This window comes from Rhodnius prolixus, unplaced genomic scaffold (genome assembly GCF_049639745.1).
Source record: "Rhodnius prolixus isolate KJV_2025 unplaced genomic scaffold, Rpr scaffold_1, whole genome shotgun sequence".
NCBI lineage: Eukaryota > Metazoa > Arthropoda > Insecta > Hemiptera > Reduviidae > Rhodnius > Rhodnius prolixus.
In genome coordinates, this window is record NW_027411581.1 from 40,770,069 (window position 1) to 40,914,247 (window position 144,179).

Consider the following 144,179-nt stretch of genomic DNA (forward strand, 5'->3'; position numbering starts at 1 on the left):
TTCATGACCCAGAAAATTTTCAACTCTTTATATCTTCTACAATTATAGATCTGTGTACAAAATAACTATAGATTATAATTAAGAAAAACAAAGTGTATAAGAGAACAAAATTCCATATCAATACGTGGTTTACAGTGGAAGATATAGAACGGCCATAATTTTACAGAATTTCATGACCCAGAAAATTTTCAACCCTTTATATCTTCTACATTTATAGATCTGTGTACAAAATTACTATAGTTTTTAATTGAGAAAAACATAGTGTATAAGTGAACTAAATTACATATCAATACGTGGTTTACAGTGGGAGATATAGAACGGCCATAATTTTACAGAATTTCATGACCCAGAAAATTTTCAACCCTTTATATCTTCAACAATTATAGATCTGTGTACAAAATAACTAAAGATTATAATTGAGAAAAATAAAGTATATAAGAGAACAAAATTCCATATCAATACGTGGTTTACAGTGGGAGATATAGAACGGCCATAATTTTACAGTATTTCATGGCCCAGAAAATGTTCAACCCTTTATATCTTCTACAATTATAGATCTATGTACAAAGTAACTATAGATTACAATTGAGAAAAACAAAGTGTATAAGAGAACAAAATTCCATACCAATACGTGGTTCACAGTGGGAGATATAAAACGGCCATAATTTTACAGAATTTCATGACCCAGAAAATTTTCAACCCTTTATATCTTCTACAATTATAGATCTGTGTACAAAATAACTATAGATTATAATTAAGAAAAACAAAGTGTATAAGAGAACAAAATTCCATATCAATACGTGGTTTACAGTGGGAGATATAGAACGGCCATAATTTTGCAGAATTTCATGACCCGGAAAATTTTCAATCCTTTATATTTTCTACAATTATTGAATCTGTGTACGAAATAACTATAGATTATAATTGAGAAAAACAAAGTGTATAAGAGAACAAAATTCCATATCAATACGCGGTTTACAGTGTGAGATATAGAACGGCCATAATTTTACAGAATTTCATGACCCAGAAAATTTTCAACCTTTTATATCTTCTACATTTATAGATCAGTGTACAAAATAACTATAGATTATAATTGAGAAAAACAAAGTGTATAAGAGAACAAAATTCCATATCAATACGTGGTTTACAGTGGGCGATATAGAACGGCCATAATTTTGCAGAATTTCATGACCCAGAAAATTTTCAACCCTTTATATTTTCTACAATTATAGATCTGTGTACAAAATAACTATAGATTATAATTGAGAAAAACAAAGTGTATAAGTGAACTAAATTACATATCAATACGTGGTTCACAGTAGGAGATATAGAACGGCCATAATTTTACAGAATTTCATGACCCAAAAAATTTTCAACCTTTTATATCTTCTATATTTATAGATCTGTGTACAAAATAACTATAGATTATAATTAAGAAAAACAAAGTGTATAAGAGAACAAAATTCCATATCAATACGTGGTTTACAGTGGGAGATATAGAACGGCCATAATTTTACAGAATTTCATGACCCAGAAAATTTTCAACCCTTTATATCTTCTACAATTATAGATCTGTGTACAAAATAACTATAGATTATAATTGAGAAAAACAAAGTGTATAAGAGAACAAAATTCCATATCAATTCGTGGTTTACAGTGGGAGATATAGAACGGCCATAATTTTACAGAATTTCATGACCCAGAAAATTTTCAACCCTTTATATCTTCTACAATTATAGATCTGTGTACAAAATAACTATAGATTATAATTAAGAAAAACAAAGTGTATAAGAGAACAAAATTCCATATCAATACGTGGTTTACAGTGGAAGATATAGAACGGCCATAATTTTACAGAATTTCATGACCCAGAAAATTTTCAACCCTTTATATCTTCTACATTTATAGATCTGTGTACAAAATTACTATAGTTTTTAATTGAGAAAAACATAGTGTATAAGTGAACTAAATTACATATCAATACGTGGTTCACAGTAGGAGATATAGAACGGCCATAATTTTACAGAATTTCATCACCCAAAAAATTTTCTACCTTTTATATCTTCTATATTTATAGATCTCTGCACAAAATAACTATAGAATATAATTCAGAAAAACAAAGTGTATAAGAGAACAAAATTCCATATCAATACGTGGTTTACAGTGGGAGATATAGTACGGCCATAATTTTACAGAATTTCATGACCCAGAAAATTTTCAACCCTTTATATCTTCAACAATTATAGATCTATGTACAAAGTAACTATAGATTACAATTGAGAAAAACAAAGTGTATAAGAGAACAAAATTCCATATCAATACGTGGTTTACAGTGGGAGATATAGAACGGCCATAATTTTACAGAATTTCATGACCCAGAAAATTTTCAACCCTTTATATCTTCTACAATTATAGATCTGTGTACAAAATAACTATAGATTATAATTGAGAAAAACAAAGTATATAAGGGAACAAAATTCCATATCAATACGTGGTTTACAGTGGGAGATATAGAACGGCCATAATTTTACAGAATTTCATGACCCAGAAAATGTTCAACCCTTTATATCTTCTACAATTATAGATCTATGTACAAAATAACTATAGATTACAATTGAGAAAAACAAAGTGTATAAGAGAACTAAATTCCATACCAATACGTGGTTTACAGTGGGAGATATAGAACGGCCATAATTTTGCAGAATTTCATGACCCAGAAAATTTTCAATCCTTTATATTTTCTACAATTATTGAATCTGTGTACGAAATAACTATAGATTATAATTGAGAAAAACAAAGTGTATAAGAGAACAAAATTCCATATCAATACGCGGTTTACAGTGTGAGATATAGAAAGGCCATAATTTTACAGAATTTCATGACCCAGAAAATTTTCAACCTTTTATATCTTCTACATTTATAGATCAGTGTACAAAATAACTATAGATTATAATTGAGAAAAACAAAGTGTATAAGAGAACAAAATTCCATATCAATACGTGGTTTACAGTGGGCGATATAGAACGGCCATAATTTTGCAGAATTTCATGACCCAGAAAATTTTCAACCCTTTATATTTTCTACAATTATAGATCTGTGTACAAAATAACTATAGATTATAATTGAGAAAAACAAAGTGTATAAGTGAACTAAATTACATATCAATACGTGGTTCACAGTAGGAGATATAGAACGGCCATAATTTTACAGAATTTCATGACCCAAAAAATTTTCAACCTTTTATATCTTCTATATTTATAGATCTGTGTACAAAATAACTATAGATTATAATTAAGAAAAACAAAGTGTATAAGAGAACAAAATTCCATATCAATACGTGGTTTATAGTGGGAGATATAGAACGGCCATAATTTTACAGAATTTCATGAACCAGAAAATTTTCAACCCTTTATATCTTCTACAATTATAGATCTGTGTACAAAATAACTATAGATTATAATTGAGAAAAACAAAGTGTATAAGAGAACAAAATTCCATATCAATTCGTGGTTTACAGTGGGAGATATAGAACGGCCATAATTTTACAGAATTTCATGACCCAGAAAATTTTCAACCCTTTATATCTTCTACAATTATAGATCTGTGTACAAAATAACTATAGATTATAATTAAGAAAAACAAAGTGTATAAGAGAACAAAATTCCATATCAATACGTGGTTTACAGTGGAAGATATAGAACGGCCATAATTTTACAGAATTTCATGACCCAGAAAATTTTCAACCCTTTATATCTTCTACATTTATAGATCTGTGTACAAAATTACTATAGTTTTTAATTGAGAAAAACATAGTGTATAAGTGAACTAAATTACATATCAATACGTGGTTCACAGTAGGAGATATAGAACGGCCATAATTTTACAGAATTTCATCACCCAAAAAATTTTCTACCTTTTATATCTTCTATATTTATAGATCTCTGCACAAAATAACTATAGAATATAATTCAGAAAAACAAAGTGTATAAGAGAACAAAATTCCATATCAATACGTGGTTTACAGTGGGAGATATAGAACGGCCATAATTTTACAGAATTTCATGACCCAGAAAATTTTCAACCCTTTATATCTTCAACAATTATAGATCTGTGTACAAAATAACTATAGATTATAATTGAGAAAAACAAAGTATATAAGAGAACAAAATTCCATATCAATACGTGGTTTACAGTGGGAGATATTGAACGGCCATAATTTTACAGTATTTCATGGCCCAGAAAATGTTCAACCCTTTATATCTTCTACAATTATAGATCTATGTACAAAGTAACTATAGATTACAATTGAGAAAAACAAAGTGTATAAGAGAACAAAATTCCATACCAATACGTGGTTCACAGTGGGAGATATAAAACGGCCATAATTTTACAGAATTTCATGACCCAGAAAATTTTCAACCCTTTATATCTTCTACAATTATAGATCTGTGTACAAAATAACTATAGATTATAATTAAGAAAAACAAAGTGTATAAGAGAACAAAATTCCATATCAATACGTGGTTTACAGTGGGAGATATAGAACGGCCATAATTTTGCAGAATTTCATGACCCAGAAAATTTTCAATCCTTTATATTTTCTACAATTATTGAATCTTTGTACGAAATAACTATAGATTATAATTGAGAAAAACAAAGTGTATAAGAGAACAAAATTCCATATCAATACGTGGTTTACAGTGTGAGATATAGAACGGCCATAATTTTACAGAATTTCATGACCCAGAAAATTTTCAACCTTTTATATCTTCTACATTTATAGATCAGTGTACAAAATAACTATAGATTATAATTGAGAAAAACAAAGTGTATAAGAGAACAAAATTCCATATCAATACGTGGTTTACAGTGGGCGATATTGAACGGCCATAATTTTGCAGAATTTCATGACCCAGAAAATTTTCAATCCTTTATATTTTCTACAATTATTGAATCTGTGTACGAAATAACTATAGATTATAATTGAGAAAAACAAAGTGTATAGGAGAACAAAATTCCATATCAATACGTGGTTTACAGTGGGAAATATAGAAAGGCCATAATTTTACAGAATTTCATCACCCAAAAAATTTTCAACCCTTTATATTTTCTACAATTATAGATCTGTGTACAAAATAACTATAGATTATAATTGAGAAAAACAAAGTGTATAAGAGAACAAAATTCCATATCAATTCGTGGTTTACAGTGTGAGATATAGAACGGCCATAATTTTACTAAATTTCATGACCCAGAAAATTTTCAACCCTTTATATCTTCTACATTTATAGATCTGTGTACAAAATAACTATAGTTTTTAATTGAGAAGAACAAAGTGTATAAGTGAACTAAATTACATATCAATGCGTGGTTCACAGTAGGAGATATAGAACGGCCATAATTTTACAGAATTTCATGACCCAAAAAATTTTCAACCTTTTATATCTTCTATATTTATAGATCTGTGTACAAAATAACTATAGATTATAATTAAGAAAAACAAAGTGTATAAGAGAACAAAATTCCATATCAATACGTGGTTTACAGTGGGAGATATAGAACGGCCATAATTTTACAGAATTTCATGACCCAGAAAATTTTCAACCCTTTATATCATCTACAATTATAGATCTGTGTACAAAATAACTATAGATTATAATTGAGAAAAACAAAGTGTATAAGAGAACAAAATTCCATATCAATTCGTGGTTTACAGTGGGAGATATAGAACGGCCATAATTTTACAGAATTTCATGACCCAGAAAATTTTCAACCCTTTATATCTTCTACAATTATAGATCTGTGTACAAAATAACTATAGATTATAATTAAGAAAAACAAAGTGTATAAGAGAACAAAATTCCATATCAATACGTGGTTTACAGTGGAAGATATAGAACGGCCATAATTTTACAGAATTTCATGACCCAGAAAATTTTCAACCCTTTATATCTTCTACATTTATAGATCTGTGTACAAAATTACTATAGTTTTTAATTGAGAAAAACATAGTGTATAAGTGAACTAAATTACATATCAATACGTGGTTCACAGTAGGAGATATAGAACGGCCATAATTTTACAGAATTTCATCACCCAAAAAATTTTCTACCTTTTATATCTTCTATATTTATAGATCTCTGCACAAAATAACTATAGAATATAATTCAGAAAAACAAAGTGTATAAGAGAACAAAATTCCATATCAATACGTGGTTTACAGTGTGAGATATAGAACGGCCATAATTTTACAGAATTTCATGACCCAGAAAATTTTCAACCTTTTATATCTTCTACATTTATAGATCAGTGTACAAAATAACTATAGATTATAATTGAGAAAAACAAAGTGTATAAGAGAACAAAATTCCATATCAATACGTGGTTTACAGTGGGCGATATAGAACGGCCATAATTTTGCAGAATTTCATGACCCAGAAAATTTTCAATCCTTTATATTTTCTACAATTATTGAATCTGTGTACGAAATAACTATAGATTATAATTGAGAAAAACAAAGTGTATAAGAGAACAAAATTCCATATCAATACGTGGTTTACAGTGGGAAATATAGAACGGCCATAATTTTACAGAATTTCATCACCCAAAAAATTTTCAACCCTTTATATTTTCTACAATTATAGATCTGTGTACAAAATAACTATAGATTATAATTGAGAAAAACAAAGTGTATAAGAGAACAAAATTCCATATCAATTCGTGGTTTACAGTGTGAGATATAGAACGGCCATAATTTTACTAAATTTCATGACCCAGAAAATTTTCAACCCTTTATATCTTCTACATTTATAGATCTGTGTACAAAATAACTATAGTTTTTAATTGAGAAGAACAAAGTGTATAAGTGAACTAAATTACATATCAATGCGTGGTTTACAGTGGGAGATATAGAAAAGCCATAATTTTACAGAATTTGATGACCCAAAAAATTTTCAACCCTTTATATCTTCTACATTTATAGATCTGTGTACAAAATTACTATAGTTTTTAATTGAGAAAAACAAAGTGTATAAGTGAACTAAATTACATATCAATACGTGGTTCACAGTAGGAGATATAGAACGGCCATAATTTTACAGAATTTCATGACCCAAAAAATTTTCAACCTTTTATATCTTCTATATTTATAGATCTGTGCACAAAATAACTATAGATTATAAGTGAGAAAAACAAAGTGTATAAGAGAACAAAATTCCATATCAATACGTGGTTTACAGTGGGAGATATAGAACGGCCATAATTTTACAGAATTTCACGACCCAAAAAATTTTCAACCCTTTAAATCTTCTACAATTATAGATCTGTGTAGAAAATAACTATAGATTATAATTGAGAAGAACAAAGTGTATAAGAGAACAAAATTCCATATGGGTCATTCCATGTCAAATCAACACAAAAAAAGACCATTTTTGACCTCACCATCTCGGATTTTCTTAAAATTTGCCACATGTGTACTATTGGTATAGACTTGGAAAAATATGAAATTTTACTGTGATATGTCAACTGGTTTATGAGTTACAGGGCTGTAAAGTTGCCAAAAATGGGCTGAAAAACAGGGAACCCCGTGTTTTTGAATTACTGTAGAAGCTTTCCTAATTGAGCCACAGACTTGGGATTGGTGTCATTTTATAGCATATATAATGCCCTTTCCTGTGATATGCAATACCATATGCGTTAGGATAAATAAAGTTTGTTAAATTTAAATTTAAAATTTAAATTTTAAATTTTTTAAAAAGTACATATTTTAAAATTTTAAAATTAATTCCATGAATAGCTAGTAGTGTTATGAATCACTGGGCAAAATATTAATTTGGGACGACAATGGCTTCATTGTTAAAAAAATTTAAGACTAAAGCTCCTTTTCATGGAAAATATATTTTAATAAAATTAAAGTAATAAATAAATTGAAAATAGTAATAATGAATCATAATTAATAATTATTAAGATTTAAAATATTGATTTTGAAATCATTTTTAGAACTAATAATTATGATTACAGTAATTAATCATATTAATTATATTATTTTAATGAAATTATGCAGTTAATCAAATCATACAAAAATAATTCAATTTAATATGTTTGTTTAAGAACAGCCTTCTTTGGCTGAGATAACAGCCTCTTTAAGAGTTGGTTTAAGTCGGCAAAGGGCCTTGTGATGGTGTAGGGGGTTCGGTAAAGAGGCTGGCAGCTCGTGCCAGTTTGCAACGACTCTATGAAAATCAAATCCAAACTTCACTACAACTTTTTGAGTGGGCAGTAGAAAACATCACCAACATAGACTTTGCATATTCAACCCAGGAAGACTACGTTGAATCTGAGTGTTTTTTTAAAATTCGGTTTGCTCAAGCATTGGCTATTAAAGGAACACAGCAATACCATGCTTTCATTCCCAGAAGTAAATCCAAAATATTGGTTAAAAACTTTTCTATGAACTCAGAAGCTTGCGAAATGGAAGTTTCAAAATTCCCTGATAAACTAAAATTAGCCGACATATCAGGTTATATCAGTGTAGTCTATAAAGAAACTGGTGGCTTGGATATGTTTTAGAGAAAAATGAAGAACTTGATGAAGTAAAAGTAACTTTTATTCATCCAGCTGGACCCTCTAAATCATCTCGCATCCAAGAAATACCGATATTATTTGGGTCTCAGTAGTGGATGTTTTGATAAAAATTGATCCTGTGACTCTGACTGGAAGAACTTACATATGTCCTACTAGAAAGTGATGCATGTCAAACAAATGAAGCCTTTTCAAGCTTAAAATAATAAAGAGATCCTATTACTTAACAGTATGTTTTACTTTGGACTTTTTAGTGGAATTATTATTAGCATTATTGTATTAACATGAATTCAGAGTTGAATTAATCGGATTGGAGCTTTAGTCTTAAATTTTTTTAACAATGAAGCCATTGTCGTCCCAAATTAATATTTTGCCCAGTGATTCATAACACTACTAGCTATTCATGGAATTAATTTTAAAATTTTAAAATATGTACTTTTTAAAAAATTTAAAATTTAAATTTTAAATTTAAATTTAACAAACTTTATTTATCCTAACGCATATGGTGTTGCATATCACAGGAAAGGGCATTATATATGCTATAAAATGACACCAATCCCAAGTCTGTGGCTCAATTAGGAAAGCTTCTACAGTAATTCAAAAACACGGGGTTCCCTGTTTTTCAGCCCATTTTTGGCAACTTTACAGCCCTGTAACTCGTAAACCAGTTGACATATCACAGTAAAATTTCATATTTTTCCAAGTCTATACCAATAGTAGACATGTGCCAAATTTCAAGAAAATCCGAGATGGTGAGGTTCAGACCCCGTGTTGATTTGACATGGAATGACTCATATCTATACGTGGTTTACAGTGGGAGATATAGAACGGCCATAATTTTACAGAATTTCATGACCCAGAAAATTTTCAACCCTTTATATCTTCTACAATTATAGATCTGTGTACAAAATAACTATAGATTATAATTGAGAAAAACAAAGTATATAAGGGAACAAAATTCCATATCAATACGTGGTTTACAGTGGGAGATATAGAACGGCCATAATTTTACAGAATTTCATGACCCAGAAAATGTTCAACCCTTTATATCTTCTACAATTATAGATCTATGTACAAAATAACTATAGATTACAATTGAGAAAAACAAAGTGTATAAGAGAACTAAATTCCATACCAATACGTGGTTCACAGTGGGAGATATAAAACGGCCATAATTTTACAGAATTTCATGACCCAGAAAATTTTCAACCCTTTATATCTTTTACAATTGTAGATCTGTGTACAAAATAACTATAGATTATAATTAGGAAAAACAAAGTGTATAAGAGAACAAAATTCCATATCAATACGTGGTTTACAGTGGGAGATATAGAACGGCCATAATTTTGCAGAATTTCATGACCCAGAAAATTTTCAACCTTTTATATCTTCTATATTTATAGATCTGTGCACAAAATAACTATAGATTATAATTGAGAAAAACAAAGTGTATAAGAGAGAAAAATTCCATACCAATACGTGGTTCACAGTGGGAGATATAGAACGGCCATAATTTTACAGAATTTCATGACCCAAAAAATTTTCAACCCTTTATATCGGTGGTTCTTAACTTTTTCATAGACGCGGAGCACAATTATATGTATATATTTTTCTTGCGGAACACTAACATTAAATAATTTGAAATTCGGTATTTAGCAAGAACTTAAAAATTAAATTCAAATTAAATAAAAGGATCAATTTTTTGTTTTTTACTTTATTTGAGTATTTACAACTGCAACAATTGTTGCATCAAGTAAACTTGGTCTTACTGGTTCAGTTCACTTGTTTTGACATGATTAGAGCAATTACCCACTGGTGAAACTCTTTCGATTAACGATTAAATCTGAAATTTAATTGATTTAATAAGTACCTATCATATGATTAAAATTACGATTAAATTCGCTGATTAAATTCTGATTAAAATTAAAAATAAATTTAATCAATTAAAAAATTTAATCAATTAAATTTAGAATTTAATTTTTTTTTTAATTAGTGCCCAACTCTGCTCTTAAGTCGTATGTGTATTAAGGAAGCTACATTATAATAGAAAATAATATAAGTTGAATAAATAATTAAAAAAATAAATGTTTCCCCTAAAATTACTATTCTAAAAATTATTATTATTATGAATAATAATTAAATTATTATTCTAAACTACATTTAACATGGAAACTAAAACCTCTATTTAATTAGTGATTAAAACAGTCTATAACGAACGTCTGCATTACTGGTAGAGAAAAATAGTGATTTAATTGAAACCAACTTAACAATTTTTGAAATCCGTTATTTAACATGACATTTGACCCTTAGAAATAATAATACTAATCTTGGAAGGGATTAGCAATGCAGTTAGCGTATTAGATTCCCACGCGGAATTCCGGGTTCGAATCCAGCTGCTGACCCTTAGATTTTCTCTTCTTATGAGCTTCTTACAGCTCACTGTGCGGTGATGGACAGTGTTGTCAGTAACGACAGAATACGAGGGTCGTTTGAAAAGTCCGTGCAAAAATAAAAACTACTTAATTTTTTGGGGTAAACCTTTTTTATTTTTCAACATAGTCTCCTTTTAGGATTATACACTTCGTCCAACGCTGCTCTAGTTTGTTGATCCCTTCCGAATAATAGGATTTGTCCAAGTCTGAAAAATAGCCATTCGTTTCTGCAATCACCTCCTCGTTTGAATAAAATCTTTTTCCCGCCAGCCATTTCTTCATATTGGGGAACAAATAGTAGTCCGAGGGAGCCAAGTCTGGAGAATAGGGGGGATGTGAAACGAGTTGGAACCCTATTTCCATTAATTTTGCGACCACAACTGCTGAGGTGTGAGCTGGTGCGTTGTCGTGATGGAAAAGGACTTTTTTGTGGGCCAATCGTGAGCGTTTTTCTTGCAGCTCGGTTTTCAAACGGTCCAATAACGATGAATAATATGCACCTGTAATAGTTTTACCCTTTTCCAGATAGTCGATGAGGATTATTCCTTGCGAATCCCAAAAGACAGTCGCCATAATCTTTCCGGCCGAAGGAACGGTCTTCGCCTTTTTTGGCGCAGATACCCCCTTGGTAACCCATTGTTTAGATTGTTCTTTGGTCTCTGGAGTGTAGTGATGTATCCATGTTTCATCCACAGTGACGAAACGACGCTTAAAGTCCTGCGGATTCTTCTGGAACAGCTGCAAACCCTCCTTGCAACACTTCACACGATTTTGTTTTTGGTCAAGCGTGAGCAATCGCGGCACCCATCTTGCGGATAGCTTTGTCATGTCCAAATGTTGATGCAAAATATTATGTACCCGTTCATTCGAGATGCCCACAGCACTAGCAATCTCACGCACCTTCACTCTTCTGTCATCCATCACCATAACTTGGATTTTATCAATGATTTCTGGAGTAGTAACCTCAACAGGGCGTCCAGAACGTTCAGCGTCACTTGTGCGCCCATATGGCCACTCCGAAAATTTTGAAACCACTTATAAACTGTTCTAATCGAAGGTGCAGAGTCACCACAATGTTTATCAAGCTTCTCTTTAGTCTCCTGAGGCGTTTTGCCTTTCATAAAGTAGTGTTTAATCAACACACGAAATTCTTTTTCGTCCATTTTTTGAAAATCACTCGACTTCCTCGATTCAAACGAATGCCAAACACAAAGAAATAGACCGATCTGGCTGAAACTTGGTGTGTGTTCTTCCAAGAGATGCTACTAACTAAACATAACCTCGATACGCGCCAGTAGTGCTATCTCTCTGACTTTGCACGGACTTTTCAAACGACCCTCGTATTATCCGCAGCTCCGGGCGCCAATAACCTCAGATGTTGATGCGCCTTAAATCATTAAAATAATAATAATAATAAAACTTGTCACAAGAACTAGTACAGTCCAATTATTTTCGAGGTCAAACGAACTTTTCTTTTACACACTGTGATAGAAAGACTGATTAGCTTTCATGAATTAATGCTCGTTTTAATTTATCCTACTAGCCTCAATAAGATTGCAGCCTTATACATTTTAATAAAAAGTGCTGTAAATCCTCTCTTTCGGGAATGCTGCATAGAGGGCAATTGGAGTTATCTGCTAAAGCCTAAACTTCTCATATCCTCTCGTCTATCCAAAAAACCAGCGGTCATTGCGCGTTAATCTACGATTTTTCTAAATTTATCGAAAGATTCCATTTTTGTATAATATTCTGACAACCCGTTTAATGATACACTGCAAAACGATGGTAAAAACCACGAACCACGAAAATAATAGTGAAAATGACAACAAACGTCCCAACGCAACTAGGGGAACTGTAAACAATTCAAGAGGCTCAGCTAATTGAGTATACAAGCGTGTGTTACATCCTGGATTGACACGCTTTCTTGTTGCTCAATTCGCTTAGCAAACCTTCAAGTATTATATCGATAAGTTCGTTTTCCGGCCTGTACCGGAGGTTCGTCTAGCCTAGAAGTGGGAAAACCGTGGCAGGCATTTCTAACTATCTCTATGAAAGTTTTTTCTTGGACGCCAGCACTTCATACTTCAACTTCAAAGCCGAAATATCAGCTATTCTGTAGACCGTGAAGCGGCTAACAGATTTTAATTCACGACTATTAATTTTTGGTTATTTCACTGTTTGTAAAAGAGAAAATATAAGAATAACATTAGAAAAATATCACTTATCTTTCTGTAGATCTGATGATATTAGAATATCTCAAGCACCAATAAATACAATAGTTGGAGCGCGAAAAAATTTAAACTACATTAGTGGATTGAGAGCATTATTTCAAGGAGATTCTAAAATACTTCATCTTGTTAAGAAATCAGAATTAAATAATAAAATAATAAATAATTACAAAGCTAGAAATGACAAAAGAGTCATTAAAGTTGGCATTGACAGAAACAAACTTGGTGCCTGCAATTAGGAGTATGTGACATATTGAGGAGATAAAACACAATATGTTAGCATTTATCTCAATTTACATAATTAAAATGTTTACCGCTTATTTTTATTATTTTCTTTTCTTTTGTTTAACTCGAACTGTAAAAACTATTACTTCAAGTACATTCACCGGCATTTGCTTCACACATTACTGGAAAAAGTAGGGCAGATAATATCAAGAAAAGGCTGGGGCGGTTAATGCAAGAGGATCTTATGAGTCATAAAACGATAAAAATTCATAAAATTTAATCATTGTGATTAATAGTCGAACAATTGAATAGTAGTTAAAAATTTATAATGTGAAAATGTTTTAATTAATGAACAATATTGATAATTTTATAATTTATACTGAATTACAAATTATTAAAAAAATTAAACAATTATCCAAATGCCACAAAAATTTACATAATGAAAACTAACAGTTTAAATAGTTAAGGGTTGATTAAACGACAAAAGATATACCAATCAGAAAGTACTCATTTCATTCATATTTTAGCTCTTAATTTCAGACATTTAGAAACGAACGAATAAGTTTGTGTTTTACTCAAATTTTATAACAATATTATCATTTAAGGAATTTTATTTAAATGATATATTATTAAATTTTAATTAAATGCATTAAATTTTGAAGGAGTTGATCCACTAAGAGAAATAAGAACAACCACTATGATGATGAATTCTTATTATTTTATTTTTTTCTCAACAACATGGGTTAAGGCAGTCAAAAGACACAACGCTATATGAATATAAAACAAAAACCTCTAGCTTCAATATTTTTTTACATTCAATATATCACACATATGTTTTATCATCTGTCCGTATTATTATAATTATTTAATAATTAATATGATTTTAACCAATTAAAATATTCGCCCACAGCTCGTCCAACCTGACCTTGATTGGTCTCACAATCAAACAGTAATTCTTAGCAAAATTAAAATTAAAATTATGAAAATAAATAACAATAACATTAGAATCCAAAACAGAAATTAGAAAAGTACAAAACATTAAGTTTGAAAAATTAAGCAAATTTAAAACAAGTAAGTTCAATAGTCTGCAATTGGCTAACTATTAGGTAACCACGGTTTCATGTTCATAGGTGAACTTTTATGGAATTTAGTAAATTTATTGGGATTGAAGCCAGAACCCCCATCGAAAACTAACTTAACTGGCTTGTGGTATTGGGAAAAAAACGAGTAGCATGCTTGCCATTTAATAACTTCATAAGCGTTAGCTGTACGCATTGGATAACATTTATTGTCGAACTGTTTCTGCACAAGGATCGAACCATAGCCTTGTGCACTTGCATCACAGTGCAACTCAGTAAGTGCAGTGGGTGAATAAATAGCTATCAGCGGCTCTGATATTAGGAAATTCTTAAGTCGCTCAAAACAATTTGATTCTTCTTCGGACCATACGAAATTGATTTTAGATTTCAACAACTTATATAGTGGCTGGGCGACAATAGCAAAGTTATGAATAAATTTTCGGAAATAAGAAATTAATCCTAAGAAGCTATGCAATTCGCGAAAATTTTTGGGTATTGGGTAATTTGCAACTGCAGCAACATTTGCTGTGGAGGGACAAATCCCTTCATCATCCACTAAATACCCCAAGTGACAATCGGGTTTAACTGTGAGTGCTAGCTCTAAATTTGTTACGGGCTCTTTAGGTTTTTCAACATCATTATAATTTTCTTTAATAATATTTTTGACTTTACTTTGAATTTCTAATGATAATTCATTATTTATATCCAAATCAGGTTCATTAAGTTTTACGTTATTGGAAATATCAATATTTAAAATATCAGAAATACATTCACCTATCGGTTCTTCAACTAATGTTCTTTTAACATCAATACAAACATTATTACCCTGAAACTTAACCTGCAGTCCATCATATGAAAGAAAATCCCGACCTAATAAACAGATAGAATTTATAGTATTTTCCGGAACAACATAGAAAGTAATTGGAATTTTAATTGAATTAACAGATACATTTTGTTTAAGCTCTCCTAATATATTTAATTTACTTTTATTGACTCCTTCAAATTGAAATTTACGCGTATACGGACTTATAATAACATTGACAGGCAAAATATGTTCAGAAATTAGAGAAATTGGGCTACCACTGTCTAAAGTAGCGCTAATTTCTACGTCGTTTACCTCTAGCTTAATTTTTACTTCGTAGGTTGGTGCTAACGATGAGCTCTCTGCAATCCAGCCAATCTCCTTATGCGTAGTACCTTCCGTGAGCTTTCTCGATGTGGGACGTAATCTTGGACAGTCCTTTCTTTGATGTCCTTGAGATCCGCATTTGAAACAGGAATTAGGTTCTCGTTTCGGAGCCGTGCATGCTGAAGAAACATGACCCATTTTCCCGCAGTTGTAACATCGAACAACATTCGCCACACTCGTAGTACCTGCATTTTTCACTCTTCTTTCCTGCACTGACTCTGGAAATTTCTTGAATGCTAACGATTGACATTTCTCTTGATGTACTTTACTGCTTAACTTTATTTCTTCATAAATATCAATTCTTTTCTTAAATTCTGCAACCGTAGAACAGCCAAAAAGAACAACTTTGTTTCTAATGTCATCATTGATGCCGTCGATTGTATATTTAATTAATGCATCATCTTCGATACTACCCCTTCCTGCCAGTTCACGCATGTGACAAAAGTATTCTTTAAGTGTCTCTTCTTTTTTCATTTTTCTGTTAACTAGCATCTGATGTAGAGTAGCACTATTTATCGTAGTTGGAAATTCAGCTCTTAAGACCCTCTTCAAATTAACCCAACTGTTTACATTCGGCTCACAATTAATTACTGTTTTTGCAAATCCTTTTATCGATTTCTTGGCATATATAAAAGTTTCCAAATCGTTCCATTTCAATAATTTCCTCATATCTTCAAATTCTTTAATCCACCGATTAGCGGTGTAATTGTCACTACCGGTGAAAGGACGAATAGAATCTTCTATATCTCTTAATAAAAATTTGGGATGGTAACACAACTCTGAATTACTTCTTTCTTCATCTTCTTTATTTTCTTCTTCTTTTACATCTTGCTCTTCAGTATCTTCATCTTCTTGCTCATTAACCGCTTCATTTAATATTTTTAAATTTTCTAAATTCATTAGACTTGTACAAATACGTTTGGATAGTTCGTCCGCATTTCCGTCGTGGTCAATGTTAAGAATATTGCAGATTAGTGTAAGGTCACCATCAGTTAAATTTTCATGTATGAATTTAAGTTTGGCCTTATATTCTTCTGAATCCAACAAGAAACTAAATCCTTCAAATTTTCTGAGTCTAGCTCTTTTCTGACGATTTCCTTCGCACTCAAAAATTAATAAATGAAGTGCTCGAATAGCGTTAATGGTAGAATTGCTAATATTTTTGTTAATTCTATTAATTTCTCCTAATGACGTCATATTTGCAAATAAATTAAACCAATGTAGTATATAACTGAGTTTTACTTACGGCCGATGAACAATCTGAATTGCTATTACTTCCTCGCAAATCAATTAGTTTATACGACAACTCTTCACTATTTTCAATGTTCAATTCGTTTCCTTTTCTTTGCAATATAACTTGATTTGCCTCTTACCAATTTGATCTGCCTCGAACCCCACACCTGAAGCTGAAGGAGTTGATCCACTAAGAGAAATAAGAACAACCACTATGATGATGAATTCTTATTATTTTATTTTTTTCTCAACAACATGGGTTAAGGCAGTCAAAAGACACAACGCTATATGAATATAAAACAAAAACCTCTAGCTTCAATATTTTTTTACATTCAATATATCACACATATGTTTTATCATCTGTCCGTATTATTATAATTATTTAATAATTAATATGATTTTAACCAATTAAAATATTCGCCCACAATTTCAATAGTATTGTTAGAATTTATTGGATGTCACAGACCCTTGTGTTGGCCATTTTCATGTTCAAAATATTTTTTTAATAAAGTGTGGAACCACATTAAAGAGTTAATCTCTCCGTGCATGATAGATGTCTTAGGTTTTGCGATGAAATGAATAAAGATAGGAATAATTCAATTTTTAAAATGGAAAGGTCCAGAGAATATCAGAAAGAATGATTGGTTAAATAAGTAAACAATGAACATTACTCATTATTATGCGACACGACCTTTCCGTTATCACTAACCAGCCAATAGAGGATTCGTTTGTAATTAATCTAACAGGCAACCATAATCTAACAGGCAACCATATGTTGGTAATTAAGTTATTAGAATGTAATTAAATGAGGTCACCGTTTCTGTCTAACCGTAATGACATAACAATTGGGAAGATGGACTGCATTTTGTAAAGTTCCCTAATATACGAGTATATGTATATACATGCATTTGGGTTGAAATAATGTAGATGAATAGAAACGGAATAGATACATCAAAAAAATAATGTCGTATTACTAAGGAAATCCATTACCAAACCTAGATAAATTTGACATTCTCCAATAACATCAGTCTATTATTAGCGGAATTACTGCTACAGAAATATGGGGCTCGTGTGAGTCATATTAATTGTTAGATCTGAAGGGGAGATTCGGAATATGAATCTTCATTACTATCACATCAATGAGTTTCTTCTACTCTGCATTTTGGTTGTAAAAATAAAATTTGCATCCTCAAATCGACGAACCTTATTTTAAAGGATGGAGTTGCAGCAAATCTTAGCCAGAATGTGATCAAAGTTGCCCTACTTGTCCGTGTCAATTTGCTTTTATTCTCTTTAAGAGAAAATATTGTACTCAATTCATGAAAAAGTTTCGAAGAATGAACCAATTTTTCATAAATGAGGAGTCTTTAGATTCAAAAAATTATTAAGATGCAAAGATTATTATGTGGATCTCTTAGCTGTATATAAATTAGGAGAGGTTTCAGCCCCCACATATGAGAGGCCCCCATTATAATTATTAATAATACTGTTCGAGGACCAAACACCTCTGACTGGGCGTCTGATCACACCTGCTGAAGTTTTGACCACGGCCAAATATAATGAATAAATTTATTTTGAAATTTGATAATGATGTAAAGGATTAGCTAAGTGGTTAGCAAACTGGATATACCGAGTTTAAATCCAACTGTTGATCTTAGATTTTCTGTATCAAAGAACTTCTTACGGCTCACTCCTCCAATGATGAGAGAACACTGTCCGGAGGCCGTTGGTGCACTGGAATAAGTTCTTCCGCTAATGACCTAAGGTGTCACGACTTTTATTTTTTTTTTTTTAAATATTAGCAGAAAAGTGAAAAAAAAATTCTTCTTTGAAACGCGAACATTTTAGCCAAACCTTCTTCTTTTTATAGATATGATTCGTCCTACTTTAAAAACCTACTTTATAATATTATGTAAAATCTGGAGAGTAAAATTGTACGAAATTAGTCCTTAAGGGAGAAATCTATTACTTGCGTAATATCCTAATTATGGAACGTTTTTTGTTTTTTAATCTTGTAACCAAATGAGTTATCTTTATTCTTCCTTTGATACACTTCTTTGCATTTGTCTTATTTTTCATTTTTATAAGTTGCATTGACCTTATTCCGATAGTAAAAACTAGAGTTTAAACAAATAAACTATTATTATTATTATATTTTGTGAACACACTCAGAAAAGTTTCTAAAAACCACTTTTTCGGACCCAGGGGACCTTAATACAGATGTTTTTGGCGAAAACACGAAATCTAAAATTTAACATGATTGCAATACTGTTCCTAACTTGTGAGAGAAGGTAATTAAGATCATTTGTTATTTTTTCTAAATCGTGACTTATGAATAAAAAACAAAAGATAAAACTAAAGATGGTTAATAAATATAAAGAAGTTTTAGACAATTAATTTTAATAAATAACACTATGGCATCAACCTTATTTACTTCTTTAAGTAAAAGACATTTAATGAGAGAGCAGAGTATTAGTGAAAGAAGTGTATCATGCACTTGTGTTAAGGATTGGTAATTTTCTTTCTTTTGCACAGTGTTCCCCCAAGAGAGTAACCCAACACTAAACTTAGCTTGCCTTCTCCTGTTTAATCCCCTTTTGGCTATTTAGTTTCTTCTTGTCTCTTTGCAAAGGGGGATGTTTTTGATTGATTAGTTTTGTTCTTTAATAAAAGTAGACACAAAAACCTACTCAATTTGGGAAAAAATCAGTCTTTAACAGTTGTGGGTTGTAAAAACTTTTTTATTATTATAAATCATAGCAAATAAAAGTCGTTTTTTAATTACCAAAAGTAATTAATTATATATTTTTTAAATTATTTTGTGGCGCTAACATCTACGTTCATTGACGCCCTCAAGCAATATGTAGTAATGCTTGTCTGAATGACTATCTAGGCAATCTTACCTTCAAAGGTCAGTGGCTTCTACGATAAATATGATAATAAGTAAAATATGATAAGTATGATAATATAAGGTAAATATAACTAAAAAAGTTTTATGCACTTTAAAACCCAAATTCAATTATCTGATTTTTATATTAACATCATATCATCATTTTTAGACTTAAAGCTTCAGCCATTTCTTCAGAGTGACAGTTCATCAGAGTGTCCGTCAAGAAGTAGCAATTTTTACTCTCTTAGTAATCAAAAGTAAAAGAGTTTTGACATAGAATCTCACGAGCTTTATCTATCGTACAGCAATCACATTGCTCTCAATATGTACTTTAAAATTCTCTCTCTTCTCTTTGTAGGTTATCGACATTGTACGCACAAAGAAGAGGATTCATCATTTTTCAACAGTACCATCAACCTCCATCCACACAAATAATGTGCAAGGAGTGACCCTTGAAGGCGTTTAGTAGTAAGTTGCAATAGAAAGCAATGTTTCTGTAGATTTTATTATTAGTAGCTGTTTTTGGGATCATTCTTAATAACCGCCAGAAGCTACGAATATATATAATTTTTTTTCTTGTCTGTGCCAATGACAGTAAATAAGTGACAATAAAAGTTGACTGAGAAGTTATTTTTAACTTCGATTTAAAAATTTCCAAAAAATTGATGCAATTTCAATACTTTTGAACAACGAAAACAAAATCAATGGGTTATTATAAATCAATAAGTATGACGTGAAAAATGAGGAACAGTTTCTGTAACTCAACTAACCCGCATAGCCATGCCCTGAAGAGGACAATATATTTGTCGAAACGTTGGCAAAAAGACGAGTTGTTTTATTTGACTGGTTCCTCGCAAATCTTCCATCCTAAGTTTAACAATTTGCGGTCACGAAAACTATATAGTCAAATGTAATCTTCTCATCCACTATGATTCTTAGCTCCGAAAATGTCATAGTCCTAAGTAAGTCGAAAGTTTGTGACAAAATCAAATAAAAATTAAGGTGGAAATTTGCAATAATTTATCGTCTCTCTTGGATGAAACGGTCACCAAATAATGTGAATACATAATTATTATATGTGAAAACTGAACAATCTCTTTAAGTAAATATTGTAATCAAAAAGTGTTATCATTTATTTATTTTGATTAGTCTTTAAGGCTGGCAGAGGTAGTTCAATATGTGCTTGTGTTATGGTTGAATTAAGGAGGGTTATATAGTTTACAATATGTAACCCTCGAGGTTACATCTCTTACAAGAATAATTACGGTTGTTTCGCATATGCATGCAAACCGTTGTTGGTGGTTTCTGGGATATAGTTAGGGAACATCTTTGCTAACTAAGAAAGGGAATATTAGGTGGATAGGAAGGGAATTTGCAACGCCCTCAATATAGTAGTTACCCCACTAATGCATTGCTCCCTGATGTTTCCCTCCTCATATGATATCCTCCTACGTTCCTTTAGTAAGATAGACGCAAGTACTCTCGCACAGTTTGTCCCACTTAATAATTATGTGAAATGTTAATGTGAATCATGTAACTGGGAGAGTTAGCTGAGGAGGCTAATGATGAAACATAGCACGACTTGGAAGGACTTGCAATAACTGAACTAACATTAGAAGACAATCACATTAAAGTATGAGCTAAACTCTAACAGGAGTAACAGGAAATTATGTTCAAGTAGCTCTAATGAGACAGTACTAATTCTCAAGTACTGATAGGCTACTTACTGGGTTTTAGATACTACATTTAGATACGCATCCTAACTTCTCAATATGAAGTTAGAATAATTGAGTTGTATCAATGTTCATTTGGTATAAACAGTATTTGAGTTTAAGTTCCTAGGGGATATATATAATTTCATGACAAATATTGCAGAAATTATGAAACAAATTTCAAACAAATTTAATAAAGTTGTGTTGTTCCACTAGATCAGATTGCAAATAATTAGAAGTAAGATATGTTTCGTAATGGGAAATGCCACGTGTTTCTTGGATGCTTAATACTTCCAAGGGCAGAGACTGAGTTCTATAAAGTAGAGGAAACTTTATATATCTCCGTAAATTACATAAATTTAAAGATAACTGATAAAGGGAATAATTTTCAAGAACTTCCATTTAATATAAAAAGTTTTATCGATTTCTGTGGAGATTTTCGTTGAAAGCTAGCCCATGTAGACCTACTTTTTTTTTTAATTGCTTTTATTTTTAATTACCACTTGAAGTGCATTGAATTTCTTACATATTTAATATTGAATAAAAATCAATTCAAATATTTATTGAAAATTAGATTCTGAACGATGAGTTTTCGCTCGCAGTAATCTTATCACATTTCACATGGTTTTAACAAAACACATCCCAAAATTTATTTATTAGATTGTCATGGTTCACAATTTGATTAAACAAACCCAATTTTACCAGAAATCAAAGGCGCTTTTTACACTGTTTTGGTTTAAACAATTTGTTGAGAAACATGTCTACGCGTTAATCGAGGGATGGTTTTATTAAAATATAATACATATATTTAAAAAATAGTTTTTTTTAAGGCAGTGCTTGATAAACATGTTAAATGGAGTGTGTGTGTAAATGTATTCAATTTGGGGATTTATATTTTGTATTAATTTGTCGAACCTCACAAATAATTGAAATATTTAAATATTGCTCTAAATTTTAACCACTTCCTTGAAAAAATGTTTAGAACGCTTTAGGAGTTAAGTTGTTAGAGTTTCTCGCCTCATGGGATGAATCAGTTATCTTAAAATGTAATTGTTTTAAGCAAAAAATAGATATAGAATAAATTTTCTAATCACATTAAATTCTTTTAATCGCGCTTCTTTTTCTTTAATTACATTAAAATATGATTGAAACTGGGAGTACAATCTGAACAGAAAAGATAACTCGTGAAGCAAGTAATCATTTAGAGGACAGGATGCTTCGATACTGTTGGAACAATAGCTGACCGAGGAGTTGAACTAAGTCCGACAAGTAGAGTAGAGGGTGATGTTAAGACTTGAGCTGCTACTCAGCTTTTAGTTCTACTCGAATTACACAAGTTAAGCAGCACATATCAAATTGCACAGTCTATCCTAGTTTAATTGGCTAGCTTCCTTATTTTCTCCACGTTTATACCGCATTGTTTGCCAAATTTGATAGCTTTTTAAATATATATAATTGCTTCACGACGATTTTCCCTTCATGCAATTTTCGAGTTAACAAAACTACTCTCTTCTCTGCCAAAATGCATTTACTTAATTATAATAAACAATTTTTAGGAAACTATTGGGAACTGTTACCGATAAAATCAAATTTAAATAGAGTTGACAACAAATTTTATTCTTATAAATATTAAAGAGATAGAATTGTAAAATACTAAAATGCCAGTGTAGTTAGAGTTCTACAACTTTTTCTGCCAGCAACACTCCAAATTCATTATTTCGTCTGACAAAACCACTAAGTTTTCAATCATAAATCGTGCATTAAAAACAACAAAACAAAAGCACATATTTTTACGCTCTGAAGCAGTTACTTTTATTTTTTGCAGAATTTACTCTGTTTCTTTAAATTAGAAGTGTTGTAACTGTGCTTTGGAATAGTTTTTCAATTAATGGGCCGAAGTGCACTATGACTTAAATAATAAACTTCGAAGCGATTACATCACACACCCCAGGTTCTCCTTTATAATATTAGCACACAAAACTATTCGCCTTACATAATTAGAAGTCCTTTAAAGGAAAGCCTCCTCTCAGTGACCATAATCGAATTTTCTTGAGCAAAAGCTTTTTAAAAAAATGACAACACCACGCCATGTGTGTACACGGAGAAAACCTGTTGGAGCCATTTTGGAGAAAAACTCAAAAAAAATGAAAAATCCATTCACTGAAGTATCACTTCCTCCTGAGGAATTTTAACCGCTAGGTTGACGTCAGTTCCCCTGATAAGGTCCAATCTGAATACAATGTTTCAGCTACGTTGATCTTTTGTTCACACACAGATTTTTTTTTAAAACCAGAGACTACTTTTTCAGACCCAGGGGACCTCAAAAGAAATATTTGTAGTAAAAAATCGAAACCAAAATTTCGGTAAGATCGCAATACTTTCCTCATTATCTAAGAAAAGCGAACTTGACTAGTAATTGAATCAAAACTTTTGAAAAAAGTACATAGTTTAATCTGCCATAGAGTTCCTTTATTTTGCTATATATACATTTAATTTGGATGAAATTTAATTCAAGGAGAAGCTAGACACTCATGATTACAGATTTGTAAACGAAAGTGACAGCAAAATTCCATATTTCTGATGTTATATCGTTATATGTATACAGGTGGCTGATCAGTAACTTGATCTAACCCAGAACTTTAAAGAATTGCTTAAAGTAGTACCTAGTTTTACGAGAAACTCACAAATAAAATAAAACATCCCAGGAAAACGTTTCAGTTAATGATGTTAGATAAATTAGTACAAGAACTCGGAAAAAAACTAAAGTATAATTTTCAAACAAATAACAAAATAAATGTGACTTCATATTCAGGAATATTTTTAATTAATTAAATCATTCATAACATCTGAAACTTAATTAAAACAATAAGAATTATTGCAATAATAGAAAGTAACCAAATTTTTCAAGACAAGAGTATACATAAAATAGGAACTCGACCAACTACTAGTGTGTTTACAAGAGATAACATGCAATTGTTTGCTAGCAGAGAAGGGATAAAACGATCAAGGACAGATTTCCTGTACACATTATGAAACAATATAGAATCAGTTTCACTGTTGAGTGCAATAGTGAAGTTGGTTACGTACCAACTTTGAAACAACTTTATTTACAATGGATAGTGAGCATGATGTTCTTAAGGCTGTAGTTAACGATGGAGCTTTTGGGCCAGTTACCTTTGTTTCTTCAAAATTAAATAATGAAGTTGACTTAGGAACGCAGTTTGCATCAGTTATTAGCTTTGCAGTTCTTGTAGTGAATAATGGTTCCAGTGATTTGGAAATTCATGTTGTTCTTAAAAGAAAGCACGTAAGTAATGAAACAAAAGATTTATTCAATTCTGATGTTGCCTTCCAGAACGAAGTAATCATGTATACAAAAATATTGCCATTATTGCAAGCAGAACGCTTAAATTTATTTCCCAAATTATTTTATCCAAATCACATTGATGGTACATTCTTTAATGAAAACCTTCTCATTTTTGAGAATTTACAACATTGTGGTTACATAGTTACTAAAGAAAAAATATTCATTGATTATGAGCACATCAAAATTGCATTAATGAAATTGGCCCAGTTTCATGGACAATCCTATTTATCAAAGCGCCGTCATAAAGATTTATTTTTTGAAATAGCTAACAAATTAGTAGAAACAAAGTTTACTCTAGAAAGAACATCCGAAGATCTAAATATGTTTTTACAATGTTTGCTAAGGGGCATTAAACCTTTAATTGAACAAGATAAAGAAGTTGATATTCTTAATAAAGTATTCAATAAATTACAAAATATAGCAGAAGTGGCAGAAAGTTTGGTTAAACCTGAAGAACCTTTTTCAGTTATATGCCATGGTGATTTCTGCAGAAATAATATGTTTTTTATGTATGATAATGATCAACCTAAAGATATAAAATTTTTTGATCTTCAAAATTCATTGTACTCTAGTCCAGCAATTGATATTTCTTTTTTCTTGTATATGAATACTACAGCAGAAATGAGAAATAAATATTGGGATGATTTCTTAAATATTTATTGGGAATCACTCACTGATACTGTGCCAAATCTGGAATTTACTTCTGCTCAGTTTATGGAACATTTTGCTAAAAGGGCTATTTATGGATACTTTCCAACCAGTTTTTTTTTACCAATGTCAATGGAACCAGATTATTTACTAGATATTGAAGAATTTTCAAAATTACAAGTGGAAGAAAAACATAAAAGAATGGTAAATTGTGCAGGAGTTGAGGGAACAAAAGCAGTAAGTGACATAGTTGAACATTTATTAAACAAAAATTATCTGCATAAGTTTCTTGAGCTGTAAGTATTTTTGTACAAATTAAATTTTTATATTTTCAGAGTACGATTCATTTGTTATATGAGTACGAACAAAATAAACTTGACTTTTTTTAAATTCCAAGTGTTTTGCTCCTGTCTTTCCCAAAAATTAGCGACATTGGTACATATATTTTATAAAAAATAAAATCTGTTAATAACCGGATAAAATACCTCATTTGTCCATATAAGTGTTCTCTTAGGCTTTTCACTAGACTAAAGAAAAAGGAGGATTTCAAGGCACCTTCAATTTCAGGGGTCCCTCTGGAATTGCAGGGAGAGGCAAAGAATCTTGGAGTTTTACTGAATAAAAAACTAAACTGACGGTAAAAATTTATATGATGTAAGCCAAGGCAGTTAGAACTTACTAGAAGTGTAGAAGAGTAGTAGGTGAAAAACTCGAGATATTAGCCTGAGAGTAATGAATGGGTTGTAAGGTCAGTAGTCAGGCCGAGGATATAATCTGTGCAGCTGTAATTTGGTGTTAGCAGTATTAGAATAAAGAAATAATAAAAATCTTTGAATGATATAAAAAGTTTATATACAAAAATCTCATTAGTCTCGAATACCTCACCTACAGTACCACCTATTTGTAAACTTTTAATTTTAACACATGATAATTTACATAAAGAGAAGTGTTTTAAAAATTGCGAAAATATTTAACCCAGTGTTAGTTAGGCATTTGTTTAAGGTGCTTTAAATAAATACCTACAGTTTTAATACTTAATATTTATTTTCCAATAATTAGCTATTCTTGACTAGGTATATGTTGCCTCTAAAATGTAAAAGCTGGTAAGCAAGAATAATAAAATCATTTAAATTTGCCATTTAAGAATATTATTTCCATGAAGAATATTATTTTATATTATTATAATGTATTTTTATTACACATTATAAAAATGGAAAATGAAGAAGAATAAGTGATTAGTTATTGCAATTTATTATTTTTAAGCTTGTTCAAATTTTCTTTATTGGAGGAAGTTTAATCGTAGCATTTGAACATTTTGACTCTCTATTGTCAGGTAATTTAATAGGTGGGAGAAATGAGATGTTTGCTTTAATTTTCGAATCAGTGTTTAGGTTGGCTCCTCTTCTTTTTATTGGTACTGAAAAGAATCGAAAACATTCTTCAGAATTTGTTTCTTTTAATGTTGAGACAGCTGAAGAAGGGCAATAGCTTTTTTGCTCCAAGCAACACAGATCTAAGGTAGATGTACTTATTGAACAAGTATTGTCTTCAAATTTACCATGTAATTTTCTCATCAAATAATTGTCTACGTTTTTATAAGGTTTTAACTCATTAATTACTAAATCATCCTTTAAATTTGATTTTTTGTAAAAGTGTATTCCTTTAGGTTCATATTTACTTGATGATTTCTCTGAATACATTTCCATACAATCACCAACACTTTTTCTAGATGTATTCGACCTTTCTTCAGATGAATAACTTTTTGATCCAAGAGGTGATGGCAAACTAGGAACGAATGATTTACTTTCTTTATGAAAAGAGGGGGAATTATTGTTTTTTCTTTTTGTTAGCACAGGTAAAGATGATTTCTGTTTGAGTGATTCAATAAATTCACGATGCTTTTGAACTAATGGAATTTTATTTAATGATGGGAAATATTGGAATATTATACTATCTGTACTGTAAGGAGGTGGAAATCTGGAAATTAAAAACTCATCGATTTGTTCAAATTTTCTTCGCAAACATTCAGCTCTTTTAGTCAAAGGTTTTTTTTTTAAATCACTAGCCTTTTTCTTCTTTTTGCCTTTAAGAAAAAATTGTTGCTGAATATATCGACAATTCCCTGGTATTATCAGACGACGATTCAAAAGTCGATAACGAGAATTAATGCCTAATTTTTCTAAATTTACAGAAGACGTTTTTAAATTATATGGGGGATAGACCTTAGGTTTACTTAATTCCTCACCCTTACGAGGTATTCTTTTTAGGAACTGGAAGTACTGTTTTTTATAATTTCTTGGCATGTACCTAAATGGTTTGCTTGTTGATTCTTTAACATTTGGATCCACATTCACCTGTTTTAACTTCTTTGTTGCAAGCTGAGTCAACCGGTCTTGTTTCGGAAATTCGGCAAGTGCTTCTTGCAATTTCTTTAATCGACGTTCTTTTTCAGATTGGCGAAAAACTACACTTTTTGAAACACCGCTCGTTGGCCGATCCACAATTGTAAAAGATACTTTCCGTGGTAGTTTACTATGTGGTTCTTGCGAGTCTTGTACTGGATGCATTTTTAAAAGGTATTCTAAAGCAGTTGAGGATGGTATCTTATTATCAAAATTAGCCTGTTTAAGACCAAAACTTAATCTATTTTTCCCCTTGGTCATAGAAGATGTTTGCTTTGGGAAGATCATTGATTTTAAGAATAAAATATTTGCAGAAGAAGTTCTTGTAAGCTCTTCAGGCAGATCTAAAAATTTAAGTACTTTTTTATAATAAGAGAGAAATTTTTCTTCATCTGTAATTTCTTTTATGTCATCGCCATCAATTATTTTAAACTCTGGCACTTCAAATGATTCTTCTTCATAAACTTTTTCATCTGAACTTTCACTAAAGCAAAAAAAAAAAAAAAATCAGAATAAATGTGTTTAATTAGAGTATAACTTAATATTTTATGATAGTTATTCTTTTACCCGTCAGTTGCTTCCTCATCAACCAGTGAATTATCTGATGCAACGCTACAACAAAAAGATGAAAATTATTAAGTATTTTCAGGGAATTTCGAATATCTTATAACATTTCTTTAATAAAGATCCAACGCGTATTTTTTCAATTAAAAAAAAAAATTATGAAAGTAACTTTCACTGATAATTATTAAAAGAAAGAAAAAAAGACAAAAGCGAAATTACGTTTGTAACTTTTTCATTGATTTTCTTTCCGCTTGAGAACTTTTTGAAGTTCTAACACTGCCAGAATACCTGAAAAGTTAATAATTAAATGAATAATCTTGTTACAAGAGTAAATCGGAAAATAAATTATGACAGTAATCTGGAATAAAACTTTCATTGAATATTAATATTTTAAGCTAATGATACCATGAATACAATACGATAATAGTAACATTCAATCTTTTTCCGAGCTATCATTTTTTTCCATCATCGGGATGTCTTAATTAAAGATAAAGAGTTGAGTTTTGCTCATTCACAATTTGTATTGCAACAATAAATTTCGAATTATAAATTTGTCTATACCAGTCTATGTCATTGTTCATCGCAGGTACCTAAAGATGGAGTATGTACAAATTATTACCAATGAAACAATAAAAGAAAAAATTTTATTACCAGCACTATGAACCAGCATTAATGATAATAATAAGATAGCATAGAGCTCATTGGTAGTGCGCTGTACTTGCAAACTACATAATATCTTACAGCCTTTGCGAAGCCTTACAGCCCCTCGCCCGAAAAGAGAAATGTAGCAGAAGGTCGTGAATGTCAATGTTCTCAGATTATGCCTTATTTAAAGTAAAAATGAAATTTTAATCTTTAAACGCAGATAATTCTCAAATGATAATTCTAATACGAGGTGTGGCTATTAAATAACGAGACTGATGCTGCTACAAAAGAACTATGCTAGCACCAAATCCTAACGACCGACAGCTGTGCAGCGTAAAGCCTTCTCTTTCGATCGCAGCGTCTCACGTGTTTGTAAAGAAATCTGACTGACAGGAACCGTCGTTTGCGTAATAGGTGTTAGTTTTGCCGAAAACATGAGCAACTAATTGTCGTGAAATTTCACATGAAACTGGTAAAACCGCTACTGGAACTTATCTTTCATTAAAAGAAGTTTATGGCGATGAATGTTAATCACGTGCGCGAGTTTTTGAGTGGTTCAAGCGTTTCCAAGATGGCCGAGAAGACGTCGGAGATGATGACCGCCCGGGTCGCCTTTCCACGTCCAAAACGGATGAAAATATCGATTATAATAATTCAACATTACTACCGTGAGTTGCTTGCTCAACTCTGTGAAAGAGTAAGGAAAAATGATACGATTTGTGAAAGAATAAGTCACGGGTTCCCCATCAAGATAACGCGCCGGCTCACACTGCATTGTCTGACAAGACGTTTCTAGCCAAGTACAACATCTTAGTCTTAGGCCATCCGCCTTATTCGCCTGACCTGGCCCCATGTGGCTTTTATCTGTTCCCCAAAGTGAAATCTGCATTAAAAGGAAAACGATTTCAGTCCGTTGAAACTGCGAAAGAAAAAGTGGCACGCGTCATGCAGGAGCTCACAGAAAAAGACTTCCAGCATTGTTTCGAACAATGGTAAATTCGCATGGAGCATTGTAGGGATAGAGGAGGGGTGTATATTGAAGGTGATAATAACTAAATATGTATAAATTTAAAATAAAATGTTTTACAGCAATAGTCTTGTTATTTAATAGATTAGACTATTGTTATCATTTAACTTCTTTACCAGCGGTAGATAGATCTCACCTACTCAACTAAATAATGTATTGAGGGACGCGCAAACATTCTTGTTGTATCCAATCCAACAGTTTGGGTCTCCACTAAGAGTCAGGATTTCTTGGATTACCTACGATCGAACGACTAAAAGAACTTTTCTTCCAAAAAGCAAACTTAAGCGTATACGTTACAATATGTAGATGCTGAATGTTTAGTAACAAATTTTTAGCCAAGCGTCAGGTAGATACTCAATTATCTGTTAAGTAATAACAACTTGCCTATATCAGAAAACATGAAACTCATCATGAAACTTTATTTTTAATCAGTTAAAATAGTATTTCTATTTTATAATTATAAAGGGATATTTGATTTAAATGGCACGTTAGATGGTAATTTAACACGGAGGAATTAACCCTTAACCTCAACCTTTTAAACTGAAAGATACATAAAGATAACTTAAGGAGATTTGTTTACTTTTTGGGTAGATTTTTTCCTTTCAGTGCTTTCTTTGGTCGTAATACTATTAACATTTTCACACAAATATTGTATCTATAAGTGTTCGCGTAATGAAATTAATGCGAATTTTGAGCTAGTTATAGTTGAATAGCTGGATTTAATTAATGCCGTATAGTTCTAAGAAACCACGCGCGTACACATCAGTTTTCCAGAATCTCAAATCCAATTACAAATATTTGAAATGTTTCACTTCTAATTTATGAATATTTATTTCCATAATTATCACTACAACTTCAAAATAATCAATTCAAGCGTTTTCCAAGAAATTCCTACTCATAAGTCCATTCTATAAAGTTTCATTTACAGCTAAACATTTGATATAATTCTTTTGTAAAATAAAAGAAAAATAAAAACGGGAGAAAAACACACAAAACTAAAACACATAAAACATAATAATAATTTACTTAATACTCATAAGGGTTTGAATAAACACAAATTAACCTAAATATAGTTTATTCACATAAGTCATAAGGCATAATATTCATAAGGCATAACTTCCATAAAGAGTGACCAAACTCAACTCTACTCAACTAAGGAATGTCTCCAACTACCTGCAACCCTCTAGCTACCCCTAACGGTCAGCCCTTCTCTTACACCCTCTACAGGGTTGCCAAATATCGAACATTCCAATACATCTAAATTTACTACACTTTTAACATTATTAAATTATTTTCTGTAGCAATAATTAAATTATCAAGTCAAATTTCTAGGTACAGAGCCTCAATTCCAAAAATTAAATAAGATTGCAACACTATCTCTTACTAAGGAGTAGAATAGGATTGCAGTTTGATATTAAATAGCGAAACCATATGCCTTTTCATTCTTCTAATTTATATTAAAATATAGATTAGATTTTCACAGTAGCTTATAATTAATATTTTTAAAGGGCCTTCTCACTGATTTAAATGCGACTCATGTATTCCCTAAAGCATACACAATTGAGTCCACAAAAGACAGCTACAGAAAATTTCGAAAAGAATGATGTTTCATTCAGTCCATCATTCCACCAAACAGGTGCTACACAGTTAGTAAAATACGAGGGTCATTTGAAAAGTCCGTGCAAAGACAGAGAGATAGCACCACTGGCGCGTATCGAGGTTATGTTAGTTAGTAGCATCTCTTGGAAGAACAAACACCAAGTTTCAGCCAGATCGGTCTATTTCTTTGTGTTTGGCATTCGTTTGAATCGAGGAAGTCGAGTGATTTTCAAAAAATGGACGAAAAAGAATTTCGTGTGTTGATTAAACACTACTTTATGAAAGGCAAAACGTCTCCGGAAACTAAAGAGAAGCTTGATAGACATTATGGTGACTCTGCACCTTCGATTAGAACAGATTATAAGTGGTTTCAAAATTTTCGGAGTGGCCATATGGGCACAAGTGACGCTGAACTTTCTGGACGCCCTGTTGAGGTTACTACTCCAGAAATCATTGATAAAATCCATGATATGGTGATGGATGACAGAAGAGTGAAGGTGCGTGAGATTGCTAGTGCTGTGGGCATCTCGAATGAACGGGTACGTAATATTTTGCATCAACATTTGGACATGACAAAGCTATCCGCAAGATGGGTGCCGCGATTGCTCACGCTTGACCAAAAACGAAATCGTGTGAAGTGTTGCAAGGACGGTTTGCAGCTGTTCCAGAAGAATCCGCAGGACTTTAAGCGTCATTTCGTCACTGTGGATGAAACATGGATACATCACTACACTCCTGAGACCAATGAACAATCTAAACAATGGGTTACCAAGGGGGAATCTGCGCCAAAAAAGGCGAAGACCGTTCCTTCGGCCGGAAAGATTATGGCGACTGTCTTTTGGGATTCGCAAGGAATAATCCTCATCGACTATCTGGAAAAGGGTAAAACTATTACAGGTGCATATTATTCATCGTTATTGGACCGTTTGAAAACCGAGCTGCAAGAAAAACGCCCACGATTGGCCCACAAAAAAGTCCTTTTCCATCACGACAACGCACCAGCTCACACCTCAGCAGTTGTGGTCGCAAAATTAATGGAAATCCCCCTATTCTCCAGACTTGGCTCCCTCGGACTACTATTTGTTCCCCAATATGAAGAAATGGCTGGCGGGAAAAAGATTTTATTCAAACGAGGAGGTGATTGCAGAAACGAATGGCTATTTTTCAGACTTGGACAAATCCTATTATTCGGAAGGGATCAACAAACTAGAGCAGCGCTGGACGAAGTGTATAAGCCTAAAAGGAGACTATGTTGAAAAATAAAAAAGGTTTACCCCGAAAAATTAAGTAGTTTTTATTTTTGCACGGACTTTTCAAACGACCCTCGTACAAGCGATAAATAAAATTTGAATAAATTTCAATAGTTTCTCTTACATAAATGAGGCAGCAGGTGAGCATTTAAAATTATGTAGGAAATGCTGCATAATCTTCAGCCCATCAAATTTTTTTCGAATCGAGCCAAGATTTAGAGAATTATTTTTATAATTAATAAGAATTTTGTAGAGAGCCTTACATTAAGTGAGCCAAATTCAAGTCCCTAAGAGTGTACAGTGATGACTATGAGACATCCAAAAAGCATGAAAACATGAAATTTCAAATCAAGCTACGTTATCATTTATTTAAATTGGTCCCTGCTTTAGGCGATACTTTGTTTTAAGAAAGTAATAAATATTCGCTCTTTTTTTCAAATTTTAAAATGTTTATCTAAAAATTCATTTTACCTAATTTGCGATAAATTACAGCAAATTTGAGAATTCTTCTCTTAAAAAAAATTACAAAATTGTTAATGCTGTGTTTTCCGAAAGTAAATTTTTTTTCGTCGACACCGAACAGTGCAAAAAATTAAGCTAATTTATCCATTTTAAGCTTGACCAAAAATGTTCGGTATCCAGAGGGCAATACTTCCTGGCCATAACTGTTTCCATTAAATTTAAGCCCAGATCATATTTATCATGAGCGCCCAGTTAAACATACTTGGAAACATCATCTATTTACAAATTCGGAGTATCTAAGGGCGAATGCAAATTTGTGGAAACCTTCTGGAATCAACTCCAGTCAACATGATAGCAGTCAGCTCCTGACATATGGACTTAGCTACCACCGATACTGTTTTAATTTTTGCAATGTCACACCAATCCAAGTAAGGAATCAGCAGCCACAAGAAGTGGATGAAAAGGGCGATTTCTTATTCGCTTTTTTAGTACTAATGAAGATATACCTTGGACCTTGAATGCTGGAGGAGGAGTGATGTAGGAGCACCTGATACAAACAAAAATGGAAATATAAAAGCCAAATAAATAAATTATAAACTAATAAGTTTATAAAGGTGTCAGTGAACAAATATAATATAAAATGAAAATTAACTTCCAATAAAATCATTTTGAGCCTAGCTTCGAGATCGAGTGTAATTTTTTTGTATTAAATTCTGATTGAAATACCAGATTTGAATTTTTTACTACTAGATTTGGATACAAATAAATATGATGTACTAAGATAATATAATCAAGATATTTGGGTTGATTGGTATTCCTCCGTTGGTGAAGATTAGGTTAGGTTAAGATTAACAAAAACTCAAATCCACTTTTGCTAATGTTCAGCTCAGTCACTGAGAAGTGATACAAGATAGCGCGTAAGAATTTGTTTCTTGGGCTCAGTATAAAAATAAGTTTGAAACTAACACATCTTAGCTTTCCTAGGTATTTTGAGGTATTATTATTATGTTTTATTTATTTATTATTATATGTTATATACATAATATTTTGAATCATCAGATATCATTGAACCTCATATTGAAAAGTGATGAAATTTCAAAAGTATTGGACATTTTTGAAGTACTGTAGTTAATTCCTCAAACAGATTTACTATTAGCCTCTACTAATTGGCAAAAGATGTCAGCACTTTAAAACATTCCGTACAAAAAAGTGGCATCAAACAACTGCACTAAAATTTTTTGAAATTATTTAAACAATTTTTTCAGTTGCGTTTGTATCTAAATATGCTAATCAAATAAATACTCATAACTGATATTGAAAAAAATAAATAAATCTTTCTTTATCACCGCTTAACATTTTCAAGGCCGAATAAATTGAGATAATTCACTCAAAATAAAATAAAGTAACTTCTTGAATATACTGAAAACTGACTGCTCAACAGCAAACGCTGATCGTTATAAAGCCAAGAAGTCAACTACATTTTTAAAAAAATTTATAGAACACTCAAACCACCATGCCTTTTAATACACTTCTCAAAGCTAAAACTCCTCAATTTTATTCAAATTCGGATTTTAAAACATACTTAACTCTTTTCATAATTTTTGGTGACTTGTTCATCGTTTCAATAGGATGAAATAATAAGTGCCAAGTTCAGTCATATTTTGTATTTTTTTATTATGCCGAGCTTTCGACCTATGGACTTCAGGGCTGTGGAACATATTTACAGAGTGGTAACAATAATTATATTAAAATGAATATGTATAATGTAACGTAATTTACAAAATTATTTACCTAATTGACAATGTAATATTTTATATCTTTAAAATTTGGTATGTCTTCTGCCTTGTCTGCTAATGGACTGAGTGTGATCGGTTTTATGTGTTTGGTTGTGAGGAGGTCAGTGTTACCAATTGTCAAATATTTTGTTGTAAGTTAAGTACATGTTAAAATTGTTCGTGTCAGTTTTGAAATTTAGTCTGTTTTCTGTTTTTGATATGTATATCATTTATAACACTTTTCTTTGTGTGTGTTGGTTTCTGATTTAAGTATCTTTGTGTCTGGGAAATCGAAAGTGTGATGATTTTCTGTGCTGTGTAAGGAAAGTGCTGTGGTGTTCTTTTTTAGTTTTGTATCGTAAGAGTGTTGGTACAGTCTTCTTTTTTTAAGCACTGTGATGTTTCGCCTATATATTTTTTGTGACAGTCTTTACATTCTACTACGTATATAAGGTTTGATTGTTTGTCTTTTTCAGTCCGGTCCCATAGATTCGAGAAATTTCCCATACACCTCTCAGTCCATGAGCAGTGATGATAGAAGACGCACTAACTTTTTTAAAGATGTAAAATATACATTGTCAATTAGGTAAATAATTTTGTAAATTAAGTTACATTATACATATTCATTTTAATATAATTATTGTTACCACACTGTAAATATGTTCCACAGCCCTGAAGATGGCCTAGCCCATAGGTCGAAAGCTCGGCATAATAAAAAAATACAAAATATGACTGAAATTAGCACTTATTATTTCATCCTATTGATACTTAACTCTGCTAATTTCACAGTTTATAAAACTGACAAGATTCCTTCTCTTTAAGCACTTGCAACTAGCTCCTCTCTTCCGAATCTAGGTTTGAATCAATCTTTCGAGAAAGTTTATTGAAATACAAATTACAGATCTACACGATATGCTGTAAGTTCGAACTATAGTGAACATTTTAAAAGCTTATTGCAGAAAATCTTAGAAAAGTCCCAAAACGATTGTGCAAAAATGGTATTTATGAAAAAGGAATTTTCTTTAACAGGAAAATTAAGTAATATGTCTCACCATCCTTAATAAGAAATAAGAGATCGGACCAATTTTTTTTCCCCCCGAAAATAACACCATGGTTCCCAAGTGGAGGGAACTTAACCTCCCTAGAAGTGCTTTTATGCTAATTTCCTAGCAAAATTTTAATAATTAAAGTTAAAAATCTGCATTTGTACAATAAGTATTCAAATTTTAAAGGGAATCACTGAAACTACTTTTGAGACAATCTCAAAAAAGCGTAAAATCTATCCAGTAGGGAAACACTTCTAAATACTTACCTAATGAAGTTCTCATCATTTGTTCGTTTTCCCTCTTTTCAGATATAACTAGGAATTTTTTTTTAAATTAGAACATGAGGCAGATTAAAAGCAACACAGCTGATTAATATTAATACCTGCTCTAGTGTAGTGTATTTTTTTTTTCAATCAAGTTTTAGCAACCTGCGAGTTTTCAAAAAGAAGATTTCCGGTAAAACTTCAAATTCGAAAATTTAACTCAATCGCATCACTAATAAAAAAAATAGTATTCTTCATAATTCGCACTCAATTTAACGTTATTTTGTGAATATACATAAATGTATATTTTAATATTATGAATTTAAAAGAAAAGAGATATTAATAAATTGGCATTAGAGAGTGAAGTTCAAAAATGTTTAAAAAGTTTTTTATGATATAATCTATTCTAATATTATCTAATTATTTTAGAATTAAACATTTAAGATACTTTTCAAAATAATTTAGAAAAGCAAATACTTATAAATGACTTGCCTATTCAAAATCTGTTCTTCTGCTACGCCTTTCCCCTTTCCTGTTCTGAAAATGTTTTTAAACTGAATTAGAATGTGAGGCAGACTCAAATCAACGATACTGAATAAAATTAATTAATACTTGCTCATCTCTAGGATACTATCAGTTGGAATATCTAAAACACTGAAATAATTAAAAAGAACAATTAAAAATTACGAATATTTAATAATTAACATGAAAGTGAGACTAAAAAGAAAACTGGCCATATGCTAGTTTGTTAATTCAATTGATAATGATGTAGCGTGATAATTAACCTAAGTAAAATAATAATATTTTTTTAAATAGTGAAATAATGTAACGGTTAGATGTACTTATATTATTTGCTGAATAAGAAGCTCTTCGTTATTTTAAAATAATACTTTTTTCTTCTTAAAAAAAAAAAAAAAAAATCAAAGTGTTAGGTAATTTTATTTACTTTCTTTTAAGAAATTTACCAGATGGTTCGGCTACAGTATTAGCTATGCAAAAAGCTTTAAATAATTAACACAAATAAAATAAATAAATGAAATTGTCCTAGATTGAAGCAATCATTGCATCAATTTCTTGTCAGACAGGCTCGCCTGTAAGTGGAATGTGTATAGAAGTGTACGACGAGTAAGATAGAAGTTGTCTCTTTATTTGGACAAGTAAGTTTTTATGTTCAGTACGTCGAGTTCTTGATGCATTGGTGTGGTTCTAATAAAGCGAATGGCGTTTGCTACGATTCGTAATTCCATTTTTGAGGATCTAATTCCCTTAACGAACCTGATGAACAAATTTTTGAAGATGAATAATGAAAATTTAAAACCGGTCAAAATTAAAAACTAAGGATGGCAGATCAAGGCATTGAAATTATTTAGAGTATGATTTTGAACTTTCACAAAAATAAGAGTAACTGTGAATAACGGAAAGGTAAAATAAGTCAGTACAATTAAACAATTTGTCAATAATATCAAACGAAGTAAACTGGATGTTTTTTTTATACTTAAACTGCCGTTCCTAATCGAAAATCTGTAGTAAATATTTTTGTAAACAATTTGACTTTAAATTTAGACGTTCTTTAAATTGATAAAAGACACATCAGTTGTGTCAGTATAATTACATTTATTTTTAATTATAAAACTTTTGGATTGGACAGGTGAGGATGATGAATATAACGATATAATGAATAAATACTTGCTTCCAATCAGGTTGTTCAGTCTCTTCTTGTGGTAACATTATATATCTAAAAATAAAATTAATGTAATTTAGGTTTTAATATTATTTAACGATAATATTATAGAAAACACTCACCTTCGATTATTGTGGTACATATAATCAAGAGATACATCAGATAGTGAATCTTCCGACCTACTTTTTTTTGTGTGTGTTTTAATAACAAATTTATATTAGCAATTCAAATAATATTATTTCTAAATGCTAATTGCTAATCACAAGATTACCTTATAAAAAGTGAATTCTTGGGAGTTTTTTTCTTCGATTTAACTTTGAAACTGCCCCTAAATTGTTTTAGTAAGTGCACTATTTTGTCGAGTTCTTCTTTTTTAAAAATTATTTTAATTTTATGAAACGGTTGTTTAAACTTCAATGCACCTTGTGATCTGCAAAATAACAACCATAAGGGTGTACTATATTTTATTAACATTTCATTCAAGTTTAATTGTAATATGAACATACCGAAAGACAAATGCAGGTATATTTTCTTTTAACAATAACGGCTTTGGAAGTAACTCTGGAGTAATTTCAACTATTTCTCTAATTTTGTCAGATTCTTCAAAAATTTCCTTTTCTTCATTTAGTGCTACTAAAGCATTCATTTTATTTCTGTGCAATTCGCTATCAGACAGTTCTTCTTCATCTTCCCACTTTACTTCCGACACACTATGCAAAGTAAAACAATTAATTATTTTAAGGTGCACTACTATTTTTTGGTGACAGGTTTATAATTTTTTTTTTACATAGTGGGTGTTAACTTTAAAGGTTGCTATGTCTTTGATCTTCACTATTTGAATAACTAAACAGAGAGGACGATGAGTAGCCAATCTACAAAGTGAATGTACAATTTATATACTTATATTTCAGGAGTTACCCTTAAAAGCAGTTTATTGGCTCGTTCTAATGGTGCTAGATATATTGAGCAATATTTACTCTGGTTATTTACCATAAGAACGCTCTAAGTGAGCAAACATGTTTCAAACTAAATTTTAAAAAATAAAGCATAGTATTATTTGTCTTTAAGTTTACTTTCTACCCAAGCAGATTTAGATCTCTTATCATCAGTGTGGATAAAATGCTATTGAGAACGCCAATGTAATGTCAGCACTCCAAGTAATTTTGGTCACTAAAGCTAAATTTTGTAAAGTTCTACAAGGGTGAACAAGAAAGGTGATCAGAAATCGAGAAATTGATAGAGCCACTCATCAAGTTTGTAAACCAAAAGAAAAATCTACAATAAATGTTTTTTGAGAAATGAAAAACGTCTTAGATGGCTCGCAAGAAGTGCCTAATACAACTGGAACAAGTGCAAGGAGAGCTAAAGCGTGCGCAAATAAGTGGACAGAACAAAGAGAAAGAAGATACTCACGGAAGAGACTGAGTCAATATAAACCTCGAAAGCTAAACTCAAGTCAGGAAATTTTAAAAGAAAATAACGTTTATCAAAAGAAACAATTCTCTGCTGACGTAAGATAAGAAACGAGAATGGAGAAATGGTGATTGATTAAAACGAACGAATATTTTCTTAAGCTTCCTCAACAGAAAGTGAACCACTGTGGACCAGTCATTGACAAATAATTAGATTAGGACGTTTCCTTGGATACCAACTATATTAATTATTTATTTACTCTGTTTATACCGTTTAGGCTTACAGAGGTAGTTGGCTACATATGAGTAAATTAAGAATAACATAGACAATTACATACAAAAGTACATTTGTAATTATGTACTCACAAAATTATAAAATAAAATGAAAATCTTCTTAGAAAAGAAACTTTAAAATATTTATGCATATGCACACGCACTCACATAATATGCATACATACACGCATACGCACATGCATATACATATGTATATCAGAGCAAGGAATAAAAAAAAATTATAATACTTTCTGTATCTAACAAAATAATATGTATGTAAATGGAAGCAAGAAAAAGACGCAGAATTAGAAATAAAGGTGTAAAAGAAAGTGAAGGAGAGAAGAGATTACTTGAAGTTACCTTAATAATAAGACACTAACATTAAGATAGTAATGAATTTCTTAATTTAAAACTTTCAATGAAAGATAGGTATGTATCCTTTATTTTCTCTTCAGGCGTATTAGTAGAAAAACTCAATAATAAAATAAATTTATCGTAGTCTGAAATTACAGAATTTTTTTTTTCTAAATATTTAGCTCTAATTTTCTAAATATTTAGCAAGGATGAGGGATGCCAACTATTTAGCGATATTATCTTTTCATGGACTTCAAAGCGGCCTGTGACAATGTTCACAATAGCAATAGCCGATTTGGGTATTGCTCTTATGTTAAATACAGAAGTTAAGTAGTGTGCCTGTTGCCAGCCACATCATGCACGATAAGATGTTCCAGAGTACCTCAGATTTGTTTGAAGTAACACTCCTAAGGCAGAGAGATTAAATGGCCCCTCCTTTTATTCAATGTTGCACTCCAAACAGCCATAAATAGAGCTGGTGTGTAGCAAGGTGAATCCATTTTTAGACCCAAAAGCTTAAAGAGTTCGCTGACAATTTTAGGAAGGTCATTGCGAAATATTAAGGAGGTGTACCGACAGGTGGATGTTGAGGCGCTAGGAATGGGTCTCCAATGTTAATGAATGGAAAACAAAAATTATGGTACTTAAAAGAAAACCACAAATGACATTGGTATCTTTTGAATCAATTAGTAGCTGCCAGTATCTCTGTTCGGCTATCAGTAAATAAGGTTATTGAATTGGAGGAAATAATTTACAGCATTTTGGCTGAAAATAGGGCAAATTTAAGATTACAAAGAACATAAGGTGTCGCCTTGTTAGTGGAGGCAGTGAAATTACTATAGAATGCAAAAAAAAAAAAAAAATTACACGCTAATTTAAGCGTCAGCTAATTGATGCACTTAGGCGTATTTAGACTCTACAAAAAAGAAAATATACGGCGACGAAAAAGAAGAGTAAGGCTATTTGCGGAGCCTTCTAGGGTGATTATATAATCTAATGTAATTCTGCAGCGAGTTAAATGTTTGAGACACCTCCTGAGGATAAAGAATGATAGGACCGCCAAGAAAATATATAACCTTCGCTTGAAGTTAAGGTACCAAGAGGCCATTCCAAGGATTGATTGGAAGGGCAGCGTGCCGGAAGATTTGAAAAACCAAAAGGACAAATAGTGGAAAACAAGATCAATCTAGGCGATAGGTACTTGTTGAAGAGAGCAGCTATAATATAAGCCTGCTCACCAGTAAAAGAAGCGCTGATTTTGGGACCTTGACTTTCAGGTAAAGGTACAATATAAGTACTTACAGATTGGCGAAAAATGTGTCAAGCGATGTTACTGGAGGAGGTACTTTAACATTACTCAGTTTAGGTTTTGGGATTTCTTTTCTTAGAAAAACAGAAGGTTTTTTTTTTTTTTCTTTTAATTGTCTCTTAATTTCCTGAAGTTCCTTCGATTCTACAGTTATATTAACAGGCTGCCGAATCTTCCTCAGCATAAAACAACGCTTTTCACTAAAATTTAAAAAGAAAGGATCAAATTATTTCAATTAAGATAAAAATTATTATTATTATTATTATTATTATCAGAATGCATTTTTCTGAGTTGAAACCAAAATTATTCTCCGTAGAAAGTTAATAGCAGATAATGAAAATTATATTAGACAATACATATATGAAAATGTCAGAAAATGGGTAAAGTATACTTATATCGGCTGCATATATGAGCATTTCCCATTTTCCACGTTTGTAGTACTATACGTCTTTATCGGAGCTCAAAGACATGATGATGAGAAAAGAGGCAGCCAGGAGGAGGTTTAGACGCACGCGCTCATCTCATGACTACTCTCTGTATAAGCTCCTACGTAACCTTACTCTGATCTCTGTCCGCCGAGCCAAATCCCTTCATATCTACTTATCTCTCACCAATGCTCCTGATTCCAAATCGAAATGGGCCATGCTTCGAAAACTTTCCCTCTGTAAACCCAATCACTCCTGCCCCATTTCAATATCTCCTGATGACCTGAACGCCCACTTCACTTCCTTCTTAAACAATGCCTCTTCTAATGTTCCTGCTCTCATTTTACCCTCCTTTGATCCTAACAATTTCTTTTTCCATGATATTACTCCTGAAGCTCTCCTAACCTCAGTTCTGAAGTCCCGTACAAATGACTATGGCCCTGACAACATTCCTGTCAAAATAATTAAAGCCTGCCTCCCAGCGATATTGCCAGTCCTTTACCATATTTATAATTTCTCCCTTCAGAATTCTATTTTCCCATCCTGCTGGAAAACAGCTCTAGTCCGTCCTCTAAAGAAAATCTCAAATACCACCTCTCCTATTGATTTTCGTCCTATCTCTATTTTATTAAATTTCTCCAAACCCTTTGACGTTTTGCAATCCCAGCTTTCTAATTACCTTGAACAAAACAATCTCCTTAATCCACTCCAATCTGGCTTTCGTCCTTCTTATTCCACTCAATCTGCACTCTTGAAAATTACTCATGACTTGCAGACGGCTATTGACGACCAAAAACTTACCATCCTTATACTCCTAGATTTCTCCAAAGCCTTTGATACCGTTGACCATCATAACCTGCTATGTAAACTACAATCCCTCTCTTTTTCCAATAGCACCCTCCGGCGGTTCCAATCCTTCCTGTCTAATCGTTCCCACTTCGTGGTCACTCCCGATAGTAATCCTTCTTCACTCCTTCCTTTGTCACGTGGTGTACCACAAGGTTCTTCCCTATCGCCCACCCTCTTCTCCATTTACATCAATGACCTTCCTCTTTCCATCTCTCATTCCCAGTATCACCTCTACGCTGATGATTTTCAGATTTACCTATCCTTTTCCCCGTCGGATTTGTTTGAAGCTGTGTTTAAACTTCAAGACCTCAATATTATCTCAGCATGGGCCACGAACAATAAGCTTACCCTGAATGTAGAAAAGTCCAAAGCTATTGTTATTGACTCCAACCCACTCCTTAAATCATTGGCTCCTCTTCCTAATCTTTTTCTTTATAATATCCCAATAAAATATTGTTCCTCTGTGAAAAACCTTGGTATAACTTTTGATCAAAACCTATCTTGGAAGAACCATGTTTCCCAAATCTCTCGTCGTTCCATCCTTATCCTAAAGCAGTTTAATAGTTCCCGCCACCTTTTTCCAATTAAGACCCGGCAACTCCTAGTTTCCTCTCTTATATTTCCCCATTTCGACTATGGTTGTTTAGTGTATGGCGGTCTTTCTGGCGATATTGAAGCTAAGCTCAAGCGCCTCATGAACTGCTTCATAAGATTTATTTTCAGCATTTCCAGAGACTCTCGCATTTCGCACAGCTACGATGAGTTGAAGTGGCTTTTTCCTGTCTATCGCCGCCAATATCTTTTGGCTTCTTTCCTTTTTCAAGTCATCCAGTCTCAAAGGCCTTCCTATATTTTTCAACTCCTTAAGTTTAAATCCTCGATACATTCCCGTAGTACCAGATCTCGCTCATCCGATCTCTATATTCCCTCTCACCGTACCTCATCCTTTAACAAATCCTTCCTAATACGTGCTACCTCTCTCTGGAACTCCTTACCATCATCTGTCCGCCATGCTCCTACCCTATCTTTAAATCCCGACTATTCAGTTATCTCCTTTCTATCCAGCTTCCTCCGAAATTTTAATTGTTTTAATTTATTTCCTTAATTTTTATTGTTATTTTGATTTTCACTTTTTGTAAATACTTATTTATTTATTTATTTTCTTTCAATCATAGGCCAAACTATTAAGGCCTCTATTTGTACCTGTGTTTATTCTTAGGCGACAATTGTCCCAGAATAATAAATTTCTTTTCTATTCTATTCTATATAATCCATATACGAGGTGATTAAATAACGAGACCGATGCTTCTGCAGAAGAACTATGCTACCTCCAAATCCTAACGACCGACAGATGTGCAGCGTAAAGCCTTCTCTTTCGATTACAGCGTCTCACGTGTTTGTAGAGAAATCTGTCTGACCGGAACAGTCGTTTGTGTAAAAGGTGTTAGTTTCGTTTTGCCGAAAACATGATACTATACATGTAGTAGAGCAACGAATTGTCGTGAAATTTCACATGAAACCGGGTAAAACCGCTACTGAAACTTATCTTTTATTAAAAGAAGTTTATGGCGATGAATGTTTATCATGTGCGCTAGTTTTTGAGTGATTCAAGCGTTTCCAAGATGGCCGAGTATACGTCGGAGATGATGACCGCCCGGGTCGCCCTTCCACGTCCAAAACGGATGAAAATATCGATTATTATTAATCAACATTACTACCGTGTGGTGCTTGCTCAACTCCGTGAAAGAGTAAGGAAAAAACGACCCGATTTGTGGAAGAACAAGTCACGGGTTTTCCATCAAGACAACGCGCCGGCTCACACTGCATTGTCTGTCAAGACGTTTCTAGCCAAGTACAACATCCCAGTTTTAAGCCATCCGCCTTATTCGTCTAACCTGGCCCCATATGACTTTTATCTGTTCCCCAAAGTCAAATCTGCATTAAAAGGAATACGATTTCAGTCCTTTGAAGCTGTGAAAGGAAAAGCGGCACGCGTCATGCAGGAGCTCACAGAAAAAGACTTCCAGCACGGTTTCGAACAATGGGAAATTCGCATGGAGCGTTGTAGGGATAGAGAAGGGGTGTATATTGAAGATGATAATAACTAAATATGTATAAATTTAAAATAAAATGTTTTACGTGTCATAGCTCTTATAGTAATAGACTCGTTATTTAATAGGCACGTCTCGTATGAATCCAAAATAAAAATACAGCATCGGAAGTGGAAAATTTGAAAACTAGACCAAAAAAAAAAACATATAGTTTATCTAATGGGTTTCCGGATTTCCGCTTTCTTAAAAAGTTATTAGCGATTGGTGCATTTTAAATGGATCACTCTTTATATCTTAATCAATCAGTCTTATAAAATGTAATATACATTTTAAACATTTATACAAAAATACTTTTTCTTGATGTCCAATAAAGCACACCTGTCTGCTTAAATTGTATGAACGCTGTCCTAAATGTATTAATATCGTTGACCTCTGACAAACGTTCTCCAGACATTTGGAGTTAGATAGCGAGCATTTGGGCTACCAACGACTCCGATTTTAAAGAGACTCTTTATGCAGGAAGTGGAGTCAAGTCTAACTAGTGAGCGAGACTACACCACTTAGCTTATTTAATTGGCTGAGCTTAAGACAACTACTGGGTTGCTTATAATTGGATATTGCTTATAATATCTTCTGAACTCAGCAGAACATTAGGCAAAATATTAGAGTAGATCTTTCTCTTTCTTTGCAGTTTATCTTTTTTTGCATAATTCTTCTTCTTCTGCACTTCAGGGATTAGGGCCTGTTCCGTCTTCACAATATTTTATATATATTTTATTATTTTTGTATTTATTTATTTTTTTGTTTTTTGTTTTTATCTCCATCTTTTTAATGGTCGTCCTACACTACGTTTTCCTCTAGGTCTGTACATATTGACCATTACAGGTATTCTTGTAGTTGACATACGGTTAAGATGTTCCCTCCATCTATCTCTAATTTCTTAGAGTCTTAATTTCTTTTTGCATAATTATAAAGACAATAATAGCTCAATACATATTTACGAAAGATATCTCTTGCTGAAGAAAACTGAAAAATTTGATTTTTAAAATTGAAACCATAATGAAAAAGAAAATGTATACTTGTAAACACAATCGTCCACAATCGGAGGAGTAGATTGATGTTTTGGGAACAGCAACAGTTGACTTTCCCTTAATGGCTGTTTACTTTTTCTTAATTCCCGAAAGTGATTCAATTGTTTTTCCAAATCATCCAATTCTTTGGATTTAACTACTATTTCATTAAGTTGATTTTGTTTTATTTTATCTTCGTCCTTCTTTTTCCTAGGAGCAGAAAATTAACTTAATATTAGTAAACTGTGAACTACAAAACCAAATATGAATTGAGTGAATTTTTAATAGTAAGGGAATGGACTAACTCCGCGGAGATCTCGGATTCAAATCAAAGCAGCTGGATTCGAACCCAGAATCTCTGCATGGAAGATTATTTTTATTTAAAATTAATATTAAATAAAAATAATTTATTACTGTTTTTTAGATTTGAAAAAATGGATTTTTTTTAGGTTTAGATACAGGGTGACCAGAGTTATATGCTCCACCTACTTTTTTTTAAACGGCGGGAAATTTCGAAAAAATAAAAAACACGTATTTAATCATTTTTAGTCTAGTTTATTTTCAGTTATTGACCCATTTTTTTAAACCCTGTATCTCGAGATACAGTATCCAACTTTGTTTTTTCAAATGAAACGTTATATTTTTTGTCGCATATTTTTATAGTATTTGACCTCCTAAAAAAAACAAATAAATTTTTTTGAAATCGTTTAGGTTTTTCAAAAGTTATGGTAATTTAAAATATGAAAAAAAAATTCAGTTTATTGTCAAAATTACGTTATTTTTTTTAAAGAATCTGTTCAAATTGGGCACAATCAACGGATAGGCAAGCCAAAACTCTGGACGCCCACGCTGTGTGTAGCAGCACTTATGGTGGCGAAGTCAAGATCTAGGCAGGTCTACGGTGAGCAATAGTCCTGTGGCTTGCTTCCTAGGGCGTAAATTCATTTCAGCGAGCCTTCTTCGTACAGTTTCGGCACTGACTGAAACTCCATGAACAGTAAGCAGTGTTTGACCTGTTTCAGAAGCAGTTGATGTACGATTTCTTAAGAGTGTGAATTCTAATTAATCGGTCATCTAGTGCTTCTATGGCTCTTGGTCGACCCGAACCTTGCCTGCGGATGCAGAGGCCGGTCTCCCGGTAACGATAGATGGCTCTACGGTCGGTGGTCTCAGGCAACTCTAACGTTCGTGCTGCGTACCGCTGACTCCGTCCACCCTCAACTAATGCAATAATACGGGCCACTTGCTCTGCAGTAATCACCATTTTTCTGAGAATATGTAATGCTTTCAGCTTGAAAAAAGTCGAAACGCAACTGTAGAGGTCAATAAATTTATTTACTGTTGAGGTAAAGTTCACGTTGTTGTTTACACAAAAAGACTGCAGGGGATTAAACGAGGAATTGCTTCTCTATTTACAAGAAACTTTGGACCTTGATTCGATTAATTATTCCCTGAGAGTTTATGAAATTAATTAAAACTAATAATCTTTCCCCAAAATGTGATAAAACAACAAAAAAACGCTTTTTTCAAAGTGCGCCACTTTTTTTGTGGAACAGTTTATATATGGTAAAGAAGTTCAAAAATAATGAAAGATAATAGTATTTTATTTTTTAATTTTTATTTTATTTGTATTTTTTGGGCGCATCGACTACCAAAGTCATTAGCGCCCCTAATCATTTTAGCCTTCTCTCTTCTTTTGGCCACTCGAGCTGTTAGTATATAGTATTGAAATGTTTTTATACAATACTATCTGTACCTGGCCATGCGTTGCTGTGGCTCAATCTGGTTAAATGGAAAGAAATAAATTTCTCCAACCCCGTTAATGACAGTTTGCATTATTTGATCGTAAATGCTTTTCTGCTTAAGCGTTATCTTAGGTATAATTTGACTGCACATACGACAAAAGATTACTAGTGTTGTAATTTTGTTCACGACGCAAGCAGCAGCAGATCTATTCGGTGATGGCATCCCCAATTGATTTGAGAACTTTGTTCACGATTTCTTAGCACAAATCTTTAATAATTATCAACGTTCATAGTAGATTTCTGCTTTGAAATCCATGTTCATATTTGAATTTTCCTTGTGTATTCGACGAAAAATGTCCAGAAGCCATGGCGATTTATATTTCTCCCATAACTCTGTTTGAGATGAAGGATTGCAGGTGGTAAATATGATTGCAACAACACACGAATTTGATTTGGTTGTGACGTGTTGCAAGCGTCGATCAAATGATTTTATTTATTTAATTAAAGCATTCAATAAAGCTAGTATGAAGTTAAAAACTTAATTGCCTGTTAAAGAAAAAAAAAGAAGAATGTAGACAAAGGCTAATCCTAGATTAAAGCTCAATTAATGTTCCTTTAAACATAAATTACTAACTGGAATAATGTTCGCCTTGATTCCACATATTCTTCTGCTACTTTTTTCAGACACTTCCTACGCGCATTAAGCTCAAAAGCAGCCTCTTTCTTACGCTGTAAGTCTTCCATCTCTCTGGCTTTTGCCAATTTGAGTTCCATATTCATCTAATAATTGTGATTTTCATTTTTAGTTTTAACAATTTACTGTTTAAATTTTAAAGCCGAAAGAAGAAATGCTACTAATTCGAAATAGAGAACAAAAGAGTTGAAATTAAGCAATGCAATTTAGAAAATTCACTTTCATAGCTATTAGAGTTGTTGGTTTAATTTTAAGGCGCGTCAAGATCTTAGAAAAACTAAGGGACGGAAATTCGAAACCAAGGATTTTCGGGTGAGAATCCAGTACGTTAATCATTTGGCTAAACCGTATCCCGAACATTTTGCTGTTAGTTTATTATAACCTTTTCAATTCTCAACGACAATCAAATGATTAAAAGAAATTATTGTATTATGTAAAGTAGTAAGATTGTAAGAAATTTAAATTTTTCCCCAGATTGCTGGGTTATGAACTAAGCTCTGGGATGTAACCTTCGGTAGGGAGATATTTCATTTCCCTTCTTACATATGGTAAAATAAATAATTAAATCTATCCCAAAGAAATATATCTAGAATTCTATAGCAATGTCTAGCGTTTCAAGCAAAATAAAAAAGTAATTCTCACTTACTGCAGCCAGAGGCATTCCTGGCAGCTTAAGGTTCCAAAGGCGATCTATAGCTGGAGGACAATCCATAACATTTTCCTTTTTATTCAAATACTTAAGGGCTCGAATCTCTTCAATCTCATCCCTTCTCTTCTGCATTTCTCTTGCTTCCTGTAAATTATTAAAATTAAGGAAAAAAAATGCTAACATGAAAACAAAACTTTATCTCTACCACAAAAATGTAAAGCTTTGTCACTAGAAAGAAGGCTAAATTGATTTTAATTAAGATATTTAACTTTTCTTAAATTTAAAATAAGAAAATCGGAAAAAAATTAATAAAAAATCTCAAAATTGAAACACAAATTTTCAATTTTTTCTTCACAGAACTTTTTTTTAAAGGCTTAAAATTAAAATGATTATTTTTATTAGGTAAGTTATCAATCCAAGCTTGATAAACATTATTTACTTGTGCTTTTTTTTCAGCTTTCATATCTTCCATCATGTTGTTGGCATAACGCGCTAAACAAAAATAAAATAAAAAATTAATCGATAACTTGTTAAATTTTTCTTAAATATTAACATTTCAAGTATAGTTATATTATATTGTAGTTTTACTATAAATTCTCCAGCTAAACATTTTTAGAGTTTCCCACTGCTACGAAAAAAAGTTGTGACAATGATTTCTGTATAATTTTAGAAAGTAAATTTACTGTGAAAACACCATTTCAAACAATACCGCAATGCTTTAAAGTAGAAAGAGAAAGTAAAGTAATACCTATCTTTTCAGGCGGGCTTTACGTCCAACTACCAAATTAGGTCAGAAAGAGAATAAACAAAGGTCAAATGTTGTGTTGAAACAAAGCTTTATTAACCAACTAATACTTTTAATTCATTTTGGAGTGAAAAAATATACAAACATATATTATATTGAAAGTTGAGATAAAAATAATGTAACAAAAAACTAAAGGTTTTTCTTAATGCTCAGATCCTGCGCCATGTAGACACAGTAACAGTAAATAATAAACCATTTATAAAATTTTTAGAAAGTTGATGTTTATTAGAAGATTTCCCATGTTTTCCTTTAATTTCCCTTTATTAAATATCTTGGATGTTCTGGAAAAAATAGTATTTGGAACGTAAAGTAATATTGTATTAAAAACTAATTACCTTCTATCCAATTATCTAGTTGCAAAATTTGTAGTTTTTCTCGGATATTCTCTTTCATATCTTGAATTTCTTCCACTAGTTTCTTTCTTCTTTTATAATCTTGTTCGTTTAACAATCTCTGTTTTTCATCTAACATTTTTTTCTAAATATTAAACATTACGTTAGTTCTACTTGAGAATATTACAAAAAAAAAAAAGAAAAAGAAAAGAAAAAAAAAGCGCAATAGAATAAATTCAACTATTCTTTCATCCGTTTTCATTCTTAAAATATTTGTATTTAAAAATAACCACTGAAATTCCTATCTGAAACAATATTTAGTTTAGAAAATATAAATAGATACTTATTGGGTCTTTGACACACAACAAGTCTTTTCAGAAGTTTTCAAAATTCCGTCCTGGGAACCATGCCATTCTCTTACTTATGAATAAAAAACATTGGAATTCTGAAAGAACTTTTTATCATAAACTCAGAAAGAATCCAAAAATGTTAGGAGAGAACAAAAATCAAATGATAATTGAATTAAAATAAAACTTAATAAAACTAAGTTGATTTTTTTTTTGTCATTATTACCTCTTCTTTAAGCATCTTTCCTAATTCTGCATTTTTTTCTCCTAGTCTCCTCTTTGCCAGTAAGGCTCTTTCTAATGATAGTAATGCCAAATAGTGATTTCTTTTTACTGCCATTGCCTTATCCATTTCCTCTTGTATTTCTCTTTCCAGTACCATTTTTTTGTATTCCAGCAGCCCTGTTGCTCCGGTTTCTAATTTTTTAATCCTACAAAAAATATCAAAAATGATTTAATTATTTGATTTTAATGATGACTTTCATTTATCAAAAATGAAATTCTCAGTCAAGTTTTGCTAATATTAATACAATTTCAGTAAATATTACAAACAAGCTATTTTCAGTTCGACGATTCTTCAACCTTGGTTTAAGCTCTAGGACTAAGAACAGATAAAATTTTTTTGTTTTTACATATATTTTGTGCCTTCTCCATTAAATTAAGCAAAACCCAATATAAGCGTCACTTAACACGATCATATTAATATGCCTAAAGTTTAACAATTTTAAAGTCATGTACTAAACAGAACGATGTCAATTGCTATTAACTCTAAAATTAAGTGGTGAAAAACTTAACTTATAGAATCTTAAACTGTTCAAGACAAAAATAGAGTGAAGCTCAGTAAATTCCGCTACAATATTTACTACTTTAATTCAAGTGTTTCTAAAACATTACAAGTTAAACGATTCACTTCTTAAAAAGAAATATTCACTTATGCCCTGGAAATATTTACCAATTCAGAAAATAAAATCACCTCCAATTATCTAATGGATATCCTTAATGTCAGAAATGTCAGCGAGAGGGTTAATATAATATTAATATTATTTTCCCAGTTATAAGTAAAATTTAGAAATAGCTAATAATTATTGTAAACTACTGTAATAACTTAAAACTCGTTTTTCTTGTATAGAATCGAAAACCCTCCCTTAGCACTGCCCACCATAAGGACCTTATCATCATCATCATAATCTATTCCCCTTCTACCGCGTCAGCAGTGTAGGGGCCTTGCATAGCTTCTTCCATTCGGCTCTATCTCTGGCTAGTTCCTTCCTTCTTTCCCATTCTATTCCTCTTGATGTCAGACCGGCCCTCACTTCCTCCTCCCATGTTCTTCTAGGACGGCCTTTATAGACTTCTTTATATTCATTCTAATTTCATTTTTGTCAACTCTTCCGTTAGTATATTTATATTGAACTGAAGGTTCTTCTCAGAATCTGAGAATCTGCAGCAGCAGCAGGACCTTATATCAAAATAATAAAACGCTAAAAGGAGGGGAGGGTGCTTAGATAGACTTAGCATCTTTAAAATAACCACAATCTTTGACGGAAACAGGAAAGTTCAACAAACTTTGAAAACATTGACATTTTCCGGTGCAATACTAGAACCGTAACGTTAGACTGTAGCGATCCTGCTTGGTCGCTACCAAGACACCACTGGTGACTTCGAATTGTTACTATTGAATAGGGCTCCAGTTCTTCGTTTTCATCTGCTTGTTCTTTTCATTGGATGAAATCGTTTGAATTACATTCGTCGGAATTATTTGAGAACCAACAGTTTCTATAAGAAATGATTTGATAATTTGTTAGACTTATTATTTGTTTATTCTGAATCTATTGATTACAGAAGAGAATGCCATTTTTGAGCAATACAAACTTGATAATTTTCTGCTTTTGTAACTGAATTGCTTTCTTAAACAAAATTGTTTGTAGGACATCACTTCTTTAGTAAAAATATTACAATTTTAAACTTACTAGTTTTATCAAATGTTTCATACTATATACATACTACAAGCACTAAGATCCAATATTTTCTTTTTAGTTCTTAATTTATTCAATTTTTTTTTTTTTTTATTAACTTTATTAAATTGGAAATTTTTGGAACAGAAAGGATAGCAAATTTTTTAAATATTGAAAAAATGAACATTTCACAAAATTCAAATCCTTTGAAGAAACAAATCGTTTTTGGCAACTATAAGTAATATGAACCAAACGTAGTCGAATTTTTTTTAATTTTCTTTGATTTTCTGCAACATATTGTTTTAATTTTTGACTTTTCTTATTTTAATTGAAAATTTTCTTGCATTAAAATCTTTATATTATGTTTATATTCTTTTGAGTAGTACTAAAAATAGAAAAGATTTTCATCATATTTATTTGTAGAAGTAATAATTGATTAAGCACATTTACACAGAATCGATTTCGGTCTTCTATTCTGCAAATTGCTTCAAAAGTACACCGATTTAATCAGAGGAAGCCATAGTAAGTTTAGTTTATAACTGAAACCAGTTACTAATAAAAATGTAAATCATCTTCAATAAAATTACAGCTATTTTATTAAGTTTAATGGCCAGGTGCACAAATAACATGCAACATGTTGTGTCACACACACTTGAGAACTGATAATTGAACATTTCTTCCAATTTATAATTATCCTTGAGGGATTAATAAGCAAATTGCTTAAATTTTCTTTGCGAAAAATTGAAATATCAATTCTTGCAAAAATATTTTCTAGAACCATAAATAATAGTTCTACACAGAAACGATGTTTATTCACTGGGAGCTTGCTCAGACCTACCAGGCCGATAAATAAGTAAACATTTATTATTTAAAACTTAAAGCTGAATAAAAAAGAATAAAAAAAAAAAATACTTTTCTATTAATTCGTCCTCTTCTTTACTTAATGTTGCAGCTTCCCTTAGAACAGATGCATTATTCTTCCGGAAATCTGTCATTTTTTTCTTTTAAAAAAACAAAAAACAAGTATATTTGAATAAAAATTGAGGTATATATATTATTTACATAGAAATTTACTGTTTATACAAATAAAGGATAGGAAAAGAGAAACTACTCACTGTGTAAATGACACTGGTCAGACCCGAAAGAAATCTCGGCGCCACTGGCGGTTGTCACAGGTATGTTTGGATATGAAAGGATTAGAACAGTGAGCTAAGGTAATTTGTCTTGGAGTTGTTTTACGTAAGGAATGTTGAGAAAAGTTTGAAAAGAAAGGTTTATGACGTTATGTACGAATAAAAAATTTGGCACGTTTCTTCATTGTTTAAGTCTTGTGTATTAGTTCCATTTTGGTCATTTGTCTATTGACAACTCAAGGCAGCGCACCAAGATGATTCAAAGAAGAAAACTGTTATTTTAGAAGACTGGAGGACAAGAGGCACCCGGTGAATGAACGTAGCATATTGGCATTCTCCTAGAAGAACTTGATGTTGGATCTGAACTTGTTGCTAGTTTGGCCGGGACGTCTGTGTATGCTCAGAGTAATGTGGGTGGATGCGTGGGTTTATGTATACTGTGTAGAGGACGGACTACTTTCCCACCACCAGAGAGAAGAAAAGAGAAGCCGTTGAGCCACAGCTGACCTGAAAGAATCAGACTTAAAGAAGCAGATTAAGGTAATTTTTTAATTTAAGCAGTAAGCCAGGATCAAAAGTTTGGATGATAATTAAAAATGCTCCCGTGCAATACTGCTTTCATTCCAGTACTGACGCAGTGTCACTGTAGGCTGGTCCTATTTCGAAACCCAAATTGATGGAGCGGTGCTAAAACCATGCTCCGCAAATATTGGAGTATTGAATTTCAGAAATAGTTTGCTAGAGTAGTTAGCAGACTGATCAGAATAGGATCACTTGTATCACAGAGAATTTCCAAGATAGGGAAAGCAGGAAGTATAAAATATATCTTAATATTAATGTAGTATTTCACAAAATTTAATGCCCACGCTAAAATCAGTAACACATATTAATTATCAAATTATGGAAAATAAATAATGCACACAATTGTTTGATAAGCATTCACTAGAATTCTCTGGATTATATTAATGTAATAAATCTGTAAGTGCTAAATCTACTTTGTTTTTCGTTGACAAATATGTGCTGATGCTAACTGCGTTTATTTCGATTAAATGGTGGCATAATAGTTGCGTTTTGCAATTTCATCGTATGCTCTCTGAAAATCGTAAAATTTTCCTTCCAACCTATAAATATTAATGTTTGAAATCAATATAGATCAAATCCTTGGTACGGCCGAGATTCGAATAAATCCAATAATCTTTCGGATTCTCTTTTTTAAACCGATCACTACTAAGGCAAAATGATTATTGTAATGAAAAAATATAAATTGTAACCAGATATTTCAGAGATTTTTCTTCTTTTTTGTAAAATTTCGAAAAATCCAATTTATTTATTTCTTGTTCATGCATACAGCATCGATTTTTTACTCCTGACAGCTCGAGGCCTCTTCGTTGTGTGATTCTGGAAACGACTTTATTTTGATTATTGTACTTCACATAATGAAATCTAAGTATTTATATAGCAAAGTGGAAAATTTACACGAAAAAACTGTGTAAATATTTTTTGATTTCAGTTAAAAAATATAAGAAATGTCAAGAATGGTGAATCAAAATAAAGTTTAATTTTAGTCCACAGGTTATAAATGAATAAAAAATGTATTATTTGACTTTCTTTTTCTATTTTAATACAACTACATTTCATGTTTAGAAGAAGCTAAATGGTAAGAAAAGTTTTGGATTTAATCAAAAATTTAATGATATTTAGACAGAGCAAAGCCCTTATTGAGATCGAAAAGAAATACTTTGGAATTGGGATTGTAAATGTCCTTGGCTTTTAAAAGATATAATTGTAATTACTTGAAGTAATTATAGTAGCTTTTCATTCAGAAATTAAAGTAAATCTAGAACCAAAAATCAATGCCGATTGTTGAGTGTAGAATCATAACATTAGTTCGCCCCATATAAATAAATCATTATGTGATCTTATAAAAAATGATGAAAAACAAATAGCTAAACTAAACTATTAGTTCTGAGATGGTACAAAATCTTTTACATTTGATTTGAAAAGTTCTAATTTAGAATGGGGATTTAAATCAGACATTATCTTGGCAGTTCTTAGAGCAGGCAGTTATCTAATACTGTTTCATACATATAATTTTATTATATCAAAGCAGCCAAAAAGATGTAAAAGGATAAAATACAATATAATTACATACTCGTAAAATGGTTCCCCTTTTTTCTTTGTCTCTGTCAAAAATTCTTCGTCCGAGTAACCTTCCTTTAAAAACCATTCTGGCTCCATTTCAAGCCTTTCTACAATCTTCCTCTCATCTTCTGAGAGTGACCAAGGACTCTGATTGTATTTAAGCAAAACTTCCGTTATTCTTTCCAATACCTTAGCTCTCTGATCTCCAATAATTGATTCTCTCTCCTTGATGTGGACAAAAACGTTTAAATTACTTTACAAGAGTTTAATAAAAAAAAAAAAGAAAAAAGAAAGTTAAATCTAAGTGCACTTTAAAAAAAATATATTACAGTAATATTGTACTTAAATAATCATTACTTTAAACAATTTTAGGTGGCCTTTTTCAATTAATAAAGATTAATCACCCAGTAAATGAACCGAAAAAGTATTATAACGTGGGCCCTCCAAATCAAATAGCTAGCTCCAGGCGTATGGTTACTCTAAGGGAAATCAGGTCTGATTCCTCTAACCCAGGGGTCGGCAACCTATTTCAAGTAGAGAGCCATTTCTTCTTAAATAATTTTAATTAATCTTACCAAGAGCCGCAAGGATGATAGTGTAAAAAGTTGTAGTAGATCATTTGTATACACAAATTATTATTTTATGATATTCAATAACGTTTAAATGTTTTATTTATTTATTTTCATATATTGCAAAGTAAGTAAACAAATAAATAATAACTAAACCTGTGTTTGAATGAAAATGGCGGCAGTACTGTATAATTACGTACTGTATTTTAATATAATTCTATTCAATTTCAAACCTATCACATTTAAAATTCTTTTTGAAAAAATATCTTTACTTTAATAAATGAAATTTTCATTTGTTTCGATAAAATTGAAATATACAATACGTATATTTTAGACAAGCTGAAGAGCCACAAAATTTGGTTAAAAGAGCCGCATGCGGCTCGCGAGCCGTGGGTTGCCGACCCCTGCTCTAACCCCTTAAGTGTTGTCACCAAAAGAAAAGAGAAAAACCTCTAGGCGGAGGGTAGAACGAGAAACAGGAAGTGAAAACAGCGGGCTGTTTACCTTTCCCATAAGCCCTCTCACAAAATAGCAGCTTTTGAATGTTATCACATTGGCTTAGTCCTTCTTTAGTTTTAACCAGATGGAACTCGGAAATTTCTCCCATTTTTTATTCTTTTTTTTTTTCTGAAAATCTTTGGGTAATTCCATTTTAACCACACACTTCTAATCGTTCCTGCAAATAACACTGCGTCCGACAATCACACTATAGGACTTACAGAAACAGCTTATGCTTATTCGTATAAAATAATTTATCAGCAGGAAGCCAACGGTCATCAAAAAATTTTAATCATGATAAAGACTTCGCCAATTGTCAAGCGTTATGTTATGGAAATATGTTTTCATTAGTTGGTCTGCATTAAAATTGTGAAATATGATACTTTTAAAATAAGAAAATGTTTTGCTCTAAGTGCTTTATAACTCTTACGTACGTATGATATTGTTTTCTAAAAACAAAAAATTATTGTAGTGGTTTTTATAGATCTTACAAACGAACTCTATGTTAACGAGGCCAACTTAATATTAATATTTTAATAAAATAAAATATTAACTTGTTCTTTTAGACTTAAACTATGTTCCGTTTGTTTAATAATTTTTGAAGGCAGTATGGTCCCTTTAGTGCCTGGAAAACGCTTTTTCTTTCTTTTTACTTGTACAAAGTCAGGTTTAAATGTAATAACTCCTTCATTCTGCGCAAGATCCAGCATCCTGTAAAACATTAACTGGTAGTTATAAACGTTCTAAAATTACAAATTTCATTAAATTTGACCTTGCAACCCTATTAAATATATTCATACGATCGTATAATGATTAATTCTGTGGCACCGAGCGGTTTAGAGACGAGGCCTGCAAAGCTAATATGTATTGTAGTACTGGGTTCGATTCCCGGTCTTAGGCCTTGGATTTTATTTAATAGTTAATCAAAGAAATTTACAGTAAAGTATGTTTGCTAGTCGCCTCCATCCATTACACCTAATTGGTAGTTGGACGTAAAGCCCGCCTGAAAGAATAGGCATTTATTTTACTTTACTTTTAATGATTAATTCCCAAATATTTGATGGCCTTACATTCTGAGGTCCTTTATGAGAACTTATGATTACTTTAAAACTAAAAATCTTCAGCTAAGAAGTGAACAAAGTTAACTAGGGTAAAAACAATATTAATAATACAATAAAGATCAATAAAGAACTTGTTTAATAAAATATTTTAGAGAAGAATAACTTTCAGATACAACTCTATTCCCTAAAATCAGTTATTCTGAAAAATATATTAAAAACAAAAAACAAAAGTTGTAAAATGATTATTTGTTTCATTCTGACTTGACTGATTACTTTCTGCAATTCTGTTATTATACCTTTGTTATAAATTCTGTATTTACATAAGGCAGAACTCTCTTTTTGGTTCTGGTGTTCTCGTATCATAAGGCGAGATTTTTTGGGTGATGCCTGTAAGGGCTCAAACGATGTTCAGTCTATGTGCCGTGAGATCTAGTGGGTTGAGCGCAGTTAGTAAGGATGAAAGCAATAACTGATGGCTTAGGGAACCGCAATGTACTTTTAACAATGTCAACCTTTCATAGAAATCGAATCTTCTTCATTAACTATAATGATTAATCAACTGTAGTAGACAAGGTTTTATCAAATATATCAACTATCACGGGCCCATACTGCCAAACAGGAAAATAACAAAAATTATTTGAAACATGAAATTTCACCCAGGCTAATCCACATAGCCTCCTCTGTCACTCTTGACGTCTTACATTCTTTTCTACGAAAATAGTCTGCGCTCGTCTAAAGATAAACAGTTACAAATGCTAAAATTAATTTCCTCACAATCTATCGTATTTACCTAGCAGAGAATTCACCATAAACTACGACGCCTAGAAGAGAATCTAACCAGGTATCTTAGAGCTCCTGTATTTAAAACCTTATATCCCAATACCATCTCAGGACATACCCATATCTTTTACTTCCGATAACTCGCCCAGCTCTTTTTAAGGTTTTATACTGCAAGAATGATTACGCCAGGAAGCTTGACACACATGAGATAAGCGACCCACCCACTGCAGGCTCGGGATCAATGAGGGAAACGCCTGATTTAGACAACTTTTCCACCTGCACCTCCTCATTTCCCTAAAATTGTATGTCGCATGTCTTCTAGACTACATTCGTTTTAGAAGATAGCTCTTCCAGTTCCATAGAAAATCCCAGTTCCCAATGGGGAGAAGATAAAAAAAAGAGTATCAGACACGTGAGTGTTTATTCTGAGATTAAGAAGTTTTATATCTTTTGCTCACAAATTTTTTTCAATTTCCTGTTTTCTTGTTTTTAATAATTCTGAGTCCTAAATCAGAATCTGAACTTAGTTAATATACGAGCAATCTTATATTTCCCAAACTAAATAATTTAGCGGCCTGTAGTGCTAGATGATGTAAGGTTTAGGTTTCAAACACCTGGTTTCTGTTTCCAAGCCAGTTTTCTGAGGCTTATCTATAAATGGAGATAGATAATTTACTAAACGCGTAGAAATATTCAAAAGATTATATCCTGGCGTACACTAATTATCGTTATCATGTGGATTTAACTATTAATAGCCTTAAATAAACTAATACAATGTTATTGAACTAAGTTTCGGAAGATAATTCAGAAGAAGAGAGGTGAAATCATTCACAGAAAAACCAAAAATGGACCACATGAAACTAAAGACCGATAAATTCTGCTTTGCAAAATGTAATTTCTCAGTACTTACAATCTAATTACAACTTCAAATACTAACCTTTTGTAATCAATCAATGAACCAACTGGCTCTTCAGGGCGTGGTGTTTTATCTGTTAGTTCCGAAAAATTTTTCATTTTGGTCGGCATATTAGTCTTGTCCTGCAAAAGAAGTACTATAAAAGTTCTGTACAATAGCTTGTTCTGTACAATGCCAAAGCCTTGTATTATCAGGTAACACTTTCAAAGATCTTTTTTAAATATTTTGTCGTTTTTCCTTTTAAATCTATTTTCACAAGAATGCTTTAGTTGTTGGTTGTTATTGTCATCTAAGTTCACTAACCGATTCGTTAGGTTTGAAGAGAGAACTTGACTATTACCTTAAGAGTGTCTAGCTCGAGTCTCCAACTCGAAGCAAAACTGACTGACTCATAGACAGTTGAAGGTGCTAAAGAAAAAGTGGTAGGATGGCCGCTATTTTTATTTTAAATTGGGAAGAACGATAAATCCTTTCTAATAGCGTCAGCAAGCAACCATTCCCATTCAAAGTAGGCATGGTTCCTAGAAGGAAGCTAGAAAAAGAAGCAACGCTGCAAACTGGTGGAATTACTAAAAAAAAAGAGTAATAATTCAAATATAATTATCTAAACTGAATAAAACATTTTAATTTAGAGCAAAAAAAAGTTAGAAACGTAGAAAGAACATGAAATTGGTATTCTACAACATTTATCTAATGAATTTTAATCATTTAATGTCGTACAGAGTAAATTTTAAGCACTACTTTCAATTTCTGTTATTATTTATTTTATTTAAAGCACGACAACATTGATCATAAGCCGAAGCTTTTCTGTGCAATGCCGGCATCCGAGTAGTGTTTTTCCATTAAGTAAACACTGTCCATCAGCGGCCAGTGAACTGCAAGAAGCTCTTAAGAAGAGAAAATCTAAGAAAATGCAACTGGATTCGAGCCTAAGATCTTCAATTCGGAAACCAAAGTCCCTTAAATTATTTTAAGGGTGGACACAATAACGCTAATTAGTGCTTCTCAAACTTATCTACCTAATTCTCGGCAATGCAAGGTGGGAAGTGGAGTTTCTATCACTGTTTCTGTCCAGCAACGCAAGAGTACCCCTGGGTGTAATAATAATAAAATTATATTTGTAATTTGTTATAAACTATCTTATCTTACACTTAAAAATTGTTCTACTTTTGAATGCAGTAAACAAATGTGAGGTTAATGAATGTTAGCATTGAAAAGAAAACGCGCCTAGTTAAAGAAAAGAAATAATGAAATTATTTAAGACTTACAACTGAATCATCCAGATCTTTATTTCTGTGTTGAATGTTCAAATATTGTTCAAGATTACTTTTCAGTTTTATTTCCTTCATCTTAGGCTTAATTTCATGAAGGAAGAGGTGAAGAAGTTTGTCGTGGTATTTCTGAAAATCATTTGAAGGTTATTTCATTACTGCATTGCTAAGAATGTAAACTAAATCAATGTTAACAGAACTTGAGTAAGAAAGTTCTTTTTAAATTTATTATTAGGCCATTCTGAATTCAGAAATTTGATATGCGCAATCACATGAGTTTCCAAGTTGAAAGTTACAATCACCCACAATTTTGAAATACATATGTAATTCCTCCTAATATAAAAGCAATGTTTCTAGAACTCACTAAAATCATACTATCGTAGCAGAGGTCGTCAAACTAGTGTGTGCTTTTATGTGTAGCATGCGCTTATTTTCGCAATGTTAGCAATTAAATCATTTTTAAATAAATATTTAAAAAAAAAAACACTGTTTAATTTTGCATTTTTATAAATCAAAAGGGTGATTGCGATAGTTAGACTCCTGTGATACAATTATAACGCTTCGCTAATTACTATAAAACTTTAATTGGAAATAGCAACTTATTGCATTAAAAACTATACAAAAATGTAAAAATATTTTAATGCATCTTGCATCAATTTTGTAAAATGTTGCTTTGATTAATGCATATGATTGAAATCTGAATAGTAGTACAGTAGACAGGAGACTTAATTGGAAGTCATTTTAAAAAGATTTTATGCAATTTTAGGTGAGATTGACATTTACTCTTCATCCATAAAAAAAATATCCCTTAACTCACAAGAGAAAATGTTTAAAAGACAGAATTTTACTAGTCATTAAAATATCTTGAATGCTCTCTTCTAGGTCATTCACAATTGATATACAAAATGTTTTACATTCGACCATTTCGTTCTTTGGGAAGTGCAAATTATCCTGCTTTTAACACTCATATAATATTCTCTAAATAATAATGTAGAGGAATATTCGTTAACCAAGTAGCGTAATTGTAAACTGAATTTTTAAATTTTTTTTTTAAAGGAAGCTTTTAAGCAATCCAAAAATTACCCAATATTATTCACTTGGCGTTTCTTAATTAATATTGTAAATGTTGATTCCATTACAGAATAATACAGAATAGAGAAAAACTTTAATAGGAAAAGAAAAAAAAAATGTCGAAGTTGGGTGTTTTGCAAGTCTTTTTTCGTGCAGTTTCAGATGACCAACTCTGACAGTTTCAATCATTTTCGCACGACCTCAATTTGTGTAGTTTTTAAAGCATTTATTCGAGCAAGGTTGTCTCGAATTGGACAATTGGATTTGCGACTTTACTGAATGCTTTGCTTTACTTCAACATAATAATTTCTGTGAAATCTTAATTACTTTTGTTTCCTTTTTTACAGTGTTACCAAGGTTAAGCCAACGAAATTACTGGTGTACTTTGAGACTGCCAATGGATTTCCTCTTAAAGAAAGTGTGCGTTGAAATTGGATTGAATCTTAATGCATCATCATAATACTATTGCCACAATACTAGAAAAAGCAATGCCAAAACCTAATTTTGTTTTATAGGCTGGAATCTCTAATTTTTTTTAATTACCAGTGCTTATCAGTTTTGTAAGAGGGAAATAGTGTCTGCCTCACACTTTCTAGGCATACCCCTTGATTAAAACAATCTGTATTTTTAAGCAACTGGAGTAAACTGTGGAAATGTAACAGCCACGAGAATCTCCAATTTCATTCCAAATTATTATAGATTCTTAATAGCGGAATTAAGGAATCTTCAAATTATTAATTACCTTCATCAGCGACCATCCTTTGTTGTTTAAAAAATAAAACATTTTCTTTACGTAATTTTTGTCGAACAAGGGCAATCCTAGTTTAAATGTTAAATTGATTGCTTCTTTTTTTAACAGAAAATGTGTTAAAGGTAAAAGTTGATATATGGGCGCTACCGTATTGAGCATCTCATATATATCGTCATAGAATACTTCATTCAACATTCTAAGAAGAATGTAAGCGATAACTGCAACAACGTAAACACTGCTATTTTTATCAAGGAAAAATTTAATTTGTCAGAAAAAGTTAAACGCAATTTTTTTTTTTTTTTCGTTTCACAAAATTAAATTGCATTTTTTCTAGAAAATTTGAGCATCTAGTTTCTTAGAAAATAATCAAGCGTTATTTTTAAAATATGCATTATACTAACCGCATGTAGTAGATTTTTTTGTAGTCAAAGAATTGTGAGAGATGTCTGCACAATAAGCATCTACAAGTTTCTTGATAATTTTGCTGTGACGATCATAGTCACAAACTATTCTGAGCACTTCAAATTTTTCGTTTTTGGTCTAAAAGCAACAAAACCGATTTATTAAACAATTTGACTAATTTTATTTTCACATTATATACTAAAATGTAATGTTGCGCTTACAATATTAGTAAAATTAATTTACTGTTTTATCTTTGTCTGCATCATTTTATGTCATCCATTGACTCAAGTGTTCAGCAATTTTTAAGTTACATTCTCTTATTACAATTAATATTATCATATTGCACCGAACATACAACTTTTATTCAATCTTTAGATGTTATCTACAGAAATATAGTGATATTAGATCTTGAATAAGATACCTCAATTATTAATTTCAAATATGTCCACGCATAAGTGATTAGTGCGCTGTTAGAGCATACCAAATACAGTTGGCTAGCACTACTTATTATTCAAGTTTAGTTTCCTACGTTTTTGAAATTGATTTAAAATTTTAGTTGGCTTCAAATTCGGATGTGTTGACAAAAAACAAAGATAGCGATGTGTGCGGTTAAAAAAAATAGGAGTAAACAAAACTTCTGATAAACATTACTTAAAAATACAAAAATGAGCATTTAACGATTTGTAAAAAATAGAAAGTACTAGGAGTATTGTGTAATTTAAAAATAATGAACGCCATATTTACAGGTCTCTTTTTTTTTAGGTGTAAAACACATACAGTGACTCCCATTTAATATTGGGACAGTACATACAGAAGTTCAAAATTGACGAAAATTAAAAGTGGCACCCATTATTCAAATTTTTATAAATTCATTTCATTTTATAATTACTATTAATTAAATAAAAACTATTTAAATAAGTAAATAAAAATGTTTTGGTAGATTAAAAAAAATATATATAATAATAAGTGCAAATTCTACCTCTCATAAATATTGGGACACTATTATAATTTATAGTTTGTCCAAGGTTTTGCCCGAATATTTATACAATTTGTAAATATATACCTTAAGCATTTATTCAATATGAAATTAATAATTAAATTAGTTTATATAAATCAAGCCACGTATAACATGTCGCGCAAAAATACAAATACAACGATTGAACAAAGAAAAATTGTAATTTCTTTGCACAAAGACCAAAAAAAGTGTTAGAGAGACGGAAAAACTGATCGGACCTAAAACATCTACTGTGTGGAACATCATTCAGCGTTACCAAAAAGAAAAAGAATTGTTTCAACCCTACAAAAAGGCCGTCCTCGACTGCTCTCTGAGAGAGAGCAGCAGAGAGCAGCGTTATTAAAACTGTCCGGTAGGACAGTTGTATAAGGATTGATCGTCAAAAAGTGCACGAAAAAGCGTAACGTTAAAAAACACCCAACTTTGACAATTTTTTTTTCTTTTTCTATAAAAGATAAAATTCCCAAATTTTCTTTAAAATATAGGGCAAACCCTCCTTTATAACTGAAATTTTTTTGCAACCCCCCAGACCTAATAGATTTCGAGAAAAAAGTTGCCGAAAATGAGCAAAAACGGCATTTTCAGAAATTGTTGTTGTTGTTGTTGTTCTTCTTCTTCTTCTTGTTGTTGTTGTTGTTACCTTTTTTGTAAACTACGTAGCGCCTAAACGCGAGAACCGATTTTCATGAATGAGGTGACATTCGATTCGGAATTTTATGTAGATGTGCCTTTTGGGGGTCTCGACGCTGTACACCGAATTAGAGAGGAGTTAGCCCCCTTTATGTAAGGCCCCCTTCAAAATTATTATTACTAATTACTCTGTAAATCTTAGCCCGATTTTGATAAAATTTGGTAGGATGATAGAGTTAGGGCTCCCCTACGTAACATTAAAGCGGCGATCTGCTCTTACACTAGTTAAGGGGAAGTATAGCAATCGTTTCAAATTATCGAAACGTGAACCGATTTTCATGAATGAAGTGTCATTCGAATCGAAATTTTGTACAGATTTGCACTTTAAAAGTCTCGTCGCTACGCCTCATATGGAGGGGAGTTTGCCCCACCCAAGTAAGGCCGTTTCTAAAACTATTATTACCAATATTTCTATAACGCTTTGTCCGATTTTGATAAAATTTAGCACGAAGAAGTGATTAAAGCTCCTCTACATGGCTGTGAAGTGCCATCATGCTCTTACACCTACTAAGAGGAAGTACTGAAATCGTTAAAATTATCAATGGGTGAACCTATTTACATTAATGAATTGTCGTTCGATTCAAAATCTTTGCCTCTTTGCCTTTTAGGGAGAAGTACTGTAATCGCCCGTTTATTTTTCTTACTCCTCTTAAAAGGAAGGTCTGAAATCGCAGTTTAAATTTGCTTTTTACGTACAAATACCTTCCTATTTTATATAAAAAGGCTTTCTCAAAAAATTGTTATTGAGGATGGTTTGGGGACCGCAACTATAATCATTCTTTAAAAAGATCTCTCCAGTGGTAGTTACGGTTCCTACTTAACACCTTATCAGGTTATAATGTTAGAATTGCTTATTCCAAATTTAAAAAAAACAGTAAAGCAGATATGTAACTTAGCAAAATAGACAAAAATGAATATCTATCCAAAAGGTACAAAAATCTCCTTAACAAAAACTTACAGTTTAAAAAGTTAAGTATAAGGGTTGATTAAACGCCAAAAGGTACACAAATCAGCAAGTACCCAACATTTCATTCAAGCTTAGTTGATATAATTTAAGTAATTTTGCTGCATTAACTTTTCCTTCACATTTTTTAGAATTTATTAGATGTCACAGAACCTTATGCTGGCCATTTTCATCTACAAAAAATTTGTTCAAGTAGCACTGTAGATTGACTGTAATATCTATTAATCTATAATAATCAAACTATTAATTACAGGTTAAAAAGAAAACGTTATAAAAAATAAAAAAAATTACGAGGCTACAAAATTTAAAAACTTTTTTAAAAAAATGCTTACACCAACATACATCAATGATTTCGATTATTTTATTTTTAATAAAAATCGTCTGTTTAAGTTCATTCTTCGATTAAAGTAATTGTTATTTTATGTAGTAGTCAAACGTTTATAATAATAGGTAATAATTATCTGGCTCTATCGCAAATAATATAGTTTTCTTCAATCACACTCTCAATGTAGCTGTTCTTCTCACAATGTTATATATATGTTATGTAATATAAAATAAATAAGTATTGCATACTTTTAGGACAGCTAATTATTCCAGTATTTTACTGTAAGTAAAATTAAATTACAATTGAGAAATGAATAATTGTTGAATAATCTACTTGTTATTAACTGTGTGTTATTTGTGCTCACGAATATTTCGGTTAGACGAATTCAAGTCTGAAATATTGTTTTAAATCCTCCGTGATTCAAATTTAAACAGTAGCCGACTCTAACTTTGTCTTTTTCTACTTTAACATGCATGTATAAGATGTGACAACTTCAGAATAAAGGGCATATTAAAGATAAATCAGAAGAATAATAATTATTTGGAATAGAGTTAAAATAAAGTACCTATTTAAAAACGAAGATATAATATACATTTTATCATAAGTATAACCAAATAATATTATGAACGAACAGGCCAGCATAAGGGTCTGTGACATCTAATAAATTCTAAAAAATGTGAAGGAAAAGTTAATGCAGCAAAATTACTTAAATTATATCAACTAAGCTTGAATGAAATGTTGGGTACTTGCTGATTTGTGTACCTTTTGGCGTTTAATCAACCCTTATACTTAACTTTTTAAACTGTAAGTTTTTGTTAAGGAGTATATTAAAAGAATTAGAAAAGATCACCGACTTAGTGCTCCAAAACTTCAATGTGAAATTTTTGACATGTTCAGAGAGCAAAAATGGAGCAGATACTGTTCGGAGAGTGCTAAGAAAACTCGACTATCATGGTAGAGTAGCCTGGAAGAATCCTTCTGTCAGTAAGATAAATCGTGCTGAGAGTGAAATTTGCCGAAAAATATTTCAATGTAAATAGTGACTTTTGGAATGATATACTCTAGCGATGAATCAAAATTTAATATTTTTTAGCCAGATGGAAGGGATATGGTCTGGAGGAAAGCGAATGCTGAACTCGAAAAGAAGAATTTACAGCCAACTTTAAAGGGTTTTAAAGCTGCACCACCGGGTGGAGGTGGGTCAGTTATGGTTTGGGGCTAGATGTCCGCATCAGGATTTGGAGAATTAATGTTTGTTGATGGAGTGATGGACAAAATGGTTTATAGTAATATATTAAAAAATAATTTTAAAAAGTGCCCAAACATTTGGTATTTTAGGGTCTTCTAAATTCTACCAAGATAACGACCCCAAACCTACGGCTTGGGTGATACGTCAGTGACTGTTATACAATTGCCCAAAAGTATTCCAAACCTCTCCGCAGTCACCATATCTTAATCCCATTGAACATTTATGGCAATATTTACCCAGTGCTTTAAGAAAAACGAATAATATCTAACAAAAATGAATTAAAACGATGTTTCCTGGAAGAATGGGAAAAAAACACCACCTGAATTAACCAAAAACTTGTTTCACCTATGCCTGATCGTTTGAGGGCTATTGTAAGTCAAAAAGCAATTATTAAATTATTACCAACCAAATATTAAATAGTAGGAGATTTTAAATATTGAACATTTAAACTCTAGCACTTCTGGTGTCCCAATATTTTTGAGAGCCTTATTTCACACTTTTTCAAAAAGTGCTACCTAACAGTTTGGAATTTCATCGATTTATACTTATATACTCTTTAACAAAAACTTACAGTTTAAAATGTTAAGTATAAGGGTTGATTAAACGCCAAAAGGTACACAAATCAGCAAGCACCCAACATTTCATTAATTCTTCATTAATATTTAAGTAATTTTACTGCATTAATTTTCATTAATATTTTTTAGAATTTATTAGATGTCACAGACCCTTATGCTGGCCATTTTCGTCTACAAAATATTTGTTCAAGTAGCACTGTAGATTGACTGTAATATCTAGTTATTTATAATAATCAAACTATTAAATACAGGTTAAAAAGAAAAACGTTATAAAAAATAAAAAAAAATTATGAGGCTAAAAAATTCAAAACTTTTTTTTATAAAAAAAAATGTAATATGTAATATAAAGTAAATAAGATATGTATATTTTTAGGACAGCTAATTATTCCAGTATTTTACTATAAGTAAAATTAGGGGGACTAAATTAAATTACAATTGAGAAATCAATAATTGTTGTTGAATAATCTACTTGTTATTAACTGTGTGTTATTTGTGCTCACGAATATTTCGGTAAGACGAATTCAAGACAGTAGCCTACTCTAACTTTGTCTTTTTCTACTTTAACATGCATGTACATATGTGTGATTTATCATAATTATAACAAAAAAATATAAATGAAGTGGCCAGCATAAGGGTCTGTGACATCTAATAAATTCTAAAAAATATTAATGAAAATTAATGCAGTAAAATTACTTAAATATTAATGAAGAATTAATGAAATGTTGGGTGCTTGCTGATTTGTGTACCTTTTGGCGTTTAATCAACCCTTATACTTAACATTTTAAACTGTAAGTTTTTGTTAAAGAGATTTTTGTACCTTTTGGATAGATTTTCCTTTTTGTCTATTTTACAAAGTTACATATCTGCTTTACAGAATTTTTTAAATTTGGAATAAGCAATTCTATCATTATAACCTGATAAGATGGTAAGTCGGAACCGTAACTACCACTAGAGAGATCTTTTTAAAGAATGATTATCGTTAAGGTCCCCCAAACCATCCTCAGTAACAACTTTTTTTGAAAAAGCGTTTTGAATAAAATAGGAAGGTATTTGTGCGTAAATAGCAAAATTAAACTGCGATTTCATTACTTCCTTTTAAGAGGAGTAAGAAAAATAAACTGCGATTGCAGTACTTCTAGGCAAAGAGGCAAAGATTTTTTAATCGAACGACAATTCATTGATTTAAATCGGTTCACTCATTGATAATTTAAACGATTGCAGTACTTCCTCTTAGTAGGTGCAAGAGCATCAGCAATGTAGAGGAGCTTTAACCACTTATTCGAGCTGAATTTTATCAAAATCGGACTAAGCGTTATAGAAATATTGGTAATAATAGTTTTAGAAAGGGCCTTATTTGGGTGGGGCAAACTCCCCTCCTTATGAGGCACGGCGTCGAGACCTTTATAGTGCAAATCTGTACAAAATTTCGATTCGAATGACATTTCATTCATGAAAATCGGTTCACGTGTCGATAATTTGAAACGATTCCTATACTTCCCCTTAACAAGTGTAAGAGCTGATTGCCGCTTTAATGTTACGTAGGGGAGCCCTAACCCTATCATCCTACCAAATTTTATCAAAATCGGGCTAAGATTTACAGAGTAATTAGTAATAATAATTTTGGAGGGGGCCTTACATAAAGGGGGCTAACTCCTCTCCCATTCGATGTACAGGATCGAGACCCTCAAAAGGCACATCTACATAAAATTCCGAATCGAATGACACCTCATTCATGAAAATCGGTTCACGCGTTTAGGCGCTACGTTGTTTACAAAAAAGGTAACAAGAAGAAGAAGAACAACAACAACAACAACAACAAGAACAAGAACAAGAACATTTTTTGAAAAAGCCGTTTTTGCTCATTTTCAGCAACTTTTTTCTCGAAACCTATTAGATCTGGGTGGTTGCAAAAAAATTACAGCTATAAAGGAGGGTTTGCCCTATATTTTAAAGAAAATTTGGGAATTTTATCTTTTATAGAAAACCTTAACAAAAACTTACAGTTTAAAAAGTTAAGTATAAGGGTTGATTAAACGCCAAAAGGTACACAAATCAGCAAGTACCCAACATTTCATTAATACTTCATTGATATTATTTAAGTAATTTTACCGCATTAATTTTCATTAATATTTTTTAAGAATTTATTAGATGTCACATACCCTTATGCTGGCCAGTTCATTCATAATAGTTATAATTGTGATAAAATGTATATTATATCTTCGTATAAATAGGTACTTTATTTTAACTCTATTCCAAATTATTCTTCTGATTTCTCTTTAATGTGCCCTTTATTCTGAAGTTGTCACATATACATGCATGTTAAATTAGAAAAAGACAAATTTAGAGTCGGCTACTGTTTAAATTTGAATCACGGAGGATTTAAAACAATATTTCAGTCTTGAATTCGTCTTACCGAAATATTCGTGAGCACAATGACACACAGTTAATAACAAGTAGATTATTCAAAATTATATATTGATTTCTCAATTGTAATTTAATTTAGTTCCCCTAATTTTACTTATAGTAAAATACTGGAATAATTAGCTGTCCTAAAAATATGCATATCTTATTTACTTTATATTACATATACACAACATTGTGGGAAGAACACCTAGATGGAGAATGTAATTGAAGACAACTATATTATTTACGATAAAGCCAGATTGACTACTACATAAAATAACAATTACTTTAATCGAAGAATGAACTTAAACCGACGATTTTTATTTAAAAATAAAAATAAATAAACAAAATCACTGATGTATGTTGGTGTAAGCATTTTTTAAAAATTTTTTTGAATTTTTAAGCCTCATATTTTTTTATTTTTATAACGTTTTCTTTTTCACCTGTAATTAATAGTTTGATTATTATAGATAAATAGATATTACAGTCAATCTAAGTTAAATGGTGTGCTACTTGAACAAATATTTTGTAGATGAAAATGGCCAGCATAAGGGTATGTGACATCTAATAAATTCTTAAAAAATATTAATGAAAATTAATGCGGTAAAATTACTTAAATAATATCAATGAAGTATTAATGAAATGTTGGGTACTTGCTGATTTGTGTACCTTTTGGCGTTTAATCAACCCTTATACTTAACTTTTTAAACTGTAAGTTTTTGTTAAGGAGATTTTTGTACCTTTTGGATAGATTTTCCTTTTTGTCTATTAGCAAAGTTACGCCTGCTTTACAGATTTTTTTAAAATTTGGAATAAGCTATTCTATCATTATAACCTGATAAGGTGTTAAATCGGAACCGTAATTACCACTAGAGAGATCTTTTTAAAGAATGGTTATAGTTGCGGTCCCCAAACCATCCTCAATAACCATTTTTTGGAGAAAGCGTTTTGAATAAAATAGGAAGGTATTTGTACGTAAATAGCAAAATTAAACTGCGATTTCAGTACTTCCTTTTAAGAGGAGCAAGAAAAATAAACTGCGATTACAGTACTTCTCCCTAAAAGGCAAAGATTTTGAATCGAACGACAATTCATTGATGTAAATCGGTTCACTCATTGATAATTTTAACGATTGCAGTACTTCCTCTTAGTAGGTGTAAGAGCATGATGGCACTTCACAGCCACGTAGAGGAGCTTTAATCACTTCTTCGTGCTAAATTTTATCAAAATCGGACTAAGCTTTGTAGAAATATTGGTAATAATAGTTTTAGAAAGGGACTTATTTGGGTGGGGCGAACTCCCCTCCTTATGAGGCATAGCGTCGAGACTTTTAAAGTACAAATCTGTACAAAATTTCGATTCGAATGACACTTCATTCATGAAAATCGGTTCACGTGTCGATAATTTGAAACGATTGCTATACTTCCCCTTAACAAGTGTAAGAGCAGATCGTCGCTTTATTGTTAGGTAGGGGAGCCCTAACCCTATCATCCTACCAAATTTTATCAAAATCGGGCCACGATTTACAGAGTAATTAGTAATAATAATTTTGGAGGGGGCCTTACATAAAGGGGGCTAACTCCTCTCCCATTCGATGCACAGGGCCGAGACCCCCAAAAGGCACATCTACATAAAATTCCCAATCGAATGACACTTCATTCATGAAAATCGGTTCACGCGTTTAGGCGCTACGTTGTTTACAAAAAAGGTAACAACAAGAACAACAAGAACAACAAGAACAACAAGAAGAAGAAGAACAAGAACAAGAACATTTTTTGAAAAAGCGGTTTTTGCTCATTTTCGGCAACTTTTTTCTCGAAACCTATTAGATCTGGGTGGTTGCAAAAAAATTACAGTTATGAAGGAGGGTTTGGAGTAAGATTTAAAGAAAATTTGGGAATTTTATCTTTTATAGAAAAAGAGAAAAAAATTGTCAAAGTTGGGTGTTTTTCAACGTTACGCTTTTTCGTGCAGTTTTTGATGGTCAACCCTTATACAACTGTCCTACCGGACAGTTTTAAAGAGAAAAAAATTGTCAAAGTTGGGTGTTTTTCAACGTTACGCTTTTTCGTGCAGTTTTTGACGATCAACCCTTATACAACTGTCCTACCGGACAGTTTTAATAATTTGTACAGATGTTGCTAATGTAATTTAAAAAAAAAAAATTCCAAACTTTTGTATGTTGTTTTCATTTTCCTTTTAAATCATTTTGTAATAGGTGTCCCAATATTAATGGGAGTCACTGTATGTTTCTAAATTTCGGTAACGATAAAAAAAAAAAAAAAAAAAAAATATGTTCCTGAATTGGTAATACGCCGCAAACGTTTACAGTAATTTCAGTAATTGTTTCAAACTAGCATACTTCTACTGATTCTCATTTTATCACCAGCAGGATGAAATAAATGCTTACTTTAAAATTTCCAGGGCATACTTCGACTCGAATTTTTTCAAAGTTATCTTTAAAAAACTGTGTAGTTGGCAAGCCAATTCTATGAAATTTGGGCCCAAAACGTCTAAACTTCTTGTAAATGCTTTCCATTTTAGAGATAAATTTCACTAAATCCGCTGATAAAACTGACTTGGTTATCTGAAACGTAGAAAGATCTCTTTAAAAAAAAATCAAATTTGACAATACTTTCTTGAATAAATTTGTTTTGGAAGAGCCAATGATATTCTTTACTTCATAATTTGAGCTAAAAGTATATTCCATTTTACCTAAAATGTCCCAAGGGTACCATTTACAACCATTTACTTAAGCAACAATTTTTCGTTCGCAATTCGATTTAGTTCCCTAAACATTTAATATATTTCATAAAATTAATAATAACACACTTTAAATATTATGCTATTATAAATATTTCATATAGGGTTTAATTTAATTACGGCCAGACGTTGCAATTTTTCATCAACTTAAAGCTTTTCATATACCTACAGAGGAAAAATTTGTAAAAAAAAAAACTTTTATTTTTCATAAAAATAATTAGCTATAAAAAAATTGGTCAATCACAGTGAAGAATAGAAGTGTGAAAAGTAAAATGGTTGAAGAGCCAATAAGAAGAGTTAATAAAACCTCTCCTCCCTTCGATTTTTATCACACCACGCCCTCTTGGCCGTAATAAAATGGAAGATCTGTATTTTTTATTTTTCTATTTTCAATTACTTTTGGCAAATGAAAGTATTATACAATTTTATTTAAAGAGGATTATTATTTTTTTTATTTTTTTTTTTTTGCTACAGAAGAATAAGAGAGGCAAATTACACAGTTACTTTTAATAATAATTCATTTCTAAATAATAATTTAATGAGGTTCCTTTAACTGAGGACTTGTAAAGGAGTTTTATAATCAAATAATTAGTAAAGTACTTTAACAATAATTGCCTTTCCTAAAAATATGCATATCTTTATATATTTTACATTACATATATATAATATTGTAGGGAGAACATCTAGATAAAAAGTGTAATTGAAGAAAGCTACATACAAATTTAATACTAAGAAACTAGATTACATATTATTTTTACCCTTAATTACTGAATGAAGTGAAATAACATCAATTTAATCGAAGAATGAACTTAAACCGACGATTTTTATTTCTTACTGCTTCACTAAACTTGCACTTAAATGAGATTTTAAAAAAAAATAATAATAATTAATAAAATGACATTTCATTCATGAAAATCGGTTCACGCGTTGTTTATTTGAAAAGATTTCAATACTTCCTGATAGTAGGTGTAAGAGCAGGATAGCACTTAATTGACACGTAGGGAAGCTCTTCTTGCCAAATTTAATCGAAATAGGTATAAGATTTACATAGTGATAAATGTTTAAAGAGGGCCTTACTCGCGTAGCGCGAATTCTGCTCTTAGAGATGCGCAGCGACTAGACCTCTAAAATTCAAATCGAAATAAAATTTTGAATAAAATTACACTTCATTCATGGAAACATTTCACGCGTCGATATTAGGCCACAGATAACTCAAGACCACCGTAGAAGCTGCCGAAAACTTGTCTAAGAAAGGCGGAGATATTCTCGTGACTTGGAGTTAGGTTTTGCTAATCGCAAAGCTGTATCCAACTTTGGTGATTAAAAAACTTCTTAAAAACACTTTTTAAAAAAAAAAATTAAAATTCAAAAATAAAAAGACAATTTTAACTATAATTTTTTGGGGAGGCGCATCGACAGCTAAGGGCATTTAATTTAAATGCAAAAGTTACACAAAATAATACTCATTAATTATTTGTTTTAAATAGTACGTACGTTAATAGGTATAATAAATATTAAAGGCAATAAACATTAAAATTTCCTGTTTGACATTAAGCACCTGTATCAGTATTTAATGCTTAGAACAGTGGTTCTTAACCGGTGTTCCGCGAATATGGTCCAAGTTTTCCGCGAAATTTCAATTTTAAATGTATTGAAAATTAAAAACTTAAGAAAGATACGAAAACAAAAAATCGTTCCCTTTTTTTAAAATATTGTTTCAAATATGTAAGAATCGCACAAATTTCTCATTAAAATATTTTTTTTTTTTTGTTATTTGTAGCAACGTACTTTTATGTTCATTATTTGATTAATTTCATTTTCAGAATTTATTTTTTAAAACTATGTAATAATTTATCCTTTTTAAAATTATATTCGATTTTTTATTATTCATTAATTTTAAGTTCTTGCTAAATACCGAATTTCAAATTTTTTAATGTTGGTGTTCCGCGAGAAAAATATATACATAATTGTATTCCGCGCCTTTGTAAAGGTTAAGAACCACTGGTTTAGAATATGAAACGTTTGAAGAACGGCTATGACCGGAAACATCCGAAGGTAGGTTAGGATGCTGGCCGTTATGACTATCTCTGACAGAAAGATAAAATAGCAAAAATTGTACTTACCTCATCACAGGAAACGTTAAACCTGACAGAAACGAAAAAGTCCACTAAACAGTGGTTTGTTTATGTTAAGAATAGCAGAGAATAAATGGTGAGGATGGGGTTGGCAAAATAGTAGGAGAGATTTGGAGGAAAGAGATTTGAATATTTCCTAACCTTTGCGGCCACAGACTAACATAACAACGGTTCAATAATGGTTAAGTGTACCCGACCTTGGCGTACGAGAGACTGGTGCCACATGACTCATGCAGTAAGGGAGCGCATGTTACCAACACCCCTCTTCTAACACAACACAGAGACCAGGTCTAGATGGACAGTGCAGCGCTCCGTCTTGTGGCCAGCAAAAAAACCAATTCATACCCAGCCAAAAAATCTTTGATTCTGATTGCTGGAGTGCTGTCCATGAGTGCTTATCCAATGGACCTTTGCAAATTTGGATGCAGACAATTCACTAATTATATTTTTTCGGTTTCAATGGACTTCAAAAATATATTTCCATTAAAAACACAATTCAAAAATTTGACATAGTTTGTAAACTTCTTCGCATAGATAGTTGAGGAAAATGTAGTTCCAATGCTACGTTTTAATATATTAGTTTCTTAATTTTTTATATTTAATAATTTTAGCTTAATTGTCTTCAGGATTAATATGATTGGGGAAAATTGGCACTGAAAAATAATATTAAGAAAAAAATTAAATTGGTGACTATCTTTATTTATGACATCATTACTTCATCCAATTTGCTATCAACAAAATTTTATTTATTTATTTTACCAAAATTATTGTTATTTATTTATTTATTTTTTATGGAATACAAATTTTTCAACCTTAAATAATGCAAATAAGACAACTTACATCATCAAGATTCTGTACCAGTCTTGGTAATAGTTCATCTTTCTGAGAGGATTCAGTTGAAATTGTGGAGTCACGGGCATGAAAATAACAAAAATCCAATGGATTTCCCTTAATCTGATCATATTTTTGCTTTTCGTCTATCCTGCATGATTCTGCTATCATTGATTGCTGCATTTTGAAATGAATTGAAAAGAAAATAAACACTTGAGTAACCATGACATCATCGTTCTTTAAAAATAATTCAATTTATAAAAATAATTGTAATAAAATTTATTCTAATTTACTTTATTCTACATAAAAATGAAATTTCGTGAGTTCACACTCACATGACTTTCCTTACCGTAAAATCCGTAATAAAATTATAACCGTAGGATTTACGAGGAGAAAAGGGGTTTAAAAATAAATAATTTTCATTATGCAGTAAGGCATCACAATCAATCTATTTCTTCAAATTTTGAATTTCGCTTAAGTATTTATTTTCTAATACCTACTAGCATTATACCAGTAATAAGGTCATACATTGCACTTATGAAACGATAAATTGAAGCTAAATCCAATCTTTCCAACAGGACAGCCTTAATGAACATTTTCCGTGCAAATTGAGCTCCTATTATTTTTATATTGTAAGTTATATTCTCTTCAAGTGCCTTACTCATAAATGACACTTCTGACCAGGTTAATCCAACCTATCTCCCAGGGCTACTTAAGGAAAATGATATAAATAGTAGTTACAAATCTACCTGCTAAGATTAAGTAAATTTATTGAAGCTATTTTTGAGAAAATCACAAAAAAAGAACGAAAAATCGATTCAGTAAAGGGGGACTTCTCATTGACTGATTTTAGCCAAAAACTTATTGCCAGTTTTCATGGTAGCACCGAGTTAATTATTTAGTTCACTTTATAGCCTTAAAAGATCATGTTGCATTAATTTAAAAATAAATAATCTTATTAAGAAAGTAATAAATTAAGGAAGAATACTAAAATATTTACATCTATAATAAGGCCGGCACACTACTAGAGCCAGTGGTTCTCATTTCCCATTTACTCCAACTGTATAGTATTCTTTTACACAAATTTATTTCCTTAACTCTCCAGTGGTCATGGAACGTTGCCATCCACCGTCTTTTTTCAGAGTACAACTTTTCCTAAACTGATGCTTTGTTGGGTATCTTAGTAACAAATAAGAGAATATAGAGTGCAGTGCCAAACTTTGGCGTTTGAAGAAGACGTAAACCTCTGTTGAGATAGGGTCTTCTACACCAGTTCATTGCTGAGTGCTTTGTTATTATTTTACAATAATATTTAGTTAGGAAAAATTTATTATAAATAAATTTGCATTACTTATAAATATGTTTTAGGTATCGGGGAGGTCAAATTGTTCCAAAAACTTCGAAAGTCACAGTCAAATCAAATCTTCTAGTTCTAAATAAAGCATCGACTTTAAAAATAAAATAAGCACCTGTTGATGCCTGAAAGATGCAAATTGTGCAACCTTGCTCGTAATAAAATCACAGGAAGTTTTGCATACATACATATGCATACATAGTTCCTTTTTTTTTAACGGAAAATAGAATTTAAAATATTTAAAATAAGGAACAAATATACACGAACATAATTTAATAATACTAAAATAAAATAGTTTAGTTACAAAAAAAACAGCTTCTCAAACTCACAAAAGAAAACTTCTTATTTTTATCGCATTAATTACATAAAAGTACTTCGCCAGTTTCTGTGACTCTTAAAAAAAAAACTCACATTTGAAACATTTTTTCAGAGTAACTTTGAACAAGAGCAATTACGCTTCCCAAAAGTGCTATAATCAGTGAATGTTTCTGCGGAATTACAGTTCTAACTTTCATTATACTATTTAGAAGAATAAAATTCTATGTTATAAGAAAATTGCTCAACCGAAAGAGTCACTTAATTTACTTTAGTTAGTCATTTGGCTTTTTGAAGCTTTTCTGCATTTGACACAAACTATGTAGGTTCTTAATCTTGAGTTTGCTGACTGGCAACAAAGTTATATATATATTTTTATTTACTTATTCATTTATTTATCTATTTTTTTTTTTTTTTTTTTGGCGTTTATTAAGACTCTTAAAACTGCACAAAAACATATGCACTATGAAAAATATATATTTTTTTTTAATAGTCTATAGGCCAGAGTATAGATTGGCAGAATGCCAGAAAACACACATTGACGTGGCTGGCGTGAACGATGGCCAGCAATGGAAGTCGCAAAATACCATTACAGAAGGAGACTACGTGCTCAGTTGATCGAAGAGCCACCCGACGCTTCAGACATCGAGGAGGTTCATGATTCTCACATCTAGATCTAAAACTTGTATTTTTTCAGCTAAATTCGCTTAAGGGTTCTTTTTAAAATGTGTTACCTTAGTACTAAAGTATTATTCAGTTTTTGTGGCTTACACTATTAAGAAGGGTTAAATTTATAGCTAAAACTCCTTTGTTTGAAGAAAATTTCACAACCAAATTAGCCTCTGAAGATGTCCCAGACTCTAGGTCGAAAGCTTGGCAAAAATAAAAACGGAAATTGGCAATATTCTTTCTGTCTTTTTTTCACTTAAATTAACTTTTTATTGATGCCTGTCAGTATTAGATTGGGCAAGCAATATTTGAGTCCAAGAAAGCAAAAGGAAAGAACTGATTTCTAGATACTTAGCCCATAGCTCCAATTCTCAGCACTGCCGAGCAGCACCTCTTGCTGGTAAAAATAGTAAACATCGCTTCTTGAGATATTACAGCTACACTCTCCTTGAAGGTAGAGAACATCACTAAATTGTAAAGCTCTTGATCGCTAAAGCAGACGCGTGATCACGTCCTAACTGTGCAGTAGAGACCAATGAACATCTCCAGATAAAAATTATGTAACACCATAAACAGAATTGAGGGACTTGATAGAGGCGTTGCATTTACTTAGTGTTACTCCAACATCTAAAATTATCATATTTGTAGATAAAAAACTTTAAACTTGTTGAGAGATATTGCCTAGCTATGGAAGAAAAATGTTCCGAATAGAAATTTACATTCAAAGATAAAACAAAAAATGTGGTTTAAGAGTTTAATTTATTGGTAATGTTAAATATAGATATACAAGGAAAAGTTTGATTTTTGTTCAATAAAATAAAACACATTCAGTATTACAAATCAGTCTTAATACAACAATAAGTAAGAAATCAGTAATCTATTATGAATTTATTTATTCCTGTTTTGATACTTCAATGACTTTTTCATCTGTTTTTTTGATAGCAGGTGTGTTAGTCTGTGTAATTGGGATAACCCGATCCACTCCATCCTTGATAGTCTGAAATTAATAGATGTATTTAATAAAATATACAAATCAAAGGTTATCCTCATTAAATCACTTGCCAAATTTATTAACCTTCTTTGGAGCGAAAATTGAAAGAACTCCATCCGATGAAAGATTTGATACAAATGCATTAGTATCAACTTCTTCCGGTACTTTGTAGCGTCTAGTAAATTGTCTGGAAATATATCCATGTTGATCGGTGCGTTCTTCATGTTTACCATTTACGACAATAAAACCATCAGCTATTTTAACGTTTAGTTCTTCTGGTTTAAATTGTTGTACATCTAGATTAACTCTAAATTCGCTTCTGTCCGAATGTAATGCGGATACACCGGAATCTTCAACTGATAGACTTCTCCAAGGTCTGAAGTATCTACTTCTCAATGGGACAGCTAGTAAAGCATCTTTAGCTCTTTGTATTTCTTCATTCAATAAGCCCATACCGAAATTTTGATCATAAATATCTCCACGAAATGGGCGTCTGTAATCATCCCATACGTCGTTAAATAGGATTGGTAAAAGCGACATCTGAAAATAAAAGAAAAACTGTTTATCTGCTATTTAATAACTATTTTAGCAAAGATTAGTACATTAATTTAGTTAAAACAAAGCCTATTTAATACAATTTTAATAAGTGGTTTGCCTGTAACTTAATAAAAAAAAGAACAAGTATTTTTGGAATGGTAAGCATTTGGCTTTAAGTGAAGGCCAGATGTGAAATGAACGTAAGTACTGAGAGAGTGATAGAAATATTTACAGAAAATGTACATTTTTTTATAAAACATACATATGTACATTATATAATGCAATTATAAATTATTTAACTACCTAAACTAGGGAGACAAAAATGAAATATGGTTGAAAATGATGTGTATATGATTGAAAAAGTTTAATAAAGTAAGTATTTGGATGTGTTTAAATAAAAAGATCCGAAACTACTTAGTATAAATCCATTAAAAATTTGGATTGGTTGTTGAGGGTCGAGATCAAACATGGACGGTCAAGACCCTTATGAATATTTTTATTTCCACATTAAATTTTTATTTTTTGCAATTAGCGATAAAATGATTTGCTACAAAATTTTCAAATGTTTCAGTGAAAAAGTTTCATTAATTTACAGTTTACACTGCTGCATCAATCCTAATAATTTAATTTACTTTCCCCTAGCAATATAATTCCAAATATTATTTATATCATGAAAACGATATTAAAATTTTCCTAAACACGAAGAAGGAAAAAAATTAAATTACTTTTAATAAAAGAAAACAATTTACCTTTACTTATTATCGGGGTTCTTGAAGTGAAGTATGGAATTTCCTATTAGATTGTTGACAAGTCTGTAATCCTCCCGATACTAGTCTGACTCTAGTATCCGTAGAGTGTGAGGTTTAAATACTATATCTGGCTAACTAGGGAAACGCCTAGAACTTCAGACTATTTTTGTAACAACACTCTCACCCCTCTATGAGTAATCGTTCTAAAACTTTTCTTGACTTATAAACAAAACATTAGAATTTTAATCAGTAATCCAGTTTTTTTTAAAAAAGAATTCTAATGAACAATATTCTTTAAACACAGCAATTATAAGATTCTATGGACTCCATTTCGTTGCTTCATTTTTATTTTCTTTTCCTCCTGAATAGAATGTATTAACGATTGTGTGCAGATAATTTTCAAATTTGAGTTTTTAAGCGCTACCTTGAAAACAGTAGTTTTAACAAATTGGACTATGTGTTTCTGTTTATTAATGTAACAGAATAACTGAACAACAAAAAACTGGAGGGTTCAAATCGAATAATTGTTTCAGGTGGCCACCGCGGAACCGTGAAACAAGCTTTTTATGCGTACGGCACCAACGATTTTCATCAAAATGATGTAATAATAGCGCACATGTAGATCTGCATCTTTTATTTGAACCTTCTTCCAGTAAAGCTCATTTAAGTGCACTGCTGGGGAAGTATCGATGAACAGGTTTTTCTACAAATTAGTGCAATATATGGTCTTAACATCTACTTAAAATTGATGCGAATTAAATAATCAAACAAACACTCAAATTTGAAGAAAAGTCGGTCGACATACTTAGACAAATAATTTTTTTTAAGTTTTTGGCTACTTTGCGAAAATGTTTTTAATGATTTAAAATAGACTTTCTGTACTGCAGTGGTCTTAAGAAATTGGGGCTAATACAAATATAAAATTACTGTTTTCAATTGAATGTTTAATAAAACAAATCTTTGTAAATCAATATTCTAATATTTAACTACATATTCTTGTCTGTTACAGAGATATTGTTCACAGTAAATGCATTGACGGTCCTCGTGTGAGACGATACATATGTATGTAGTATGTAAGCTAAGTTGTAGAGTGAAAATTTCCATAATTTTAAAAAAAATTAAAAAAATAAATCGATAAGGAAAAGTAAAACACAAATCACAGTCCAATAGCAGGTTTAGAATTGTATCATCATTTAATTTATGTGGAGGGACAAACACATTATTTTATATCCGTAAGTATCCAGCGTTCTTCAACCTTGGTTATTTAAATAACGTAGCAATTTCTATCGTTCTCTTGAATTTGTGTGAAGTATTACTATAAGGATATCAGTAAATTTATAAATTGAATAATATATGTAGAACGTTGCAAAGTTGATTACATTTATGTGGAAAATTCAAGTTTAATAATAATAAAAGTTATTTAAATAAAGAAATAACAAAATCAAAATTTCTTCTTATAAAATAAATAATGGTCAAAAATAGGCGCCAATAACCACAGGTGGAAGGGCATTAAAAAAGTAAAAGTAAAATAAAAAATATAAATATAAATATTAATAAAAAATATTTAGTGAGGACTGTACAAAATTCAAAAATTACAGCGATTTTTAAGTTTTTAAAACATTTTACTTATACACAACACAAGAATTTTGATAAAAACAATGTTTTGTTAGGTGGGAGCTGCCAAACATGTCTTTATTTGCATTTTTTTCTTACAGCCAGAGTGAACAAGACAAAACAAAACAAAAAAAAACAAACAAATGAAAAAAAGGTGAAACCAAATTCGACCAAAAATAATGCGAGTTTTATGAACGTCATAGTTTTTGGGAAGTAAGCCAACAGCTTACTTTAACAAATGCAAATAAAAATTATAATCGTCATTGAGCCAGAAACTTGGATGGATTCCAAATAAAATCACAATTTTGCGAGTCTCAATGTTGCTCGTAAATTTTTTTTTTAACATCATTAGTAGCGAGAGAGAGAAAAAAGAGAAGAAATTTGGTAAAATGTAACTTGCATGTTAGTTCAAGAAATACAGAAGTTCGTAAGATAAACGAACAATGCTCTTATTAAAAAACAATTCTGTCTCTCACAGTGCAATATTAGTAATTATTATTTACCATTTCTTCTTTGGTGGTAACTGGGCTACTATTGGAAGAAGTGGGTGTCACCTGTTCTTAGCTAAAGCTACAGGGATTCAGAGGATATTTACATGGATAGTTTTATAACCTTAAATTGTGATGAAGTTTTAACGGCACTGGCCAAAGAAATATCTCGGGTGTAGTTTCTCTATACTACAGTTACAGAAAACAATTAGACTAACTTTATTTATTTCACCTTATTATTTTTAACAAACTCATAAATCATATGTATTAACGATAGAAAAATAAATAGTCCCATATGGGAGTTGCATCTTCAGAGTGCTGCCGCCACATCGGGCCATTGACGATGAAACCTTCTCAGCTCTGTTTCTACGAGTATCATATACTTTCATAAATGTACATTTTTATGCTTACATTAAATTTTAGGCGCCTCGATAGCTGATTGGTTAGAGAAGGCTCGCAAAGCTAAGATATAAGGTGGTACTGGGATCGATTCCCAGTTTACGCTTTGAATTTTATTTTGTGAGTTATATGAGAAATTAATAGTAAAGCATTGTGGTAGTCGCCTTCATTTATACACCTAACTTGGTAGTTAGGCGCAAAAAAGTAGGCGTTACTTTATTTACTTATTACTTCATATAGTGTGTGATATTTCTATTTTTTAAGATACAATAACATTATTTTATACATGATTAGTTACATAAATGTTTTTGTTTTCAGTGAGAGGGTTCCCTCAGTTGGTAGCGCAGTGGACCCACGGTTTGAAGAACCCAGGTTATCAAGGCAGATTTTAGATTTTCCCTTTTAGGAATCCTTACAGCACACTTTTTACAGCCCGTCAGTGTTATCTCAAACGAGAATACTGCCTGAAAAACATCGGAATTCTAAGAAAGCTAGTGTCTTTAGAAGATTGCGCGCCATAAAATTAAACAAAGTGTTTTCCTTAATCACAGCTTGAATAGTGGTCAAAATTTCGTTTGGAAGATAATGGTTTTTATGGTCCATATTCATACGTATCTACAAAGTTTCAACTGAAATGTAAAATTCTTGGACACTTATTATTGTAGTAATTTATGAAATAAGGTAGTATTTTTTGTTAAGGTTACTTAAATCAGTGAGAAACCTGATTGTAACATTTTTGCGCAAGCCTTCACACCTGATCAAAGCACCACTGACTCAGTTCTAAAATGAAATTTCATTAAAATTGATCAAAAATTTAGAATGTCAGAACTTTTCTCGATGTGTGGTTTTTATTAAGAACGCTTTTATTTTTCAATAAACAAATAACCTTAAGGGATTCAACATCAAAAAGGACGGTTTCTAAAATAAATGAAATAAAGAAACAATTCTCTAAAAATATTTAATTTACTAAATTCTCCCAGTGTGAGGTTTAATTATATTTATAAAATTGATATTAAAAATTTAAAAATAACCGTAAATTTATAAATAACAAAATATGGAATCATTTACAGTCAAGAAATGCAATACAGCTTCTTTTTTGTTTTACCAACAACAATATTACTTAGTTTCCATGATCAATTCAACTTGTTCGTCACTCTGGCTCAAAATTGTTTCAATTGCCCTCTTCATGATACTATCTCTAGATTTAGCCAGCTTTATGCAAGTTTTCATTTGTTCATCACTAACCAGATGGGGACCTGAAAACAGCCATTACCATCTTGTTAATAATGTGTTAAACATATAAACCAAGGATGAGCAACACGCGGCCCTCCAAGCATTTCTAAAATTGAATTTATTTTATCGACTTTCTCCCATCAATATATTGTTATAAAATTAATTATAATAAAATGGTAGTACATACTAAACCGAAATATTTTTTTATGGCGAGTTACTTGTCGACGACGTTTTTAAACATGCAATACGAACGCGCCGCGTCTGCGCGATTTTTTGTGACGAGATACACACTTGTCGGTGACTTGTTCAAACATGCAATACGGACGCGATGCGTTTCTTACGAAATTTCGTAAATTATTAATAAGAGTTAATCTATGTGCGGCCCGCCAAAAAAAAAATTAAATTTAAATTGGCCCATTGATTAAAAAGGTTGCTCACCCCTGATATAAATTATATAAAATAAGTCTTATTAGAGAGAATAGAAAAACACTCTTATTATTTAAATTCTTAAATTAAATGATGAACAATCACTTTTTTAGATAAAAAATTCTTTCTTACACTAGAATGTCTAGAAATTTTATTATTTTAATTCCATTCTTTATCACCATTATTTACACTGTTACTAACATTCAACTTCTCAGGGTGGATAAGGTTCAATAATAATTTTCTGCATATAATGCATTATGGAGAAAAAGGCTCTGTAAAGAGAAAAACCCAGAAAAGAAGCATAACTTTCGCATTTTCGCATCAAGGATCGAAGAGGAATCTAATAATCACAATAGAGAAAAAAAATATAACTACTAAGCTATCACTGAGCTCATACTTCCTCTTCGATCCTTGATCCTTAATACATGGCGCAGTCGAGGGTGAACAATTCTAGTAATAATTATTAATAATTACAATTAAAAACTGTGAAGTGAAGTAATAATAGTGACAGTTAATAATAAAAAACAGTGCCGAATAATAAAATTAATAAAATGGACTGTTTTAAACCACCATCACCTTTAATACTCACTGGTAATGTGGCAGAGAATTGGAGAAGCTTTAAAGCTGAGCTTGAAATATTTATAAAGGCAGCTGATATAACAGAAGATAAAAAAACAGTTGGTAGAAAAGTAGCAGTTCTCTTAAATTTAATAGGAGCTGAAGGTAGGAAGTTATACTACACTTTTCAGTTACCAGAAGAGAAAAGAGACGATTATAATGAAGTGATTGCTTCTTTTGATAGGTATGTAGAGCCACAGAAAAATTTAATAACTGCAAGTTATTTGTTTAATAAACGAATTCAAGATGAATTTGAATCATTTGATTCATTTGTAATGGATTTAAAAAAGTTAATACAAGATTGTGATTATGGTCAGCTACAAGAAAGAATATTAATGGATAAGATTGTACAAGGCGTTAACGATTCAAGATTACAGGAAATACTGCTCAGAGAAAAATCCCTGACTTTGGATAGAGCAATTGAGATAGGACGTACTGCTGAAATAAGTAAAACTCAGTCTAAAATAATGAACTGTACGGAGGAAGTAGATAAGATACGCAGTAGATCTAGCCAAGTGAAGAGCAACAGAGGAAGTCAGCAAGAGATAAAAGCAACAGACAACAGCAAGGAAACAATAAGAAGAAAGAAAAATTTCGCTGAAAACCGGCAATTTTTGGTAAGAAACAATTTAAGTTCTGTAAAATATAAATGTAAAAAGTGTAATACTAATCATACAAAAGCTAACTGTCCTGCTTATACGTAATAAACAGTGTAAAATTTGTGGAAAATATAATCACTTTGCAGTAGGATGTTTTAAAAATAAAATAAAAAATATCGGAGAATTATTAACAATAGATAAAGTAGAAATATGTAAAGAAAATAATAAAAAGTGGTACCAGGATATAAAGATTGGGAATACTAACATAAAGTTTAAAATTGACAGTGGCGCAGATGTTAGTATTATACCTTTAACAATTTTTGAAAAAACTGGCATTAAAAATAAAATAAAAAATTCAAATATTTTATTAGAAACTTTTGATGGAACAAAATTGAAAACGATGGGGTTGGTAGAAATAAAATGTGTGGTTAATAAAAAAGAAGAAATAATTAAATTCACTATAATTAATGATAAACTTAATAAAAAGTTAAAGCCAGTTTTAGGTCTCAAAGATTGTATACAGCTAAACTTAATTCAAAGAAAAACATTGCATAACATAAACAATATTGCTAGTGTTAAACAAAATCAAATTAGCAGTTCCAAAGGTTATGTTAGTAAAGACGAGTTTGTAGCAAACAATATGGATTTGTTTACAGGCCTTGGGTTGTTTTCCAGATAAACAATCAATAAAAATAGATAAGTCGATTAAACCTGTTATGAACCCACCTAGGCGTGTTCCTTTTATATTAGAAAATAAACTTAAACAAAAATTAAAAGAATTAGAAAATACAGGTATTATAGAAAAATGTACACCTAAAAATTGGGTAAGTAATCTCGTTGTAGTGGAGAAACCCAATGGTAGTCTTCGTTTATGTCTTGATCCTTATGATTTAAATAAAGCTATCATTAGAGAATACCAGTTAATTCCGACAGTAGAGGATGTAGCTAGAAGAATCGGTAAAGCGAATATATTTACAGTTTTTTTCTAAAAGATGGTTACTATCATGTTGATCTTGATGATGAGTCGTCTAGCTTGTGTACTTTTTCAACACCTTTTGGGTGTTATCGTTTTAAGAAATTACCATTTGGTTTGTCCAATGCACCAGAAATGTTTCAAAAAATAAATAATGAAATTTTCTCAGATAGAAATAATGTGTTTATTTATTTTGATGACTTGTTAATATTTACGGAGTCAGAAGATGAGCACAGAAAAGTTTTAGATAAGGTATGTAAAAAAGCTCGAGAGAAAGGAGTAAAATTTAATAAAAATAAATTACAATTTATGGTTCCGTCTGTTAAATATTTTGGACATATTTTTTCAAAAGAGGGTATAGAACCAGATAAAGATTATATAAATTCGATTGTCCAAATGAAAGCGCCAGGTACGGTAAAAGAATTACAAGTCATAATGGGAATGATAAATTATTTAAGAAAATTTATTCCGGATTTAGCCACTTTGTCACAACCGTTACATTCGCTGTTAAAAAAGAATACTAAATGGGAATGGTTACCTGTACATAATGAGACATTAAATGTTATAAAAAATAGCTTATTAGAAAGCACAGCTTTAAAACATTTTAAAAAAGAATTACCAGTATCAATACAAGCAGATGCTTCGAGTTATGGGCTAGGGTGTTGCCTAATGCAAGAGGGTAAACCAATTTGTTTTGCGTCGCGAATTTTAAATGAACATGAAAAATTTTTTGCACAAATAGAAAAAGAATTTCTAGCTATTGTTTTTGCTACGCGTAAGTTTCACCACTATATATATGGTCGGAAAATAGAAGTATATACAGATCATAAACCACTAATAACAATTATGAAAAAGCCAATTTCTCAAGTACACTCACCAAGATTACAACGAATGAAGTTAAAGTTATTAAAATACAATTTAAATCTTAAATACGTACCAGGAAAACACATGCATGTTGCAGATCTCTTATCGCGTACGGCAATAGTAAAAGATGATTTTGATGAATCATTCGTTAATGAAATGGTACACACAGTAAAAGTAAAACCTCATGTAGTAATGACTAAACAAACAATTAAGAAATATCAAGAAGAAACTGCCAATGATCCACTATTAAATCGAATATTGAAATATTGTCGTGAAGGTTGGCCCAAATCAGAAAGTAGACTACAACCGGAAATGAAATTATTTTTTAGAGCTAGAGATAATGTTCTAGAAAATGAGGGGTTACTGTATTTGAATTCGAAATTAGTAATACCTCTAAAACTGAAAAAAGAAGTACTTAAAAAATTACATGCGGGACACTTAGGTATCACCAAAACTAAAAAAGTCGCTAGAAATTGTGTATATTGGCCAAACATAACTAAAGATATACAGAATTATGTGTTATCGTGTCAAACATGTGCTAAGTATCAAAATAATAATAGGCATGAGCCATTAATTCCGCATGAAATACCTGAAATTCCGTTTTTGAAAATAGGCATAGATATATTAGAATTTTCAAAAAAGTACTATTTGGTCATCTTTGACTACTACTCAAAATGGCTAGAGTTAAAATCAATAAATAATAAAACTGCCACTGAAACAATAAATGTTTTAAAAGAAGTATTTAGTTCGTTTGGGATTCCGAGATATGTAGTAGCAGACAATAATCCGTTCAATTCTGTTGAGTATAGAAAATTTGCCAAGCAGTGGGGTATAGAATTCATTTTAACGAGTCCGACCTATCCACAATCTAACGGTATGGCGGAAAGAGCAGTACAGACATCGAAAAATATATTAAAAAAATGTGCAGAAGATGTAACTGATCTTGAGTTATCTCTGTTACATTATAAAAATAGTCCAGTATTAGGAAGTCCGTGGTCTCCTGCTCAGTTATTACAAAGCAGAGAGTTAAGAATAAACTTGCCAACTACAGAAGAAAGGTTGCGTCCCAAAGTAGTTAGTGGGTTTAAAAAGTATTTAACAAATAAACAAAATAATATGAAAAAATATTATGACAGACGCACCCGGAAAAGAAGTGATTTTAAACTTAATGAAAATGTGTTTTATAGGAAAGGTAAAATTTGGGAGAAAGGAAAGATAGTAGCTAAGTATGACAATAGATCTTATGGGGTTAGCACAGAAAATGAAAGTTTAGTCAGGAGAAATTCTTATCACTTAAGACCCTCTAATAACTTTAAAATAGAAACTCCGCAATCTAATAAGAAGTTAAATGGTACCCTGAGACCGTTCACAACCAAATATGGTCGTAAAACATTTGTACCAGTAAAATATCAAGAATAATTAAAATATCTAATATAAGAAAAATGAAATATTGTTAGTTCAATACAAGTAAAATCTCTTAGTAGAGTAGACTAATTAAGTGATACAGTTTATTTTCAGTTTAGTCAGTTCAGTTAAGTTGTGGTAGACTATTAGAGTATAGTAGATAAAAAAAAAAAAAAAAAAAAAAAAAAAAAGATGTAGTGATAAGTTACACAAAGTTTTGTTCTTTAATTTTCAAATTATCTAAAAATAAAATTTAAAAAAAAAAAAGAAAAAAAAAAGAAAGATGTTGTATATGTACAAAGGTAGTAAGTAAGAGAAGTAGTGGGGATCACTACTAGACATGTATGTCAGTTAATAAAGGTATGTTAACTAGTGAACTACTTATTAATGAAGTGCCCAATAAAATATTATTTAAAAATAATACAGTGAGTGCGAGGGACTGGATACCTGGAAAAAACGTAAACACTACTCAAGGTTGAAAATATAAGCATCTGTGATGTAGCTAAGCTGGGAAAAAGAGTTTATAAAACTAAAGACATTACTGGAAAATCTATTACCGTTCCTCCCCCAGAACTGCAAATAAAACAAATATTTCGACGAAAGTTATAGTTTCATATTTATAAAGCTATTTGTGCGTAATGCATATACGAAGTTGTAATAAAATCGTAAAAGCCATTTCCGAGAAAATCTCAAATAAAGGAGAAATCCACTCTGTAATGCAGTTCTTGGAACAGGATTTGTTCACAATTGTTTACTTTCCTCTGACTCAGTTTGTCACTTTACTTCAAAGTTACAATTATTTATAGTTATAGTAAATGAAAAATCGTAAATATTATAATATTTGGAATCCTTCATTACACTGTGGTGGATTAAAAGATATAGTACAGCTTCTAAAAATCCTAACATATATTTTTGTTAACGAAAAAAGATTCATAATCAGTAATCAATGAACAGCTGGTTTTAGATTGCATTCATATGTATAGCACGCTTATTTTCTCTGCTTAAAACTGGCTGATTTAAGTTTATTCAAATAAATCCTCAGCTTTCATGGCAAATTTTCTAACAAGAACCGGGTGCCCGATTGGCAAGTAGTAAGTTTAGTTTGTTCGGAAAAAAAAACATTCTCAAAGGATTAATTGGGGAATCGGACCTCACATATACATTATTGAAGGTTGTTTCTGGGAAGGGTTTAAAGGGGTTTTCCTCTGAGAGGTTAGATGTGAAGGAATCACAATGTGCTCAAGCCCGCCAATCGGACATTCCTAAAGATGGGAATTAATATTTTGAAGGTTTGGTAACATTTCATTTGTTGCTCTTAATTTTTTTGTGCGAAAAGATTAAAATGTTAAACTGCCTAACTGAAATTGCCACAAAGACAATAAAAAGACACAAAAGACAATAAATACACTAACTATTGGAATCTAGATCAGAATCTGTTTTGGATACAAAAAACTGTTACATGCAGTCGCATAAAGTTGTAAGTAGTATGGAATACTAAATTTCCAACATTACTCAATAAAAATTTCATCTCAAGATACAGCGCCACAATTTTAAACCTACATTCAGCCCTTACCAGAATCTCATAAAATAACATTTTTCTGAAAGATTTTTCAAATAAAAGTGATCATATAAACGCAGTTATCATCCAAATTAAACTGAAATGCAATTTTTGAGAAATCTATTTCACTTTATTTCAAACTGAAATGCTTTGAATGTCTCTTGTTATAATATAAATTACAAATCAGAATGATTAAGAAAGAGGTTAGAGGTAGCAAAGATTCCAAACAACACCCAATAATCAATTTTACAGGAAAACTAATACATTAATTATAAATACATTTTGTGTATGAAATGTGAAGAAAACCATCGGCGCAATTAGCAAAATATTCTCAATGTATTGTAATTTTTCTTCATTGTGTTTATTATAAATGAAAAATATACACCTTATTATTATTATTAAAATATTTTCAATGAAATCGCACTTTCATTATATCCGACCAAAACTCGAGTGATTGGGTAACATGAAGAGAAGCGGCATATGATGTTTGATTTGTTAAGTTTTAGTTGTATGAGATATTCCGGGCCATACCGTGCTATTTTCATTATTATTATTATAGAATATTAAATAAAGAAAACTCAATTCAGAACTTTGACAAGTCTCAATATCTCCTAATACAAGCGTATTAATTAAGTAAACAAATGTTTAAAAATCTGTAACAAATAAATAATTAATGAAAGAACACAAAAATCATTAATATCTGACCTCTTTTGTCAAATGTCAAAATCAGTTCTTTATCAGTGATGACTGTAATACATGTATCCACAACTACTTCTTCCTCTAACGTTAAATCTGTGAACAGTTTCCTAAAAATTCAAAATAAAATGTAAATCAATCGATAGCTGATAGCTGTAAATTAAAAAGTGCTGATATTTTATTAATAGTATGATATTACAATAAATAATAATCAACTATAATTTAAACGAATTCCAAATCAGAATAAAGGATTTTAGTTACCCTTCAAACAGTCCAAAAGTAGTTGAGACCGGACAGTAGTTGAGGGGCATTGGTATTGTTAAATCTCCTTTCATAAAAAACTTTTTTGATTCTTCATCGTATTCCATTACGGGAATTTTAACTGTAAAAGAATTTAATGAACTTATCAAAATAATTATTTTAAAATTTTTTCAAAAAAAAAAAATGGTTTTTTACTTAAATTTCAACAACTCTTTCCAAGTAGTTCTTAAATTTAAGCTACAACTAGAATTTATAAATACATTTTCCGGATCATTACACTGATGGAAAATTTCACAAGTGTTTACAATAGAAATAGAGAAAATCCAAAAGCCATAGCCATTTTCAAGATATTGAAAATCTGGTCAGATCCGCAGTGCTGGATAATATCTTTGATTTTATCCGATGTAGCCTGCATGTTTATTGTATCTCTGACCGATCTGACCCTTTGAAGATAGCTATATAATTTATATATTTATATAAAGCAATTATTTATGGAAAGTAGTATATATAGAAAAAATATTTCAAATAATTTCTGAAATTCCTTGGCGTGAGAAGAATAAGTTTACTAGAAGAAAATAAGAATAAGATGAGTCTACTCCGCGGAAAAGCAATAGAATTGTGCTACAATGATTGACAAAGGCTTGTTCATTGCTGGAAGTGATGCAGTACCAAAAGTGTAATGCTTCAAAATTGTAGGAGTGAAATTTCAGGAACCGAGGTGAGGTTTGATATATAAAAGGGAGCATTGTCTGTGGTATGTAGGATTTTGGAATGTTAAAGATTAAATGCTATTGAGGTTTGTGCGTTTGACAAGTCCCATATAGTGAAAGTCCATAAATCCATATTGGAGCTATTAGAGTGTTATATCTAGTTGTCGTTTGTAGTGGAAAGTGAACATTTTTGGAATTTGGAACCTAGAACATTTTTTTGCTAATTTATTTAACATTCTGTATCTGTGATCCAGTTCAATACGTTTGAGTAGTATGAGGGTTCCTTGTCAATAGTTTGTCTAGGTGGAGTCCTAGATAATGGTTAAAAAAAGTTAAATAAATCATTAAATACAATTTAAAGTTTGTTTTTTAAATGTTCTTCAGTAGTGTAGAAATTATTTAACATTACTTTTTAAAGAAAAGTTAATGCAACTTGTCGAGCCCTGCTTGCAGAGATCAAATCCTTAATTTAGTGTGACTGATCAAAAAACAAAATGCAACACTTAAGTTCAAAAAGAATTGTTTCTTGAAAACAGAAATTGTGTTTTATTCAAAAAAGGGGCACTATAAGATGCTCCATCAACAGGATAACAATTTAAAGTTAATCCCATTCAGGAATAATTTAAAAGATCCAAAGTAACCAACGCTATTAATTTTTCTCAAGCAAAAAACAACATTGTTTGAAACTGGAAGCCCCAATTTCTCCAATTTCCAACAAAAAGGCTGAACATAAATGCCCAAATCCAAGCGCCTTGTGACCCTTACCGTAAGGTGGATGACAGAGAACTGTATCGAGGATGGCGCTTCTGAACCAGATGCTTCCTCGGAGTAATTAGCGTTTTCGACTGAACAAACAAAAAGGTCCTTGGGCACTACCAAAAAATTATGCTTAGTTTCCAAATACTGAAGGTTATACCGTCTCAACCGAATGGCACAATGTTATTTTAGGCATCAGTTAGTGTTTAGGCCAATCTGCTGGCTCCCTTTCATCACCTAGGAGAACATGGTTACTTTAATTTTGTGGATCCATTCTGCGAAATTGCAGCAAAATTTTGTTATCCCAAACTGCTTGTTCTCGAGGTTTCCTTGAAGAGTCTAGGTCGGTATTGTCAGATGATGGACGGAAATATTACTACATAGAATCAACTGCTTCTTTAATTTGGATTTTCTTAAGAATATTTAGAGATGACATTAGAGGGTAGAAATAAGTAGACATTAGGGAGTGACTGACCTTCGCTCTCCCTATGGAACTTGTGTGACACAAGAGAGGGATGCTACAAGGTGAGTGGTCTCACTAGTCGCTGTGCGCCATAAAAAAACTAACAAACCTGCAGTATAAAACTGTTCCTTGTACTATCAAGGCTCTCTTATCCTATAAACTTAGTCTAATTAGTAAGTTAGTTCCTCAATTAAACAACTAATTCCTCAATAGACTCATAGCTGCAATTGCCAGACTACTTATGTATCCTTACAGCATCTAATATAGGCTAATAAGCCAACAGAACATCCCCTAAATGCTGAAGCGATTTTTGCCCATATCCTTTACAGTTATAGAATGTAAATTTACATGTTCCGTTGATTCACATTAAAATTGAATTTTATCCAAATGTACCTACGACGAATACTGTATTTAAAACCTGCTTGAGATACTTACCAGTCTTAAGAGCTAGATAGACGGCCAAAACTGCTGAATCCCAAAATCCTCCATCGTATTTATGACACATAATTTGAATGCTTACAAGCCATACCATTTTACCTTTATTAAGCGACAAAGCATTAGTGTCGATTACACTTGAATACAACCTTTCAAGCACTGATGTGCAGTGAGGAAGATTCAGTACATGTTCCTCAACGTAAGAACTTAACCTGCTAAGATCTGAGACAGATGTTTTAACTTCAATCAATCCTCGATTAAGAGTTTTATCTTCTGGTGCCACTAATTCCTGTAAAACAACACCTAAAATTTAAGAAAGCTCATTTAGAATAAAACTAATGCTTGATTATTTTATCTAAGATGCAAATACTAATTTGTACAGTTTTCACAAAAAAATAAATAAATAAATAAAAAACAAGTAAGTGCCTCGAAACGTATGAGAAATGTCTTTCCTCAATATCAGACAGCATTATTGAAAATCTTTCTTACATAAGACGAATATTGTTGGCGAACAGAATTTAATTCATAAAAACAGAATATCAGTTCTGATACTCCTAATTTTTAAGGTACTCTGATATTGAGTAAATCCAATACAAAAGAGAACGGAAATAATCTAACGTAATACCAAGCTTTATTTAAATCAGACGATATAATTGTTAGAAAAATCTATTGATTTTTTTTATTGTAAACTTTGATGTACATCAACAATAAAGATAAGGCCCTAATAACCAAAGTTGAGGCACCGAAACCTCAAAAAATAAAAAAAACGAAACAGTTTAGATTAAACTGTCGTGGGACTGGTACTGAACCCCCAGAAGTGCAACCAAAAGAAGCTTATTACGCAACCCCATATGAGCCTAAATAAGAAACATTTCCTTTTTACATGACATGATTTGAGCACAGTATCTGCCCTCCTAGAGCCCAAGGTTTCCAAGACCCGAGGACTTTAACTTAGGCAGCAGGAATCTTAGCCTAGGAATCTCTCTTTCTAAAAGCTAGTCTCTTCTGACCATAGCCCCCAAATATAGGGAGGACCTTGGGCATGAAGAAGATAAATGCTAAAAAAAGATTCTAGCAATATTATATTAAGAAAACCAAATAGAATTTAAATTTTCTAGACATGTCTTTATAAAAATGGATTGAATAACCATACAAAATTTCTCTAATTATTTTTTAGACCGGCAATCTCAAAAAATATTTGATGAAGGAATACTCACTACATATACACCGCAGAGGACATTAGTTTTTCCAATTTTAACAATTGATGATCCATCTGCTGTTTTAACAACATTTATGTTAGCCTGAATTTGGCGGTAATTCATCAATGTTCTACGGCTTTTATGAGGCCTCAAATCTTTATCCTGAAAGTTTTATTAATATGGATTAACAAACAACTATTCATTCAATTATAGGCATGATGTCTACATAAATGCTTTAAACTTACAATATAAGCCTTAACATGTTTCCTGGGATTAATATATCTGAAAAAATAAAAATTCCAAAGTTACATTCAATTTACGTTCAATGAAAATATATTCTCAATGCCTCCTGTTACATTATTGAGTGCGACTTAACAGAGGTATCAAACAATTCAAATCTAATGTATAAGGTGTTACAACAGTTGTATTGGATTAATAAATGATAAACAGCAAATTTATTAATAGTTACAAAAAATGAACTTGCTTAATTAAATTAAACATACCTAATTACATATTCCGATATATCCCCTTCAGGTTGTCCGTCCATTTCTGTAAATTTAGAGTTACAAGTATTTTACTTCAACTGTCTGCTTGTACTACAAACGAATTGCAAATCTCTAATTCGCTCTTTCCTAACCTTCTTTTGTTAGTTTAGTTTTGCTGCATGGAAACCTTGTGTTTCCTCTCCAAGCCGCTACAGAGATACAATCGATAATCCTGATACCAGAATATTACTGTTGTCTTTGTATCGATACTCAGCTGCCTGTAATTATCTACTCTTCAATCTTCTGTGTTTTCAGATGAAAATTTAGCACGATCTACGCTCAAAGCAAAATATAAAAGGATTGAAAATAAAATGACTACGTGTCAATTGACTACTCAAGCGGAAAATATTTTGTTAGTGATTTCAGTGAAGGGCCGACCATGCAGTCTCTGGCACCTACCTTCACAGAACTCACCAACAAAACGCCTTCTGCATTAGCAGTTTGTAATATTAAGGAAGATTTTAAACCTTTATTGATACGATCAAATTATTTATGGAATATAAATAAAATCTTTAATTATTTAAAAAAATAGATCTAGTCCAAATAGCAAATCTTTGGTTTTAGAACAACACTTGAGTTCAGTCGAAACTAGCAAGAATGTGAATATCCATTAAAAGAAGTAGGCAACCTATTTTGGGAGCAAGTGCTCAATAAACAATTCAAATAATACGACTATCATTTTCTGTAAACATTTCCTCATTAGTGCCCACATCTGTGGGATTGGAACTGAACTATGTGCACAAATTTGTAATAAAATACTAGCTGTTTGCAGTTTTGTAGACTTCATTGCTTCAGAAATTAATGAAATAGAATTGAAGGCTGAGTTCTATTAAGTCTGCTTAGTTCTAAAAATTTTTAAACAGGATGAAATGAGGTGGAATGCAAGCTTTGTCCCAGCGCCCTCCATCCTTTATTCAGTAACCTAAAAGCAGCGATTTCTTGTATCAACACCAAAGCTACTGGTAAATTAAGTGTGACCTATTAAGACCTTGCTTCGCTTTGAAATTGTTGCCGGAAGCAACCGAACTGTTCAATCTGTTCGTCCCCCCTTGGCGTAGGCTGAAAGAACGAAAGACGCCTGTAGAAGCCTTTTTTGAAACCCGAATGATTATCGGATTATTAATTAAAATAAAAAGTTAACTATTTTGGCAGTATGTACAACAATGGATAGGGGCGGGCCAACCCTATGTGTTGTATGTGAAGCTCCTCCTCTACTGGAACTGCAGTTATACCCGAACTCTTCTTGTTCAAAATTTTTAGCTCAGCCAAGCACTTTATAATTTTTTTTTCGTTTTCCTGAATAATATCCCTTTTTGATAACTGAAAAAGAGTTCTAGTTCAAAAAGGCAATAAAACGCACCTCGGTGTCGACCAAAGTCCAGGCTGCTGGCCCTTAGATTTTCTCTTCCCAGGAGCTTCTTTAGCTAACTGTCCGGTAATGGACAGTGCTATCTTTAACGAGAGAACAATATGCGATGGAGACTAACAGTGCACTGAAAAAAAGCTCCAGGCACCAATAACCTCAGATTTTGTCGCGCCTTAGAAACAATAAATAAATAAAAATTACAAATAATGCATCACTGGTGACTTATAAATAAGCTGCTAGATGTGTGATGCTCTAATATACTTTTTTTAAAAATAAGTTACAAGCAATTTACATTGCAATAATGGCAGTAACATCTGCTTCTAGCTTATCCATCTTGGCATTTTATTGATGTGACATAAATCCCTAATGATTGGCAAGAGAGGGTCAGTAAATTAAATGAGTGAATGTTGTACATTGAATATCACATGTCTTAGTGAAACTTACTAAGTCGGAGATGACTCATAGTACACATGCTTTCCCCTTGTTAAAAATTACACTTTGCACACATTATCAAAATTGTTTCAAGTGTGTACAGGCACTAAGAATAAGTTATGTATATAACTTATAAATTCAAATTTAAACAATATCGCTTCTTTAATAAAAAATAAATACTGTACTAATGTTGTAGACTTAACAAAAAACAGTTAGTTTGGTTATTATTGTGACCTTTAAAAAAAAAGTCATTTTTTTAGAAACTTGATTATGAATTTTCAAAACAATTGTCACCTTGGAAACAGCCTGGCCGAAAGGTCGTGCATTAGTATTTAAAAATAAATAACAGTATTTTAATTAAATTACTTTTTTGCCAAAAAAATACTTAATTTTTAAATAAATATAAATCTACATCCACCTACCTCTTATGAGCAGACAAACATTGTTTAACCTTCCAGCAGGCGCGCGTATCTCACAGATACAAACTTAGACTAAAAAACTAAAATAATCGCAGTTTAGAGACGGAGCGGCGGAGGATGCTGTCCTTTAAGCAATGCTACACTCTCATGACTAGTTTCCTTCAGTAAAAATCTTATCTTGTTTGGGGTTGTACATTTCTTTGCAATTGCCGATCCGTGCCTGACATATACTCGCGACCATTCGAGTAAGTTTCCTGACTTATCATTTATATTTTTTCTTTTATACGTGTTCATCAAATTGAACTATTTTCAACATTGTTTATAAGAATATTATTTTCTACGGACAGAAAAAGACATTGTATATCTCAGATACGAGAAGGAAATAACTGCGAACACTTTTAGAAAGTCTAATGGCTGAACATGGTGATTGTAAAATTACATTTAATGGCTTGTAAAAAATAAAAAGTACTGTCGTTTTCTGAGTCTTTTTTTATTTGTTACTCCATTATTAATAATTATAGATGTTATTTAATTAATTTCATTTCTTCTATTGATAGAAAACTTAAAAATACCAAAGTTTATCTGTAAGATAAGCGCGCCCGTTTTTGTAACTTTTTGGGCGCGCCCGCTGAAAGGTTTAATTTAGTGAAATTATAAAAAAATAAATAAAATAATCCAATGATTCTTTTTATTAACTTAGTATATACCAACTACAATAAACACTTATTTGAAATGTTACTTAAGCTTCGGTTCTTAAATTCGAGCGCATTAATGTAACGTTCTATCGCCTGAATAATATGAGAATGAAGCATCTAACCAAAATTCAGTTAGAAAAATATCAGTCCTCTGGAAGTGCGATTGTGCAGAACGGCTTTTTTTGATCCTTTATTTAAAGGGTAATTCGAAGTGTTTTATTTGAGCGTATGTTAGGTCTATTACTTTAATTTTAATCCAGAGAATATTGATTATTATTTTTGTGGTTTCTGGGGGAGCTGTAGCCTCACACTTGCTTTAATAGAACTACATTTTATTAAGAATTGAAGAAATTAACATGTAAAATATTGATGTCGATTATTCTTTTAGTGTGAATTCTAAGCTTCAGGAAAGTTTAATGATAATTATAGCAAAAAGAGAAAGTCGTTTTTTCCAGGTACTTAAAGGAGCAAAATACAAGATCAAAGGAAAAGTGGTGAAAACTGTTAAAATAGAAAACAGGAATACGACAATATCTAGCAGTCATTCATTCCAATTAAACTTTTTAATTTTAAAAATATTAGTTATTGGAAGAAAGTGAAATAAATTGAAAATTGGCAGACATAATTAATTTTCTTTTCAACTTTACTTTCGACGTAAATATTATACTATTTCTAAAAATATATTTTTAGATAGTAGGGTAGGAAGCTCCTTACTTTATACTCTACACTACCGACTTACCAACTCATCCGACTACAATTCCCCTCATATAGAAACCTGTAAAAGCAAGTCGTGCACTCCAATCGCACCTAAATCTTCTCGAGCCTTGGCTGCAAAAGTGGAAAATCAAAGTGAATTAATTGAAATCCAAAAACATAGAATTCACTCTAAACAAGAAAACTCTCCCTCCTCTCCACATCCACAATACTTCTATACCAATTACTAACCAAGTACGATATCTCGGAGTACATTTCGACAAACGACTAACATAGAATCCCCAAATAATTGACTCTAGTCTGAAGTATAAAATGTTAAAAAGACTACTCAACAAACGTTCTAAACTGACCCTGAGGAACCAAAGAAAACTATATACCGTATGGACGTACGGAATACAACTCTACGGAAGCGTCAAAAAATCGAACATCAACTGACTTCAAACCTTGCAATCTAAAATTCTAAGAACACGCTCCCTTTTCCAATCACACAATACATTTTAATCTTCCTCATACATTCTAATATTCCTCTCGTTTTTGAAATAGCCTAATCTTGACACACAAAACTCCACTCAAATCTATTCAGTCAACAACATTACAACCCTCTTATCCACATGTCCACTGGAACACTTCCTTCAAATCCACATCGCCGACTAAAGCTGCGATGAACACTCGACCATCTCTATATATAACGGCGATCCCCTAGGATGGTTGCTGCGTAATCTTGCCAACGTGGCGAACTAACGGCTTCCATCACTGAACGGCCGACGTTCACTTCACTCATGTCTCTTGGCGCACATGCATGTGCGCGTGTAAGTATGCATGTGTATTAGCGCTATGTCCTTATATCTTATCTCTTTTGCTTATTGTATATTGATGATAGTTGCTAAATAAATAAACAAATTTAAAAAAAGATAATACTGTTTAGGCTGGGGTCTCCTTTTCTTTCTCTTTTTCCCAATGTTTTCCTGCTAAATTCAGGATTAAAAAATATTTTCGCCAACATAAGAAATTCTGTAGTATCACAAGATTTCATTAAATGGAATAATATTTATTTTTATGAACTTAGATCCTTCATATTTTTCATTTTGAACTAAAAAAGCGAGGATGTTCATTTTCTCTGATAAAATAGTTTTTATTGTTTAATGCAAATGGCTGGAAAGAATAAATTATAAATAAGAGTTCAAAAACTTGCTAAAGTGATATTATTTTGTAAAGCCTAGTTTTCAACATGTGCACATTAACTAATTAAGTATACTGTACAGAACACCCAATTTCTATTAATTATCATTAATTAAGGGGTACTATTTGAAAGATTTAGTAGGGTAAGGAATAATAATGTATAACATTATCTAGTTTATGTTTACTTATATTTTATTGTTAAACAGGTTTATGCACATTATTTAACCAAACAAAATATGAAATCAAAACAAACTGTAAAACAATGAAAACAAAGCCTATGCCAGATAAATAAATTTATTTCTCCTAATATTGTCACTTTACAAAAGAATTATTCGAAAAAATATACAACCTCAAGAATTGAGGACTACCTCATCTTTAATCATATACACAATTTTAAGATTAAGTTGGTCCAAGAAATACTAATAAATATAACCATTATTCATTGTAGAAAGAGGAATAATCTTCATCTTCAAGGGTTGCCTCTTCGTACTTCTTTCTAAATTTTCCATTTGGATCATACTTCCCTAAAAGCTGATTCCAATAATTACGTTTATTTAGCAGTAGAAAAGACATTACTTTCCCAGCAAATCTTTTTTGAGCATCTGTACATTTCGCACATTCTGTTTCCAAAGCTTCTGGTATGTATTCTGAAATCAAAGAAAACAACATATTGTATTATTATTATTGTAAGTCTTGTTAAAACTATTTTTAAACTAAAGGCTAGTGGGTGGCGGGTTTGATGCTTGGTCTGTGTGAGGATATGTAATGGGGAGATCTTTAGTTAGATTCCCGCAAGTGATTAATTTTTTTAGTTAAAAAACATTAATTAGTAAGGTAAGTGATTCTGCCCCTACTATTCATAACACATCATCTGGTAGTTGGATGTTTAGATAACTTTGAATTAAATGGGCTTGATTGCCTTCTTAATGTTATAGAATAGTTTGCTAACATTAACTTATTATGTTAACCTTTTGCTGCTTTATTAGAAGTTATTGCTTATTAGAACAAAAGAAAAATGTCTAAATTTTTATATATTTTATATAAAATTTATATATTCAATGTTCTTCAGAGTTTAAGTTAAAAGTATTCCTGAAAATAATTCTGTAGGGAGGTAGTTGAAAATGTGGTGTTATTTAAATATAAATATATATTCTTTGTTGCCCGTCAAGGCACTTGTAAGGGAGAGCTTAAGTAAACATGAAATGGTATCATTAGTTACTTTTGGTATTTATTTAAATAGGATACAATACTTCTCCGGAACAAAAAAGTAAAGCAGTAGTAAAAGTAATAAAAAGTTTGTTAGCTTTACTGAGGAAGTTTTCACACCTCTAGAAGATTATTTTTTACTTCAATATATTTACTGTTTTAACTCATATTTACTAGTGCTTAATAATGAGAATTCTCAGAGATAGCATAAAGAACGTATTTAGAAGTTTTTTAATAATTTAATGGTAAACGTTGTTTGCAGTAAACGTTTTGTCCTTGAATAATACTTGAAAATTGCTGAATAAAATGCTAAACTGGCTATGAAATAAATTATTTTATTAATAGGCCATAGAGTTTTAACTGTTAAAGTTATATTTGTTACCCAGTATAATGGATTGGAAATTGGAATGGTTTTAATACGCTACACTTGGATTAGTGGCCATCCTAAAAATCCTAGAGTATTCAATTTATTAATCTAAGATCTCTTTAGTTTAACGAGTCATTGGGTAGTGTATTTTGATTAAGTAAAAACCTCTACTATCAGTAGTAATTTAAAACTAATTCCTTTTGTCTTGCCTACAGTAGGCTAAATTTTTTGATTAATTAAAGAAAAGATCTCATGTGGACACGACCTTCATTTGCTGCAATTCACATGGTTTTAACTTATTCATTTTCTTCAAACTCCCATTTTCTGGTACCGTACATGAAACTTTAATCAGACTTTAGGTCGAACCGTGTCTCTATCCCTCCTCAGAACAAAAACGAATTTTCTAAGAAATTAAAAAATTAATTAAAACTTTTTGAGCTTTGTGATGTAGAAAAAGTTCATAAACTTGAAGATAAAACTTAATTTCTCGTATACTAATATTAATGCAAGATTTTTAAAAAAACAAAAATGAATTAAAAGTACAATAAACATTGTAACGGCTGGCTAGTTCCATGAAACACAATTTCCTTAAAGAAAGATTATGATTTGAAGTTTTGAACATGTTTAATATTTTTCTTCAAAAAATGGGGAAGTTCCAGATAATTATTAGAACTTTATTGTAACTTTTACCAAACATCCAATTAATTCATGACGAGTTTGATGGTAATTGATGCCTGGGAATCCCAATTTTATTTAAAATTGACTGCCTTGAATTTTTTTTTGTTTACAGTAGAATGATCCTACAAATTTACCATAAAAGTTTTAGTGAATAAATATCAGGGTCGAACCATCACCCAACATTTACTGACATGTTTTTCGGTAATATGGTTTGGTCTCAAGTTTTGATTAAAGTTGTGGAGCCAAATTTTAAAGTTACATAATTTCTTAAAATTAATGCTGACGAATATTGTGTGTATTAAACGTACCCGAATGGAGTTGGGCTCGAAATAATATTACGAATATCATTATCATCGTTTATAGAAAGTAGAGTAAAATAAAATATTGGATAACCTTCTGAAGGAAGCCTTGGACACCAAATCTCCAGTCCACAATACGAGTATACATATATATTCAAGTAAAAAAACCTAAACCTTTGCAAATTCAAGGAAGTTTCTAAATAAAGAAATTTATTAGAATACTTCAGAGAACAACGCAAAAAGGCAATGCATTTCATTTGAGGATCTTGAATCTCACCAGATAATGATTTTTTAAATGAAATTACCAAGATTTTGCTTTCACCGATTATTTTGCCAGCTTAGTTGGCAGAAAAAACTCTCAACACATCTGGACATCACACCGCTTGTATGGACGTCAAAAATTTAAAACTCTACTAATTTCACATTGATGGCTTAAATAAAGTAATATAAAATAAGTTAAGAAATGCATCAGATTAAGATTGCGAGAAGTGGAAACTTTTTCATTTATTTATTTACTTATTTATTGAAAAATTTACAACTGCAAAATTAGCATCTAGTAAATATGATGAAGGGAAAAGATGAGCACAAGAGTGGAGCAGTTGTCCGCTGACAATCCTCCGAGATATTGCCAAGCAGGGAGCAATGAGAAATATGCAGGCGATAAAATGTGAATGTGAGAAGTGAAAACAAAATAATTTTAGTAATTTTGTTTATAGCTTTTTAAATTACAATACATCTAAAACTAATTACCGATTAAATCAATTTCTAAATTATTACTATCGTTGTATTACAATATAAGTAACAAGCATTGTTTGTAATTTAATCGATACAAACAAAACAAAGTCATTACGCAGATTGTTTATTTCCAGTACCTTGAATTTAAAGTACCCAATCAAAATGTGTAAATATCCAATTATAATTCATCGTCTAATGGACATGTAACTGTTGATTTATCCAAGAAGGATAAATATATAAAATTACAAATTTTTATGTACATAGTACTTCGTAGAGAAGGGATTAGCTATGCGGTTAGCATATTGGATTTCCACGCGGAGATCCGGGGTTCGAATTTTCTATTTCTAGAAACTTCTTACAGTTCAGTGTCCGGTAATTGACAGTGTTGTCTGTAACGCGAGAACACTTTCTGGAGGCCGTCAGTGCACTGGAAAAAGCTCCGGGCGCCAATAACTTCAGATGTGGACAAGCCATAAATAATAATAATAATAATAAAAGTACCTCGCCAGATCCAGCTACAACAACGTTTATTAAGATAATTTAATGGAAACCACCCAGGGAATAATTAAAACAAGTTTATTCCGGAATGACCGAGTTCAGGACTAACAGAACTTAGGACCATCAGAATTTTAGGAGTTAACTGAGTTTTGGGAGTACACAGGTTAACAAGGAAAGTTGGAATGTTTAAAATTTCGTTGATTTTGGGTCCGATTTTGAATTTGTGGTGTACACCACACATTAACAAATATTGTTCGAGATACGAGGCGTGTTTTTTAAAGTTAATATTGTTTTGAAATAAAAGAAGAACAAAAATATTTGTCTTAAGAATTTTATTTTTAGGAGAAAACCTGTTCCTTAATCTACTTTTCTGCAAAATTGCTACTAATACTGTCCATATTTCAACTTTGAGTTAATTGTAATTCAGATAAAGTAGATATAACATATACTTCCTCAGAGAAGCACTCTTGACCCAACTTCTGGCAATAATGTTTCCAGTAAAAGTTGTAGATTTACTTTTTGTTAGTAATCACTGGGCAATACTGAAGTAAAATCGAGGCTGCTGGTTTGCGAGAAAATTTTAAAAACTGATAATTCTATTTGGTAAATTAGCAAATTGTAAAAACCGATGTTCTTTGTATTTGGAAATTCAGTCTCAAATTTGATTATTATTAACATTGTATGCGGAGCAAGCTAGTGCAATAGGAAAGCCTAGGCACAAGAACCTAAATCGAAAATTTTCTTGGAAAACTGAATTTCAAATGACCGGGAGGTTTCTCTAATAACTACAAAATCGTTGGAGCGTTGGAGCTATTTTCCAAATCCGTTACTCGTGTGGGGGCAGGCACCTATTTTTCCGTTAACTGTAAAAATGGAATTAAAAAAATATATCTAACTAGAATAAATAAAGTAGGAAAAAGAAGAAGATTCTAGCGCTATCTAAAATTTGGCTGCCCACGGATGCCGCTTCTAACCACATACGCACATAAACACTTACAAACGCACAATCATCTTTAAATAAAAATCATCTCAACTATAAAACTACGTTATACCTACTACTGTTCTTTTAAGAACAGTTTAATTTCTTTTAAACAATATCAGAATTAAATAATAATAATAAAAAAAATATTTAATTGTCTAGTACAAAACATTTAAATGAGATTCTCTCATCGCATTTTACATAAGAAAATATTTGCTGAAGAAATTTTGGGCGAAAATATGCAAAAACTTATGAAATTTGTCTGTAAAATTTTGAGAGCCGGTTTCTTGAAAATGTAAAAAAACAAAATCATTGAAAAATCGATTCAAGTAAGTTCTATCAGCTGATCGATTCGGTTGATAACACAACTATCGTGGCTTTCTCTAGTAGCCCTAATCGAAATGTAAAACTTAACTTTTTGAGATTTTGTATTTTTAAGTTACGGTGAGCACAAACGCGTAAACACTAACATACACACTTCCTGGTCAAAAAGATGTTTCCATTAAAAATTCATAAATCTGCTTGAAGTGAGAGAAAGTAAAAAATAGTTAAATAAATATTTTGATACAAATATTATAAAATAACAATTAAAAACTCACTTTTTAATTCAGTTCCATCTGGGGTACATCTTGCTCTATCCATAAGACAATCTATGTAACGTTTTAGAACTCTTTCGTTATTTAATATGGCATCGACATCAATTTTATCGTATTTATCTGTATAAGTTGTTACTTTCTTCGCCGCATAACAAAAATAAACAGTCAATGCTAGAATTACCAACACTTTGGTATACATGTCTGTAAGCATGTATAAATGATAACTAAATGAAACTATTGTGAATAATTTACCCCACCAACGTCATAGAAGATCAGGATTGCCTTGAGAACGCGTCGTCCTTGTTTCATTAAAGCAAAAATTTTTTTTCTATATCTTCTACGCTTATTTACTTATTTTTAGTTAATTAAAAACAAAAAGGGGAAAGAAATACCTAAAAAAGAAAAAGATAACAGCGGATAGTTACAGTTCTAAACTTGATTACGGTTGCTCTTGGAGTGTTGAGAGTGGCGTTGCAATAATTATCAATAGAAGTTCAAAGACAACATTAAATTCAATAAAACCTTTTAATATATATTTAATTAAGTTTAAGGAGGTTTGATTGAATCAAATAAAATGTATAAATCCCTAATTTCCCCTAGAGATTTCTAAATTTTCCTTTGCGCGTGAAGACCGTAATTTGGAAATATTACAGAAAGAATATGCTGAATATTATTATTATTATTATTTTATTGAGACATAATATATCTACATAACCAAAGTAGATTTAAAAAACAAATAAAGCAATGGCAAAGCCGTCTGCTTGAGAGCACTGCTTATATATAAATTAAAATTTCCAATTTTTAATAAAATAAATAAAGTAAATTAAAATTAAAATAAAATAAAGTAAATTAATATAAAATTAAAATAAAGTAAATTAATATAAAATTAAAATAAAATAAAGTAAATTAAAATTAAAATAAAATAAAGTAAATTAATATAAAATTAAAATAAAGTAAATTAATATAAAATTAAAATAAAATAAAGTAAATTAAAATTAAAATAAAATAAAGTAAATTAATATAAAATTAAAATAAAGTAAATTAATATAAAATTAAAATAAAATAAAGTAAATTGATATAAAATTAAAATAAAATAAGAAAATAAGAGTTCACTGCTGTGATTGGTACGGTTAACATCGCTGTTGCTTTGACAGACTTAAAAAGTGGTGTTTTAAAATAAGTCTGAAAATGCTGAATATTTTGTTTACAAATGAACTGGAAATTATAATAATAGGCCATAAATGCACATAGTCGCCTTTTTTCCAATTTTTCTTGTTAATCTTAAAAACATTGATAGATGTAGAAACGAATTTTTGGTGTATCTGAAGGATTCCTCAACTTGTACATTTTCAAGAAAAAAATCCAATAGTTTTTTGTATGTTGAAATAATAACTAGAGTAACGTAGTCTTTCTGGTCTGCCCTTATAGAATCCACGGTGAATTCAAACCATGGTTTTCATGATGAAACTTGTTATAATACAAGTAGTATTATTAAAAATATAAAATAGTAATTATTTTATCAATAGTTTTTGATGACCTATATTATTTTATAATGCAGCAGTGTGAGAATTGGTCTTAACTTAGGTTACCCATCTTGAATGATACTTTCACTTTAATCTGAGAGAAAGTAAAAATGGAGGTTAAGAAAGGAAATAAAGTGCCAATTTCAGGGAAAACCCCCAATTCTTCCAAAAAGCTGTTATATAATTTTAGTTCTGAATGTATAATAAAGGTATTGTAAGTTGAAATAATAACTAGAGTAACGTAGTCTTTCTGGTCTGCCCTTATAGAATCTACGGTGAATTCAAACTGTGGTTTTCATGATGAAAAAATTTGCTAATAATATATTTCATTCAGAGAAGCAAAACATTAAATTTTTAGGAAATAATGTCGGAATTAATTAATAATTAATTATCTTTACTTTTGTAATCTTTTCAATGAAAAACTGTTTAACGGTAAATGTAATTAATTTGCTCATTTAATTATTATTGCTGTACAGAATCTGGAGAAGAATGTTCGTAAAACAAAAAATGTGGTATTTCTGAGGCAATATGAGCGAGCACTGACAGTGATCGTGCTAACAGAACTGGTTCTTTAAAAGTAAAGTAAAGTAAAGTAATCGCCTATTTTTTCAGGCGGGGCTTAACGTCCAACTACTAATTAGGTGTCGTGGACGGAGGCGACTAGCAAACATACTTTACTGTAAATTTCTTTTTATTAACCATTAAATAAAATCCAAGGCCTAAAGACCGGGAATCGAACCCAGTACCACAATACATATTAGCTTCGCAGGTCTCGCCTCTAACCGCTCGGCTACCGTGGCGCCTAACTGGTTCTTTACTCCTGCTGAAATTGTTGTTCTCGCCCCCGTCTCCTAAGTTATCACTGTAAGGGAAACAATTTATCCTCTAGTTTTAGTTTAGATGGTCTCCGCTTCTCACAAAGTAAAAGTATTTGCGTTCATTTCCACCGACTTCGCAAAACTCAGCCAACCGTAGAGTTGAAGTTGGAAGGTAGAATAATTCCCTGCAAAAGTAAAGTCAAGTATTTAGGACTAACTCTAGACGCAAAATTAAGTTGGCGTGCACATCTTGAGGATTTAAAGCAAAGATGTATAAGGAAATTGAATGCAATCAAAGTCTTAAAAGGGACAAAATGGGGAGCGGACCGACATAGTATGATGAATTCCTACAAAGCATACGTCCGTTCGAAGATAGACTATGGCAGTATAATATATGGTTCGGCAAGAAATTCTTTACTGCGAATAATAAATCCAATACATAACGAAGGAATCCGAATGGCGCTTGGAGCGTTGAGAACTAGTCCAGTGAACAGTTTATACGCGGAAAGCGAAGAACCTCCGTTAGCAACTAGAAGAAATGTTATAATATGTAATTATGTAGCGAAGTTATTACCACTGGAAAACCAATTGTGCTACAAAACCGTTTTTACGCCGGAGCTATTGGATAAGTACAGAACATATACCAACAGCAAACCTCTAGGTATACGTTTTGCTAATCTCTGTACCGAAAATAATATCGAGATTCCTATAACAGTAAACTCGGAGGCTTGCCAGATCGAACCTTGGGTACTCAATAGGCCTCTAACAGATTATACTCTTAGTAAGTATATAAAGAGTAATACGCCTCCTTACGTTTATAGAAATAAGTTCCTAGAAAGGACGAGAAGTAAGTATGTGAATTATAAGCAAATTTTCACTGACGGCTCTAAAACGGCTACTGGAGTGGGATCGGCCTGGGTGATAGATGGAAGGAGTTACAGCTGGTCACTGAACAATATTTCTAGTATCTTCACAGCGGAACTTTTTGCGATTTTCAAAGCTTTAGAACACATAATAGATTCCGCTGAGAGGAAATTTCTAATTTGTTCAGATTCTCGAAACTCTCTGGATGCGATATGTAAGTTGGATACAGACAACCTACTCATCTAGACCGTGCATAAACGTCTGCATCTTTGTGCTGAAATTGGAAAAACAGTCGTTTTCCTATGGACTCCCGGACATTCAGGGATTAAATTCAATGAAATCGCCGACAAGGCCGCTAGGAATGCAGCCTTAATAAGTAACCCAAAGGAAAATGTTCTGCCGTTGGATTTGAGGGCTTATCTGCGCACCCAAGCCTTATTGCTATGGAAACGGGAATGGGAAACACTTCCATTAATGAATAAGCTGAGAAATATTAAATCCACACCATTGAAATGGATGACTTCAAGTAGACAGTCCCGCCACGAAGAAGTCATACTTGCAAGACTAAGAATAGGCCATACGATGCTAACCCATGGCTACATCTTTAGAGGAGAGCAGCAACCCATATGTACTGCAATGTACTACTATCCGTCCATCATATTTTCGTAGAATGTACCAGATATACATGGGCTAGGCGGAAGCTATACATGGGTAATAGCATGAAAGAGATCCTGGACGATAATGAAGACAATGCAAGGAAAGCCTTGCAATACCTAAAAGATATAGATTTATATAGTCTCATATGACACTATGCTAGTCTCTAATTATGAAAGTATGTAAATATGTTTTATCTTAGATTAGGTTATTAATGTGATGCGAGGAATATCAAGTACTCCGTCACTAATCGCGATTAGATTTAATGTGTGTGATTGTATTTATTTGGATGAATGTATTTATATGCATGAGTGTTTTTTTTTTGTTAGAATGATAGTTTTAGTTTAGGATGAGCTAGTGTAGTGTCATTCAGCAACATTGTCAGGTGCGAAGGACCTTAGATGTTGTGCACCTTTAAAAAGAACACAAATAATAATAATAATTAGTTTAGCCGGTCAAATTAAAACAAATTGGTGCCACGTCATTCTCTTATCTTCAAGGTTATAACTCAAAAATTGTCTTCAAACTTCTCTAAAACGAATATTTCTAAAAAATGATAATGGTTTAGTTATGACACTACGTCTGTGTACAGAGTATACAGAATAGTATGGCAGCCATTTTTGAAAAATGGAACAATCTATTGAGTGAAAAGGTAATTCTGATTAAATTATTTTCTTTAAGCACCACCCTTCAACCGTCCTTCACAAGAATTAGAACCATTCATTGCCGAAAATGGCCATTAGAGTGGAATCAACCCAATATTATTTTCCAAATGAACTTTAATCAAATTTAATATGAGAAATGGTTCAAATAAAATTTATAAAACCAGATACATTCACATTAGTACACCAAGTTAAAGAAAATTGTAAAAAAAAATCTTAAAAAACTGGAAAAGTGATTTTGAAAAAGTGACAGTTTCGTCGATTTCGAATCGATTAAATTCTTTTGTGTTAGTAAACGGTAGAACGCTTCGTTCTATAGAACGTTCTAGGTATTGTATCTGGATCGGATCACTTTCCTGTTATAGTCAGTTTAAATTGTGTCATAGTTAGTGATACAAGCTCGCCATGCAATTATGATCCTAAAAGTTCTGTAAAAGTGATTGCCTGGGATAAAGATAAAGCTGATGTGTTTATTAATTGCTTATTGTTTTCGCCCAGAATATGTATCAATTTTGATAAAGAAACAATAAATTCTATTTATGAAAATTTGTACTCAGCCTTAATGGAATCTGCTAGCCAAACTGGTATGTTTTCTGCCAAGTTGATCAGAAGGGATGTTACTGTAACTCATATAAAAAATCTTTGGTATGACGAAGAGTGTAAGAAAATGAAGGTTAAAGTTAGGAAACTTTTACGATTTTGTAAACGCGCCAATTTTGTGCATTTCTTGAAATTAATTTATTTAGATACTAAAGCAAGATATAAAAACTTGATTAAATATAAAAAACGATCTTTTCAAAAATCTTTACTAGATAGTATTGCAAACGTAAAAGACACTAGGACTTTTTGGGGAACAATAAATAAGTATAGGCTTAGACCAGCGTTATGTTCATTTATTAGTGTTGAAGCTTGGGAGAATTATTATAAATTGATTTATCCTTTGAGGATTTATGATAGTACCCTATTCTTCGGTGTCGGCCATCCTATACTGGACGCCCCAATTACTCATGACGAAATTATGAAAAGCATTCAAAAATGTAGAAGTTCTAAAGCTCCTGGACCCGATCAAATTTCAAATGAATTTTACAAACACCTTCCTCAAAACTGGCTTCTGTATTTGGAGGTTCTGTTTAATAAAGTTTTTTCCAGTGAGGTTCTCCCGCTTAAGTGGTCTCAAGTTTCTCAATTTATGCTGTACAAAAAAGGAGATAAGTTTGATTTAGGTAATTATAGAGGCATTTGTTTAGCTAATTGTATTCTTAAGATATTCATGCAAATTATTTTGAACAGACTGTTAATATGGGATCAAGAGGTTGCAGTAATTCCAGAATGTCAAAATGGTTTTCGACCGGGTCGGGGATGCAATGATAATATTTTTGTACTTAGTACAGTGATTCAGTGTCATCTAAGATTGCCAAAAAGGAAAATTTTTACTGCTTTTATTGATCTTAAAAGAGCATTTGATTCTCTGCCCCACTCTAAACTATTTCACAAGCTTCACTCTGCGGGAATTTCTCCCAAAATAATTAACATATTAAGGAACTTGTATGAAAATGCCTCTTTCAAAATTAAGGTAAATGGCAATTTTACTTCTGAATTACCTCTGTCTGAAGGGGTTATGCAGGGGGAGGTCCTTAGTCCTTTTCTTTTCTCGCTTTTCATTGCGGATATTGAGAACTTCTTTCGGGATAATAACGCTCGGGGTATTAACATAGATGGTAAATCTGATGTTATCTTACTCTTGTACGCAGACGATATGGTTATTCTTAGTGACTCTCACATTGATTTAAACAAAAAATTAGATATTTTAAAGAACTACTGTGTTTTGAACGGCTTAAAAGTAAATACTGAAAAATCAAAAATTGTAATTTTTCACAAGGGAAGACTGAGGGCTGAAAGGTATAAGTTTTTTTATGATGATGTGATGCTAGATACTGTAGATAACTTTGTCTATTTGGGCGTGCAATTCAACCAATCTTCTTTGTTTTTAGAGACTGCTAGGTCAGCAATTGGCAAGGCAAATATCGCTGCCGGATCAGTTATAAATATCTTAACAAAATCAAAATGTGATAGTTGGGTCTCGAGAGTGAGGGTATTTAATGCTATAGCTCGAAGTGTAATGTTGTATGGGGCTCAAGTCTGGAGTTTAAGATACGTCGATTTGTTGGAAAGGGCGCATCTGAACTTTTATAAGCGATTATTCCAATTATCTCGAAACACCCCCGATTATATTATTAGAACTGAATTCGGTATAACTCATGTTTTGCTGCAAATTGTTAAGATTACTGTCGGTTGGATTAAAAATATATTATCTATGGAGAGCACAAGATTGCCGCGTATCTGTTTTTTTAGACTTTTGGAGTTGAGTACTGCTCCTGTGAAATATAACTGGTTTCTTCAGTTGAGAGTTTTGTTGGGCAAATATGGTGTTTCTTTTGAAGCGGCTGATCTCAATGGACTTTCTGCTGGAGAAATAGTTTCAAAACTTCATACTAATTTGCTCCAGTTGGACAGGCAATCTCTTGAATATTCCCGGTTTAGTGATATTTACAATAGCCTACCACTCTTGGCTGGAGTACCTCAAGAGTATATTAATGTTAGACAACCCTTCAGCGTAACTAGGTTGATTGCTCAGATGCGAACTTCTAATAAATATTTTATCAAAATATCTTTACAGAAGTCCATTCACATCATAAATTGTAAATTGTTGTGCACAGTTTGTGATATGCACGTAGAAGAGGATTTCTCGCATCTGTTTGCTGTTTGTCCTCTATACGCCTCCACAAGGATTTATTATTTTAAAAGTAATCTGCCCACTGAGGTACAAAGAGATCTATTGGAACTAATGTACAGTTGCGAAAAATCAAAATTATTTATTGTATATAATTACGTGTTTAATGTATTAAAGTTAAGATCATTTTTACTAAACGAATAATTTCAGTTGTTAAAGTTTTGTTTTTGTGTTTTAAAAAGGTTTTATATTTTTTTTGCTTCCTTTAGACAGAATCTGTAAATATTATTTTATTATTTTTATTACTTTTTGTTTGTTTAGTTTAATTTCATTAATGATATTGTTTTTTTTTTTTTTTTTAGTTTACTTTTATTATCAAGTTTGATCATTTCATTTAATTATTATATTATGTATATAATTTGTTTACTGAAACTCCGTTTGTAAAAGGCTCAGGCCTTAAGGACAAATGAATAAATAAATAAAAAAAAAAAGTTTCGTCGATTTTGACCAAAAACATATTGCCACGACCTCTGATTTCCGGATATGTTGCTACTCAAATATTCCCAGCAAAAACTCTCTTTGTTACAAGAATACTTACGAGGTTATTTATGAGCCGAAGCTGCTAGCTGTCTCTGTTAAATTGTAAAACTTTGCCATCTGAAGTAATCCATTAATTTCTTTCAAAATGTCATAATGGGCTCAATGAAGCCTACGTTCCCTTCGAACCTAATTGAGCCCATTCAGCCCGTTTCCATTTTTTTCTGCTTGCTTCGGCTTTTTCCAATAACGTCTTACGATTACCAATATTCATACTCCGCTTTATTGAAAAAAGTAGCCGAATTAAGTGTATATTAAGTTTATGAATTAAGTTTAAAGAACATTTCATCAAAGTTGCTAGTTAAGGATATAATAACATTTTTAACTAAGTTTCTGCAAAAAAGAGAAAACAGAGATCAGAGGTTAAAAGAAATAATAAATCTTGAAGGCAAAAAAAAATATTACCTCATTATTATCGTCATCACTATTAATATATTCCCTAATCATTTTTATTTTATGTTCCCAGAATTGTATCTAATTAAGAAGGATCGTAAAGCTGTTAATATACATCCATTAAAGTTGGTTGTCGCCGCTTAACATATTTCTGAACCATTAGGTGAGTTAGTAGAAACGCCACACTAATTGAATATATACCAAGGAGATCTTTCCGCACTTTAATTAAAGATATTATAAAAATATTCTTGGCGGACAACCAATTCTATTTCATGCCACTCACAGAATTCATAGTTACTACAATTATCACTTTTAGTGGTAAGTTTTCTTACTTAAACTGTAACTATTTTAAGTATTGTCAATAGATACGTTAATTGAACAATAATTAATACAATAATCATTAATAGTTTCAATTCTTTCTGGAAAACTGAAGTTAGTAGTTCGAAGTAAGATTTTTTTGTTGTTATGGGCGCATCAACTTCTAAATAGGAGTACGTAAATACCTTTTTTTAATATGAATCACTCTGATGACCATGAAATTTAATTAAAGAAAAAGTTAAATACAAACAGAAGTTATTAAACTGACTGCATACAAAATAAATGTCCTCTAAGTCCCACAGTAAACAGTGGTAATCACAGTACGGTTACTGCTTGTGTTCTTTGTCTTAATACATTTATGAAAAGATTTATAAAATAAAGTTATCTTCTTATTTTATAGTAAAAATCCTAAGCTTTTTCCTTTTTTTCCTTCATATGCATGAGGAACATCTACCATTGAACAGCTAAACAAGGATGTTGTTTTCTTATTTAGTAATGAGAAACTCCCCTCATTTCGGATAGCAAGCTATAAAAGGGAAAAGTTGTATGTATAAAACATGTAGCTAATTATGTGTAAAGTTCACAAGGAAAATTGAAGCACATATCTTTCCTTTTAACCTTTATTAAATTTTTCTCTTAACTATGGAAACTATATCTTTTTCGTCAAAGTTAAATAATATACCGCTATGTTTTAATCGTCTAATGCAGCTACCGGCCCTGGGAATTTCTCTTCCTAAGAGCTTCTTACAGCTCATTGGTCCGGTGATGGACAGTGAAGTGTGTAACGAGAGAACACTTTCCGGAAGCTGGCAGTGCTCTGATAAAGAGATGTTGACGCCTTTAAATAATAATAATAATAATGATAATCATCATCATCTCTTCTTGTTTAAAAAAAATGCAGAACTTTATGGCCCGACAATTAGAAATTGGTAATGGAGGATCTCTTCTTGCTTAAATAAAAATTATGAAATCAAAAGATGCCGCTAGGCTGAGATGGTTGCTTGGGCCAGGTCAAAAGAATGGCAAAATCAAAAGATTAAAACGAAGGCCTATCTTATAACGAAGACTTACCTGGCTATAGAATATCAAAAATTGCCACCAAAGGATGTGCACCACGAAGATTGCGAAGGAAAGCGCATATCAGCAGAAGTGCCTCCAGTTTTAAGGCCTAAAATGCTAACCATTTAGTCAATGAAATTTCTCAGCTTTATTTCGGGAAATCAATAAAATGTAGTCAACTTTCTGTTTCAGAAGGTTTGGTGATTTAATTTTGAAAAGAAAGACCGCTATTTTCATCAATTGACTTCACTCTTTGAAATAACTACAAAAAATATAAAATTCACTAAATGAATTAGTGGTAATATATAGATTATTATTTAAAAAAGTAAATATTTTAAATTGCGGGGTAGCAGGACTTCTGGTAATAAAGCTGGTCCCTGGCCGTTTTTCTAGGCCGAAAACAGGAATTATAGCACATTTGAAAGGTAGATCATAAACTGATGAATTCGTGATTTAAATTGGCATTAAGTTAGTACTTCAAAATTACTTTTTCTGTAAAAGAATGGGATCCATTGTTAATAATCACAATTTGAATTTGAATGAAAAAGGAAATTTCTTGTATTATTATTAATTAAACAATGAATTGTCCAAAAATTGACATTTTATCAGCTTTGTTTAAATTGTCCTACATTATTCTAGTGGTGACGTTGAACAGTTAATCTTGGCGTAATACCAGAAAGTTAAATAGGATTTCTAAAGAGGTTATAACTCTTCTTTGGATACAAAATATTCTCGTTCCCTGGAGAGAAAGAGAATTATACTTAGGTATTAGTGAAGAAGTAGAATGTACTCGTGCAAAGAGTTAAGAAAGAAGAGAACATATTGTAGAGTTATTGTCTAACTTTTCTGGAGTATTAAGAATTCTTGTCATCCGTTGCTTTTGTCATCAAAACGCTACCATACTGCTTTTCTTTGCAACAAAGTCTTCTTACTCGTTCTTCTAAGTCAGTTTCAATCCTCTTATCCTATACAATCCTTGAGATATTCCTTTTTAAGGGAAATCTTGAAAGTTTTGGCAAAGTTTTCCGCTAATGTAGATCCCAAAAGAAAACTAACTTTTCCAACTCTGTTTACAAGGTTACTAGTGCTCGACAATTGATCTCACTTCCGTTCTAAAATCTGATATAATTTCCTTTCAGCTTTTAATTCTATATTATTAGGCGTTTTTACTTATTTTTGGAAGTAGAATGTACCATCAGGAGCTCTTTTTTCAGTACACTGCTAGCGCCTGGGTAGTTTTCTTCTCGTTACAGCCATAAATGTGTAAATGCCTTAACAATTTTCTTTAACTTGGTTATACTATAATACACATAAATAGATCTACAAATTTCATTACTACCTTTTTTTTAATTAAGGAGTGTCAACAACTGTGGTTTTTGGCGCCTGGATCCTTCTTCTGTGCATTGTGGGCCTCCGGGTAGTTTTTTTGTTCCAGAACACAGCGTCAATCACTGTAAGGATTTAGAGAAAATGTAAGAGATGGGTGCGAGTAGGAGTCAAGTGCACTAACCACTCAAACTTTGCTTAGGTATTATCTATCTAAATACATAGTGTCATTAATACCTGTATTAAGTAATATGAAATAGGTAAGTAGCAAAATGTAATTTAGGGTTGTGCAGCATCTGCATTCTTCTTCTTAATTTAATTTTGTAGAAATTAATGTGTAGCTAAAATGTGTCGAGAGAGAGAGAGTAATATGAGGATTTCTCATCTAATTTTTAAATCAGACATTTTTCTTTAAGTAAGGCGCCTCGGAAGCCGAGCGGTTGAAGGCGAGGCCCGCAAAGCTAAGATGTGTTGTGTTGCTGGGTTCGATTCTCGCTATAGGCCTTGGATTTTATTTAACGGTTGATAAAAAGAATTCATTGCATGTTTGCTAATCGTCTCCGTCCTCGACCCCTCATATGTTAGTTAGACGTAAAGCCTGCTTGATATAAAATAAATGTTACTTTACTTTTATCTAAGTATGCACTCATTAAATGTTTGTGGGGACTTAATACAAGAACTGCGGTGTTTTTATTTTTGTAACAGTATTTTATAAAAATAGACGTTAAAATTAGTTTGACCTTTGGTTGCTGTGTATATTTGACCTGTGTTCAGTTGTGGGTGAGAAACAAAATTGTTTGAGTAATTAGGTGCTGGTGGCGCGCAGCAGAGGGGAAATTAGGGACAGAGTGATGTTCTGTTGGTACAGCAAGGATGGCGCTGATTCAGAAGGCTGAGTGCTGACCCAAACTGACCACTCAATGGCTACTACCTCCTTTTAATGTTACCTGATCTACCTATTTGAAGTTGCTTTACAACACAACACAGTGTTAAAGTGTGAACCTTTCAGAATGTACCCATCTAACCAACATTTCAAGCCTTAATGGTAACATCCTGGCAACACTGTACCAAGGGCAGTAGTAGCCGAACACTATCTTATAAGGTCATCACCTCTTTGGAGTTTTGCCAAAATAAAAGTAAGGTAATGCCTATTTTACGTAGGCGGGGTAAAGCCTAACCGTAAACAACCAACTACCAAACAGGTGTCATGAAAACGGAGGCGACTTGGCAACATACTTTATTATAAATCTCTTATTCGACATTAAATAGAATCGAAGTCGTAGTTTGAGAATCGAACCCAGTACCACAATAAATATTAGCTTTGCAGGCTTCTAACCGCTCGGCTACCGTGGCGCGTAGTTTTAATAAAATTATATTAATTTATCTTCGCTATTGAAGTGACCTGACTCACAATCGATCTTATTAATCATAAATCAATAGTTTTTTCCCCCCTCTTTTATTTGGAAATTTCATCTGGGAAACATTTTACGATACCTAAGGTGTACCCACAAAATATGTTTTAATTTCTTAAAAAATCAATATCCAATATGAGTCTATATCGGAATAATATTCATTAAAGTGAATACCAATACTAGCATCCTTTTACCTTTTAGAGAATTTTCCTTAATTTTTTTAGCTTTGAAAGGGTTTCATTTTATATTTGTCTATTTATTTTTTCAAATATTTTGAATACACTCAAAGTAAAATAACATTAGATAGTTGAAGTATAAGGAAAATATTTGCAAAAATGACAAAAATAATATTACAAAACATTTGAATGTGGAAGATATAAAAAATAAAACTAATACTGCCTTACGAGGGTCGTTTGAAAAGTCCGTGCAAAGTCAGAGAGATAGCACTACTGGCGCGTATCGAGGTTATGTTTAGTTAGTAGCATCTCTTGGAAGAACACACACCAAGTTTCAACCAGATCGGTCTATTTCTTTGGGTTTGGCATTCGTTTGAATCGAGGAAGTCGAGTGATTTTCTCACGCTTGACCAAAAACGAACTCGTGTGAAGTGTTGCAAGGACGGTTTGCAGCTGTTCCAGAAGAATCCGCATGAATTTAAGCGTCGTTTCGTCACTGTGGATGAAACATGGATACATCAATACACTCCTGAGACCAAAGAACAATCTAAACAATGGGTTACCAAGGGGGAATCTGCGCCAAAAAAGGCGAAGACCGTTCCTTCGGCCGGAAAGATTATGGCGACTGTCTTTTGGGATTCGCAAGGGATAATCCTCATCGACTATCTGGAAAAGGGTAAAACTATTACAGGTGCATATTATTAATCGTTATTGGACCGTTTGAAAACCGAGCTGCAAGAAAAACGCCCATGATTGGCCCACAAAAAAGTCCTTTTCCATCACGACAACGCACCAGCTCACACCTCAGCAGTTGTGGTCGCAAAATTAATGGAAATAGGGTTCCAACTCGTTTCACATCCCCCCTATTCTCTAGACTTGGCTCCCTCGGACTACTATTTGTTCCCCAATATGAAGAAATGGCTGGCGGGAAAAAGATTTTATTCAAACGAGGAGGTGATTGCAGAAACGAATGGCTATTTTTCAGACTTGGACAAATCCTATTATTCGGAAGGGATCAACAAACTAGAGCAGCGTTGGACGAAGTGTATAAGCCTAAAAGGAGACTATGTTGAAAAATAAAAAAGGTTTACCCCAAAAAATTAAGTAGTTTTTATTTTTGCACGGACTTTTCAAACGACCCTCGTATATAGATAATTAATATATTAAAAACATTTGACGATAGAAACCGGGACAGTTTTTTTACAAACAATGCAACTTTATTTTTCTTTATATATTTAATAGTTAAAATAATAATAGCTCAAAGATCAATTTTTGGAATCTCTTAATGTAACCCAAAAGAAATCAAAATTGGTGTAATGAAAGGAGATAAAGTAAAGAAATCTCTTTTACCCAGCGGGGTTTATTGTCCAACTACTTCAAAATTCAGACTTTGTTTAGCTATGTATTACTTTTGTGATCGAGAAGTAAAACTAATTTTACGTCCAATTGGTAGGAATGGCTTTCAAATAGTAACTGTTATTAGTCGACTTCAATGCTACTAAATTGGAATTTTATGTTTTAATAATTACGGATAGATAATCAAGTATGAATAAAAGTCTGATTTTCTATTTCTTCTACTAAAAATAGTCTTCGGGTTGAGATATTGAAGTTGATTGTTCGTAAGAAGAGTCCAGCTTGTCTGTAATGAATCAGGAAAGAAAATTTTGTTTTGATACATCTATTCAGCAGATGTAAGGAGATTGGTAAGCGAATATTTGGTTGAACAATGATCTAAAACTGATTTAGCAAATGTAGTGTAACCGATTGTAACTGCGTTAGTATCACTAAACGTGTGGCGCGATGGAAACCTAAGGTTTTATTGCTTTATTTGATCATAAGTGTAATAATATTTCACCATACATGATGACGCCAAGATCCTTAGTAGTGCTAGATAGATAATGAAATAGATCAACAGACTTTGATAATTTGTCATTAAAATCGGCAGGAGGTAACATTACTCTCCTTTTCAATTTTATTTGGTGTCAATTACATTAAAACATCTTTACTGCATGGGATACTCCACAGTTATCTGTTATGATATGATCTGTTATAAAGAATAAATGCACTTTTATTAATCTAATATTCGACGAGAGTTTCTTTTTTAAATGAAAGTTCTTTCGTCAAAATAAAACAAATTTCCGCCTTAATTTTTGCTACTTATCCCTCACAAAATAATATATTAGTACAGTTTGTTGTATTTAGCTTCTTACACAGTCTATTGTTCAATCTAAATAGTTTGAATATGAAGCCAGGCTGTTCTGTCATTAGATTTTCTCTTTCTAGCAGCTTTTATTGGCGACAATTTGGTAATAATCTTGTCTTTATGTTAGAACACAACCTAGAAGTGGGCATTGCACCTTCGGGTGGAATACCTCGGATGTTTCCTGAAAATGAGAATATCTATTTTCCTAAATGCAATCACAGTAGGTTATAAAATGTTCAACTTCTTTCTGGATACATTACTTTATTTCATATTCACGGACAGTTAATCTATCCTCCGAATAGTTGAAGTTACTGCCTCCAGAGAGGTGTACCATTAACAAGGAAGCTACTAGACTTTCTTTCAACTCCATCCTCTTGATCGTTTTCTACATGGCCTCTTCAAAGCAAATGCTCTTTGGCTTTTATAGTCCTTTCCAGTTTGGTTAGTCTTTACGCAACAACATTTAAAGAAAATTGACTCTTGTTCTCTAAGGGTAAAACCATTGACGTTTTCCAGACCTTTATCGTTTCAGATACAATTTTCTTTAACTTTGCTGTTACTCTGTAATGGTTTCATTAAAACTAGTTTTTCTCCTTTTCTTTTCGATTATTTCTTATTGTCATTAAAGAGATTCCTTTATGAGTTTCTTCCTTTATCTAGTAAGGAAGAGAACATTTTATGAAATATATCTTCTAGGGGGGCCCATCAATTGCATAGTTATTAGTGCCTCTTACCGTGATTTTTCTTTTTCGAGCTGGAGCACGAGGAATCTTCTAAGGCAACAGCAATGCAGCCGCCTAATTTTTCAGGCAGTACTTAATGTCCAACTACTAAATTTGATGTTGTGGACGAAAGTACAAGCTTTTAATTTGCTATTTACATTTAACTAAATGAAAGCAGTTACCACAGTATTCGAAATGAGGATCTTCCACTTAATAAAGCGCACTAATATCCTCTTCATCAACACTCAGGCATCGCGCTTTTGTAATTCCACAATCAACAATTTGCTCAGCAAGGCTGAATGGAGCATTGGTTTTTAATGTGTTCTTCTGTAATATTAAAAGCATTGCCAGAATTTAAAATTTTGTAAAATGTGTAGCAGGTCATTAATTGCAGGTAATTACTACAGCGGTTAGATATTAAATAAAGGAGTCACTAAGAGAAAATGTGTAAGACTGAAGAGCAAATATAATGATTAGATTTCTGAGGTTTTTACATAATTCCCGAAATTGGCACCGTATCCATCAGTTTATTTATCTGTAAGGGTAATTTTTGAATGTCCCAATCAATACATAGGTAATTAATCCAAAAATAATTAGGAATTGGTAGAAAATTGTAGTAGTAGGTATTTAAATTAGAATTAGACTTATTAGATACAATTAGTATCGTAATAAATAATTGCATTAAGAGCCTCGTGAGTGATCACACCTGATTTTAGTTTACACCATCTTTAAATTTAAAAAGTTTGAAAATAACGATATTCAACAGTTACACTTTCAACGAGAAATTACTATTCTGAAAGAAAATTATTTACGCATCACGATTTTATAAATAATTAAATTCTTTAACAATGTTACCACAACAACAGAGAGAAAGAGAGATTAACGAAGATAAATATGTTAATGGGCATATTTGCCTTTGCAATGATCATCCGAGGAGAACAAATTGGAATGATAAGAGAGTTCATACAGAGGAGCTATAAGTTGTGATGAGGCGTATGGTGGGTATGTGGGTTTAAGGCTGGCTGACAGCTGAGTTAGTGCTCCTAACGAGAATATTAGCGTAAAGTGACTATGCGCACAGATGATGAGTTAGGGTGGAGACTTCCGCATTAGTCATTTAATTTGAATTCCTCGAGAAATCGACTCGCAAGATTTCATACGAGAGGCCTACATGATACGTACTTATTTAGGCTTAACGATGCAAATTATCCTAACTTGTTAATGACTTTCTATGTACCCATTTCAACAACAATATTTAATCATTTATCGTAATCTAAGTTAAATATTAGGAAGCGTCTAGTTTTTTTGGTATTTTTTTAATCCTCAAAGGAGTGCTGGCATTTAAAGACAATTAGTTACTAATAAAACAAGATCAAATAAAATTTAATAAATAAGCCTTTACTTTTATTTTTTTAATAAATAAATATTTGACTTGAAATATATATTTGACTCGAAGAATGTATTGTACATTGAATAATATCTATTTCTCCTTTTATTTTTACTGGAGCCCACAAAGATCTCCTCTTTCATTACAAACAGATGACACTTCCATCATCGGACACTGAGCTGTAAGAAGTACCTAGTAAGAGACGACTATTAGCATATAATCGAAATCAAACCAGGGTTTCCCACGTGGGAATTTAGTTTATTAATTATTAAAGTATTAGTCTTATTAAAATAATAAGATTGGTTAATTGGTGTAAGGGAGCGGGAAAGGAGGAATAAAACGGGTGAACACAAAATGTTAATTTAAGGAAAACTAATTCTATTTATTTACAATAAGAAAAGAACACATACAAATAAAATAAAACTGTACAAAAGTGATAAGTAAACATAAAATAAACTCATAAAATAAATCCTCAATCATAAAATAAATTAAACGTAAATCAACTCTTTTAATTGCAACACAACTCAAAAATAATACTTTTCTCTTACAAAAAATAATACTTTTCTTTTACCAAAAATTAATACTTTTCTCTTACACGTAATCAGCTGACTCGGTAGAGTAGTGGGATTAGGAGCTACGCAAGCGACGAGATCACTCTCACACACACAACGGCACGGGCCCTACTGCTGGCCCTACTCGTTCTCCTCATACCCCACTCCTCTACCTGAGCCGGCCGTCCCCACTCCGCTCTCTGACACTATCCCCCCTTTAAAAAAAGTGGAGCCTCCTTTGGAGCTCCACTTTAAGCTCCAGCTTCCTGCAGGTTTGTCCTGTTAATAAATTCATATCCTCTCTCTCCTTGAACCCTTTGCCAGTTCCGGTTGCAGCTTAGTAAAGCTTGGTGGTATGGTCCTTGTTGCCGCCCTCTCCGCCCCTTTGAGTGGTTTCCTTCTCCTGACCGTTGTTGACTGCGGGGTATCAGTACTACAGGAGCAGTACCACCTCCCGTCCGCTGTTGGTGTATCGTCTGCGACGCTCCTCATCATCATGACGGTACCGCGATGTCATTGAAGGAGATGCTGGTCTTGTAGTCGGGTGGTCTCCGCTGAACCGCCTAGCGTCTCGCTCTCCACCTTATAGTTGGATCTTCTCTCGCCTGGGGCCCACACTTATCTGATGGCCGAAGTTGTGAAGTTCCGAACTATGTGACTCATTACCATGGTTCCGCCGGGAATTGGAACTCTGATCCCTGTTGGAGGCGTTAGATCAGAACCGATGCACCCTCCAAAAGAGGTGTTAAGAGTTGGTGGGATTCCCTAAATTCCTGGTCTGGCTGACTTCTGATGAGGAGATTTTACATTCCCCTCTTAGCGCCATACTTTAGGATCCCATGGACCCATGCAAGATGTTGTGAACCGAGAGAAGTCCCTCACCCGTGCAGCTCCCTTCCACTGTCTATACTCGTGTAGATAAATCACAGCCCGAGAGGAATAACCCCTTAATTTCTCATTCTTTCTCTCACTCACACGAAGGTTAGTTAGTACATGTAATGGACTCTAGGAATTGAGGACTAGTCCTCACTTATCCTATCTTCCTCCTCAGTATCGATCCGCTGGTGACGTCGCGGTCGCAAGTTCACCCTGACGTAGGATGGGTCATCTAGCCATGTTCGGCCAGCATCCGTTTGCTCTAAATCTATCGTTTGTGGGGTCCACGAAGGGTCATCTGCACATTCTCCCCCACTTGATTCTTCGGGAATTTCGTCTCCACTCGACTCCGTTTCTACTAAATGGGACTCCAGACTTCCCTCGGACCCAGACTCATTTGAGCTGTACTCGCCTCCGCCGTTTCCTATCGGCTCAGAGAGTACATCCATTTCGTCTTCTGCATACTGTTCCAAACTGCTTTCTTGGTCTACCCTTCCTTGAGTGGTTTCCTGCGCCCTAACAGACTGGCTCGGGGACTGGCTATGTGCTGCTTTTAACCTGTTAATATGCACAATGCATTTACCGCCCTTAGAGAGGCGCAACTCATAGTTAACTGGAGAAGTTCGCGCCACCACGGTATGCGGGCCCGTCCAGGGTCGTCTAAACTTTCGTGCATGACCCATGGGGACGGCGGGTTCATAGAGATAAACCCGGTCCCCGATTTCAAACACGCGCATTTTCTTCCTCGCATTGAAGATTTTAGAACGTGCCTCTCTGGTTCGGGCATCCGTTTCTCGAGTGCTGCGAAATGCCTTATCGAGACGTTCCTTTAGTCTCCCCACAAAGTCCTGTACCGATTCTTGAGGGCTTTCCGCTTCAATGTTGCAATCAAATGGTAGCTCTACCTCCCTCCCATGGACCAGAAAATACGGGGTGTACCCGGTAGAGGAATGCGGTGTGGATCGATAAGCGGTAAGCACATAGGGTAACCAGCGATCCCAGTCCCTCCCGTCTCGCCGAACCACGCAAGCCAAGGAGTCCATAAGGGTCTTATGCAACCTCTCAACCATTCCATTTCCTTGAGGGTGATAAGCGGTCGTCTGCAATTTTTTTATTCCTAACATTTTGCAGGCACTACGGAATAATTCGGATGTAAAATTACGACCCTGATCAGTGAGCACTCTCTGGGGAATACCATGACGCAATACTAATCCTTCAACGAAAGCCCGTGCAGTCTGATCCGCCGATTGTTCTCTTAACGGAATCGCCTCAGCATATCGCGAGAAGCAGTCTATACACGTTAGCAGATATCGATTTCCCGCGGAGGTTAAAGGGAGAGGCCCCACGATATCGAGCGCTACTAGTTCAAAAGGGCGAGACACCTGATAACCCGGCGCGAGAGGGACTTGGAGACCTGCAGGCGACTTTCTTTCCTGACATATCCGGCACGCCTTAACAAACGCGGTTATTTGTTTCTCCATTTGAGGCCAATAGAACTTATTTTTGATCCGATTAACAGTTCTCGTCGTTCCTGGATGCCCGGACCAGGCCGTACTATGGAATTGTCTCAATATCTTCTGCCGCATCCCTGCGGGAACTAACACTCTCCAGTTCGTTCGGCTGCCTTTCCCATCTACTCGGTACCATAGGCCACTTTTCCCTTTTTCTGCGCGCCTCTCTTCAATCATCATTCGACACCAATCGTCACGCTCCTGAGCAATGGCTAACTCCCTCCCATCCGAGGAGCCGTCTACCGCACACACTGCTCGGCTCAGCGCATCCGCATTCGTATGCTTCAAGCCAGGTCGGTGCACCACATCATACACAAATTCGGACAGCCGTAAAGCCCATCGCGTCAGCCTGGCTGAGGGATCTTTAACTCGGAGCATCCACTTTAAGGCGGAATGGTCCGTAACCAGAGTAAACCTACGCCCCAGGAGGTAGCAGCGGAACTGGGCCGTAGCCCAGACTACAGCCAACAACTCTCTCTCCGTCGTGGAATAGTTGCGTTCGGCTGCATTCAATTGACGGCTCGCATAAGCTACCGGTCTCTCAAATCCGTCCCTCATTTGAGAGAGTACTGCGCCGATGGCAACTCCCGATGCGTCTGTGGCTAAAATGAATGGATCCGCAAAGTCCGGATAAATCAACACGGAATCGGAACAGAGCGCGTTGCGGAGCGCATCGAACGCAGCTTGCTGGGCTTCTTCCCATTTAAATGATGCGTTCTTTCGTAACAATGACGTGAGGGGCTTGGCAAGTGTCGAAAATCCTTTGATGAACCGGCGATAGTATCCGGCTAACCCCAAAAAACTCTTCACTGAACGTATCGAGTCTGGTACCGGGTAATTACGAATCGCTCGAACTTTCTCTGGGTCTGGACACAGCCCTTCCGACGCCACTATATGTCCCAAATATTTCACCTTGGGTTGTGCGAAATGGCACTTATCTAGGTTAATCTTTAAATTTGCTTTTCCTAGACGCGCGAGGACATGCTCTAGCCGCCGACAGTGTTCCACAATGGTGGAGCTATAGATGATCACATCATCAAGATATATAAAACATTCCTCGCCTTTCAGCTCAGCCAAGAGTTGATCCATTAGGCGTTGGAACGTTGCTGGCGCATTCACCAAGCCGAACGCCATACGTTTATATTCATAATGGCCTCCCATCGTTGAGAAGGCGGTCTTTTCGCAGTCCCCGGGCCATATAGGTATCTGGTGGTATCCGCTGCACAAATCCAAAGTAGAAAAATATCTACTTTTCCCCAGTGCTTCCAGCGTTTCCACAATAAGGGGCAACGGATAGGCATCCGTCTTAGTGACTTGATTCAACCCCCGGAAATCAGTGCAAAAACGGTATTTAGTTTCACCAGCCTCAGTTTTTTTCGGAACCAGTACAACAGGAGCGGCCCAAGGACTAGAAGAAGAGGTGATCACGCCCTTCTCCAGCATTTGTTTTAAATGCTCTTCGATCACTGGTTTCTGGTAATGCGGTACTCTGTATGGTCTCTTGGTTATGGGTGTCTCCTCGTTAGTATGGATATGGTGAAATACCGGTAACTTGCAGCCCTCTGCATTTGGCTCTTCGAAGACCGACTCATACCGCCTTAATACTTCCAGAATCTGCTCTTGGTCAGAGCCAGTCAGATGTCTCACCTTCGAACGCCATTCGGTTTCGAGCTGGCTTGCCCATCCGGCCTGCTTGGTTATCTGCCTCACTGCTTTCTCAGCGGGGCAGTCTACCGGACCTAGGTGAACCTTCTCGGCTATTCCTAACCGCTGCCCCTTCTCAACCTGAACGGGGCCGCTAGTCAGATTGATTGCTCGAACCCAAATCTGCCGCCTTTCGGGTACATTTAGACTGCGAGCTAGCCGCATTCCCTGCTGAGGTTGGATTACCGGCTCGAACATTAATTCGCCCTCCAGCAGCTCTTTCATCCTACCTTCTAACAACGTTTCACTAAAAGAAGGGATTGTCACTTTTCTAGCTGCTTTCACGAAGGCTGAACTGACCCGGGGAACAGTCCCTCGGCTTTTTTCCCTCTTCTGCTGTGAGCTCTCCGAAATATGGTCAAGAGCAATGGTCATATTCCGAGCGTCCACCACCATACCCATCTTACTCATGAGGTCTAGACCGATTAAACCGTCACCTACTGTGGTAACCGGAGCCACTATAAATCTGTGCTGGACCGCTAAGTTCCCCAATCTACATTCTACTTCTTGTTCGCCCTCAATAGGGATGGCCGAACCCGTCACACCTGTCGCTTTCAGCTGGGGTTCCCTTAAGGGGACAGTCCCAATCGCCTCCTTCAAAATTGAAATCTCCGACCCACTATCTACCAATAGCGTTCGCGCTATTCCCGCTATAGTAAGTACGACGGTAATCCCCTTGGAGCGCTCCGCAGAGACGGTTGGAACCAATCGCGCGTGGTCAGCCCCTAAATCCTTGATGGACCCGCCGGTGGGGCACCCGTGGGTCCGTTTCCTTTTGGGGGCGCAGCTTCTTCTCGAAAGTTAGTGCAGTGGCATGCCTGAACACCAGCCTGTGTCGCCCGCCGGGCACAGTCTCGGGCAAAATGCCCTTGTTGGCCACACACAAAGCAAGTAAGCTGTGTAACTCGGTTACCACTTCTGACGGGTCTCTGGATACCTCTCCTAGTAGCAGATTCTTGCGACTTTCTTTGGGGACAATTTCGAGCAAAGTGCCCGCTTTGACTGCACTGAAAACAATTCCCAACCTTTTTTACAGCTAGTGTGCTCGCAGAGCTTGCTTCTTCCTGGCATTGCACACCCTTTACAGATCCCACAGCGCAACTAAAGGGACTTTGACGTTGAGCGTTTTCAACTCTAGCGGCCATTTCAATAGCCTCGCTAAACGATTGGGGAGGAAAGTATTGAAGCTGCTGGCTTATCTCAGGTCTCAGACCTTTCACAAATGCCGCCAGGGTGACCCTCATCGCTTCTTCCCGCGCCCATTTATTCTCTTGTGCAGATGTTATTCCCCTGGGGATAGTTTCCTCCCCTAATCTCCGACAGCGGTCCGCAAATTCTTTTGCGCCTTCACCCGGTTGTTGTCCTAGAGAATTCAACTGTAACAACTTTTGCGCAGGGGACAACACGGTGTCAAAACGTTCCTTGAGAAGGCGTTTGTAATCTCCAAAGGAAGACGAAGGCTCCAACAACTCCGGGAAACCCGCTATACAGTTGGCGGCCGCCCCCGTTAACTTTAATCTGCATATAAGTTTCTTATCTTGTTCTGTCCACCCACCACATTCTGCCACCAATTCTAAATTCCGCAAGAAATTATCAACAGATTCCTCCTCTTCTCGCCCTCCCCAAGGACGTATCAACCCCTGCAACCCCATATCTCGCTTCACCTTACCATCCCCGGATGATCCCTGACCACCCGAACTCAGTGCAGATGCCTTTCGCAATGCTTCATTCTCCACTTTTAGTTTTGCCACTTCCGCCTTTAATTTCTCTAGATCCGCCATTATCAACAGGTTTCAAAATGAAGCCCAGTCAAAAGAGGCCGATGAACTGAAGTGAATGAGCCGTCACACGACCCTCTTACTAGTATTAGTTCGCGAGTTTTGATGAATAACAAAAAAAAATATTTTTTTTTTCTTTTTGGAGTAATTAATAATAAAAATATTTATTATGCTCTCACACCACTGTCTCGATGTCAGAAAAGGAGAAAAAAATCATTAAAACGCTGAGCGATTACTCTGAAGCCCAGAATTGAGCGAGCGCTTTTCAAGGTCAAACTAGTAGGCCGCACTGACCAGCGGTTCTGAGTTATTACAATTACGTATTAGCGACGATAATCACATTAACTTCAACTCTGTGTTAGTTCACAAATAGTACACGTATTTTACTGCTCTCTTTTCAGTATTTCTTAAATAAACACAAATTTTTTCTTTTGTTAGATAATTGTAATAAAATTTAGTGAGAACCCCAACACCTGTCACCATTTGTAAGGGAGCGGGAAAGGAGGAATAAAACGGGTGAACACAAAATGTTAATTTAAGGAAAACTAATTCTATTTATTTACAATAAGAAAAGAACACATACAAATAAAATAAAACTGTACAAAAGTGATAAGTAAACATAAAATAAACTCATAAAATAAATCCTCAATCATAAAATAAATTAAACGTAAATCAACTCTTTTAATTGCAACACAACTCAAAAATAATACTTTTCTCTTACAAAAAATAATACTTTTCTTTTACCAAAAATTAATACTTTTCTCTTACACGTAATCAGCTGACTCGGTAGAGTAGTGGGATTAGGAGCTACGCAAGCGACGAGATCACTCTCACACACACAACGGCACGGGCCCTACTGCTGGCCCTACTCGTTCTCCTCATACCCCACTCCTCTACCTGAGCCGGCCGTCCCCACTCCGCTCTCTGACATTGGTTTTGGTTATACAGTGAGTATAATGCAACAAAATAAGCACATAGGCAGAAAAATATTAATAATAATAATATATAATTATTTTTTGTGTGAATATATTATTAAATTTAACAATTAATTTTTGTTAAAGAATTGTGGCACCATTGTAATTTGTAAAAAAAAGTATTAATATTTAAAAAAGAAAAATCACTAACAAAAATCTGTATCAAATTTACTTGTAAAAGATACCATACCTCCTTAGCTTGGAGAATTATCACCTGTAAGGCTTTGGGTTAAAAAATCTCAACTCATTAGGGAGGTTCCCGATAGACTATCGTCTACTTTGGAGACCTAAAGTGTAATGTAACTACTACTAAGAAGGTATTTCTGAGTCACACTCTTCGTGGAGCCTTTTTAGCGTTTTTAATTAATAAAAAATGCATTCACTAAAGTTTTAATAGCAAAATTTTATACGTTGAAAGTCTAGAGTAATTAATATTAAGTATTGAGAGAGATCGGTCGCACTGGTATTTCAATGAGAGCATTTGAACAGCAACAGGACATTCTATATATCACAAATAAACTTTGGAATGGTCACATTTAATACCTTTTCTTCTAATCGGCAGGAGATAGTACTACAGAAATATAACATTCGAAAAGTTTTCTCCAGAATGAAGCGACAGGTAAAGGTGGTTCTCTGGTGAAATAATTGATAATTTGTCTGGAGAATAGTTCTAGAAAAAAATTACTCCTACTCTCACTGACAAAATTTTTCAGAGAAACTAAACAATTATTCTTGTAGGGGGAACGCAGAGTACTCGTACGGCCCGAGGATATTCCAAAAACTTTTCAAGAGGCCCGTTTGGTAAATAAGGAGGCACAGGCTGCTCTAGTCACAGTACCATAGAGTTCAATAGATTGTGACAATGAACACCCGTCTAACGGTGTTTTCTCACTGAGCGAAATTTGAAGTAACTGACGAGCTAGTGAAATTTCACGCTTTTACTTAGAACATTACTTTTCTGGTTTTTCTCTAGCGAAAGTCCTAATTCTTACTTTTCAAAAGTATAACTAAGTCATTTTAAAGAACTGGTTATGCAATTTTCGTTAAAGTGCCACTTTTTGATCGCTGCCGTACATTATACAATAAAACTTATTTATGAACAAGTACGAAATAAATCTGAAACAAAGTAAATTGCATGCCATTGATTAGAACAGAGGGAGATTTATTTCTGTCTACACAGCTTCTAAAAGGTAGGTGTGACTTAAGTTTGCAGTGCTTTCATAACAGCAGTCCATGAGGAACGGCAGCGATATACATATTACGCATAAATTATCTACAAAAAGATATTGCCGAATAATGAGATTAACTTTTGTAGTTTTGATGCTCTGGACGCACTTTGCGCCCAAGAAGGAAAGAGAACGTGGCAGCCGATCGATTTTTGTTGGGAGCAGGAACTGGCGTAGTACGCAGCGCATTAATCACCTCCAGACAAGCTGAGCGTTTTCAAGCGGTAGACTGGCGGATTTCACCACCATGTGCCTTCACCCCACTGCTGCCGTGTAAATCAACCTGTGCGTAATAACTGTTTAATTAAACTATAACCTAAACATAAGGGTTGAAAAATAGCCCACACGAATTCGAATTCCTTTATACTTTTACAATTGTGCACCTTCAAATATAGGTTCCGGAATATTCTCCTTTTCCTTATATTAACCTTGATGTCTGTCGCTATTTGCCATCAAACTTTAGAGGCCACGAGCAGAATAGCCGATGTTTTAATATTAAATCTTGTAAACATAGTGTTAGCGAGGTCATAGGTGAAAGTAATCGCAGCCGGCAATCACTTTGAACTTGAATGATTGTGAAGGTGAGAAGAGAATATTTGGATCTTTAAGGACGCAAGTTGGCTCTTAGGTTAGGCCAAACATAGAAGCCATAGAATTATGCGGTGAGCCAATATGGCTGGAACATTTGCACGAGATGGAGAAGGCGAGCGTACCCAGAAAAAACTTTGAATGGACATCCTCATATAAAATCCAGAACGTCAAGTAAAAAGATAACAGGGCTGTGCAGGACAATTTTGAAGCCCATGGGCAGCAGATTAGGAGGAAATCAACAAGGAAAGAAAAGGTTTGTATGGATGTGGTGTTGATACTTGGAGTCTTCATGGACTGTTATAGCCCTAGAGTAAACAAGAAATTAAGATAAAGAATATTCTAGCCCTGCTATAGATATCGCTTTTGGAAGCCACACTATCCACTCATTGGCTGGTGGTCATTCTAGCAAGTATTTCCCAATTTGGTGTATTTACATGTAGTAGGTGAGAGGGGGCACATTTGAACAGGAGGCCACCTTGGAACAGTTTTCATTTCCCGCCAAATATTTAAAACATTTATGATTGGTAATTTTCTTCATATTTTGTGGTAGATCTGTTGTATAATTAACAGAGTTTCCCTTCGTTTTCATTGTTTGTAAAGTCAGAATTGAGGAATCTTATACTTTGTAAGGTGGTAGTAAAATTTTTGATACAGCTTTGGAAGTGTATTGTGAAGATTGTAGTGGACAAGGTGTAAGTATAAAGTATTGTTAGTCCATATTAACATTTGGAATTCGTATTTTCCAAATCTAGTATTTACAAAAGTCTATTTTCTTGCAAAAAGTGTTGGATATTATATTTTCTTTTATGGAAGGAGTGGGGGCACATTTCAACATCTTAGTTAAAATGTGCCCTACCGAAATGCAAGTTTGTAACTTTTTTTGTTTAATTGCAGAGAAGGAGAAAATGGTCCGAACCTACATTAAGAAGCGTAACACACCGAATATTTTGTTCAAACTTCCTAAACACATCACACTTCGGGTACAACATCCCGAACTGGGCCATACTTGATTTTTGAACTAGATTTCTGTGGTTTAAAAGAGAAAGTAATGTAGTAGCGAGAGAAATAACTGATAGAAGGTAGATTCAGAGGAAAGTAATATCATTTCTTTCTATTTTATGTTGTGCTCAAAGGTACCCCACCAGTGGGGCAAATATTAATATGTAGATAAAATGTAGATATGTATGTAAGTACCAACTGTTTATTGATATAGATCTGTTAAGAAGATTTGAAAGGTTGAAGGTTAAGAAAGCAAAATAAAAAGGTTCAATTATACGATTCTGTGCACTCAGTAACAGAAAATGTAAATTCTGTTTAAATGTGGCCCCCCTCTCACCTACATCTACAACTATCATTTGAAACAATTTTCTAGGAAATTGAATTAAGGGCTATTTTGGACAAGGGTGCCGCTTAAATTTTCCCTTTAAGGCCTCATCTAAGCAAATATAATCCACGTACATTTGTATACTTGTTAATTTTCCTTAAAGTAACAAAATTTCCCAATTTGAAAGAAATTGGCCGTTTTACTGAATAAATTTTTGTAGTTTTTAGGAATATTTCGAAAATGTTATCTTTTAAGAGAACTGTTTAATATTAAAGACATATCGTAAGCTTAATATAAATTTAATTAAGTGGTAAGAGTGAGTCGAGTGAGTTGGCATTCGTTTGTTGAATGTTTTGGCGCTGATAAAGAAGGTTAAGACAGTTGTTCGAAGCATCGCAATGAAGCATTTAATTTATTAGAAATATCCTTGTAAATGATTTGCATTTCGTACAACCAATTAAGATTGTCCTTGAAATTTAGGTAAACAGAGGTAGATTTCAATGTTCAATTTTTTTGTTTTGTTTAAAAGTCAATTTATAGTCATTAATGAGCAGATAAATGTTTTATGAGTGAATCTGTGCTGTTAATTAACTTCCTTCCCGTAATAAATACGGAGGGTTTTTACATTTAATTGATCTCATGCACTAGCAGGAAGTTGTACAAATGAGAGGCCGTTTCCTTGAGCTACCAGCCAACTAATCAGCTTCATTCATTACTGTTTTGATACCAAGCTTAATTGATTTTATTTTACTTTATTATTTTCCGGCGCATCGACAGCTTGGTTAGCGCCGCCTCGTTATCTATTTATTATTATTTTACACTAGTGCGGTATTTAGACTTTACTCAATTCTGGAAACATTTCTTCATCACACACGGTTAAAAAATAAATAAATAAATAAATATGGCCATCTCACTAAGATGTTTATAGACAGTGATACGTGTATTTATACCTTATTAAAACTAAAAAAAGGTTCTAGTTCACACTGTTATCTTAAAATAACTCTAAAGCCAGAAGGAATTTAACTTGCTTTAATTTAACCGCAATTTAACTTGCATTCACATCAAATGTCTCAGTAATCCTTCCAAAATGAATAATTGGAGGATAGCCTGACGATCCATTGCAAATGGATTAACATTTATTGTAAGCGCGTTTATTATAACCACCGGCTTAACATTTATATTGTTATAAGTATCCCTTACTGTTAACCAGAACAATTGTAGTGAGAGCGAGTAAAATGTCCATATTGAGTTAACAGCCTATTTTTTTTGGCGACACCAACTAACAACTTGGAGTCGTGGGCAAAGGCGGAAGCACATAATTTACTACTGACACTTAATTTTTATCAAACAAATAAAAAGTAGCAACACGCGGGCTTCGAACTCAGGATTTCTCACTTATAACCACAAGCTTCATGACCAGTACCTCAACACCAGCTCCCACAAAGTGTGACTATCCAGAGAGGCTTTTTTTAAAAATATTTTGCTAGCCATTAACAAAAATATTAACTAAAAGCCTTTTAACCTGGACATAACGCTTGTTAATCTCATCACTTTGTTTTGAAACCTTCTCTCTGGGTATTTTTGATTTTATTTATCCCCAGTACTGGATAATATCAATTATTTCATTCGTCTGTTTGCTTGTTATATTATAGCTTGCCTGTTTGCTATTCTGACCCTTTTCTTGTTTTAATCCATCTACATAGATAAAATGACCTGGTTTGAGAAAAGTAAATAAATTTTGCTTTTAAAATGCCTGCCCACTGTTACCAAACTGTGTGTCAGTGAGGTGATTGATGTGTACTTCATACTAAATAAGCTGTTGTCAGGGAAGCCTAACTTCGCCATTAATCGATAAGGGGCCAGTTTCACTATTTCTGGAAAATAGTTCCACATATATTGATATGTTTTTAAAATTGGTAAAGACTTATAAAAAAAAAAAAGAAAAACAATACCTGAGAATTTCAACTGGCAAGAAATTCCATTTAATGTAGTCATGGTAGTCACGGTGTAGTTAATAACATGGAGGTGATAAATGGGGGTATTAGTGATGACGTTTCATAGACAGCTATGGATTAGCAGAAAGGATTTGGATTTAATATTGCTCTGAAATTTAGTTAGTCTTAGTTAAATGTAGTCAGTGGTATAGGGTTATAATGAGGCAAGTTTGTCTTAAAGGATAGCCATTTATTTCGGGTAATTTTTAAGTTTCGAGAGATCAGATTTAGAGCGTAACCTCAGGTTTTACTGGCGTAGTTGGCGTAAGGACAGAGCTTCTTATTGGAGTTAACTTCATACAGGAATTTCGGGTGAAATTGCGAGAAGGAATCTAATTGCTTTCTTACTGATGCTAACTCTTTCGTGTTGTTAAGATTGGAGTCCGGTAATTTGCCTAAGTGATAAGTAAAAAGTAAAGTAATGCCTTATTTTTTTCAGGCGAGCTTTACCTTCAACCACCGACTATCAAACATACTTTACTGTGAATTGCTCATGAGTATAAATGGTACAAAGATTAAATTTTTGTGATTTTGTTTTTCCCAATTTAGTGAACATGAAGGCTTCAGTACAATTTTTAGATACGCAGTATCAATTTGAGACAGTATTATGAAATCTTTAAGACTTTAAGTAAGCCAGTTGGCTAAAAGTTATATGATTTTTTTAAGTGCATCAACTGATGTGGTTTGGCTCCCGAATCCTTCTGAATGTCTAATGTTCTCTCATCAGAGACAACACTGTCAACTACTGGACAAGAAAAAATGGCTCTGGAATTGACCCTTCAACATCCGCTTAAGATCTACTGTACTTCCACCATCTCTTCTTCCTCAATAAATAATCATATTTAATGTAGTGAAATGAGGTACCAATGAAAATGTTTGCAGACAATGTTTTCAATTGGTGGAAGAAAGTAGTAGTGAAGGAATAAATGAAGTAGCGACATCTTTCTTTCTTATTACTAATTCTCTTTTGGAGATCGTTTTGACCGAGGCCAACAATCTGAAAACTTTATTAAAATTTTAATATCTATTATTTTGTCGCAATGAAATATAAGTTGGAAAATGAGATAGAGACGGAATGAAAATAAAAGGGGGAACAGTTTGATAAGGGAAGACCACAAATCTTGTTTGCTGTTGAATGAGGATCTTATAATATTACATGGTAGAGACCCTATCCCATTAGAAGGGTAACTTGGAATAAGGGGCAGTTAGTGATTTCTTTTATTAAGAGTCCGCCTTTCACCAAGACTTCTTCCACTTCTTCTTCTTCTTCTTCTTTTTCTAAGAATATAAAAACCAGAAAGAACAAAACAGGACTTTGAGAAAGTAAAACGTAATTTATTTGTTTATATTTTTCTATTCTCTGTTTGGCTCAGTGAGGGTGTTCATGTCAAGAACGTGCAGGAAAACGAAAAAAACAGGATGGCAGTAGAAGTGCAGATAGAGGGGTGCGCAAGTTGTTCTGAGGAGTTTTGGAAGTTTCAACAGCAATAAGCAGCCAGCAGTTCGACGTAACTGGAGTTACATGATCCAATAAGGCACTACGCCGAGCGAACGTAATCCAACTGAAATTAGCGTCGTCTTAGTGAATGAGTTTATATATATATATATATATATATATATATATATATATATATTCACTTTCCGACTCTTATTTCCTCAATTCCTCTCTCTGAGAGGGAGAATAAGAGAATTGAGAGTGTAATGTTTTGTTGGCTTCAACTCCTCTTTCACTTAATAAATGGATAAAGTCAAGAGTTGAAGCAGCATGCGTGCGTTGCATACTGGGAAAGCATTGGTTATGAAGTCAATGTTGGAAAGAGATTGTCTCTCTAACATTCGGCTCTGTTTATTTTCAATTCAATTATTTTACAATTACTATTCCATACAATTTTGCAAGTCAAAATGATATTTGTGACATCATTGTTATTGTTGTTTAATTGAAATTAAACGTTGACAGTCTCTGACAAATACTCGTATTATACATATATCCTAATAATGTACAGTTTGCATGAGTTCTCGTTTTGTGGATACAGGAGGATACAGGAAGTCCTGCACTACATACAAGTTTAATTTTCAGAAAAATTAATAACCCTAATTATAATTTAATTTATTCAAAAGCTTCTCAAGGATAAAGTAAGTTATATTTAATTAAGTTAATTTATATTAATTTAACTGTCAAAGCACTTGGTTCAGTCCATAGCTTTCTATATTTATAATAAATTTCCCAAATAATCAAGATTAACACCATTAAACGGCAAAATTTGTTTGGCTATTCAATATCAATCAATTCAATAATTTATTTCAGAAGCCATTTTGATTAATTCCGTGCTCTAATGTAAATCATTGCAATAATTCAACTCACATTCAATTGCAGGCACTAAATGATAACTGTAAAATTATTTGAATTTATATTATAAACGGAATTTTAAAAAAACTATGTTAATTATTGTGGTATCCAGGGTAACGAAGAAGCAGACCGTCTTGCAAAAACTGGATCGCTAAAAGATCAACCGCAAGCTCCCCTGGATTACGCGACAACGAAAAGACTCCTACGTCATAAATTTAACTCCGAGGCGATAGAGAGTTTTGAAAGGCAGGCAGTAGGGAAAAAGTGGAGGGTTCTGCTTGAACAGGGAGGACGAATTCACCATAACCTCCCCAGAAACGAATTAGTTGCCTGTTTCAGACTAGCCACTGGACACGATTACCTGCAGGCTCATCTTGCCCGAATTGGAGTCGTGAACAGCGCTACCTGTGTGTTGTGTGGCGTTGGGAGCATGACTGGCTCTCACCTAGATGAGTGCCAAGCTCTTTTAGACATTCAACAACTGCCAATTAGGCAGACTGATAACTATAAGTATCAATCTATTTTATATTGGACTGCTCAAAGTCGAATGGCTGAACGCCAATCATGACTTGGCATTGGAAAAAAAAAAAAAAAAAAAAAAAAATGTTAATTATTTCATCGCATTTCTTCACTTTTTTGTTTTATGGAATTGTGTAGTGAACGACTCATATATAAGTTGATAATTACATGTTAATTTTTATTTTTAAATTCTATCTAGTACACTTCATAGTATTAATATTGTGAGGTTTTTTTAAAGCAGAATTATATTTTTTTTTCATAAACTAGTTCTCCCACATCTTGATAGGGCAAGTGAAGTACAGACATCATCAAATTATGTTTGTTTTTTTGGCAACAAAATAATCGGTTATTAACTTAAGCTACAACTGTATTAAAATCTGTCAAATAAAGTTTTAAAGCTAGATTGTAATAGTATCTCTTGTTCTATACCTTTTACTGGGACTGATGGAGACCCAGAAAAATTCATTTGAAGAAGATCCCTTTTCAGAGAGGCTGATAATTTCAGACAAAATCATTCAACAAGCGAGATCATCTGATCCAGGTAAGCATCTCCAAAATATTTTTGTTCCCCCAAGAAAGCAGGCAGAGTTGCTTAGACCTACGCAGAGCAATGAACTCTTTCTGGAAAAAAAAGCTCTTGCTAACAAATGGTTGATACTCGACTCAAGCAGGACTTCATAAACGTGCTAAGATTCTTATTTGGCCCATCAGTATTTGAAATTTTTGGACTCTCAAGACATTAGTTGACGAGGTGACTAGACAAGATTGAAACTGAATATCTATAATGCATTTTGTTAGCCAGCCACTTGAAGCATCGTTACCTTACCTACATACAACAGAAGGTACTGGGTGTTAAGGGTCCCGTATCGAAATTTCATCGGATTTTCTACCAAGTTATTACTACAGTTCATAAGTCAAGCATAATTACTAAAGACTAGCGAAGAATTATTGATTTCATAACAGCTATGTAAGTAACACCCTTCTAAAAAATGATTTAATTTCTATTGGCACAATAAAAACTAAGTTCTTCAAAGTATCTAGACGAAAGGGGGAAAGAAAAATTCCTGTTGGACCACAGCATCTTGAAAGTTTTATGGATAAAATTAGTACACACACCAATCATCACTTTTCAACTTTACCTTGGATTTCATTTGCGGACGCCAACATTGATATATCCATTATTCAATAAATAATTGTTTTAAATATGATTCAGCACATCGAACACTCCTCTCCCAACCACTATGTCATGGGTTCCGCTACCTTGGACTTCACGTAGTTAAAATACTAAGTGAATGGAAGCCATACTTAGGCTACGAGAAATGAACCGACCAGCTCAAAACACCATTAGAAAACAAATCAAGATTATCCACAAATTGTTGATAAAACTGAAACAGCTTAAACCAAAGTTGACTTACGGATTCGAACTATGGAAATCCGCCAACCGTTCCAACCTTTTGAGAATCATCCGCACAAATTGTCTGCTCTTCCATCAGTGTATCCAACTGTAATTCATCATGACCTCAATATTCCTTTCGTATCCTATTTAATCCGCTATAAAACATTACACAACACCTTATTTACACATTACATTACTATGGACCGTTAGATTTCCCCTCATTAATTATTTATGTTCTTTTAATAGCTGTATTACTTGCGGCAAAGTTCTGCCATTGTAATTATCAATTAAATTTAAAAAAAAGAGTATGACTCACTTTATCAAACGAGCTGGAATCCATCCATTATGTATAACGAATTTAAAATATTTCTTATTGTAAATAATTTAATATTATGTTAGTATAATTATTATTTTTTTCTTTGAGTAACTTGTCTATTTCCCCATTTTTAATTACCATTACAGTTGTATAAGGGTTGATCGTCAAAAAGTGCCCGAAAAAGCGTAACGTTGAAAAACACCCAACTTTGACAATTTTTTTCTCTTTTTCTATTAAAGATAAAATTCCCAAATTTTCTTTAAAATATAGGGCAAACCCTCCTTTATAACAGTAATTTTTTTGCACCAACCCATTAAAACTGTCCGGTAGGACAGTTGTATAAGGGTTGACCATCAAAAACTGCACGAAAAAGCGTAAAGTTGAAAAACACCCAACTTTGACAATTTTTTTCTCTTTTTCTATAAAAGATAAAATTCCCAAATTTTCTTTAAATCTTACTCCAAACCCTCCTTTATAACTGTAATTTTTTTGCAACCACCCAGATCTAATAGGTTTCGAGAAAAAAGTTGCCGAAAATGAGCAAAAACGGCTTTTTCAAAAAATGTTCTTGTTCTTGTTCTTCTTGTTGTTGTTCTTGTTGTTGTTCTTGTTGTTACCTTTTTTGTAAACAACGTAGCGCCAAAACGCGTGAACCGATTTTCATGAATGAGGTGTCATTCGATTCAATATTTTATATAGATGTGCCTTTTGGGGGTCCCGACGCTGTACATCGAATGGGAGAGGAGTTAGCCCCCTTTATGTAAGGCCCCCTCCAAAATTATTATTACTAATTACTCTGTAAATCTTGGCCCGATTTTGATAAAATTTGTTAGGATGATAGGGTTAGGGCTCCCCTACGTAACATTAAAGCGGCGATCAGCTCTTACACTTGTTAAGGGGAAGTATAGCAATCGTTTCAAATTATCGACACGTGAACCGATTTTTATGAATGAAGTGTCATTCGAATCGAAATTTTTTACAGATTTGCACTTTAAAAGTCTCGGCACCGTGCCTCATAAGGAGGGGAGTTTGCCCCACCCAAATAAGGCCCTTTTTAAAACTATTATTACCAATATTTCTATAACGCTTAGTCCGATTTTGATAAAATTCAGCTCGAATAAGTGGTTAAAGCTCCTCTACGTTGCTGATTCTCTTGCTCCTACTAAGAGGAAGTACTGCAATCGTTTAAATTATCAATAAGTGAACCGATTTAAATCAATGAATTGTTCGATTAAAAAATCTTTGCCTCTTTGCCTTTTAGGGAGAAGTACTGCAATCCTAGTTTATTTTTCTTACTCCTCTTAAAAGGAAGTACTGAAATCGCAGTTTAATTTTGCTATTTACGTACAAATACCTTCCTATGTTATTCAAAACGCTTTCTCAAAAAAATTGTTATTGAGGATGGTTTGGGAGCCGCAACTACAATCATTTTTTAAAAAGATCTCTCCAGTGGTAGTTAACACCTTATCAGGTTATAATGATAGAATTGCTTATTCCAAATTTTAAAAAAATCTGTAAAGCAGATATGTAACTTTGTAAAATAGACAAAAAGGAAAATCTATCCAAAAGGTACAAAAATCTCCTTAACAAAAACTTACAGTTTAAAATGTTAAGTATAAGGGTTGATTAAACGCCAAAAGGTACACAAATCAGCGAGTAACCAACATTTCATTAATACCTCATTAATATTTAAGTAATTCTACTGCATTAATTTTCATTAATAAGTTATTTTTTAGATTTTATTAGATATCACAGACCCTTATGCTGGCCACTTCATTTATATTATTTTTTTGTTATAATTATGATAAATCACATATACGTACATGCATGTTAAAGTAGAAAAAGACAAAGTTAGAGTAGGCTACTGTCTTGAATTCGTCTTACCGAAATATTCGTGAGCACAATTAACACACAGTTAATAACAAGTAGATTATTAAACAATAATTATTCATTTCTCTATTGTAATTTAATTTAGTCCCCCTAATTTTACTTATAGTAAAATACTGGAATAATTAGCTGTCCTAAATATATGCATATCTTATTTACTTTATATTACATATATACAACATTGTGGGAAGAACACCTAGATGGAGAATGTAATTGAAGAAAACTATATTATTTGCGATAAAGCCAGATAATTATTACCTATTATTATAAACGTTTGACTACTACATAAAATAACAATTACTTTAATCGAAGAATGAACTTAAACCGACGATTTTTATTTAAGAAATAAAAATAAATAAATAAAATAAACAAAATCATTGATGTAAGTTGGTGTAAGCATTTTTTTAAACAAGGTTTTGAATTTTTTAGCCTCATATTTTTATTTTATTTTTTATAACGTTTTTCTTTTTAACCTGTAATTAATAGTTTGATTATTATAAATAACTAGATATTACAGTCAATCTACAGTGCTACTTGAACATATATTTTGTAGACGAAAATGGCCAGCATAAGGGTCTGTGATATCTAATAAAATCTAAAAAATAACTTATTAATGAAAATTAATGCAGTAGAATTACTTAAATATCTAATAGGTTTCGAGAAAAAAGTTGCCGAAAATGAGCAAAAACGGCTTTTTCAAAAAATGTTCTTGTTCTTGTTGTTGTTACCTTTTTTGTAAACTGCGTAGCGTCTAAACGCGTGAACCGATTTTCATGAATGAGGTGTCATTCGATTCGGAATTTTATATAGATGTGCCTTTTGAGGGTCTCGATGCTGTACATCGAATGGGAGAGGACTTAGCCCCCCTCTTTACGTAAGGCCCCCTCCAAAATTATTATTACTAATTATCTGTAAATCTTGGCCCGATTTTGATAAAATTTGGTAGGATGAAAGCTCCTCTACCTTGTTGTGAAGTGCCATCATGCTCTAACTCCTACTAAGAGAAAGTACTGCAATCGTTAAAATTATCAATGAGTGAACCGATTTACATCAATGAATTGTCGTTCGATTCAAAATCTTTGTCTCTTTGCCTTTTAGGGACAAGTACTGTATTCGCAGTTTATTTTTCTTACTTCTCTTAAAAGGAAGTACTGAAATCGCAGTTTAATTTTGCTATTTACGTACAAATATCTTCCTATTTTATTCAATACGCTTTCTCAAAAAAATTGTTATTGAAGATGGTTTGGGGACCGCAACTATAATCATTCTTTAAAAAGATCTCTCCAGTGGTAGTTACGGTTTCGACTTAACACCTTATTAGATTACAATGATGTAATTGCTTATTCCGAATTTAAAAAAAAAAAATCTGTAAAGCAGATATGTAACTTTGCAAAATAGACAAAAAGTAAAATCTATCCAAAGGTACAAAAATCTCCTTAACAAAAACTTACAGTTTAAAATGTTAAGTATAAGGGTTGATTAAACGCCAATTGTGTACCTTTTGGCGTTTAATCAACCCTTATACTTAACTTTTAAAACTGTAAGTTTTTGTTAAGGAGTTTTATGTGGTAAGCATTGATAACTTAACTCTTTTTGTTGGAATTACTGTTTTCTGTTTGCAAGGCACAGTACGTATATTATATCGGTGAGTGATATAATAGCGAAGAAACCATTCTTAACCAACCGAAACCGCGAATAAAACGATCCTGTATAGTGTTTAAATGAATATTATTGAAATTTTTCGAGCAAATTTCATTTTCGGGTTTTGCTAGTTATAATTTTATTGGTTTTTTTTTTTTTTTTTTTTTTTTCTCCGGCGCATCGACGTCTGTGGCCATTAGCGCCTGCTACACATTTTCTTTTCTTATTCAAAGGCCACTAGAGCTGGGAAGGTACCCTATTGTCCTATCAGGCTGCCACACACATATCTTGCTCAGCAAGGCAGGGTGGAGCCTAGGCAAACGGAAGCAGACCGCGCTCCCCTCTTACATCATCGGTCTAGCCGACGAGGGGGAATGCGGTTTCGCCGATGGTACCATCCCTTATGTGCACAAGTTGACATTTTCTAAAAATCATGCAATTAAAAGTACTTTTGGTTTTGCTTTAACAATTATAAACATGTGTGTAAGACTTATATAATAGTATATGACATATGTAACAACGACTTAATCTAGTTCATGTATATAGGCTATCCTAAGGAGGCTATTTCG

General features: G+C 32.6%; 5 protein-coding genes across 18 annotated transcripts; 1 reads left to right on the forward strand and 4 right to left on the reverse strand.

The window, feature by feature from the left end:
• The first annotated feature begins 24,680 nt into the window (after nucleotides 1-24,680).
• Nucleotides 24,681-25,974, forward strand: LOC141459921 (uncharacterized). The gene has a single exon (XM_074139485.1). It carries the CDS (start codon nucleotides 24,681-24,683, stop codon nucleotides 25,881-25,883), a length of 1,203 nt encoding a protein of 400 aa, XP_073995586.1. The 3' UTR covers nucleotides 25,884-25,974.
• Nucleotides 25,809-76,330, reverse strand: LOC141459867 (uncharacterized). Of its 14 annotated transcripts, none has more exons than XR_012461656.1 (27): nucleotides 76,121-76,330; nucleotides 72,793-72,969; nucleotides 63,161-63,299; nucleotides 62,751-62,977; nucleotides 60,935-61,066; nucleotides 59,688-59,788; nucleotides 57,464-57,620; nucleotides 55,853-56,067; nucleotides 54,972-55,098; nucleotides 53,480-53,568; nucleotides 50,839-51,043; nucleotides 50,269-50,410; nucleotides 49,568-49,620; nucleotides 49,126-49,272; nucleotides 48,420-48,565; nucleotides 46,050-46,250; nucleotides 41,639-41,845; nucleotides 38,804-39,007; nucleotides 38,569-38,727; nucleotides 38,420-38,479; nucleotides 38,307-38,351; nucleotides 37,233-37,270; nucleotides 37,109-37,148; nucleotides 34,039-34,079; nucleotides 28,769-28,837; nucleotides 28,553-28,597; nucleotides 27,583-28,469 (listed from the first exon to the last, which is right to left on the reverse strand). XR_012461656.1 is itself a non-coding variant. In XM_074139428.1 (26 exons), exons 1-26 carry the CDS (start codon nucleotides 76,292-76,294, stop codon nucleotides 26,852-26,854), a joined length of 4,923 nt encoding a protein of 1,640 aa, XP_073995529.1. In that variant the 5' UTR covers nucleotides 76,295-76,327; the 3' UTR covers nucleotides 25,809-26,851. The 14 variants fall into 14 exon arrangements, 12 of the variants coding, with proteins under 12 accessions (XP_073995529.1, XP_073995536.1, XP_073995520.1 ...); XR_012461655.1 differs by having other exon boundaries at nucleotides 37,109-37,153; nucleotides 37,229-37,270; XM_074139428.1 differs by lacking the exon at nucleotides 34,039-34,079 and having other exon boundaries at nucleotides 25,809-28,469; nucleotides 37,109-37,153; nucleotides 37,229-37,270; nucleotides 38,420-38,476; nucleotides 76,121-76,327.
• A 2,859-nt stretch (nucleotides 76,331-79,189) lies between these two features.
• On the reverse strand, nucleotides 79,190-80,886 carry LOC141459938 (protein lethal(2)essential for life-like). Its single transcript, XM_074139501.1, has 3 exons — nucleotides 80,727-80,886; nucleotides 79,525-79,980; nucleotides 79,190-79,446 (listed from the first exon to the last, which is right to left on the reverse strand). Exons 2-3 carry the CDS (start codon nucleotides 79,978-79,980, stop codon nucleotides 79,342-79,344), a joined length of 561 nt encoding a protein of 186 aa, XP_073995602.1. The 5' UTR covers nucleotides 80,727-80,886; the 3' UTR covers nucleotides 79,190-79,341.
• A 3,285-nt stretch (nucleotides 80,887-84,171) lies between these two features.
• Nucleotides 84,172-96,178, reverse strand: LOC141459927 (uncharacterized). The gene is made up of 7 exons (XM_074139493.1): nucleotides 95,926-96,178; nucleotides 95,668-95,704; nucleotides 95,441-95,584; nucleotides 94,224-94,512; nucleotides 91,860-91,980; nucleotides 91,608-91,708; nucleotides 84,172-84,483 (listed from the first exon to the last, which is right to left on the reverse strand). The coding sequence occupies exons 1-7, from the start codon at nucleotides 95,967-95,969 to the stop codon at nucleotides 84,344-84,346; spliced, it is 876 nt and encodes a 291-aa protein (XP_073995594.1). The 5' UTR covers nucleotides 95,970-96,178; the 3' UTR covers nucleotides 84,172-84,343.
• A 5,029-nt stretch (nucleotides 96,179-101,207) lies between these two features.
• Nucleotides 101,208-106,329, reverse strand: LOC141448453 (allergen Tha p 1-like). The gene is made up of 2 exons (XM_074116816.1): nucleotides 106,134-106,329; nucleotides 101,208-101,419 (listed from the first exon to the last, which is right to left on the reverse strand). Exons 1-2 carry the CDS (start codon nucleotides 106,327-106,329, stop codon nucleotides 101,208-101,210), a joined length of 408 nt encoding a protein of 135 aa, XP_073972917.1.
• Nucleotides 106,330-144,179: the final 37,850 nt, after the last annotated feature.

What these genes read in the sequence shown, in the direction of transcription:
- LOC141459921 (XM_074139485.1), top strand. Translation starts at nt 24,681, where the DNA reads ATGGATAGTGAGCATGATGTTCTTAAGGCTGTAGTTAACGATGGAGCT.
- LOC141459867 (XM_074139419.1), bottom strand. Translation starts at nt 76,294, where the DNA reads ATGCAGCAATCAATGATAGCAGAATCATGCAGGATAGACGAAAAGCAA. An exon ending in GAGGACGAATTAATAGAAAA is followed by an intron (nt 51,044 to 53,479) that starts GTATTTTTTTTT and finishes TATTTTTTGTAG; the next exon opens with GATTAAAAAATTAGAAACCG. An exon ending in AGTATCCTAGAGATGAGCAA is followed by an intron (nt 37,154 to 37,228) that starts GTATTAATTAAT and finishes AAACATTTTCAG; the next exon opens with AACAGGAAAGGGGAAAGGCG.
- LOC141459938 (XM_074139501.1), bottom strand. Translation starts at nt 79,980, where the DNA reads ATGTCGCTTTTACCAATCCTATTTAACGACGTATGGGATGATTACAGA. An exon ending in CAATTTTCGCTCCAAAGAAG is followed by an intron (nt 79,447 to 79,524) that starts GTTAATAAATTT and finishes TATTAATTTCAG; the next exon opens with ACTATCAAGGATGGAGTGGA.
- LOC141459927 (XM_074139493.1), bottom strand. Translation starts at nt 95,969, where the DNA reads ATGGACGGACAACCTGAAGGGGATATATCGGAATATGTAATTAG. An exon ending in ATATCGGAATATGTAATTAG is followed by an intron (nt 95,705 to 95,925) that starts GTATGTTTAATT and finishes TTATTTTTTCAG; the next exon opens with ATATATTAATCCCAGGAAAC. An exon ending in AACATGTTAAGGCTTATATT is followed by an intron (nt 95,585 to 95,667) that starts GTAAGTTTAAAG and finishes TAAAACTTTCAG; the next exon opens with GATAAAGATTTGAGGCCTCA.
- LOC141448453 (XM_074116816.1), bottom strand. Translation starts at nt 106,329, where the DNA reads ATGTATACCAAAGTGTTGGTAATTCTAGCATTGACTGTTTATTTTTGT. An exon ending in AGATGGAACTGAATTAAAAA is followed by an intron (nt 101,420 to 106,133) that starts GTGAGTTTTTAA and finishes CTTTGATTTCAG; the next exon opens with AATACATACCAGAAGCTTTG.